The 142,709-nt window shown below is 31.7% G+C and overlaps 8 protein-coding genes and 1 long non-coding RNA gene across 14 annotated transcripts; 7 read left to right on the forward strand and 2 right to left on the reverse strand.

Moving 5' to 3' along the window:
* Positions 1–30,936: 30,936 nt before the first annotated feature.
* Positions 30,937–41,027, forward strand: LOC130802619 (serine/arginine-rich splicing factor SR34A). Of its 5 annotated transcripts, none has more exons than XM_057666631.1 (14): positions 30,937–31,136; positions 36,943–37,212; positions 37,356–37,477; positions 37,981–38,046; positions 38,136–38,210; positions 38,292–38,385; positions 38,455–38,501; positions 38,588–38,645; positions 39,274–39,323; positions 39,419–39,475; positions 40,132–40,199; positions 40,294–40,365; positions 40,444–40,524; positions 40,664–41,027. In XM_057666631.1, exons 3-13 carry the CDS (start codon positions 37,391–37,393, stop codon positions 40,511–40,513), a joined length of 744 nt encoding a protein of 247 aa, XP_057522614.1. In that variant the 5' UTR covers positions 30,937–31,136; positions 36,943–37,212; positions 37,356–37,390; the 3' UTR covers positions 40,514–40,524; positions 40,664–41,027. The 5 variants fall into 5 exon arrangements, with proteins under 5 accessions (XP_057522614.1, XP_057522625.1, XP_057522617.1 ...); XM_057666642.1 differs by having other exon boundaries at positions 40,297–40,365; XM_057666634.1 differs by having other exon boundaries at positions 36,943–37,200.
* A 1,492-nt stretch (positions 41,028–42,519) lies between these two features.
* On the reverse strand, positions 42,520–46,759 carry LOC130802639 (G-type lectin S-receptor-like serine/threonine-protein kinase At1g67520). Its single transcript, XM_057666649.1, has 7 exons — positions 45,353–46,759; positions 44,717–44,928; positions 44,419–44,627; positions 43,940–44,150; positions 43,571–43,808; positions 43,082–43,232; positions 42,520–43,009 (listed from the first exon to the last, which is right to left on the reverse strand). The coding sequence occupies exons 1-7, from the start codon at positions 46,624–46,626 to the stop codon at positions 42,698–42,700; spliced, it is 2,607 nt and encodes an 868-aa protein (XP_057522632.1). The 5' UTR covers positions 46,627–46,759; the 3' UTR covers positions 42,520–42,697.
* A 1,176-nt stretch (positions 46,760–47,935) lies between these two features.
* On the forward strand, positions 47,936–65,346 carry LOC130802654 (uncharacterized). The gene is made up of 5 exons (XR_009039780.1): positions 47,936–48,545; positions 49,324–49,440; positions 51,772–51,900; positions 62,261–62,431; positions 64,333–65,346. It is a non-coding gene; the product is annotated as an uncharacterized LOC130802654 (long non-coding RNA).
* Positions 48,596–53,687, reverse strand: LOC130802646 (granule-bound starch synthase 1, chloroplastic/amyloplastic-like). Its single transcript, XM_057666656.1, has 14 exons — positions 52,846–53,687; positions 51,791–52,132; positions 51,617–51,697; positions 51,426–51,524; positions 51,247–51,336; positions 50,827–50,890; positions 50,615–50,715; positions 50,424–50,533; positions 50,098–50,341; positions 49,833–50,009; positions 49,515–49,706; positions 49,335–49,421; positions 49,088–49,216; positions 48,596–48,994 (listed from the first exon to the last, which is right to left on the reverse strand). Exons 2-14 carry the CDS (start codon positions 52,118–52,120, stop codon positions 48,878–48,880), a joined length of 1,821 nt encoding a protein of 606 aa, XP_057522639.1. The 5' UTR covers positions 52,121–52,132; positions 52,846–53,687; the 3' UTR covers positions 48,596–48,877.
* A 15,725-nt stretch (positions 65,347–81,071) lies between the features above and the next one.
* Positions 81,072–85,711, forward strand: LOC130802669 (uncharacterized). The gene is made up of 2 exons (XM_057666682.1): positions 81,072–85,415; positions 85,490–85,711. The coding sequence occupies exon 1, from the start codon at positions 82,516–82,518 to the stop codon at positions 83,263–83,265; it is 750 nt and encodes a 249-aa protein (XP_057522665.1). The 5' UTR covers positions 81,072–82,515; the 3' UTR covers positions 83,266–85,415; positions 85,490–85,711.
* On the forward strand, positions 83,271–84,782 carry LOC130805446 (uncharacterized). Its single transcript, XM_057670218.1, has 3 exons — positions 83,271–83,275; positions 83,326–84,197; positions 84,283–84,782. The coding sequence occupies exons 1-3, from the start codon at positions 83,271–83,273 to the stop codon at positions 84,780–84,782; spliced, it is 1,377 nt and encodes a 458-aa protein (XP_057526201.1).
* Positions 85,712–96,884: 11,173 nt separating the features above from the next.
* LOC130806287 (ribosome-binding factor PSRP1, chloroplastic) lies at positions 96,885–100,868 on the forward strand. 2 transcript variants are annotated; one of them, XM_057671299.1, is made up of 5 exons: positions 96,885–97,520; positions 99,392–99,535; positions 99,608–99,883; positions 99,982–100,090; positions 100,470–100,868. In XM_057671299.1, exons 1-5 carry the CDS (start codon positions 97,266–97,268, stop codon positions 100,592–100,594), a joined length of 909 nt encoding a protein of 302 aa, XP_057527282.1. In that variant the 5' UTR covers positions 96,885–97,265; the 3' UTR covers positions 100,595–100,868. The 2 variants fall into 2 exon arrangements, with proteins under 2 accessions (XP_057527282.1, XP_057527281.1); XM_057671298.1 differs by having other exon boundaries at positions 97,002–97,520; positions 99,982–100,868.
* A 5,116-nt stretch (positions 100,869–105,984) lies between these two features.
* Positions 105,985–111,139, forward strand: LOC130806551 (uncharacterized). The gene is made up of 3 exons (XM_057671680.1): positions 105,985–107,185; positions 110,556–110,632; positions 110,727–111,139. The coding sequence occupies exons 1-3, from the start codon at positions 106,430–106,432 to the stop codon at positions 110,875–110,877; spliced, it is 984 nt and encodes a 327-aa protein (XP_057527663.1). The 5' UTR covers positions 105,985–106,429; the 3' UTR covers positions 110,878–111,139.
* Positions 111,140–114,724: 3,585 nt separating this feature from the next.
* On the forward strand, positions 114,725–116,301 carry LOC130805447 (transcription termination factor MTERF8, chloroplastic). Its single transcript, XM_057670219.1, has 3 exons — positions 114,725–114,941; positions 115,032–116,213; positions 116,276–116,301. Exons 1-3 carry the CDS (start codon positions 114,725–114,727, stop codon positions 116,299–116,301), a joined length of 1,425 nt encoding a protein of 474 aa, XP_057526202.1.
* Positions 116,302–142,709: the final 26,408 nt, after the last annotated feature.

Below are 142,709 nucleotides of genomic sequence, written 5' to 3' on the forward strand. Positions count from 1 at the left end.
AAGCTTTTTTTTTCAAGGTTTGGGTTAACTAAATTGAAATGCTTAGATCGTGTTCGTTAAACTTGTTTGATTGTTATGAGTTATGAGTTGTAATGATCGAACAAGAGAATAAGTTTGAGAAGAATTGATTCCGAATCATTATATTTTCATATGATTTTGTGTTTTAGGTAAATATATCGTTGTTGAAGCCATATTTATTGAATATTAATCTATTAGTATGAGAACAATTGATTTGGTAAGAACTTAGACCATTCAAAATGGTTGATGCAAACAAGTTTAGAGTTAGGTCATATCAGCTAAGTTAATTTACATTGAGTTAATTTTAAGTCGAGTTAATTTCAATTCAGGTTGACTTTAGATTGGATCATTTTCACATAGATTTGTTTTTTTTTAATGGGATCGAGTCGAAAAAACGGGTCAAGATTAGGGGTGATCATGGTTCTAACTTTAAGAACCTATTAGCCAGACTCGATCCATAACCAACCCTATTTTACTAAGTTTTTGAGACTCAATGGGCCTGAATCTGGGTATGGGTATATTATAATTCTCGGTCAAAAAAAATAATTGGGTCTTGAGTCTTGGTCCAAGCGTCTAGTCGTTCACGGTCTTCAAACACAAACCTGACCCAAACTCGCCTTGAACCCTTCATAGACCTAAAATTGCTTAGATCCAACGAAGACACGTCCTAAAACAAAATCATGATCCACAAAATAATTAATTTTAGACCTATTTATATTTATTTGAACTCATTAAATACCTACATGCAACCTATTGATCCATTTTAGACTTAATTAGACATTACAAATATAAAAATAATAAAATATATGAACAATCAGATCAATATAGAAATCAAACCCAATTAAAAAAATAGTCTAATTCGATGTCTAAGTTTGAATTTGGGTCCACACAAAAAAGAGTTTGGATTTGAATTTTAGTTCACACAACATAAATGAGTTTGGGTTCGATTAGACCCAATCCAGACTCGAGCCATGACGATCTCTTGTCAAAAGTTTTGATTTTCTAATTAGCTTATAAATATATATATATATATCCTTTTAAGGCTTCAACAAGAATATATTAATTTATGACATAAAATTTATTTAAAAATAAGTCCTCAAATTAAATAATGATGTTGAAATAAAATGGAGAAAATTAGTAAAACAGCTCAAATCAATAACACAAATTCTCAGGAGAGACGGTCTCTTTGAGAGACTATTTCTAATTGGACCGGCCCATTATATATTTTTTAAAATATGTAAGTAGACATTAAGAATGATGTAAATAGACATTTAAGATATTGAAAGTAGGCATTAAGGATACAGTAAATAAGCATTAAGAATAATGTAAGTATACATTAAGAATACGATAAGTAGGTATTAATCTTTAATGGATTGAACTTGAAACACATCTCTCAAAAAAAACGGTCTCTCAAGAAATTAGCTAAAACAATAATACAATGGAACTTAATCCACTTTTTATTCATATCTCATGACACATGCATAAAAATTTTCTTTGTTATATTTTCTTTTTTGAATCGACATAGATTAAGCTGTTATTTTTATGAAATTGATCAATGATAATTGATATTACCCCTACAAAAGATGAAGAATTTATAAGTATATTAAAATTAAAGGTGTTGATTTGGATTATTAGGTCGATTTAAGTCAGGTACAGTGTTTTAGATCAATTTAAAATTAAAACTTATATATGTTGATTTTTACATGATTATAAATGCATTTTTGAAATCGAGTCAAAGTCAAATTTAGTTAAAAGATCAAATAAATAAGAAATTGTGACCTTTAATAAAAACTGGGAGTTTGCGTGAAGGCATCTTTGTGATGGCTAAAAGCCAGATCAGATTTTTCAAAATTACAACACTTAAATTGTTTGTATGTTATTTCTACTCAAAAACTTTTGTGAACAATTTTATTCTATTCTTCCGTATGTGAATGTGACCATTGACCATGTAAATTTTGAGCCTTGCGGTGTTTAATGTTTTAGTCCTTATGTCATGGATTGACAAATGCACATTTTATTTGACTTAGCATTAAGAAATTTCCTTTTTTAGGCCTCGTGTAAAGGGATTATATACCAAATCTTCATAATCTTAACATGAACTTTTACATGTCTAACAATTATGAAGCTGATTTAGCTTTAATTTTTGTTCATAAATCACACTCCCTTTTATTCCGTATTATTGTCATTTTTAAACTTTTCACGTTTGTTAATACATAAATTTTATTCTAAATATCTTTATTTCTATACAATTAAAAATTATAAAAAATTAATATTAATAAAATTTATATTCAGATAAATTAAGTAAGATTTCACTTTACTATGTTTCAAAAAATACAAATTAAAATTGATTGATAAATAATTTTAAAAAACCAAATGAGACAATAATCATGAATTAGAGTGAGTATTGTTTAAATTATACTGAAATGATGCAAGTTTATTTTTTTGGCTCTCTTATTGAAATAACACTAAAATATACTCCCTCATATTCATTTGTTTCATCTGAATTTTTGATACTATTCTTCAATTACGCTTATTTTGTATTTTATTCTTAATTTATAAGTTAAAAGCTAGTCAAGTAAAATCTTGGTTGATCCATCTTGATGTAAATTTTATTAACAAGAACATTTTATAATTTTTAATGAAACAAAATTTAAGATATTTATGATTGAAAATTTGTATTGACAAGCATGCAAATATCAAATGTGACAATACTAGTAAATAGGAGGTAGCAATATTGAGGTAATTTAAGTAAATAACGTGATTTGTTTTATTAGTAAATCATCTTTATGTGGAAGAATTTGATAATGTGAGACTTTTAGGATTTTAATTTTTTTTTGTTTTATTTACTTCATTGGTATTTATTTTGTTTTTTTTTTTTATTATAAATTGCCATAATTGATTAGAAATTGCTAAAGTAACATTTATTTTAGTTGTACTTTACATTTCTCTTTCGGTTAGACTTTAGGAGTCATTTTTCTCGTTGTCATTGGATACTCATGATTGGTTAACTTTCGTTTAAATTAAAATTGTTAAAGATTTTTAAAAGAAATCAAATTTAAAATTAAAAGTTTGTTCGATATTATTGTGATTTATTTTTATTTTTCATTTTCAAAGTTATGTATAAATTTTTTATAATGAATAAAAAATTAGTCAAATTTATTGAGAATATGATGATTGTAAAAACTAACAACTAAAAATAATTATTATTTCTAATGGTTTCCTATTTGTAATTTTTAATTCAAAAAATAAACTAAAAAAACAATACTCCTAATATTATGGTATTAATGTATTATAGTAATTCCTAGTTATTAATTTCTCTGTCCCATTTAATTTGAATTATTTTCTATTTAGGATTGACTTTCTTATTGCGAAATAAACCTATTATTTAATGTTTTCATTATTATTGATAGATTTGTACAAAGATGTTGTACCTTTTCCGTAACAATTAATTTGCATTAATTTTCACTTTGGTTATGCCACTCATTATATATCATTTTTATGTTTAGAAATTAAAAATAGACTTAATAATTTTCTTATAAACCTAATCATGCATTTGAACTTTTTTTTAATAATTATCCTTACACTTAATTATCTCTTTGTTTATTATTACATTTTCTAAATTTTTCAAAATATTTTTTATAAAACTTATTCTTTCTCTATTATTCAATTTCACTATGATCAAGGAAACACTTATAGCATATAGCATACTCATATTGACATTGTAACTTGTAAGTACTTAATTAACAAATACTGCACTGAGAAAAAATAAATAAAAAATCCCGAAGTATATTAATGAATTAATTTCAGAAAATAATGTCAAATTCTGATTTTAATAAAATGTCAAATCAACGTTAATATATTATGTTTATTATTGACGATGACAAACATATATAGAGTCGCATGAGATGAGGCGATGGATTACAATAGACAATATATAGGAGTATAATATATATATACCCAATCCTTTTTAAACATGGCCATCCTTTTTATTTTATCGCTATCCCCAATAAAATTACAAATTTGTCCATGGACTTTAAAAAATAACTACTTTGCCACTGAACTTAAAATTTCTTATTTATACTAATAATAATAATAATAATAATAATAATTAAAAAAATAAATTAAATATAATAATTAAAACAAAAATAAAAATTTAATAATAATAATAATAATAATAACAATCACAATAATAATAATAATAATAATAATAATAATAATAATAATAATAATAATAATAATAATTATTATTATTATTATTATTATTATTATTATTATTATTATTATTATTATTATTATAACAACAACAACAATAATAATAATAATAATAAAAATAATAATATAAATAAAATTAATAATAATTTTTATAAAAAAAACGGAAAAAAAAATACCCAGTCCCACGAAATCCGCGAGCCAACCGCGGTTCAGTCGCACGAAATCAGCGACTCGACCGCAGTTCAGTCGCAACCGCAGTCGAGTCGCGGATTTCGTGCGACTGAACCTCGGTTGGCTCGCGGATTTCATGCGACTGGGTTTTTTTTCCGATTTTTTTAAATTATTATTACTTTTATTTATATTATTATTATTGTTATTATTATTATTATTATTATTATTATTATTATTATTATTATTATTATTATTATTGTTATTATTATTATTATTATTATTATTATTATTATTATTATTATTATTATTATTATTATTATTATTATTGTTATTATTATTATTATTGTGATTGTTATTATTATTATTAAATTTTTATTTTTGTTTTAATTATTATATTTAATTTTTTTTAAAAATATTATTATTATTATTATTATTATTATTATTATTAACTTTTTTATATTCTTCTTTAAATTTAATGTTTTTAAAGTGATAATAGTGTTATTAAGTGCGATTTACATTTTTTAAACAAGTTTTAAGTCCAGGGGCAAATTCGTAATTTCATTAGGAAAGGGGGGTGGCGATAAAATGAAAAAGATGGCGATGTATAATAACTCCCTATATATAATTATGTTTATTACCGACAAACATATACTTCATCATAAAAGTGAGTAATTTATAAATTGTCTTATTTATTTTTATTTTATTCTTATTTTTAATTTATTTAGCTTTTATATTTTTGTCATTGTTTAAAGATATCGACTAATTATTTTTTAATATTTCTATCAAGTCAAAATGGTGCAGGTATTATATAGCGGAAGTAGTATGTTCCAACACAAGTAGTCTTACCAATATTTAATGACTTATATACTTTCTTTAATTCTCATCCATATATTTAATTTATTTTTTATTGCATTTAAGTAATTTCCCACTATTCCATAAAATATACTCTCTTATTCCATCAATTAGCATTATTTTTTATTTTGATTTGTCCCACTTATTTTACATTAGTTTTATTTTTGAAATGACCTACCATTTTTTTTATTCTTATTCATAAAGTTTTTACAATATTTTAAGAAACATATTATTTCTTTTGGAATTGATTTGAAGCCACGGAGTATTACCTTCTTTTATTGGTTTAACTCGATTTATACTCGACCTATTTCTATAATGGAGTTTGTTGCAAAAGTGGCTTGTGAAGATTGGACGGTGATGGATGATAGAGTTTGCATTGCTAGACACAAACACATTTCGTGGCACATGTTTCTAAACTATTTTTTATATAGATAGAGTAGCTCTACGTGTTTCTCATTTTACACTAGTTGTAAAATAGTAAAATTAAGTATAATTAAAAATTAAGTTGAAAAATAAAATAAAAAATAAGTAGAAAATAAAAAAAGTGGTTAAGATGAATAGAGAAAATAAATCAGTGAATGAAATAAAAAAAAAATGAGACATTTGCTATAATGTAGAGTAATTCTCTACTCCAACATACTTAGTTCCTCTCACATTTAGATGCTCTATGATGTAATTTCATCTTGATTGTATTGAGTTTTAAAGCTTTCTTGTCCTTTAAACACATAATGAAATATATTAATCTAGGATGATGAATATAGTCTACAATTTTGGTGAACACCTTAAAACGTTATTTTATGTTTAAATCATCTCATTGCATGCATATATATTACTCAAGTTTATTAATCCACCTTTGAACCATATATGATTTCAATATTTCTTGGACAACTTTTGTTGTTGCTTCTGCTTCCCCTCCTATTAGGTTTCCCTAAAAATTAGAGAAAGTTCAAAGTATGTTCGATTGCACACGGCCCTAAAATATTTAAGGCTTCAATATTAAATTATGTATAATATATGTTAAGTGTTTAAATATACAAATTTATTAGAAAAATATTATAATTTTTGAAATTACACAGAATCTTACAAAAATTTATTTATTTTTGCTTCGTCCCTATTAACAATAAATTTTATGTATATGATGAAAACAACAAAAATAATAAAATGTTTGAATGTCACTATAAAATGGTCAAAAAATATCAAATAAAGTTATCCATGCAACTAGATGAATTCCCATAACATAAACAACTAAATTTAATAAAATGGTGATAATATTATTTGTGGTACTATTTGCTTTTACGGCTTGGGTTTTGATTAGAAATGTGAAAACGTTGGTGGGTCTCGGTTCAGGTTATTTCTAAGTCGGATTTCAGTTCTAGATCAGGTTGTGTCGAGTTAGGTCGACTTTACACGTTAATGCAATTATTTATTATTAATAAATTTTTAATATATATATATATATATATATATATATATATATATATATATATATATATATATATATATATATATACAAATTCTTACTTGATACCGTCTTTATAAAAAACACGTCTCAAATGGGCCGGCGAATTATTAATAAAAAAAAACTACCAAAAAAACGCCCGCTGTGTAATTCTATTTGAAGTTGGTGTTATAATCTAGTGAAGTTGGTATTATAACCTAGCCAATTATTAATAAAAAAAACAACTACCAGAAAAACGCCCGATATGTAATTCTATTTAAAGTTGGTGTTATAACCTATTGAAGTTGGTATTATAACCTACCAGAGTTGGTATTATAACGTATTAAAGTTGGTATCTCCAAATAGGTTATAATACCAGCTTTAATAGGTTATAACACCAATTCCAAATACCAATTTTAATAGGTTATAATACCAACTTCAATAGGTTATAATACCAACTCCAAATAGAGTCAAATGCGCATGTCAGTTTTTAGATTTTTCTCTTTTTTTAGTTGTTCGGTCTGGGTCTGGAGAGCCCTCTCTTATAAAAACGATCTCTCAGAAGAGGCGCTGAATATATATTATGGTAACATTTACTTATTCATTTATTTATTTAATTATTATTGTAAAATTATCTAAATATCTCGTTAACTTTCATTTCCCATTGCCTTTGACTTCCCGTTTACCTTGACTCATAGTCAAGGGGCTTATATGGCTTTTCCTTCTTACTTGTCCATCAAGTAACTCGTTTCATAAACCCTAACTGTCAGTCAATTCCACTCTTCACCCTTATGCCCCATGTCACCCATGATCTCTCTATAAAGCTACCCCATGATCCTTTGATCAATCAATATAAATATATCCTACAAAATTCATTTACCCCTAAGCTTACATTTGTCTACCGTTACTTTGCCAAAATTCACATTCAACAGACCTAACTGCACATTCTTAGCTACTGTCTACAAACATCTTGATAATCTTTAATATTGCATTCGTTATAGTATTGTTCCTTAATTTTTTTCTTCGCAATTGACTTGAGCGTCAGAGGGCCTTTTCGGGAGATCATCCCCGGACAAGGCTAACGTGTTATGGTTTAGGGATTGCAGTTACTTCTGTGGGAGGATTATGTCATGCTTCCAGATCATTGACAAATAACTTCTATAACGCTTTATCTTTAGGTATTATAAGAGTCTTTTGCACTTTCAGTTTCATTATCGAATATATATATATATATATATATATATATATATATATATATATATATGATCAAATAAGAAGGATGAGAAAGATTTTTGTTTGATTTTATTACTATATTTACAAAAATTGATACTATGTATAAAGTAAGAACATTCTAAAAATTTTTGTCATAGTTACTTTTCTGTGTAACATAGTTACTTTTACAATTATGCGTTTTTGGCTCAATCGTGACCATAGATTTTTTATTTTAGTGAAATCAAGGGTGTAGAAAGGGTGTAAAGTCCTTCTTATCCTTCTCATCTTCAACACCTTTTTCAATGAATTCCTGCCATATATATATATATATATATATGTATTATTTTTGTTTTTGTAGAAAATATTTTTTATTTAATATATTATTTTCGGGTGATTCGAATCTCGGGTCATTTCTGATTCAGACGGGTGAAGTCTTGATGCATCATTGAGGACCTTTTCCTAGCTTTTGCGTTTTTACCATTTTGATATCTTTCCGCAACGTTTTGAGAGGAAGTCCTTCGAATTCGTCTTTCTCCCTTTAGGTTATACAGCTTATACTTCTATTACTGTTTTTTTTATTGATATTTTCTTTTATAGAAAAATCAAAAAAAATTCAGAAATGAGTTTCTTTATATAAAAAATTCAGCTTCTTATTTCACTTTAAAAATTGTTAAAAATAAACTAATATTTACTTCATTTGCTAAAAATAAACTCAATTACTATTATTTTTTTAATAAATTTACATATTTGGTATAGTTACTGAAAATATACTCAACATAATTTATTCTTAATTGATTGAGTTAAAATTTTTTTTATAAAATTGGTTATAAACAATAGGTAAATTTATTTTTAACAAATGTACCAAATATGTCGGTTCATTTAGAAATAGAATTTAGTTTTAGCAGGTCAAACAAAGATTGATCTATTATTTACTCCCTTTGATTTTTTTGTCTGTTCTACTTTAAGTTTTTCTGCTTTAGGATAAATAAACTTAAATTTGGTTTTTGAGTTACATTGAAGACAAAACATATCCATGTGAGATCTTGTTAGATTCATCTTAATACAAAAAATTTTAATATATCCATGTGAGATCTTGTTAGATTCATCTTAATACATAGTAAGAAATATCAAGCTTTAAAATTTTTTTTAAAATACGTAAAAAAAATGGAATGAATAAAAAAAAACGAATGGAATATTTTTTTTATATCCTCAAAGCCTCTAAGAGTCAAATAATTCTTGAGTGAGAAATAATTTATTTAAAGTGAAGTTGGTAAGAATTGTCGCTATCTTCTGCAAATGACAGGCATGGGTTTTTAATAGGAATAATAAAAAAGAAAAAAAAAAGTATTGTTGGGAAAGGAATCATAGTTCCATTCCAAATTGACAAATTCAATTAATTATGTTGCCAACGTTAGTCCCTTGGCCTTGTCAAAGTTACGTTGTCAATAACTCCTCACCTTCGTTTTGTTCGACTTTATCTTGTTTTTGTTCGACGCATTTTGTTTTTGCGTAAGGTTTCTGATTTCCGATTCTGTCATCTTATCTTTTGCTATTTCCCTATTTATCACGTACACTTATAATATGGATATATCCTTCGTATAAATTCATATAAAAGTAAAAAAAGTCTTATTTATTCTTTTATAACTTTTGATTATAGTGTTTGGATGTTGACTTTTATATTCATTTTTTGTTTGACTTTTAGTTTGTTAGTTAGTCAAATTTCAAATTAATACTCTAGTCTTTAACTATGTATAGTTAATTTCTATGGACCAAAATTCATTACCTTAATGGCCCGTTTGGTTGATGGTAATGAAGTAATGGGAATGAAATGTTGTAATGACAATAGTAATGAAGGAATGGATATGAGAATTGGTAATGAAGATTCTTTTGTTTGGTGTGCATGACTAAAAAATGGTAATGGAAGATAATATTCCATTGATTGCATTTGGTTGTTAGTAATAAAAAATGGTAATGACTCTTAGTTTCATTATTGTATATTTGTATTTAAAAGCATTATTGTATCTAAATTATTCTATCTAATGATTCTTTTTTTAATAATAATATTTTTTTGGATAATTACATACATTACCTTTTTTTTCTTCATTATTTTTTTTCTTCAGCTCGAAACAACATTACCTTATTTTATTACCACAGTAATACTTCATTACCATTACCGCCTAATACCATGTTGTTTGATGGTAATGAAAATGGCCCTTTTTGGTAATTTCATTACCTTATTTTATTACCATCCATTACCATTGAAGGCATCCAAACAACCAAAATTTTCATTACTTAATTTTATTACCATTACCGCCCTCTAATACCATGTACCAAACGGGCCGTAAATTTTCAAGAGGAGAGCGATTAAAATTTAATATATAGGTAGAATCAACCTAATGAATGAGTAGAACGAGTAGAACAAATCTCTTGTAGGGAGAAGAGAAATATTTATTCTAATCATATTCAAAAAGCGTAATTTTGAATTATATTTGGTTAAAGTTGTTATGTATTTATTAATTTGATTTATTTGGTTATAGTTGTTATGTAATTGCAATTACCATTAACTACATCAAATTCAATTCTATCTCAAAACTACAATAGATCGAAAGACCCCTTCATAGAAGGCTGTATCAAACAACGATGTGGAAAAGAATATTTAGAACTGTCAGATCTCATACTCAACGATCGTAGTTTTGTTAATTTTGAATTATATTTGGTTAAAGTTGTTATATACTTGTTAATTTTTATCTGTCATGTAGATGTCGTATAACTTTTTATTAATAAATCAGGTATTATTAAAAAAAAATGTATAGTTAATTTTATTTTAAAATCATTCCAAAAAAAGGTTAGTAAGATTATGCTCACCACTCCCATTAAAATTGTAACATTATACACATTTACTTACTTTATAAAAGTTTTTTAGATGAGATATTACAATCTTGATAGGACATAAAGAGTACTTTTCGGTTCCATGAGATTATAACACTTTTTTATTTATAATTTATTCTTTTAATTGTGCTACATTTTGGTTTAGTAATGGTCCAATCACTTTCGTTTAATTCTTATACGCACGTTTTTACTTATTTCTTATACTTTTAATCATATTCACGTAATTTAATTATTTTTACCAATTTTAAATATAAGTGCAATGTCATGATATTAAATTCTCTCGAAGTACATATGGAGTAGAATTACAAGGAGTTTAGGTAAATTACGGTTATTTGAAAAGTAGTAAATTATAACTATGTGGCCTAATTTTATAGGAGGATTTTTTAGTGTTTTGTTTTACCTTTTTCTTATATTACATAGTTTATTATTATTAGAGTTATTAATTAGGATTTTCTTTTATAAATACTACGAGTATTATTTCTTGACAATGATTGAAATGGCTGGTTTCACGCTTGCATTATAACAAAGTATATATTTATTTGGTTAATTAATTTGAAAAAAGGACCCCTAAATTAATATTCCTACTTCAATCAGTCCTAATATAATTTTATATTACGAAGTTAGGAACTAATTAATTTTTTTGACTTGTAAATAATTGGTCGATTGTTAGACTAAGCTTCACGTAAGGGCTAAATAATAAGTAATCAATATTTTACTACCTTCTATTCATCTAAAATGGGATATTTTCTTTTAGGACACTATTATCTATTACTCTTAAATTGTATTTTATTATTAATCTATAAGTTAAAACATAGTCATATGGGATTTTATTTGATTCGTTTTAATGTAAAGATTGTTAATATCAACTTTTTATAATTTTTAATTAAAAATAACTCGATATATTAAAGATCAAATAAGTGCATTGGATATAGTAAAAAAATAAATTTTCCATTTTAGATCAATAGGAAGTAATTTATATTTTAGTGAGACAAAATCATTTTGGCATTACCACAATTTTTGTGCCGAATATTCGAATCAAAGCCATTGTGATTGGATTTTTATTATTAAATTTGATGAACACCAATCAGAATCTTAGTGGTTGGTGAAAGACCTTTTAAACTAATCAGTGGGAATGAAATTGAGTCAAGTCATTTATTTTCCCGATCCTTAAATTTTGCCACCCTTTTCATTTTTCTCGCCACCCCCTCCAAATGCAAACGAATTTACCCCTGATTTTTAAAAAATTACAATTTTGCCACTCATTTCAAATTTCTTATTTATAATAATAATAATAATAATAATAATAATAATAATAATATTAATAATGGGCGACTGGACCCCGATTCAATCGCCCAATTTTGGGCGACTCAATTTTTTTTTTCTTTTTAGAAAATAATAATAATAATAATACTAATACTAATACTAATAATAATAATTTATAGATTAATGCGGCCTATTAGCTCAGTTGGTTAGAGCGTTGTACTAATAACATAAAGGTCACAGGTTCGAAACCTGCACAAGTCATTATTTAATTATTATTATTATTATTATTATTATTATTATTATTATTTTCCAAAAAGAAAAAAAAAATTGAGTCGCCCAAAATTGGGCGATTGAACCGGGGTCCAGTCGCCCGGTTCTGGGCGACTGAACCATGGTTCAATCGCCCAATTTTGGGCGACTCAATTTTTTTTTTTTAATTATTAATTTTAATTTTATTATTGTTATTATTATTATTATTATTATTATTATTATTATTACTGTTATTATTATTAATTTTATTTATATTCTTTTTTAAGAATATAAAAAGTTAATTATTATTATTATTATTAAGAAATTTGTAAGAAGTGGTAATTTTGTAATTTTTTAAACTTCAGGGGCAAATACGTAATTTTATGGAAAGGGGGTGACGATAAAATAAAAAGGGGTGGCGAAATTTAGTAACTCCCTTTATTTTTTATGAATTCATTTAAATATAAGTTAATTCTTGTCACTTAATCCTTATTTTAACTTTTGTTGTAATTTGCAGGTAGCGTTTTATGTGGGACGTGGTATTATCATTTCCGTCTTTGTAGGTTTCTTTATATTTGGGTTTTTTATTTATCGTATTTCTCATTGTCTTCTTATTCGAGGGAATACGGATATGGAATATTATGTGCTTCCCAATTAAACCAGATATACAAAGAGATGTAGATTGGGAAGTAAGCCAAATGAGAGAAAAAAGTGACCATTAAAGTTCAAAATCTTGGTGTTTGACAGATTTGTAAATATTTATAGATGTTATGTTATGCGTCATTAATTAAATATAGGAACAAAATTTGTATGTTTAATGTGAGAGAACTAATTATTCATAATATGATGGTCATCATTATACCTAGTGTATGACGGTTATAAGATTAGTTATGATCAGGGTTTGGGGAGAAAATGACAGTGGCAGCTCATACCCATAAAGGAGAATAAGGTCAAAAAATCTCTCGACTCGTGAAAGATCCACAGATGAATCCTCATAAAAAAGAAAAAAAAACCTCAACAGACAAAAACATCCCTATAGATAAACAAAGACATAAAAATAAAAGAAACTAGTAAAAACGAATAAAAGATATAAAGACATAGGCAAAAACAAGAACACCAACTAAAAAGCGAAAGAGTATCAGTGGTTTAAAACATGGATAAGATGCCTCCAACTACCCCTATTCCTGGTCAAATCCAAAGAGAGGTGTAAGTCATGCAAATCCTTCTTTATTTGATCCTCCCACGTTCTCCTAAGTCTTCCTTGACTTCTTTTACCCTTTACTATGATGCTTTCAATTCACTGCACAGGAGCGTCAGAACTCTTTCTCTGCATATACCCAAACCATCTCAATTATTCATAATAAATGTGGTAAATTCAGCTAGATAAAGAAAGTAATAGTCTTTTTAGCTGTAATTATAACATTATTTTCAGTGAAATTCATGCCGGAAAGTATTTATCACCCTTAATTTCGCAATAGTAAAAAAATTGTGGATGATTTACAACAATTATAAGCTAAAGGATTTTCGGCTTAATTGGGTTTGGATTGCACTACAAAAAAACAACAATTTTTCGACTATTTAAAACAGTTTGTATAAAGCTATACCAACTGATTTCCGATTACTTTGGGATAGTCGGTTTAGAATGGTCGGAATTTCATTTTAGTAGGAAAACAGTCGGAATTTCCGACTACCAAGTTAGTCAGAAAATAGTAGGAAATTTTCGATTAATTTTCAACTATTTCAATATTTATCCCAAAATGACAAGAAAAAGGTTATTTTTTTAAAAAAATTTCTGACCACCAGGTTGGTCGGAAAACAACACCTCAACAATCAGTTCACACACAAATGTTCTTGGGGAAGGTTCAAACCCAAAGCCTCATGAATATTATATCCTCACTCCAATCAGTAGACCATCTGTTGATTAATGATATTCTAAGCTATGTTATTGAAGTTATAACATAATTAACAGTCCTACCACTTAGTGTATTATTATTATTATTATTATTATTATTATTATTATCATCATCATCATCATCATCATCATCATCATCATAATAATAATAATAATAATAATAATATTATTATTATTATTATTATTATTATTATTATTATTATTATTATTATTATTATTATTATTATTAGTCATATTAGTGTAGTATTAGTATTTTTATTAGTTGTATTAGTATATTATTACTTGTATTAATATGTTATTACTCGTATTAGTTGTATTTGTGTATTATTATTATATTATTAGTTGTATAAGTATATTACTACTCGTACTAGTGCATTATTATTACTTTATTTGTTAGTTAATCGTATTAGTTGTATTAGTGCATTATTAGTCGTATTAGTGTTTACTCAAAAAAAAGTCGTATTAGTGTAGTACTAATATATTATTAGTATGTAATTAGTCGTAGTAGTTGTATTAGTGTAATTAGTCGTAATTATTAGTAGTAGTAGTAGTATTACTATTATTATTATTAGTCGTTTTAGTGCATCATTAGTATAATATTAGTTTTTTTCTTTTTTTTTTGGAAGAAAGAATGATTTCATTAATTCCAAACCAAGACAAATACAAGCTACAAGAAGGCAAAGCAAAGCCTCAAGAAGAAATTAATCTATTCTAACAAGTATTGATATAATCTAGTAGCCTCCGGGTAGAGACCTTTGAAACGATAGCTAATACTAAGCTTGAGCTCCTTCATGATAGCTACAGGCGTAGAATTGTGTAATTGCCAAACACAAGTATTCCTAGCCTTCCAAATCAGATATATCAAACTACAAATAGAGGCAATCACTAACTGCTTCATTAGTTTTGGAACTTTCCAAGTGCCAGGAGAAATGGTGGAAAGCTTCCTCATATGAAATCTGATACCCAGCCAAGCCGAAAGAAGAGATAAACAAGAAGAGCTAAACTTACACTCAAAGAATAAGTGCTCGATAGACTCTTTACTAGCATGGCATATGGAACAAGACTCATCATCAATAACACCCATCAACTTCAACTTGTCTCGAGTCTTCAGCTTATCGAGCATAGCAAGCCAAAAAATGTACCTATGCTTAGGAATAGAAGTACACAACTAAACTAATCTGCACCAACAAACAGATGGAGCTGAACCAACAACTTCCTTATATACATCCTTGATCACATAGTTGTCTTTGTTAAGGAACAAATGCAACTGCTCTTTAACCTTACACAACTTCCTAAGAGCCCAACTAGCTGTTGAAGAAGGATCAAACAGCCGCCAATCCCCACCTTTGGTGTATACATCATGAATCCACCTTACCCAAAGAGATTCACTCAATCTACTAATATGCCAAGCTGTTTTCCCAATAGCTACCATATTCCAAACTTCAAGGTTCCTTATATCCAAGCCACGTTCCTTCTTAGGTTTGCAAATGTGTTCCCATCTCACTAGGCCAGGTTTAGTGTTACTATGATCTGCATTCCACAAGTAAGCACAACATACAGCATTAACCTTCTTGATCACCATTTTAGGTAATATGAAGATCTGACACCAATAAGTTGGGATACTCATGAGTACAACATTGACCAATTGTAACCGAGCAGCATAAGAGAGATTTTTCACCTTCCATCCTCTAATTCTAGAGGTCATTTTGTCTACCAAGTGATCACAATCTGCAATGGAGAGTCTTTTAGAATTAAGAGGAATACCCAGATAACGGAAAGGAAGTTTCCCCGATGAAAGTTGGGTATTCTCCATTATGATCTTCTGTTGAATATTACCAATCCTAGCAAGGTAAATCGCAGACTTAGCAAAGTTTTCTTGAAGGCCTGAAGATTGAAAAAAGACTTGCCAACATTCACATAAGGTTTGGATAGAAGAGTGCTCAACCTTGCAAAACAACATCAGATCATCAGCAAAGCACAAGTGATGAAGCTTGGTTGATTTGCATCTAGGATGGAACTTAAAAGTGTCCTCCTCCACTAGCATAATGGATCAACCTAGTGAGGTATTCCATACTAAGAACAAAAAGAAGAGGGGACATTGGATCCCGCTGTCTCAGACCATGATGGGCCATCAAATATTTCAATTGTTCACCATTAATTACCAAGGAAAAAGATGCCGTAGATATACAAGTATAGATGACCTTCACAAAATGAGGGGGAAATTCAAAAGCCACAAGAATTTCCTTAAGAAAATGCCAATCCATAGTATAGTAAGCTTTCCTTAGATCAACCTTTATAAGGCAGCTAGGGGAACAGTTTTTCCTTGAATAATGTCTAACAATCTTCGGGCAAAGGAGAATGTTTTGAATGATACTACGACCCTCAACAAAGGCCCCTTGATTAGGGCTAATGAGAGAATTAAGAACCAAAGAGAGCCTAGAGCAGATAAGCTTCGAAATACATTTATAGATAGTATGGCAGCAAGCAATGGGCTTATAATCCCCTGGGGTAGTTGGATTAGGCACCTTGGGGATCAGTGTAACAGCTGTACAATTCCATTGTTTTTAACAATTTCCCATTAAGAAAGAAGGATTGCACAGCAGAAATAAAATCATCTCCAACTATGGGCGAAACAGCTTTATAGAACTTACTACTATACCCATCAAGGCCAGGGGCTTTATCCTCCAAAGTACTCCATAAGGCAGCCTGATCTCCTCTAAAGAAAATCTCAAATTCAAGGCATCCTTGTGATCCATAGATAAAAATGAACCAGAGCGAATATCCTGCATATTGATTTTCCTCCTATGCTCCATAGGTTTACTAGTATATTATTAGTTGTATAGTATATTATTACTTGTATTAGTCATCTAATTTATTATTATTATTATTATTATTATTATTATTATTATTAGTTGTATTAGTGCATTATTAATTGTATTAGTATAATATCAGTTGTATCAGTGTATTATTACTCATATTAGTTTATAAATAGTTGTATTAGCATAATATTAGTCGTATTAGTGTTGTATTAGTATTATTATTAGTTGTATTAGTCTATTATTAGTTGTATTAATAAATTATTACTCGTATTAGTTGTATTAGTGTATTATTATTATGTTATTAGTTGTATAAGTATATTACTACTCATATTTGAGGATTATTAGTACTTTATTAGTTATTTAGCCGTATTATTCGTATTAGTTCTTATTAGTCGTATTAATGTTTACTCAAAAAAGGTCGTATTAGTGTAGTATTAGTCGTATTAGTGTATTATTAGTAGTATTATTAGTTGTATTAGTATATTATTAGTTGGTATAATATATTATTACTCGTATTAGTTGTATTTGTGTATTATTATATTATGATAAGTTGTATAAGTATACTACTATCGTATTAGTGCAATTTTAGTACTTTATTATTTATTTAGCCGTATTAGTCGTATTAGTGCATTATTAGTCGTATTATTTTATAATTAGATAAATGTCTATATACTTATAACAACGTCTTTAAAGTAGTATTTACTCTAACTGAGACAATATCACTTGCTTCTCGAGATCTTGATTACTCAATGTAACTATAATTTATTAAAAATTTGATTTTCATACTCTAAATAAAATATTACCAAAGTCTAAATTAATCACATTTAAAAAAAAGTCTAAATTCATCATATTTGGTAGAATCGATCGATTTTACGATACGATTTCACGATTTAATTTTGATATTTAAAGTATTAGTCCTATATATTAATTAGTTATATTACTTAGCTTTATAAGCATTAGTCGTATTATTTTTGTATATAAAGTATTAGTCGTATTATTAATTAAATTAAATACTTATTAATTAAAAATAAAAAAAAACTTAAAAAATTAATTCATAAGCATTCACAGTTAATTGCATCACAAATTTGGTCAACTTCAATGTATGAAATGCAACTTACATTCCACTAACCAATGTGAAATGATTAATATGAAATGAAAACTTTTGTTTTCCACTGTATTTTAGTCGGAAAATACTCAGAAATTTTTTCCGACTAAAATTCAGTCTAAAATTACTCGGAAAATAATTATTTAAAAATTTTTATTTTTCTCAATTTAAAATTCCGATCAAACATTAATTCGGTAGCAATTTAGTCGGAAATTCCGACTAATACCTGTCAGTCGGATATTCAGTCGGAATTTTCCGACTATTTGGTGTTAGTCGGTGGGTTTGAGTCGGTAAGTTAGAATAATTTGTTAAGGGTTTTGCTAAAATTTTCTCTCATTTTGAAAAACTAATTAAATACATAAAACACTACATATGATCGTTTTATTAAAAAAATTATTCATCATAGCTTGAAATTAATGCCATGAAACTTAAATAAATATCCAAACTTGAAAAACGAGCTAAAACAGTTTAGTTTTGAATTTGTTACGGTTCTTTAGTTTTTCAGGGCATGATTAATTTTGAGAACATATCAATATACGTTAATTTGGACTCACTAATTTTCTTTCAAGTCGGTTTGAAGTTAATTCACATTAGACTAAAATTAATAGCTTTATGATACAAATATAGTATTTTGTAATGAGTTTTAGCTTTTATTAAGGTAATATTTTACAAACAACTATTCTTATCACTACTTTTATCAAATAAATCCTTGTTTTTACTGTTTAGTAGGTGGTATTAAACGGTGGTAATGGAAATAAAAACTAGTGTAATTTTGATTGGAAATTCTCTTGCTACCTTGATGGACATACTTGTCCAACTTCAATTATTTCATTTTCTTCACAAATTTCATTTCAATGCATTACTATTGGAAGAGAAGATATTAGGTGGTAATGAAAATTTATACACAAAAAACCTTTTTATGATCAAAGTTTGATTACTAAGGGAATGACAGTAGAAATTTTGATGGAAATTTTACACTATAAATCATTCTCAAAACTACCATTTAGTAATACTAGCCAAACGGACCATTCAAATTTCTTCAATAAATATTGTGTTGACCTTTATTGCATTCAAAACACTAACAAAGGATATAACGTATCCAAATTTAAGTCCCTTGCACCACTATCCTCTTTTTTGTAACTCATGTACTATTCCCCTAACTTTGCTCCCTTCATTGTCAATGTCCTTTATACAACATTGAGGCATTTGGAGAAAAAAAAACTCCTCATTCAATATAAAGAAGTAATTGACACTTAATAAATAACAATTATCGATCAACTATAATAAATATTATCAATTGTTAATCTAACAAATATCAATTTAAATGTTTATTGTTATGTTAATAGTTAGGAGTAATATAATTAAGTGTTAATGAAGAAATGTGATATGCATAGCCCTTTAGACTAGGGTTACTTACATTAAGTTTGGTTTGAACAATAAACTAATGTTTATTTTAGTTTGTTCATTGCTCAAACATCTACTTTTCTCAATGATCCTATCTTGTTTTTTTGTTCACGCTTGGTCATTTACTGATCACAAAAATCATATCTATTTACTACTACTAAAAGGTTGGCTATTAATCAATTACGGTCATTTGATTGAGAGTACTAAATAATGATAGTGAAAATAATCGTAGCGTAAATTTTTATAAATTTATCATGTTTTTCTTTATAGTAAAAAAACTTAAATCATCAAAAAGTTTTTTATTCACAATTTTTTATTACCACCTAATACCACCTCCATATATTAAATTAATGTATCATGATAAAGTTTGTGAAGAAAATTATAAGATGAGTTGTCAAAAAAAAATTCTACCAAAATTATACTCCCTTCGTTTCCTTTTGTTTGTCCATTTATGTTTTTTCACTTTAGGAGATAAAATTTTAAATTAAGTTTTTAAAGCACACTAACATAGAAACTCGTGCAATATACGAATTTATTAGTATGGATATATAAAAATATAATTTCAAAAAATAATGAAAGTATATATTATTATGATTTTTAAAACAAAAATTAAATAATGATTTTTTTGAAAAAAATTATTTATCAAATACATTACTTTTTCATTCAATTAAACGTATCAAATTCTAGGTTAGACATATAAAATTGCTATAATAAATTATATAAATATGTTATCTAATTTAGCTCAAAGCAAGGCTCTTTAAAAATGACATTTGTCATTTTCTAACATTTTTATTGTAGTACATATGATATTGAAGATAAAATAGGAAGTATTCAAATGAAATTTTGTTAGATTTGTCTTGATGCAAAGTTGTTAAATATATAATTTTTACAATTTTATGATGCGTGCTTCAAGATATAATCTCAAAATTTGTTTTGTAATGCGTGTAAAAAATAAACTGGATAAAAAAAACGAAAAGTGTACTCAACTACCATTTCCACTATTTAATATCGATAATCAAACAAATTGCTGAGGTAAGATCCGAAATTCTACTTGTGATTATACTCTCTCCATTCTACTGAAAATGGGACATTTACTTTTTGACACTATTTACTTATTACTCTTAAGTTGTATTTTATTCTTAAATATATAAATTAAAATATAGTCAAATAAGATTTTATTTGATTCATCTCAATATAAAAATTATTAATATTTTTTTTATAATATTTTATTATATATAATAAGGAATATTAAATATTAAATAAGTGAAAAATCAAATATCTTCTTTGTATGTAGTGAAATAAAGGAAGTATTAATTTAATTAACGGGATAGTAGTTAGACTAATCAGGTTGCTCCTTTAAACACGCAGATTAGCTCTTAATAATCAACCCTTTAACGTAAGCCACAATAAAGAAAGGGAGTATAATAAATAGTTGACAGTTGGCAGCACCAAGTAGACAAATGAATAAATGACTTTTTTAAGGTACGTGGAACCAAAAATCTACGTCACAATCATATTATGACTATTTCTATAAATTACAATATTTATTTAATATATTAGGGTGTTAGTGCACCACGTTTTTCACATGAATCCTATTCTTTTTCATTTATTTATATTCTAGAAGTATTCCACAAGTTTTTTCTTTCTTGATTTGTTCACAACTTTTTCCTAATATTCAATTCAAATAATAGAGGTTTGGTAATTTGCCATTAATTTAGATATTTGGCTAATTTAATTATTTTATTTAATTAGTTAATAAGATTGACTAATGATTTGTATATAGATAATTCTATGGGATGTATATAAAAAAAATTTAGTGATATTTAATTGTTATTTAATGTTTTAGTTGCTTTGGTATATAAAATATATTGTTACAATTTATTATTTTACTTTTTTATTATATTTTGGAAAATTAAATGAATCACATAATACATTAATTGTATTTAATTTTCATATTAGATTCTATTGAAAATTTAAATAATTAATAATAAAAGAATTTGTTGATTTTAATGTACAACCCTTAAGGTTGAAAATATCATTATTTATTATCCTTTTATTAATACTTAAGCTAAACATATTAGTCATCTGTCAATGAAAATATTTGCAAAGAATATATATATTTTGACTATTACATGTTAACTGTAACTCAATGGAAAAATTGTCAAAAGTAATTGTTTTATTTGGCTTTGAAAAACGTTTCAAACATAAGTTAGTTTATTGTCTGCTTGATTAAGTATTAAGGCAAAAACCAACAAACCAAAATTAAAAATCAACTAATAAATTGATGATAAAAACCCAATTATCAAACATTTTTATTTACAATAGAATATTAATATATTGGTTTAATACTAGTGAAATAGTCTTGATCATATGGGATGAAATGATTAATATATGCAACTCTATTTTTAATGATAACAAATAAACATTGCAAACATCAAGCTTAAGAATTCCGCCTCAGAATAATAGTATATTTGAAACTAAAAGTGATTTTATTTTCCTATGTTTTTAAAGGGTCTATTCAATTAAGCTCCGCTATGTATCTTAAAATCTTGGGGTAAAGTATGAAGAACAGATGCCTTAAGTTACTTTAAATAGAACATACTAATGCTATAGTAAGCCATAGGAGTATTCATTAACTACTTGGTTTTTAGTTACTTGCTACTCATGTATCTGAGTACATAGTAGCTTATGCTTACCAAAAAACATTAATTTGGTGGGTGCAATGTAAATGAGGTAGGTTGTGCTTAAGCAGGTTTCGTACATGGGACCGTGCCCTGGTGGCCCATGTACAATAATGGTGCGTGTCATGTTGTACCGACAATGTTGGAGTGGGTGTGACTTAAGTGCGCCTTAGTGCATAGTTGTTTGTGTATGGTGATGTGAGAAGCTTGGTGAGGTGTCATGGATTGGATCATATGAGTGTATGAAGTGGTGTGTGTGTATAAGGATGAGAGAAGCACTCTTGAAGGGCTGCTCGACCCAACACAACAGCTGCTCGATTGAGTCAACATGTTCGATTAGATCAGTAGCTTCCGGCCCATATTACTCAGACTAGTTCAACCCCTCGCTCGACCTGAGTTCATTTTGCTCGACCAGGTCGAGCAGCCTATAGCACGTGTTCTGTTTTGTTCATACGGCTTCTATTTGCGGGCTGTTTTGTAATGGGCTCTTACCTTACCTCTTGCATATGACTTCATACATAAATAGTGAATGTAACTCACTACATTATGGCATTCTAACCTTAAGCCAAACATAAGCCCTTCTCTTTCTCTATTCTTCTTCTCCAAGTGTGATTCTCTATTATATGAGTTCTTGAGAATTTCATTGATTATTCATATAATACAAGCAAGTTAACCACCACCGAGGACGTAGCCCACTTTGGGTGAACCTCGTAAATCTTGTGTCTTTTGTTTATTGCATTGTTTCTTATTGCTTTTTATTACTAGAAACTTATTAAAATGTTTGTTTAATTGCATAGATCACCTCTACCATTGTTTTTGGGTGTTGCTAGAGATAAAGTTTGAACCTTTAGACCCTAGTGTGCTTAGATCTCAATTGGTATCAGAGCTTAAGGCTTTTTGTGTTGTTTGGGAGTGTTCAAGAGTGCAAAACTTGTGGAAACATGTCTTCAATGAAGGTAGATATTAAGAAGTTCGATAGGAGTATAAATTTTGGCTTGTGACAAGTCAAAATGAATGCAATATTGATACAAAATGGGGTGCACAAGTCTCTTGAAGATGAAGAGAAGAAACCCATTAGAGTGAGTGAAGGAAAATGGGAAGAGATGGATGCTAAGGCTTTGTCGGCTATTTAACTATGTCTCTCAAATAAAGTTTTGAGAGAAGTTGTGAAGAAGACCATCTCTAAGGGGATATGGGAGAAGTTGGAGTCTTTTTACATGGCAAAAAGTGTGACCAACTGGCTACTCTTGAAGAGTAGACTCTACGATCTTCGATTGGAGGAAGGTAAACTCCTTAAACCTCACCTTGATGAATTTTATTCTATTGTCATGGACTTGCAAAATATTGATGTAAAACTTGATGGTGAGGATTTGACTATCTATTTGTTGTGTTCATTGCCACCATCTTACAAGCATTTTAGGGAAACCTTACTCTATGGTAGAGACAATTTGAGTAGTGATGATGTTAAAAAATGCCTTGACCCAAAGAGACTTGATTGATAAACAATTGTCAGGTAAATCATCTAGTACCTCAAATGATGGCTTGTATGTGAGGGATTAGAGCTAATGATAAGGGTTCTACTTATGGTAGTGGTAATAAGGGCAAAAGTAGGTCAAAGTCTAGAGATTCAAACAAGAACAAGACTTGCAACTATTGCAAGCACAAAGGTCATATCAAGAAGGATAGCTGAAAGTGGAAAAAAAAAAGCATTCTAATGATGATGAGAGGTCTAAGGAGGGTTCTATTAATGCCGAGGCTAGCCATGTGAATGATAGTGATGATGATGGCGTTTTGGTTGCCACACATGAGTATAAGGGTGAGAATAAGTGGATTCTTGATTCCGGGTGTTCCTTCCATATGACATCCAATAAAGACCTCTTCATTACCTATGAAAGGATAGATGGAGGAAATGTTACTATGGGCAACAACGCGACTTGTAAGGTTGTCGGTGTTGGGAGTATTCATATAAAGATGTTTGATGGTATGGTGAGAACTCTGTTTGATGTTAAGCATGTTCCTGGGTTAAAAAAGAACTTGTGATTTCGTTGGGTACTTTAGACAAGAATGGTTGTCGGATTGCTTGTCAAGGTGGAGTGATGAAGGTCATAAGAGGGTCACTAGTTCTGATGAAGAGGAAGATGAACGAGAGTTTGTATGCTCTAGAGGGTTCAACCATCTCCGGCTCTGTGAATGTCTCCATTAGTATCATGTCCGATGAAGAGACCAAACTTTGGCACTTGAGGTTGAGTCATATGGGAGAGAGAGGTATGCATGAGTTGAGCAAGCAAGGGTTGTTTGGAGGAAAGAAGCTTAGGAACCTTGGCTTTTGTGAACATTGTGTTTATGGGAAGTATAAGAGAGTGAGTTTTAAGCCGACAATTTATAACACCAAGGGGATCCTTGATTATATACATTCCGATCTTTGGGGGCCTTCTAGGAAGACTTTACTTGGTGGGTGCAACAACTTGCTTATTGTTATTGATGACCATTCAAGGAAGGTTTGGTGCTATTTCATCAAGCACAATGATGATGTATTTGATGTCTTTATTAATTGGAAGACCATGATTGAGAAGAAAATAGGGAAAAGTATCAAGACATTGAGAACGGACAATGGTCTTGAGTTTGTTAACAAGAAGTTTCTTCAATATTGCACCAAGGAGGTTATAGTGAGGCATAGAACATGTGTTGGAAGGCCTCAACAAAATGGTGTAGCCGAAAGGATGAACAAGACATTGTTGGAAAGGGTTAGGGGTATGAGCACACAAGCTAAGTTGAGCAAGAGGTTTTGGGCCGAAGCAGTTTCAATGACATGCTACTTGGTGAACCGTTCTCCACATACCACATTGAACTTTAAGTCCCCACAGGAGGTATGGTATAATTCGTCGGTTGATTATTCTAATCTTAAAGTATTTGGTTGTCCGGCTTATATTCATGTGAGCAAGGGAAAGCTTGAACCTAGAGCTAGAAAATGTATTTTTATGGGCTATGGTTTGGGTGTAAAGGGATAGAGGGTGTGGTGTGAGAAGTATAGAAAGATCATTACTTCAAGGGATGTAGTTTTTGATGAAAGTGCATTGGTTACTCCTACTGTGGAGAACACCCTTACTAACACTGCAGGTACATCCGATGACACCCAAGATGAGATGAATTCTCCCAATATTGATGAAACTGATGATGATGCACGACATGAAAAAGAAACCGTTTTGCCCACTCAAAGAGAAAAGAGAAGAATTATACCTCAAAGAAGGTATATAGAGGAGTGATTATGTGGCTTATGCCCTCACTATTTCTAGTGAGGTGGAGAGTGTGAATGATCCTAATTCTTACAAGGAGGCTATGGCCTCAAGTGACTTAAGCAAGTGGCTAGTAGCTATGAAGCACGAGATAGAGTCTCTTGCAAAGAACAAGACTTGGCTTATCGTTGAAGCACCTAGAAATAAGAAAGTTGTGGGGTGTAAATGGGTTTTCAAAAAGAATGAGGGATCGACAAGCACAAGTGCTCTAATATACAAAGCAAGAGTTATGGCAAAAGGGTTCACTCAAGTTGAGGGAGTAGATTTTCATGAGGTTTTCTCATCGGTTGGGAAGCATTTTTCCATTAGGTCTTTGCTAGCTATTGTAGCTATGGAGGATCTTGAGTTGCATAAATTGGATGTGAAGACCGCTTTCTTACATGGAGAGTTGGAGGAAGAGATCTATATGAAGCAACCGGAGGGTTTTGAAGTTAAAGGTAAAGAAATTTATGCGTGACGTTTGAAGAAATCATTGTATGGGCTAAAACAATCGCTTAGACAATGGTATAAGAAATTTGACTCCTTTATGCTTTCATAGGATTTTACAAGGAGCTCTTATGATAGTTGTGTCTATCTTAAGAAGCTTGATGGTGGGTCTATGATATGTTTGATCCTTTATGTTGATGACATGCTTGTAGCATGTAGAGATTTGTTTGAGGTGGAGAACTTGAAGGTGTTACTTTTAAGTGAGTTTGACATGAAAGATCTTGGTAATGCCAAGAAGATACTTGGAATGGAGATATTGAGGGATAGGGCAAAAGACATCTTCTACCTTAGTCAAAGGAGGTACATTGAAAAGGTATTAAGAAGATTCTCCATGGGATGCAAAGAGTGTGTCCATGCCTCTAGCTTCTCATTTCAAGCTATCCAAGAAGTTATGTCCTCAAACAAAGGAAAAAGAAGAACTAATGGAGGACATTCCTTACACTTGCGCAGTTGTAGCGTTATGTATGCTATAGTGTGCTCTAGACCCGATATTGTTCAAGCAATTAGCATGGTGAGCCATATATGTCAAATTCGGATAAGGGACATTAGGAAGTGCTAAAGTGGTTGTTAAGATATTTGAAGGGAACTTCAAATGTTTGTCTCAAGTTTGTGAGAAATTCAAGCGAGTTGATTGGGTATTGTGATTCCGACTATGCGGGTGACTTAGATACTAGAAAATCTACTTCGGGGAATGTTTTTACATTGGGTGGAATGACAGTGAGTTGGTAATCGTCCCTCCAAGATGTGGTTGCCATGTCCACTACTGAAGTGAGTATATAGCTATCGCCGAATCATTAAAAGAGGAAAAGTGGCTTAAAGGGTTGGTTGGTGAGATGTGCCTTGAGATGAGCTTGGTGCGTGTTCATTGTGATAGTGAAAGTGCTAGTCACTTGGCAAGAAATCAAAATACTTTTCATCAAAGAACCAAGCACATCGACACAAATCCTTTTCTTTCTCTATTCTTCTTCTCCAAGTGTAATCCTCTATTATATGAGTTCTTGAGAACTCCATTGATTATTCACATAATACAAGCAAGCTAACCACCACCGAGGACATAGCCCACTTTGAGTGAACCTCGTAAATCTTGTGTCTTTTGTTTGTTTCTTATTGCTTTTCATTACTAGAAACTTATTGAAGTGTTTGTTTCATTGCATAGAACACCCCTACCATTGTTCTTGGGTGTTGTTAAAGATACAATTTGAACCTTTAAACCCTAGTGTGCTTAGTATCTCAGACAACATTCAAATAATGACCCCTAACATGACACAGACACACATTGTGTTGTAGCCAGGCCTAAACAAGTATTTTTATATACATTTTTCTCTAAAATTTGTTATAAAATGATAGACTTTAATAGCGAGTTGAACATGAAGGTCATGTATAGAGGTGTTCAACAGCCCGGGGTGGGACAAGTCAAAATTTAAATGGGTCGGGGTTGGGGGGGTCATGTTAAATGTTAAACGGGCCGGGGCGGGTCAAAGTCCGTTTAAATCCGACCCACTTTGAGCCGTTTTTTAAAAGTTCGTAAAATAGTTATTTAAATATATTTTATGACCCGTTGGGTTGACATACTTATGTATATAATAATATCATTTAAAAATATTTAAAAAAAGTGATAAATTTTTTTCACAATTAATTCTTATAATTTTCATACCCGACCCTAACCGCCCTTTATACCAAGGCCCGTTATTGACCCCACCCGCTAATGATCTATTAAAATGTGACCTGATCCTTGGCCCTTTAGGTCGACCTGCCCCGTTAAACACCTCTTGCCATATCAATATGATCACCATGACACACCCTTGGCCCACTATGACGACTGGCAGGGCCATATTGTATAATCTGGTTACGCCCCCGTGTTGAGTCGGGCCATAATGTATGTCATGCCATGACACCCGCTTATGTCTAGTGAGGGGAGAGGGTACGAGGGTCCACTCCTAAGTCCTAAGTGCCCCTAGTGGTAATTTAACACCCAAACTCAAGGATGGAAGATTCTCTCTTTATACCAGACCAAGACACACTTGATTGAGAATGACTTCTGCCTACACTGCCTAGCTTATTACTAATAAAAATACTTTAATTACTAGCCACCGGAATAATGGAAGCCACTTATAATTGAAACTCTTACAATCTACATTACACTATGTTGCATTATACGACATGATTAGAGGTGTTTAACGGAACGGGCGGGTCGGGTCAAATGTTAAACGGAACGGGGCGGGTTAAAGTCCGTTTAAATTCGACCCACTTTGACCCAATTTTTAAAAGTTCATAAAATTGCGTTTTTATTATACTTTATGGCTCGTGGGATCGACCCACTTATGTATATAATAATATTATTTAAAAATATAAAAAATAGGGGTAAAATTTTTTTTCGCAATTAATTCTTATAATTATCCGACCCGGTCCTTTACACCAAACCCCGTTAGTGACCCGCCCCGTTATTGACCCGACCCGCTAATAACCCATTAAAATGTGACCCACCCTTGACTTGTTGGGTCGAGCCGCCCCGTTGAACACCTCTAGACATGATTAATGGTAAGTTTGTGATGTTATAAAGGTGAGATAGATACATTATAGAAGTTGTTCCTTTGTTAAATAGTAGCAAAGAGAAAATTGATACTCCTATTTTTTAAAAAAGAAGATATTTGGTAATAAATAAAAAAAGAAAATAAATTGTGGGAATGAAATCAAGAGAAAGTTAAAAATATATGAATGATATTAAAAGAAAGTAGCAAACCATTAACCAAAAATAAAACTAATTCAAAATGAAAAAAAGAATTTAAAATGAAAAATAATGCTAAATGAGAGGGACGAATGGAGTTAGGGAGTAGTTATCACAACTGACAGGTTTAATGAATGACGAAAAGTCTGACTGAATGTCCTTGTTTTATTCTAAGGAATGGGACTAAATTTGATCATAGTTCCAAGAAAAATATTCTTATGAAAGACAGATAATTAAAAATGAAATGAAAGACAGATAAAAAAAATATTCTTATGAAAGACGGATAATTTGATTATAATTCCAAGAAAAATATTCTTATAAAAGTCTCAACTAATATTAAAATATAGATAACAAACAAGAAATGAGAGTTTTGTTATCTCAAAATCTCATCTTAACTCTCATGTTAACGTGCTCACAATTCTCAATCGTAAGCTCACATAATAATACGACATACTGGAATTATCTAATAACCAAATCTAACTCAAGTATAGTATGCACAAGGTTAAGGACTTAAGAAAAAAAATTTAAAATGTTATTTGTGCATAATCTTTGAGTACTTGGTCGATGTGATTGACAAACCTAGCTGATTTAAAAACCAAGAAACAATAACATAACAATAATGTTAAAGTTTTAATCTAAAAAAAATTAGGACTTAAAAGCCAATAAAGCAGCAATAATATCCCAAACGATGACACTTGAAGTGCACGACTGTTTTTGATCCTAAGCAAGGTAGACATTTGTCTAGGGCCTAGAGCTAGAACAGGGCTCAGTTCAATGCCTCAATTCAGCAATGCTGCCATGTAGAATGTAGAATACTACTTGTAAAATTATAATTTTATTTTTGCCAAACACCCAATAAAAACCAAAATCGACCATATATAAAAATGATATATTTTTTAAAATTTTACCTAGGACCAATAAAATTTTAGAAACCTTAAGTCTCGATAGTTTGGATCCTCGATACCCTAGTTCTTAAAGACACTCTAAGCTCATATATGATTGAAACTCCATTTGCTGCCCTCCATGATCCAATCCAAAAGAACGAATAATTAACAGCCCCAGCCCCAGCCCCAGCCCAGCCCTCTAATAACTAAAGCAGCAATCATTGTGCAAGATGGCACGGTGAACATAAACATAGATGAATCTGATTGATTTTTGACATTCCTAAAAAGAAAAAGTTTATTGGGTGTTTAGCAAAATAATTTAGCTTATTTTAATATAAATAGAGAGTTGGATGGTCAAACTATTTAATGCTAGTGTTTGTAAAATTAGTTAATTGAAATAACTTATTGTAATGAATAAGTTGTTTTTGAATAAGCTGCTCCTCACAGCGGGTTTCAGATGCAGCTTTTCAAATCATTTAATAAAATTAGTTGGTCAAATTAATCAATCTAATCAACTATCAACTACCAAGTATCAACTATTTGTACCAAAAAATGATTAAGTTTCATTTTTTTTCTTCTAAATATTGACAACTTGCTTAAGTATATGCATATAGGCGGAATTTAACCAATCAAAAATTTTCAATTGTCAAAACATTTCTTTGATTGCCACTTGTTATCAAATACCTCACCTTTAATAGATAGTATGATATGATTCGAGAGAAGATTAAAAAAGAGATGTGGGTTTATGACCTTAAAGATTTGTATTATGTTTGATTAACATTTTAAAAAGGAAAGAAAGGGAGGGATAGGAAAGGGGGAAGAAGCATATTAATGTGTTTTTCTTTATTTTTTTTCCATGTCATGAAGATTTGTTTTATTAAAATTCTTAATGAGTTTCTCGTTTTAATTCATTTTCCTTCTTTTTTTCGATTGGTGTGAAGGTACTTAATGTGAAATCTTATTAAATTAGTCATAATGCATATATATTTAATTGACTTTAAGATAAATGTTTGTAGCACTATTAAAGAATTGTTAGGGTTATAGAATTTTTAAAAAGAAAAAGTATCAAAATGAAGATGATGACCCAAATTCGAAAAGTATTTTGATTTCTTTTTTAAAAAATTTTTGACCGATACTTTAGGTCATAAAACTAAGAAGATAAATAAATAACAATTTTTATTGAAATAGTTTTACCATGAGACGGTCTATATAGTCGAGTCGACCAATGTTATAAATGAGGACTAAACAACTAGAAACAAATTCAAGGGCATATTAGTCTTTTAATCACTAAGTAAAAAGGATAATAAAAGAAAATAACCTAAATTCTATCGAATTCTATTGGTATTTGAAGATCAAAAGAAGTTGTTCGTCACACTTAATCCAGTACAGAGTTCTTCAATCGCCAAAAAATGTCAAGTTCTCGCAGCTGCTGAATTTAGTCAATTGCTGGTCCAAGATTAAAGAGTTCATTTTTTCTTCTTTTCATCGCCCTAGAGCTACCTTCCGTCATTCCACATCTTCTGGTATTTCTTTCGATTTTTAATTCCACTTTTTTGGTTTAAATTATTTCCTGAATTTACAAGTTCATCATTTATGTATTTTTAGTAGAATTGTTGCAGATTTAGCCTTTTGTTTTTACAGAATTTGTGATTGTGGTAATACGTTAATAATCAATTAGGGTTTGCAAGTGAAGCCAAGCGAATCTTTTATTGGTGGGATTTGGGGATGTTGACTATTTGTTTTTTGCTGTTATTCTTGTTATACCGAGGTTTGATCTGGAATTCAGAGTTTTGAGAATTCATTTGGGGGGTTCTTCAAGTCCTTTAATTGGGATGCTTCCCAGGCTGGGAACAGGGATTATGTACTGGTGCTGTCCCAACCCAATTGATTGTAATTAGTTATTTGCAATTACAAGTAGAAGTATGTTATTGTTAGCTTTGGAAGCGTTTGTTCTGTGGCATTTGGATTTTTAACTCCTGTTGCAATAAAGCCTTGTGTGGTTGGAGCAGTGCGACCTGGTTTGTTGTAAGAATTCGGAACTGGTGGTGTTGGTGAATTAAGTAACAGTAGGTTGGAGGAAATGAGAATACAGGGGTGGTATTGTAAATTGTAATTGACGGTAAAGTTACACATTATCATTAATGGAATGAACGAAGTAAAAGAACGAGAGGGGTAAGCAAGGTCATAAACTGTTCATCATGGTGACTCAGTCCGGACATTATTTCCCTATGATGTCAAGTTTGACTCTAGTAAATTCACATCAAGATAGTTTCGGGCAGTTATTAGCAAGGAATCAAGGATACTTGCCGATTTGTGTGACTATATAAAATCCCAATTCTCAACATTTTCCTATTTTAAACAAACCAGGGATTTGTTGTTCCTACTCCTCTATTCTTCGTGCTGATATCTTCTTATCATATTCCATTTCATATTCTCACATACCATATTCCCACTTAATGGTTAACCAACTTGTGGTGATTGAATATGCTACTTGACTAAAGTTTTTCTTCCTTGTTCTTTTATTTTGTGATGATTAATTTAGTACTTTACAAAAAGTAATGGATGTGTTTTAGGCGAAGGATTGAACAAAATTAGCAAAAGCTATAAATAAGAGCAGCCACGTTATCTATATGTGTATTTTTTTTTCTTTGACTCTATAGTTATAACTCTTTGTAGATGTTTAGTATCTCTCTACTTATATGGGTTTCATATAAACTACTCCATATTATAAGCATTTGACATTGGCATGAGAGATCTTGTTTACCCCTTTTTTATTATTTAATATAATATAATATAATATATTGATTGAAATTTAAATTTCTATATATGCAAAATGTATAATGTTTATAGAGGGGACCCCTAGTAATACTTTTCTAGCGTGCATATTAACTGTTTGTTCCAAGTTTGATTCGCAAATTTGTATTTGTTATTGACTTGAATTGATCTTTAGAATACATTGTATCATTAACTTTACAGTGAGTTGTGATGGTATCATAGGACATACTATTTTAGTCTTCTATTAGTTTAAATAGAGGACTTCACAGGACATACTGTTTTAAATGGACATTTATGGTTGTTTTTCTTGTTTCTGTCCCTTAAGGGTTTAGGAGGGGGTCCATCTTAAATGGTTCGTCTCTTTCCCCTTAAGGTATTATAAAATAGTTTTCCTTTAGGGCTTAGGAGGGGTCCATCGTAAATAGTTTGTCTCCCTCCCCTTTGGTTGTATAAAGTAATGTTCTTTGGTTATTAAAAATTTTCTTTTACCAAATAAAATAAAAGAAAAATAGACGACATTTTTTGCACAGATTGCTAAATGGCTTGTATATGTGACTTTTTAGGATTAAGGAGTAGTTTGCATTTCATTATAGCTTTAATTGGATGAAAATGTGCTTTGAAATGAGAGCTAGATTAGACAATAAGTTCAATACTCAAACTCTAAAATCACCAAGATCGAAAGGTTTTTAAGTACCTTGACGAACTATTATAATTTCAATGAATTTAACAATGTTTGAAAGAAATAAAATGCAAACAATTGACACGATGATGTAAGGAGGTTAACCCAATGATGGCTACGTCCTCCGTAGTGTGTAGTATCTTTGTTTATACTATAAATAACTCTTACAATGAAGGATTACAATTGAGAGTAAGAGATTCAAAGGCTATGTGTTTATGCTTAGAGGTTTGTGTTTGATGTACTACAATGAGCATATGAGCTCCCTATTTATAGGGGTGATTACATTAATGAGTCAAACAAACTTAATGCTAAGAATCCAAAAGACGAAAACAGAATCCAAAGTTTCCTCTGGCAAGGCTGATCGTTCGAGCCTTAACAGTGCTTGTTCGAGCAGCATACTTAGCAACATTCTGTCTTCAGCAGCATTATGTGCTCGTTCGAGCACAGTCTTCCAGAGCTCACTGTCTGCTTCTGATCTTTATGCTCGTTCAAGGCAAGACTAAACATCAAGTGTCTCGTTCAAGGCATCTTTCTCAGAATCAGTAACTCTTGCAATTCCTCATTAATTCATCTTTCATCATGCCATTCATCTTTTGGTACCAGAGCCAAACATGAGTACAAGCAATTCTATCCCAAATTTCTCTTATTCTCAGCCAACGCTTCCTATGTTTAATGGAGAACATTATGACTATTGGAGTAGTCAAATGCAAACGTTTTTTGTATCTCAAGATTTATGGGAACTCGTAGAAGAAGGCCATGAAGACCTTCCTGAAAATTCTACTGACGCACAACAAAAATTATACAGAGAAAATAAGAAAAGAGATGCACTTGCATCATGCTTTATTCATGCAGCTGTGAGCAAAACAAATTTCCCTCGTGTATATGGATTAAGGAACTCCAAAGAAGCATGGGACACATTAAAAAAGGAGTTTCTAGGTAATGACGAAGTTATTGCTATTCGATTACCATAGATGTAAAAGATGTCGCACTCCGAATCACACCCAAAAGGATTGTTGGTATTAAGAAGGAAAGGAAATGACTGAAGCAAATTTCACCACAAGTAATGGCGATGGTGGTGAAAATGTATTTGTGGGATTAATTTGCAAATTAAAAGGGAGAATTTGTGTTTCCTATTAAATTGTTGGAGACAACGGAAGTGTAATGGTTGATAGTATCAAAACAATGAATTTGATAATATAATAGAGCTGATGCACGTACTCTTTACAATAATATATATATATTGATAAACCTTATATTATATATATTATTCATAATAAAACATGGGATATATATATATATATACATATATATATATATATATATATACATATATATATATATATACATATATATATATATATATATATATATATACATATATACATATATATATATACATATATACATATATATATATATACATATATATATATATATATATATATATATATATATATATATATATATATATATATATATATATATATATATATATTTATACTAACTTTAGAGAAAAGAAAAATAAGCTAATATCATATGAACACTCCTAACATATCGTTTACTATTCCTAAAGATATGATTCCGATTATATTGATTTTCCTAATAATAATGAGGTTGGAAATTAATCTCACAAATTCCCCCCTTTACTTTGCAATGTTTAACCTAAACTTAAATTTCTCAAACTTCTCAATAGTTAGTGGCTTCTTTAGCATATTAGCTGGTTGATCGTTAGTATCAACAAACTCAAGTTTTACTAGTCCTTTATTTACTAAATCTTGTATAAAGTGATGTCTTATTTCAATATTTTTGCGTCTGGCTTGAAATATTGGATTCTTTGTCATTGCAATCGCAGACATATTATCACAATAGATTATAGTTGGGTTGCTATGCCAAAGGCCCAAATCTTCTAATGTTCTTCGCAGCCAGACTGCTTCGCATGCTGCTTTAGTTGACGACATATTTTTGGCTTCTGTTGAAGAAAGTGCTACAATTTGTTGTTTCTTTGAATGCCACGATATGTTAGGACTTTCTTTAGCAGAAGCCGAATATATGTCGGCCACTAAAGCAGCATGCGAAGCAGTTTGGCTGCGAAACATTAGAAGATTTGGGCCTTCGGCAAAGCAACCCAACTATAATCTTTTGTGATAATATGTCTGCGATTGCAATGAAAAAGAATCCAATATTTCATGCTAGAAGCAAACATATTGAAATAAGACATCATTTCATACGAGATTTAGTAAATAAAGGACTAGTAAAACTTGAAGTTTGTTAATACTAACGATCAACCAGTTGATATGCTAAAGAAGCCACTAACTATTGAGAAGTTTAAGTTTAGGTTAAACATTGCAAAGTAAAGGGGGGAATTTGTGAGATTAATTTCCAACCTCATTATTATTAGGAAAAGCAATATAATAGGAATCATATCTTTAGGAATAGTAAACAATGTGTTAGGACTGTTCATATGATATTTGCCTATTTTTCTTTTCTCTAAAGTTATTATGTAGAAGTTATATATATAACCCATGTTTTATTATGAATAATAAATATAATTTAAGCTTTATCAATATATATATTATTGTAAGGAGTAGGTGCAACAACTGTATTCTATTATCAATTTCATTATTTTGATCCTATCACCCATTACACTTCCGGTTTCTACATCTATTTTGGCCAAAACTCTTATGTTTAAGTCACACCTTAAATTACTCCATAATTTCAAGAATCAATTCATGCACTTAAACCCATTAATAAACACCCATCTTAAATCATTTATAGGATTCCATCTCTATGCACACATGAATGCATAGACTTGGATGGTGCACTTAAGACACCAATAACTTCAACATGCTTTTTTATATTTATTATTTAGCTTACGGATGATGGCTATTTCATCTATTTGATGGCAAATTACATCTGATCCTAATGTACGAGTTACTTTGTTGCATGCTCTATTGCTTGGCTGGCAAGTTGCGTGAGTTAAAAAGGACTTTAAATGCAATGTAAATTGGCAAAGGGCATTAGTTTTACCGTTAATTTCCAAATTCTTGTACTTTTCTTTTGCTTTGTAGTTTGCACCATTTTCTCTCTTTCCTGGATATGCAAGCGAGAGGTGCATATTGGGTGCTTCGTTATGATTCTATTATAACTAGTAGGATAAGTTGGGTACAGTTGTTAGTGTGAAAGGGAAAATGGAGACAATCTAAGTGATAAATAGAAAGATTTTTAGATTTATGGGTGAGATTTCTAGCCTCTTCGATGTTTGGTATATCCTTTTCTTTCTGTATTATCAGCAAACTTTATTAATATTGTCTTCAGCTTCATTTTTTCAGCAAATCTCCATTTCAGATCAGAATTATAGAACAGTAGAAGCTATTTATTGATACAAACTCTATAAGAATCCCAAGTGTTGGTACTTGAACCCTTTCAGCGCGCATTCTTTTTCTTATAATCTCTGTTGAAATTATCACTATCCGCCTTCTTCTGCGGTTCACTTGTGTTTTCCTGTGGAGAAGATCTGAAAAATTGGAAATAGGTGCTTTTGTTGAGGATTAGCTCGTACTATTGCAAGGCAGTTTCTTCTTTATTTTAAAGAAAAATCAGTGGCTTGCTTGTACCATACTCTTAAATGGCTGGCAATTTCCTTTGGTGTTTAATGTATGAAACTTTAGGTAAAAAAGGTTTGATATTGCACTACTGCATAATTCTTTCTGCGGTCCAGACCTAATCTGATTTTGCAGCTAACTTTGAAGAACTTAAACTCATTTGTCTATTTCCTGGGTTTTGTCATGATACAGTTGCAAAAATCTCAGTAAGGAAAATTTTTAGATGTGTGCTAATCTTTCCATCTCATGACACATATGCTTTCTTTATGGTAGATGACCAGCGCTTGGACAAATATGGGCTTTGGAATTCATAGGGATGTAGAGGGGGAGTAGGAGATAATTGGGTGGAGTAATGGGTTTATTAAATGTAATGGAGGTCCTTGCTCATTGTTTGGAGCTATGCATCTGCAAAACTTGAGAAAGCATTGGCGATCAAAAAATATGTCAAATAGATATTAGCCTTGGAGCCACTTGGAGCATATGAGCTATGGAGCTTATGGAGCATCGCTCACCTCAAGGATTGCTCTCTTGGTTTGCTTCATGGTTTTGGCTTTGACTTGCTTTAGTTATTGTCATATTTATCGAATGAAAATGAAATCAACGGCTCCTTAGATTACTCATGTTTGTGTACATTTTTACATAATTTTTATTTACTCTAATGTCTGTATTTGTAATTGGGTTTGCAGTGTATCTTTGAGCAGAGTGATCAAGTAGATAAGAAATGAGTAGCCGTTTTTCTCGTACCATCTATGTTGGCAACCTACCTGCCGATATCAAAGAACATGAGGTTGAAGATTTATTCTACAAGGTTTGATTCTTGGACTCCAGTTTGTGAGTGCTTTAGCTACCTGTGAATTCTTGCATTCACTTTTTGTCTGTGTTAGCAATCTCCATATAAACTAGTTTAAGTTTCTCTGTTGCTGCCCCCTTGTTTATTTCCTTTTGTGTTGTGTATTTGTGGTAAAATTAACTATGTGCATAAATTATAGCTATCTGTACTGATTCTTGAAAGGTCTCCCCCCCGCGGGCTTTTTGCCTCAATTGTTTGGGTAATGGCTTGCAAAAAAACTCCTGGAGTAGAAATGCATCTAAAATATCTTTGTATATTATGTTCCTCATCTTTTCCTTGGAATGCTTCAGTTTCCGTGTTACAAATTTGAATTGATTATCTATTAATGGTGGTGGTCACTAGATATATGCATCTTTTTTAAATGGTAATCTCCCAATCAAGAGTCGTGGGCTATTCTAGTCACTAAGTTGCTTGTAATAGATACTAGATTTCATGACTAATTATTTTTTGCTTCGGTGCAGTACGGTCGTATATTGGATATTGAATTAAAACTTCCACCTCGACCTCCTTGTTATTGCTTCGTGGAGGTATTCATTTAGCATTTTTTTCTATGATAAAAATCTTTGTGTCGACGCTTCATATGGATAATTAAGAGCTGTATGCTTTAAATTAATAGTTTGAGAGTTCTCGTGATGCGGAGGATGCTATTAGGGGACGTGACGGCTACAAATTCGATGGTTGTCGCCTAAGGGTAATATGTTATTGCTTACTTCTACAGTTCTATGTGATAACTTACATTTTTGATTCCTTATGTTGATGGTCTCCATTATAGGTTGAACTTGCACATGGTGGTCGAGGATCATCATCTGTTAGTGAACGTCGTAGTGGAGGGCGCTATGGTGCATCTCGTCGTACTGAGTATCGAGGTTTGTTTCGAGATTTTTTATAGTCTTCATTTTTTGAATATAGAAATTAAAGATGGACTTGAAATGCAGTGATTGTTCGAGGACTACCATCTTCTGCATCGTGGCAGGACTTAAAGGTGTATTTCTGTCTAATGCTGTACTAACATTTTATTAAATGTCTCATGAGGTAGTTTTGTCATTTTAACCCCTTTTTTAATTTTAGGATCACATGCGAAAAGCTGGCGATGTTTGCTTCGTGGAAGTTTCACGTGACAGTGAAGGTATTGTTTCTGTCTGAAGCTATTTTTGTCAGTTCCCCCAGTTGTCTATGTTAAAAGGAAAGTAATTTGCTGTCTGGTTAAACTCTGAACCTGATTTGCATGATGTAGAAGACCTTGTAATTCTTTTGGAGGTGAAGGACATATTGGTACTGTATCTATGATATTCTTGCTTAAACTCTTAGACACCAAGGCTTAAGAATTGCAACTTTGCATGTTTTCCCAGTAGATCCCTTTGTACATCATACTAACAGCAAATGTGCTGATATAGTTTACTTAGGTCGTGTGATGACATGCATTCCTTTTTATTTGCAACGATACAGCTAGAAGGTGGTGTTCTAAAACAATGCAAGTTTCAAATTAAGATTTTTGATTATTCTGTGTATGCCCATTGCATACATTGTTGTAGATCTCTGTTAAGTTTGAATATAATTGATTATTGTCTGATTTTGAGTTGCTGCGTTCTAATTGAGCTGAATGGCTTTGACAGTCCATAAATCAGTTTAGCTTGTTGATGTAGTTGGCTGCTCAACTTATTCTACAACATGCACCCACATGTATTGAGTTACTTATCTGAAGCTTTTAGAATTCCATGGTTTTCTTTCTCTTGAATGCCATCGCGTTTTCGCAGGAACCTTTGGTTTGGTTGACTATACCAACTCTGAAGACATGAAATATGCTGTAAGTATTCAACTGTGTCTAAGTGGATTGTGTTGAGTTTTCACTTGCTACCTTCTGATGCTTAGTTTTGGTGTGATTATTATGGTATTATTTAGCTCCGGAAATTGGATGACACTGAATTCAAAAATCCCTGGGCAAAATCTTATATTCGGGTGAGTAATATTTCTTATTGAATGATTTTTCTGCTGAGGATCAGTTTTGTCTTGATCCCATGTTTCTACTTGACCATCATTTTATGCACCTTTATTTATAATATCACCCAACTATTTGCTCCGTCTTGAATATTAATTTTATTTATCCAAAATCATAGGCTTCTATTAATGCTGATCTGCTCTATATCTTTTTTCTTCTATTTAGTCTCGTCACGACTTCTGTCTTCTTGTTGCCTCCTTAGTGGTTGGTGTAGTAATCATAACTTCCTGTTAAGTAGGAGGCAATAAATAAATATATATGAACTTTTGTATGTAATGTTTGATGTGTATGTCCATGGTTATTGAATTCCAACTTGGTTTTTATTTTTAAGTTCTCATTGCCATTCATTGCCACCACCTTGAAAGTAGTATTGAATGGTATGGAAAGATAGACAAATCCGTCATTATCCACCAAATTTATACCCATACCCCCACCCCATTTGAAGTGCATACGGTGTGAAATTTGCATTTGTTTGCTAGCCATCCCTAAGTAGACATTTGGAGAATGCCCAAGCATTTCTGCTGGCATAGATACAGTGTGAAATTTTGGTACTCTAGTGTTTATGTTCCATTAGGTTATGTGCGTGGTTTCAAGGACATGTTGTCTGTCATTGCAGGTGAAGAAATACGATGAAAGCCCTACTAGGAGTCGCAGCAGGAGTAGAAGCCCAAAAAGGATCAGAAGGTATTTTTCTTTATTAAATTATTAATACTGTTTAGTTTTCTGAGGAACTTGGATTGCCTGAGATTGTTGGTGATTTTTTTTAATTGTGCTGCAGCAGATCACCAGAAAGATCAATCTCTAGGTCACCTTCTCGATCAAGGTCTGCATCTCCTGTGAAATCAACCAGGTAAAACTGTTAATGATACTGGAATCTCTTTGTTTTCCCGAATATCGGCTTGCATCTTAGTTTTTCTCCTTTGTGCAGGCCAAAGTCTAGATCCAGGTCTAGGTCGAGGACCCCTTCAAAGTCACGGTCAGGGTCTGGATCTCCTTAATAATATAATAGGTGCGCCTTTCTGTTCAAAACCTTTAGATCAGCTCAACGGATTTGTCTTGTTTATGTTCGTTAGTATCAGTTTGTATATGATGTACTGTTCATTTCCACCCAATTCAACATTTTTATGCGCTCAATTCTTTTCTTATAGTTGATATGCCGATCGGGTCAGATTAATGTCCGTGTTGTATCAATCCAATGAGTTAAGCTTCTGCAAATCCGCAGCATTGCATGAACTTGTGACAACCATCGTAGTCAATTTTCCATTGTAACCGTGTACACTAGTCATAAGGAAGTTTATTAGACATCCGGTGTGCTTAGCTTAGCAGCTCTAGAGTTTGCAGACATTTGTTGAAGTATGTATTTTTATTCACATTGCTGCGTGTTTTGCTTCTAGTTTTATTTGGGGATTAGTTAAAGTTTGAGCATTGCTATATTCTTGTTATGTTTCACTTTTGACCGTATAACCTTTCATGTTCTTGCTTATTCGAAATCAGACAAATCATGCTTTCTCATTCTTAGTATTACTACAACGGCCCGTTTGGTTAGTGGTACTAAATGGTGGTAATGAAAATGGATAGTGGTACTAAATGGTGGTAATGAGAATGATTTATAGTGTAAAGTTTGATCAAGAGTTCCATATTATTCTCATGGTAATGGAACTTTGATCACAAAAAAGTTTTTTGTTTATAAATTTTCATTACCACTTAACACTATCTATCCCAATGAAAATGTATTGGAATGAATCTTATGAAGAAAAAATGAAATGATTGAAGTTGGACAAGCATAGTTATTAAGGTAGCTAAGAGATTTTTCAATTAAAATTATACTTATTTTTCACTTTCATGATCACTATTTATTACCACCTACCAAATGGGCCGTAAATATAATACATTTCTAATATAGATCTCTCTACCTCTGTCCGTCACTAATATTTTGCAACACTAACAATTAGCATAATTTACACAAGACATGCTAAAATGATGGACAAAAATTGGTATGATTTAAAGTGAGAAGATGTGATAAAAATTAAAGAAATTAATGAAAACGAAATGTTTGAAAGTTAAGGAGACATACTAAAATAAAAAATGTGACAATTTTTTAGGAAAAAATGAGAATATTACTTGAATTTGTGACCAAATTATGTGTCAATTGGTGTTATAACAAATCTATAGTTAAATGTATCCCTTGAGGTTATATACTTGTGCAATTTTTTTAATCACATTATTTGTATAAAATTAGATTTTCTATTATGTCCTACACTATTTTTTCGTTACTTTGGATTTTCATTATCTTAATGTTATTAAGGATCCGCTTGGCTTGAATGTAAATATTTAAGGAGTTAATAAAAGTTAAAAGTAGAAAAATAAAGTTAATTAGATAGAAGATTAATAAATGGGATTGTTAAAGAGGTGAAAGAATTGGTTAGAAAGTAATAAAAAATGAATAAAACATAATTAGTTTTCTCATCTTGGGGTATTAATTTATGGTCGGTGAGGGAATACTTTTCACCAAATGAGAGAAATTATTCTCTTTATTTATTCATTTTTTAAAATTTACTCTCATTCTATATCGTTCACAATTATTTCAATTATTCTATTTGCATCTTTATTTATCATTTTTTCATTAGTTTGACTTTTTCTGCTTCTTATATATTTACACTAAATCCAAAAGTTCACAAGTAAAAATTACAATTGACATTTCAACATGTTAATTTTGCTGAAATTTCAACACACTAATTTCGAAAAATCATTAAGAGCATCCTTATCAACAACTTAATAAAAAATTATTCACTATTCATTTTATTTTCTAATGATCTTTTGCCGGAATTCTCATATAATTCACTTTAAACCCAAATTAATTAATATTATGTTTAAGAATGATAATTTTATTTAAAAATATAGATTTGATCCAAATTTAGTATTCGACAAATAAAAAATTTTTAAATTTAAATTTGAGTCAAATTCACCATTGTTATAAAATTAGTTAAAGATCAGAATTTGAAAATGACTTTCAAACCTTGTTATTCTCAAGTTTTTCATTTATGATTTCATAATTAAAATTTACAATTTAAAATAAAATGTATGTTTTCAACCACAACCTAAACATACCGACAAAAAAAAGGAAAATGAGTATTGTTTTTAGAGAACGTGAAAAACAAAATTTCTAAAACATTAAGCACGCTCTAACGAGCTTCCATCTCTGAAATTGATGCATCATTCAACGAACCTTGCTCTACATCATAATGTGGGTGCTGTTCTTTTGGTAAACTCATGCCTAGGAAGAATGCTGGTTTCTTTGGTTTAGGAAGGTGATTAGTGTCACCGGCAATCATATTTATGACAGTCGACATTGTTGGTCTGTCGTCTGGATTCTCTTGCACGCATAACAGACCGACATTGATGCACTTCATCGCTTCTTCATGGTCGCTTTTACCCATAATCGCGGTTTGGTCAATCAACTCCGAAGCTCTGTCTTCTGCCCACAATTCCCATGCCTGTAAAAATAGTTTTACAGTGTGTTTAACTGCTTACTACTGCTCGAGTTTTAGTGTTAGACTGAAACTTACGTATCCTGTAAGGTTGAGTGTGCGGTCTGAGGAGTACGATTCGTTGTTCTTCTTGCTACTGATAATCTCTAACAGTAAAACCCCGAAGCTAAAAACATCAGATTTAACTGAAAAATATCCATCTAGTGCATATTCTGGAGACATATAACCACTGCACCAATGAATGAAAGTAGAAGAAATGTTAGGTAAGGTAGCCTTTAACCAGCTTTGATGTTCTACCTCGGTTTAGATTTAATTGTTACATTACTAGCTCTTTAAATAACACTCGACAAGAGAATAGGGGTGTTCATAAACGGATACCCGGAAAGCCGGGTACCCAGTTAGTCGGGTACCTATTTTATCGGCCCTTGTCCCGAGCCAATTTGTTTGAACTTACACCAAAGCCGATTTCGCAAAATAGGAACAAACAATCCAACAGTTGATGAAAGAAATTGTAAGTGTCGGGTTTTTTTTGGAACAGGCCTACAAGAGAATACTTGTTTTACTTACGGTGTTCCAACAACTCTCTTTGTATTTGCTCTCGATTCATTTTGCTGAAAGAGTCTTGCCATACCGAAATCTGAAATTTTCGGATACATTTCCCGATCGAGTAGTATGTTTCCTGTCTTCAAGTCTCGATGGATTATCTTCACTCTCGAATATTTGTGAAGGTAGAGGATTCCCTGTGCTACCCCCTCGATAATGTTAAAACGTTGTTTCCAATTAAGAAGCAATTTCCTGCTCGGATCTGTCATAGAAGACACAATATAGCATTTAGGGTTAAAAGGACGCATACATCTGACTCCCCAAACCCCGCATAGGTGGGAGCCGCTTGAAGCATTAGGGTAAAATAATGTTGTTCAGTAATATGTCACTAACCAAAAAGAAAATAATCCAAGCTTTTGTTCTGCATATATTCATACACCAAAATCTTTTCTCCTTGCTCAATGCAGCATCCAAGGAGCTTAACAAGATTAGAGTGTTGTAACTTCAGAACAAGCTTAACTTCATTCATGAACTCATTTTTACCCTGCTTTGATGTCCTTGAAAGTCTCTTTATTGCTATTTCTTGATTATCTACTAATATTCCCTGATTTTCAAAGAGAAATTACATATATCATGGTGGAGAAAAAAGCCGAGGGATTCTTTGGCTGCATCCCCTTTATGGGTATAGATTGTCATCTGATCATAGTTCCTATAAGCGAGATACACTGGGTATGATGATGAAAATAATGGTGGAGAAACAACAACCATATATTGAAAAAGCTTTTTGCTACCACAGGCAAAAGTCAAGACCTCGCTACTACCATATGTAATATCCCGATTTAAAAAACATTGAGCATTTAGATTTTAAGTACCTTGTAAACGATGCCATATCCTCCTTGTCCGATTCTATTTGAAGGAGAGAAGTTATTAGTTGCTTGAACCATACTTGCGAAGCTGAAAACGTGCATTCCATGGTTCTTCTTGCCGATGGTTAGTTTTCTTTTTCTTTGATATCTGCTGGAGTGTCCGGCACTGGAACCTAACTCAGTAAGAGACACCTTCTCGTCTATTTGAATCGCTCCTATACAACATGAAGTAAAATGGGTGTGGCGTTAACCAAAAGAATAAAACGCAGCCAAAAGTTAAGTTTATTTGTTAATGATATATCACCTGCTTTTTCGAGGTTGTTCTGAAGGCGATTATGTAACTGTCTAAGATATGCTTTGAGGCTTTGTTGTACACAATAGCCTAGCAGGAAGAAAAACCGTGCTAGTTTAAGTAGTGCCGTCTGCATGTGATATCCTAGCCATGCTATAGATGAGGTCAACAGAAAGATGCCTGTTGCTACCATTAGCCACAACCATACCTTCCTCTTGTTGCTTCTGAAAACAATCAAAGAATTGTCTTAAAAAATTTAACACCCCACTAGAAGATATTGTGAAAAAAGAGTTCTATTCAACTGTACGGTTGGCTGAAGCTGTTGGCTGGTTTGACCAACTCAAAGTATTGACTAATAAGTCAATTGTTTAAGTCAACTGTTACGAAGATGTTGGTAAAAATTAGTTGTTTGTTGATTGATATTTATTTGAGAGAATGTGAGTAATAAAACCAAATGCTCATTAAAAAACTACTCACAATATTTTTTTTTTATTTGTTTTAGCTTAAAAATCGCCTTATCAATTAGCTTAAAAGCCTCAAATCAAATAGAAGTAAATTTTTTGCTGTTTGAACAGCTAAAAGCCGAAAATCAAAAGTCAACCAAAAAACTAATAAAAAAATCCATTTACCAGACACCCTGTTGTGTACCTCTCTAGTTTGTACGTTTGTCTTTGAATGTAGAACTCTCTGTAACCGTATGTGTATCCATCTTCAACCAACTGTGTTCCATTCATCCAGAGCTCACAACCAGTTCCATTGGGGTGAATAGAAGCGTAAGCAACACACGAGCAAAGGCTCAAGCACTTCATTTCGCAATCCGCCTCGCCTAAAACCCAATTCGTACTAGTATACTTCAAACCTTCAGATAGCGTGTTACCTCTGGTACGGTCAAACCAGATCTTGCTCTTGCATCTAGGCAGCTTCCGCTTCACACACCCTGGAACGCGATCATTGTCGCACTCAAGAATACCTTCTAGATAAGACCTCCTTGATCTTTCGTATCTCGAGCTTTCTGATCTGTCTGATGTATCTCTATGACGATATATATCGCCTTTCCAATCTATCTTATACATTGGGAAATTTGTCAACCACCAGTTCTGTGCAGAAAAAGTGAAGTATTTTTCGTTCTTATTTGAAACATATTTGAACCGATAAAGGTAGTCTTTAAGGTTCGGGAATTTCCCATCGTGCCAAATCCCACTCTTCCATTGAATCATCCCTCGTCTCCACATAATCAACTGTTTTGTACCATTCGGATCTAACCCAAGTACGAAAGCTCCTTCTGCAGGAAACTTATCACTTACCCACGAGCACAACGACAAATTTTGCTTCTTATAGTTAAACCCTAATTTCATTCCTGGAAGAAGTATATCTGTTGGGTGATCAAAGCTCTGCCACAAGATTTTCTCCCCTGTCGAGCCATCTGAATTCAGCTCACGTAACACAAGATTTCCTTTATCAGTTAAAATTGCTTCTGTTCGAAAACCTCGATTAGATTTCAACAATATTTGTGTCAAACCATTCTCTGTGATCTTGAAATTTCCATTGCTACTAATTTCAAGTGCTCCTGAAATCGGGGAAATGGGTTTGTTTCGGTTTGCGATCCAGACTGGTCTCTTGACTTCATCGTAAGTGTACCAGATACCGATATAGTAGTTTTGTGCAGTTTCTGGGTTAAAGTACCCGATTGTAGCATCTTCTTGTGGGTTGAAGAAGCCTAATGTAAAAACTTTGCCCGCTGATACTAAAAACTCGCCATTTTTGAGCTGATTGCCTTGGCTCAGAGTATCGGTTTTTGCATAACAAGAGATTACGCAGCAGCACAGACGGAAATACCAGAAGGTGTTCCGTCTGTTCAGTGCCATTACAGGTTTAATCTGCACAAAGAATTTGAGAAAATAATTATATTCACTGTAATACATTTTCCTGACTTTGTCTAGCAGCCATTTTGGGCTTCTTTAATGTAAATATAGATAAGATTTCTAATCTTAAGACTTGATTTCATTGTTAACTACTACGATTGACTAATCAAAAGTATATCTGCATGTTTTAGTCAAGTTTCTAGACAATTATGTTGAATTTTATTGCTTGTATGTGTTAGTATTTTAAGCTGACTTTCTATTGGCCGCAAATGTTAGAAATTGTGTAAGAAGATTTTGAAAGGCATGGAGGATCGGTAAAAATCAATTTTAATCTGTACAATTTAATTATAATTTATAACAAAAATTTAGTTATAACTAGGGGTGAAAGTTCGGTTTGCAGTTTGATTTTTTTATAAAACCAAATCAAACCAAATTTTTTTTGATTTTTGATTTTTCAATTCAATCCAAACTAAATTGGGCCGTAATCAAAATTGAAGCAAACCAGATTAATTCGGTGTAGACTTTTACAGATCAATCCAAAGTAAATTTTCAACTAAAAACAAATCTAAACTGCAAATTGAATTAAATTACTAAAATTGTAAACTAAAAATATTAATCATAGTTGCAAAAATGGGAATGACAAAATAAAATTTTAATTATTGAATTAAGTTTTATTATTGTTATAAGATTGCTTCGTCGTTTTTATTAGTATCGCCAACCAATATTTTCTATTTGCATGTCAAGTTGCACAAGATCACTCAACAACTAGTTTAGCTCTGTGTAAAAAGTGAGCTTCTATTTTAATTCGGTTTGTAATTTTGATTTCGGTTTTTAGTTTGCTCAAATCTAATCCAATCCAACATATTTCGGTTTGAAAATTCCAATCCAAAACCAAACAAATTTATAAAAAGTTCAAATCATATTTCTTATTCACTTTGGATTAGTTTGTTTGCAGTTTTTATCAGAATAACTTTCACCTATAGTAAATCAGCTGGTCTTGGACGAGACGACCTTATAATGAGACCATCAATTTGGCCCGACCCAATTCGCGCATGTAACAATCTAAGCATTTTTTTTCATTTTCTGGGCATTTTTCAATTTTGATTTTAAAGGTATTAATTTTGACCTTAAATGTATCAATTTTCAAAACTAATACCTTTAAGGTCAGAACTGATAAATGCCCAGAAAATTAAAATGATGTTATACGTGCAAATTGGGCCAGCCCAAATCATAAAACTGTCTCATCCAAATTTTTGAGATAGTAAATATTAATTTCAATTAGTAAAAATTAGAAAATAGGTTAACTAAACATAAGTAATGTAAAAGAAAAAAAATTTGGCGCCAAAATCTTGTAGTTCTGTGTCTTCGTTAATCTTTTCTCAACATTTTCTCTTTCGGTAATTCTTTTTATCCTGCGATGACGCTTTTCATTCTCGCTTCCTCAATCTTCATCAAATCTAAACGCAAGCCCTAACCCCTTTCCAGAAATTGATCAATTGCTCAGAAGAATCTCAAATCAATGGCATGTTATGACCTTTTGAAACCCTAATCGTCGATTCAACCCCATACAACTCGTAATTCCACCATAGGAAAACAAATGGGATCCTACCAAAAATAGTCTCGATCTTCCGCCAATTGAATTCGAGATTAAACAATCTTCCAATGTTGCCGCCACTGAATTTGGACTCAATCTCTGACAACCATCCGTCTCGAGATTTACAGAAGCAAATTTGCGTATGAGAAATTGAATACAAACTTGGAAAATCTGCATGATGATGAGGGTTTTGATGCGTTTAATGATGTTCCAGTTGAGGAATTCGGTGCTGCGTTATTGGCTGGATATGGATGGAAAAAAGGAATGAAAATTAATAGGAATGCCAAGGAAGATACAAAATTGCACGAATTTAAAGGATGGAATTCGAGAGATGGATTAGCATTTCCTTACGCAAATTGATAAACGCGAAATCGATCATGTGAAGGTGACGTAATTACAAAGAAAGAACTAATAATATCTCATTTCTGACTTTTCTTTGTGAATTTGTTGTTGAATAAGACTGAATTGTTGGATGACCTTTTGACATTGTTTTTGTATTTGTTGATGTTTTTGATACACAGGCAAACATGAATACATACATTTGTTTATTAAATGATTTAATAATCAAGCAAACATGAATGTAATACACAGGCTTTATAGAAGCCTTCTTTTTAAGGCAATATTGCCAGTTATTAAGTTCTTACATAAACTATAGTACACATTATTAACCATATACCATTCCACAGACGTTTGCATGTATTGCTCGATGTTTCGAGTTTAGGGAGTTGCGATGTTCTCGGTAGCTAGAGGAATGCTTTCGGTCCCTTCGAATCCTGGTCTGCTTCCAGCTACCCCTAGGCTTAGCAGCAGTTCCTCCCATTTCCTTGCAGGTTCCTGTTTGAAAAATAAATTAATTGATGAAATTAGTAGTTTGATGAATGATGTTCAGTGCGTATTATACTTTGGACATCTCGTAGTTTACCGTACCTTCCATGAGAAATCTTGTGTCATACAGTTAATGACCATTTCTCTCATAGCTGGAGAGTTGTAGGTTGTTAGTGCCCTATGCACTGTTGTTTCGACAGCTGATATATCAGCAGGATCTACCATGTCACACTGATTCACAATTGAAAATAAATGTCAGTTTTAGAGGGTACAAGAATCACAACTTTGAATAACCTTTATGCAAATTGAAATGGTTTGTATTTTTTTTTTGGTTTCAGATGATGATTACATTTGCACTAAAACGGCCCATGTGGAATCCAGTATACCCTTCCTTTACTGTGTCGACAAGTCCACCAGTGGAGGCTACCACAGGCACCTAAGTAAAAATGTGTGGGGTAAGTGATCCAATTAATGCATTATGAAGAATAATCAGTATTATGATAATTTACTGCATTAAACCGTTACATACAGTTCCATAACGCATCGAATAGAGCTGAATTAACCCACAGGGTTCAAATCTGCTAGGAATTAGCATGAAATCAGCACCAGCTACAATCATATGAGCTAAGGGAGAATTGAATTTTGTCACTCCTCTCGCCTTTTCAGGGTAGAGTACTTCCAGCTGTTCAATCTGTTTCTCCATTACCTCTTTTCCTGTTCCCTATTTCCAGGGAAAAAAATCATGAGAAAAGGTTGTACCAATACACCATGAATTTAGTCACAATAATTTGTAATTGCTTCTCTTTGGAAGTATGGTTTTTTATATAACGGTAAGAATTGGTCTTACAAGAACAACAATCTGGACATTTTCCTTGATGAAACGAGGAATTGCTTCTGCAAGAATGTCAGAACCTTTTTGCTCTTCAAGCCTTCCTATAAATCCAATCAAAGGGATATTCTTATCCACTGGTAGACCAACTTCTGCTTGTAGGGCTTCTTTTATAAGAGGTTTTGCAGTCATAACCTGTAAAAGGGAGTAATAACAACTTATATTAGTAACTTTTTAGATGTCGTTCTACTTATAAGGAACTGTTGTTTAAAATCTTACTTACAGTTGTTATATCGAAATTAGTACCAATGTACTTGTCAGTTATTGGATTCCATTCTTGCACATCCATACCATTCACTATACCAGTAACACCAGTCTTTCGAACTACATCGTCGAGCTCCACACCTCTCTCAACTCCTGATAGAAGTTCTTGAGCGTAATAGGGGCTCACAGTTACGACACGGTCTGATTGTAAAATACCTGCTTTCATCCAGTTGATCTTCCTTCCCTTTACTGGTTTGTCATACCTTTAAAAACATAACTGATCAATTTTAAACTTCTCCCTCCTTTTGAATATAATGTTTAGGGGTAAGAAATAAGATACTTTACCCATCCATAAATTCAAAAACTGGCCTCAACTCCTCGGGAAGATGAAGACGTGGGTAGTCCGCCAAGGCAAATCTTCCTTGATATACAATATTGTGAATGCAGAAAGCAACCTGAAATTTCAATCATACGACATCAACTTTAAAGTACCAGAACCAAGAAAATTTTCGTAGGTGAAAGATTAGACGGCTCACCTTGGCATTATTATAGATACCCTTGGGTTGGTAGATAGCCTTCAGATACACTGGAAGAAGAGCAGTATGCCAGTCATTGGCAATGAAAACAACATTTTCACCTGTACAGAATATACGCATGAGTACATCTGCTTGGGCGTCATTGCAAAGGAAAGTGCTTGAACGATCAATCAAAAACCAAATCATGGATGCCATTATAGGAATTTGTTTACCATATGGTCCAGAGAAGTTTGGATTGTTGTTGAGATTCAAAACTCTTGGTGCCTCCAAAGCTGCCTGAAGCACATATTATGTAAATTTAGTTACATTTAAGCCAATACCTTTGTTGCTTAGACTCTTCACTTTACCTAAACTAACCGTGTCGGTTGGACTTGGATAGGATGCTTGCACACTTCAGTTTGGTTTAAATGCTTGGTATCTTTTCATAGAATAGCCAAGTCTGATGGTTGGGCACATATTGAACTGAGAAGTCTAACATGGTATACATAGTTCGAGCAACATAGATAAGTAATACATTTTCATTCATCTTCAGAGGTTTTAGGGATGATAATGGACCATATTACTGATACTTGGATATTCACATAGTCATATGTACGAATGTGGTACATGTCTGAAATCAATGTTTGAATTACCTGGCACAACAAGCTAAACCGAAGTTGGTTATCTTCATAGTCCGCTCCAGCCTTAGGACCATAGAGTTTGGATCCGGTTATCCCCCACACCTTATCACACAAGAAGAAATCAGAGCTTCAAATTATCAAAATGAATGACATAAAATAAACCATGTTTGATTATGCAGAAGTATTGTTACCCTTGCAAGGAAAAGTGGATGATCGACGAAAATACGATCAACGCCTCGCTTGTAGGTGTGGAAGTAACGCACTGTCTCAGTTCTATCTCCTACTTGGAACTGCAATGAAATCATTATAACATGCTCAAAAATGTTAAATATCATCTTAAATATGAGTTATTTAGTTATTAGAGCATGCATGTATGATATACCTCAACTGTCACACTAGTATCCCATCCATCTCTGTACTGATCATACCGAGGGGAGACTGTCATCACACGGTGTCCCCTGGCCTGAAAAACTCCATATATTAGGTTTTGTTCTCACCACATTTATTTACTTATTTTCAGTTATAATATATTTTTAGCAGAAAGAGCAAAACGTACTGCCAAGGCTGGGGGAAGTCCTCCAAGGACATCACCAAGACCTCCTGTTTTACTCCATGGTGCAACTTCTGCTGCGATAAACACCACATTCATCCCACTTCTGATAAAAGGTGCATGAAATCTTTCTTTTCTCAGCTCTACAGTAGTACTTTTTGGTTTGTTGCTTAATCTTAGCGTATCTATGTTGCTCATCAATGGCCTCAGTCCAGTGTGAGTTGACATTTGATTGCTCTTTAGTGCGTTGTTTGCCAATGTCAACTTAGGATCTGAACTTCCCATGGCAGTATTGGCAAAGTTTGAAACCAAGTGAGACGATGTTACGGTTTCCATTGTTATTAGTACCTTAAATGACAAAAACATACAAATTTTAAGTTCTACGAATTTGTCGAAAAATAAATGTAGGATACGATACGGGAAGCAAAGAATTTTTAGGCCCTGTTTAATTTTTTATTAATTTGTAAAATTGGGACCTTTCATAATTAAAGAGTAATTTTCTTAAAGTAAAATAAAAATTGAATATAAGTTTAATTTTGAGTACTATAATTAAATAAAAACTTAACACAAATTCTAACTACATTAAAATTGATTTTATAAAAATAACTTTAATTAAATTGTTAAAAATTAATTTTTCATCTCTAATTTTAAGGAAGAGAAAAAAGTAATAGTAATAGAAAGTGTAAAAGTTTAAAAAAATGGAAAAGCTAAGAAATAAGCTGTTAACTAATTTTATAAATCAAGTTTGTGATGATTGATGTTTATTAAATGATTGAAAATTAACTATTGTGAGAGAAAATATTGGGGGTTAGAGAGTTGCTTTGGATCAAAAGAAATGAGAGGAACATCTAATCAATAGAATTTCATCCTATGACCATTGATTTGTTAAGTAAAACTTTAACCGCCTACTATCTAACTTATTTCAATATTATTCTAATATGAATTTTTTACATATGAAACCCTTTAGTCTTAGAAGTCATGTGCGATTGGACACCCTGTAGACCCTTAATCGGTGCTGGGTATATGGCATTGATCAAATGCTTGAAACAAAGTTTTCTTACCACAGTTGGTAATGTGTTGATACCAAGAGATGTATTTACAAGATTTAAATTACTGTTTTGAGATTATGAAATAAATTTTTTGTTTTGAATTGAGCTTGTTTTTTTTGCGAGTAGATGAGTGATATGGTTTTGAGGTCACACATTTATAAGGGTATGTTTTTCTGGGGTCCACCCTTGACGTGGCAGCATAGAGCTTATGTTAGAACTAGAGTATTTTATTTGGTGTTTCTAACCAATTAGAAAATTCGTAAAGGAATAAAAAGAGCATCAAAATCTACTAAATTCTGATGCTGGAATTCAACTGAGGCCTATGACATTTTTCAGTTGAAAATACGAAGTATTTGACGAAGATTTGGAATGCTTTAGCTTCATCTCAGCCGTTGGTGTGTACACATCAGCTTAGTTTGAGTGTTTGCTGATGTTGGAATTTCTTTCAAGGCTTTTATATTTATATTTTTCTTTTTGGTTGGGCTGTAAAAGGTGTGTGAGAGGAGGGTGATGAATTGGGAATTCGTGTATATGTGTGGATTGAAAGACAAATGAATTACTATGGGTGCAATTTTGCAATATTGGTAGTTTTGTATAACCATGGGTTTCTTTCAACCTCGTTTATCTTCACGCATACTTATATTTGAGTTTGCTGTGAACGAAAAGGAGTACATTATTAGGGATCATGGGGATTGAAATATGTAGATAAGATAAAGAAAAAGATTAAATTTGATGATAATAATAGGAGAGTGCGACTTTATGGTCTAAAATGAAATCTGAGCAAGTTTAGCGCAACAAACGAGAATTGTTTAAAAAAGATTAGAGTCGACAACGGTCAGCAATTTTTGTATACTTTTCACTATATTTAAGCCTAAAAGTGCAGTGCACAGCTCAGTAGTGGACACTTTCATGAAATTTAATTTTTAGTTCATGATCATGAGATATGATTTAGTTCTTTTGAGTTGGTTGGTACTAATTTATTGCTCATCCAGCCTTTATTGAGGCTTAAGACCGACAGTATGCAATAACCACTCAGAGGCAAAGTTATTTAATACTCCCTTTATTGGGGCTTAAGACGGACAATAAGCGACAATCACTCAGAGGCAGAGTTATTTAATACTCCCTCCTTTTCACCTCAAGTGTCTCATTTCCTTATTGGGTCAAGTCACTCTAAATGTCTTAGTTTATTTTGGTAAATTAACTTTACCAATTTACCCTTACAAAACTTAACCTTTTCACATCTTTACACTTACTAATCCCACTATACCCCTATTAATTCTAAAAACACATACTCTTTCTCTTTCACATTTGGTCCCATTTGACTATCTAAAAATCCGTGAAAAGTCAAATGGGACACTTTGGTGTGAATAGAAAGGAGTACAAGCCAATAAGTATTTAATTCAATCCTAATATAATACCCCCTTCTAGAGTCTAGAAGTGTTCAGAACAAACCCGACGACCTAGCATTTACCCAATCTTATAACTGAATTAGACTTTTATTCGGCTTTCAAAAGAATTAAAAATTATGTAAAAGTAGATGTGAGCACAAGACTCAATTATAAAATGATCGAAATATTTAACCTAAAACTATATAGCTGTTCAAATTTGACTCGTCCCGAATACTCGAACTCGATTCAAAAGTTATTCGACTCGAAATTATATAATTTTTTAGGCTTACCGAACTGACACTACTACACTTGAACCAATTGATAACCAAAAATTAAAATTCTGAATCTGAACTGCAATCGATTTTTATAATCGACATTTTACTATTAACCGAGATTACCCGAACCTAATAGTGATTGATCCAACTTGAATTATGCACGAAACCGAACTCGATCCAGTTAAAACCGACTTAACCTAAATCGAATTTTAGTCGAACTTATGTAAACTCGAACCAATTTTTAACCGAGCTGTTGTAAACCTGAATCGATTTTTAATTGAAAACAAGTCGAAACTCTAGAAATTTTGATTAATATTAGTTTATCAAATTATTAATTTATCATATAATTTCAATAAATTTATAACTAATTTAATTTATCAAATGATAAATTTTTGAAAACTAACTTTTAGTATTACAACATTGTAGAAAATTTTTCAATAAATTAAAAAGATTCCCATGAAATTGACATTATTATTTAAATCAATAAATACATTATAAAAACTAATGCATAATACAAACTTATTTTGCTAGCTCTTCTTTCATTTATAAGAGATGAAGTTTGCTTTGCTCTTTATAAAGGAGCATTTAACTTTCACATTGTTTCTTAAATAATGTGGGCTACGATTTTATTTTGCTAGCTCTTCTCACTTGTATTCATAGGAAGACATTTGTTTATTTTGTTTTCCAAACAATGTGGGATAAAATTATTTCGATATTTTGCTCGAGTCTTTTATAAGAAAGCATTAGAGTTGCAATTTGTTTCTTAACAACGTGGGACAATATTTGTTTTGTTGTTTTACTCTTCTTCCTTTTTCTTTTGTAAGGGCATATTATACTTGCATTTTGATCTTGTTAGAAAAATAAATATGAATATTTTTTTGAATATTTATCAATCAATTTTAGTTTGTATTTTGTTTTAATCTATAAAATACAATATAATCAAGTGAAATATTTCTAGATATGTTTCGATATGAATTTTGTTAATATCAATTATTTATAATTTTTTAATTATATATAATTTATATTTTAAGGAATAAATCAATAATAAAATAAAAAAAACAAATGATAACTTAATGCTGGAAGAAGAGAGGGGAGAGAGTATACATTTACAAATCTGTAGCTGAAAAATGTATCAAATATTCAGCTAGTGTTCCAATTGCAATCAGCATTCACTAAGAAAAATATCGAATACCGATGATCATTTTTTTGTTCTATATACTCAACTAAAATTAAAAGGAAAATGATCCTAAATAATACAACTGTATAACTTTTTCCCAATAATAATATCAATTATTAATTAATAATAAATAATACCAATTTTAAGGTGAGTTTTCCTCAAGCATCCGTTTTTACCTCTAACCTCTAAAACAAGTTATTTCTAGCAAAAAAAAAATAATTTTAAATTTAAAAATTCAGCCCTTCCTTTCACCCACATGTGCACTACTCCACCCTAAGCCCCTTACATCCACCGTGCACTACCCTAGTTCATTTCCCTCACCTCAGCCCCACCACACCCACCACACACATCAACCAGTGAATATGCAGTAGCCACCCTTGGCTTCCATTCACGAAACCTCGTCTTCATTGCCGCCAATATCAAAATCTCCTTCTCCCTTGTTAATTGAGGGTGTGGGTAAGGGTGGGTTTTTAGTTGGGGGCTTTTGGGTTCATGGGTTTGTAGGTGGGAGAGGGTAGGTTTATGGGTGGTGGGTATATGGGTTTCTAGGTTCATGGTTTGGTGGGTGGTTGGGGTGGGTTTTTGAGTGGTAGGTTTGTGGGTTTGTAGGTGGTAGGCGTTGGGGTACTGGGTGTGTTCATGGGTTTTGAGATTTGGGGGAGGGGTGGGGGTGGGGGTGGGGCTGACAGTAGGAGGGTAGGTGGGGATGTAGGGGTGGACTTGGTGGAGGGTGGTGAAAGGGTGGTGAGGGATTATATATTTTTCTATTTTTTTGTTAATTAACTTATAATTGTAGGTCACCAACAAGTGTAATTGTGTTAGAAGAAAATATGTCTTAAAGGTTGTATTATTCAAGGTAAATTTATCAAAATTAAATAGCGATGACATAGATTGGCACCCTTGAGAAATTAAGTCTCTACAACCTTAAGATCAAAGGTTATAGCCTCAAGAATTGGATTGAGCACTTAAGACCCAAAACAAAACCAATGCAATAACAATCCAGAACTACTAATCTAAGAGATAAAAACAACAAAGCTAACCAGAAACAATGATGTACGTGGTTCACCTGTGATTGCGTGACGTCCACGATTTAGCCTAGATGTTTTTATTGCCTTCAAGAACCTCCAATAGAGTTTCATGGATGATGATCAGAACTGAGAGAATTGAGAAAGTTTAAAAGAGAGAGAGCTATGTAATCTAAAGATAGAATGAGGGTTAAAAAACTTAGTCTAAACTATGTAATTAGACCTATTTATAATACATAGTTCCTAATTACTTACATGCAAGAACCTAGGATTAGAAAAATCGAGTGAAAAATTTAATAGAAGCTAAACCGCAGGTAAAGCCGACTTGCCTTTTCCTTAGCTAAATCGGGGTCCTTGATTTATCGTGTGTTGTAAGTAGATAATATGCTTGTAGCTTGTAAAAGCATGCTTGGGGTGGAGGATTTAAAGGAGCCATTGTCAAAGGAGTGTGATATGAAGGATCCTGGAGATGCGAAGAAGATTTTAGAGATGGAGAATGGAGATTGTTAGCTATAAGAGCAACGGACTTTTGTATCTTAATCAAGAGGTATACCAAAAGGTGTTTAAGAGGTTCTCTATGAACGGTGCCAAGGTTGTTTCTACTCCCTTTACTTCTCACTTCTTACTCTCTAAATAACATTGCCCTCTGACCAAACAAGAAGAAGATGACATGCCAGGTATTCCATATACAAATGTTGTAGTATCATGTATGCTATGGTGTGTAGTCGACCCGACATAGCTCAAGCATGAGCATGTTGAGTAGGTACATGGGTAATCCGCGGAACGACATTGGGATGCGGTAAGAATACATGGATTCCTCCCTGTTGGATATTAGCAATCCATAGTTTCGTCTAGATTGTATCAATAAAATTGTGATCAAAATACTAAAAAAAAATAATCCTAGCGATGAGACAATGGAGAGAGAAGTTAAAGATTTGGCTATTAGTATCGAGTCTTCCGTATATACTAAAGCAATGAACAAGCAATACTTTATACATCTACTGAACAACAGACTGAAAGAGGAGATCAATCGTTTAATTTCTGGTGATTTAACAGCAGCATCAACAGGAAACCAAAAGCTAAGTAAAACTATTTGGAGACCTGTTGTCACAAAAATATAGAATTCACTTACAAGTACTGCAAATTCTGCTATGCAGCAAAGAAATGTTGTTGCACCACCAGTTTATATAAACCAACAACAAGATGTTCTGCAGAGTTCAGTGCAAAAAAATAGGTCATAAAATGAACCGGTTCAATGCACGTCAAATAGAATGTCAGATACAGTTAGTTTCACACAACACATGCATAGCAGAATGTAGATCGCAGAGCAAGAACAAACAAGAACTCGATTTCTGCATGCATAGACTGAGTCTCACAAGAATAACGCTTATATGTGTTCTAAAACTAAAGTTGGTGATCACGATAAGCATGCTCTTCCGTGGTTAGTAGCATCAAATTTATACTCAGGGATACCGCCTCTTAAGAGCTTAGTGCAAGCGGTTCAATCGACATCTAAAGAAAATCTCAGGAGTGCCTTACCCATGAGATCTATGGGATCCAAACTTTCGCCATTTCTTGTGAGACTCCGTCTGTGCATCCAGAAATCGAGTTCTTGTTTGTTCTTACTCTATGATCCACATTCTATTAAGCGTGTGTTATGTGAAACTAACTGTATCCGACATCCTATTTGATGTACATTGAATCGGTTCATTTTTTGACCTGTTTGTTTGCTCTGAACTCTGTAGAATATCCTGTTGTTGGTTTATATCAACTGGTGGTGCGACAGTATTCCTTTGCTGCATTGCAGAATTTGCAGTATTTGTAAGTGAATTTTGTGTTTCTTTGAAAGCAGGTCTCTGAATAGTTCTACTTATCTTTTGTTTTCCTGTTGATGCTGCTGTTAAATCACCAGAAACTAAATGATTGAGCACCTCTTTCAGTCTGGTTCCTTAGTATATACGAAAGACTCGATACTAATAGCCAAATCTTTAACTTCTGGTTGCCTCGTGTAGGTCTCTGAATAGTTCTACATATCTTTTGTTTCAAATGGTACAACGATCTCTCCAAGCGACACACGTAGTCCTCCTTACCGATCACCTCAAAACCTTCTGGTTGCCTTGTGTAGATCTCCTTGTCTAATTCACCGTGGAGAAATATTGCTTTTACCTCTAATTGAAGTAACTCCATGTCTAAGGATAGGTATGGGTCGGATTTGGGTGGGGTCCAGCAAGACCCAAATCCAGACCCTAATGTTTAATTAGACCCGAACCCGAAACCGTAGGGTCTGAAAATTTTAGACCCTTAGGGTCTGGCGAGTCTAGAATTTGGATTTGGGTCCTGAACAATTTTATTTTTTTCGTGAATTTTTTTTTTACTACATATAATGAAGTACAATTTTCGACCATTTGCATAAAATTATTTAAACATTTTCGACTAATGGGAATCTTCTAATACTTTATACTAATTGAGTGAAATAAATGAGGTTTTCCAACATTCGAGTTCTTATAACGAAATTTTTATAAAGTCTTTAATTTTGAAGTATAGATACAACGACCACATTTTGCATTATATGAATCGACAAAGTTCAAAATCACGGAATGTTCAAAAAAAAAAATTTCAAATCAAACAGTTAAATACACATGATAGCTAATATATAATTTTTTCAAAAAAAGATGTAAATGGAGGGAATGGAGGAAAAAAAAAAGAAAAGGATTTTGAGGGATGGAGATTTCCTTGTTTGGATAACAAAAAGAGAGGGAGAGAATTTGGAGGGATTACGTCCTCTCATTTTGTTAACATTCAAATCTCTCCATAAGAGGAAAGATTTAGAAGGAAATGATATTCCTTTCTTTCCCCTCCCTTTCCTTCCTATACAAACAACGGAGTTTTTTCCCTCTCTTCCTTTCCCTTCCTTTCTTTCTCCTTCCCTCCCTTTCTTTTCTCTCTTAATTTGCTATTCAAACATAGTGTTAGGGTTAAGACCCATGCCCATCCCTATCCATGTCCTTCATCACCTCCAACACAAGTAGGCTCCAATCGATGAATGCTTCTCCACTAGAGAGAACACCTCATGGAAGTAAATACCTTCAACTTGAGAATAACCTTTTGCAACTATTCTAGCTTTATAGATGAGCCAACCTCACTAGACAATCCTTCCTTCTTCTTTGTAAACCCATTTGCATCCCTTTATCCTCCTAAATAGACTAAGTTTCATTCTTTTCAAAAGATTACATCTCTTGTATCATGACTCCAAGCCATTTACTTGCATCTACTATACCCATGGCTTCCTTGTAAAAACCCAGATCATCTTCGACATGTACCTCACTTACAATCGTGTGAGCATAGGCCACATAATCACACTCCTCAATGTATATCTTAGTTGGCTTTACATACCTCTTTGACCGCTGCACTTTGTGAGATGTTGATTCTATTGGTTGATACATGTCAAATTTAACATCTCTAGGGGTTATTACCCTTCTAGATTTCTCACACCATACCCAATAATCCTTGACACCAACCCATAGCCAACAAATATGCATTTTCCAAGCTCTAGATTCAAATTTTCCCTCATTAGCATGTATGTATGTCGAACATCCAAATTTTTCAAATTTGAATAATCAACCGTAGAAAAATATCATACCTCTTGGGGACACTTGAAGTCAAGTGCGGTGTGTGGAGAACGGTTAATCAAGTAGCACGCAGTAGACACCGCTTCGAGCCAAAACTCTTTTTCTAGCTTTGCTTGACTCAACATACATTTTTCTCTTTCTAACAACATCTTGTTCATCTTTTCGACCACCTCATTTTGTTGAGGTCTATCTACACATGTCTGATGCCTAAATAGAACTATTATCATTTGTTCTACCTCTAATAAACAAACCATCGGTTGACCTATTCTGTCTTTGAATCAATTGCTTTTCTATAAGTTCTCTTTGACTCAAAGCATTCTTAACATCATCACAACTAAGATTCTCCCTAGCATATAGCGAAGTCTCACGAAAGTTTTTGTAAGAAGGTAAAGAAAGAGTATAACAAGAACGTATCCAAATCCTTATCATCAACAATCACATTCAATATTGTGTAAATCCATGATAATAGTACAAAAATCATCCAAATGTAACTTAAGAGAGTTATAAACCTCAAGGCGGAGAGAGTAAAGCCTACTATTTAAGAGAAACTTATTAGTCACACTCTTGGCCATATAAAAAGAGTCAAGTTTCTCCCAGATGCCTTTAGTTGTGTTCTCTTTCACCATTTCACTTAACATTTCATTGGAGAGACACAATTGAATTGTACTCAATTCCCTTAGAGTTAATTTCCTCCCACTTTGTTGTGGTCATCCAATTGGGCATCTTGTCCACACTATCCAAAGCCTTTTGCACTCAATGTTGCACAAGAATAGCCTTCATCTTGACTTTCCACAACACAAAATTTTGATATCTATTAAACTTCTCAACTATGTCCAACTTTATTGATGCCATTTTTGCCTGAAAACCAATTAAGAGAGAGAATTATGTAATCTAGAGAGAGAAAGCTGGTTAGAAAACTTAGAGAGTCTAAATTCTGTAATTAGGCCGATTTATAATACATAGGTCCTACTTACTTACATGCAAGAACCTAGGATTAAAAAAGTCGAGTGAAGATTTGAACAGAAGCAAAATAACAAGTAAAGCCAACATGTCTTTTTCTTGGGCAGAGTAAAAGTCGATGCGGCTTTTACTTCTGTCTTCAAATCACTTTTGTTCCTTTAAAGCCTTTTCTCCTTATTCCAATAACAATCCTTTTTCACCTTTTCTTTATACCTTTGAACATGGATTAAAGATTATAATAACACCCTTAATCACAAATCAAAAATGCTTTCATTCCCCGCCTAGACAATAAGACAGTTGTTGACATTAACGACAAATTGGCAGATGGATTAAAGATAATGACCAAATCAAGGTTGTTGACATGGTCACTATCTTTAATCACGACCTTGCTTTGGGTGTTATTTGATCGCAATTTGCAAACGACAAGTGTTTGATTATCGCTAAGTTTTTAGATATAATGGGCAATCCCTAATTTAAATGCTTCAACTTTGGTTTGTAGTGTCAGAGTAGCTACTAAGTTATAACTTATTAATAAGCGATAATTCCAACTTATGTTTAAAAGTTACTTTGGTTGATTGAATTTATTTTTACACATTCATGTTGTTTTTTTTTTCTTTACACTAATGTTTTTTTTTGGAATATTCTACCTGGTAGACACAAACTTGTACAAAAAATTAGTTGTAGCAAATTAAAAAAAAATTCTACAAAATAGCATTGTACTTTTGGAATTCAACATACCGTAACATTATGAACCAAAAAAGTTTGATTTTCGTTATCTTGAGTTCTTTTTGTCATTGTGTTATTTCCTTAAAATTACAATAATCCCTTCTCCTCATCCATCTTCTTGCATTCATCTTTTTTAATCAATTTTTCAAATTCCTTCAATTATGTCTTCAAATTCTGCGTACTCAAAAAATTCTTCAAGGCCACCAATAAGGCTCTACTACAAATGTAAAATTTGCTCTTTCTTTAGGTGGGTGAAGGAAGAAGATTTGATCAAATATAGAGAACAAAGGTTTATGCGTGATTATGGAAGAAGGAAATGTATGGGAAGAAGAAGATTAATGGAAGAAGATGGTAAGAAGAAGAAGATGGATGAAGAAGAAGACAAGGGTAAAAATGAAAATTTTCAACTTAATTTGAGGTATTAATGTTATGGCAATTTAAATTCCAAAAGTTCAATGCTATATTGTGGAATTTTTTTTTAAAACTTGTTACTATTGGCTTTTTATAAAAATTTATACCTACCATGTAGAATATTTTTTTATTTTATTAATATCAACTTATTTCAATGAACTAAACTTATTTTGTTGAACTCAACTTATTTTTATTGTGAATTTAATATTGTATTTGTCATGTCACTTTTGCTTCATATTACCGATTGATAAAAATCATACATATTTTTAATGAACTACAATCATTTTTACACGTATTATGTATATACATATTTGTTTTACTTGACACAAATTATTATTTTGAAAAAATAGTCATAGTAATCAATGTAAATTATTTCAAATAGATGTTGGTTAAAAATATTGGAATTATTTAACAAAAATTGACCGTTGTAGATTATTCTTTTTTTTTCAATAGCTGATTTTGGTGTTAATGGGATGGCTCTACGAACAACGACTGTAGAAGTATTTTAAGAGCTTATTTTAGCTTATATCAGCATAATCCACTAATCCAAGAATTAATTAACTTTTGAATGATTCTATGGTTAACAACTTTTGAATAACTTTATAATTATATGAATAGTTGAATATAAAGAGGAGCTTTAAGAATTTGGTAGGATGATTTATTAGACTTAAGACTTGAATATTCAACATCTAAAGCTTATCCATTATTATATATAGTCAATGTTGAGTCGTTTTCAATATTTTCAAGGTCTTATTCTATTTTTAGAATTTAGAAGTCTGATAATTGAATTACAATTATATTAAGTTTATTTCAAAATATTTGTAATAAATCAAAAACTTATATATTCCTTTTGCTTTTATATTTTTTTTTTCAAATAAAATTTACAAATTTAGAGTCAACTTTTGAGTATGATTTATCATCGATTTATATAAAAAAAACATATTCATGTAGGATTTTGATAGATTGGTCTCAATATATATTTTCATATCAACTTTATAGAATTTTTAAAAACTTACAATTAAAATTATTTGATTTTTAATTTTATATTGGAATCTGCGTAAAAAGTAAATAGAAAGAATAAATGAAAACAAAGGAAGTAATAATTATAAATTATATTTCAATACAATTTAAGTTAATATTTGTATTGACTTTGAATTTAAAAGAAAACGTTAGATCCTTAAAATTTTAGGGCCTTATACTATAATTCGTCTTACAAATGTGAATGGAGGGCCTTGATATTGATATAAATGAAGTGGATTAAATTTGACGTAAGCCAATAATTAATCGAAAAGAATGGATAAGCATAAGAATTAAGATAGGAGACATTCTACCATAAAAAATTCGACAGCACAGAAAACCATTTTAAAAGGACGACCATTTCCATTTTCTAACCGTCAAACATCACATGCATGCAGCGTTGGTATGAGCAAGTGGTCTAACAAGAAATCTTTAAACACAGATTCTTATGGAAGATAGACTGTCTTTAATGGGTCGGCTCAAACAATAAAAAAAATAAATTTACTGATTTTGAATTGTCTCCTTATTTCCTGTGCCATTTAAGTCAGTTTATCATTAAATTAAAATGATTCTTTGAATTTTTCATTAAACTTTCTTATTCTTTCATGAGATTTTCTCTCTCATCTTTCCTCTCTCTCATCTTGTTTTATTTTCGTCGGTTTCTTCTACCTTCTCCAATCTTTATGATTTTTTAGCTTCTTCCTCGTTCTAAATCCTCTCTTTCATCAATCTTCATCAACAATCTCGTTCAATTTATTTTTCTAGGTTATCAAATTCATTTGGGGTAATTTTTTTGTGTTTTTGATATAACTTTTTGAATTGTTCTTATTAATTTAAACGAAAATTAAGGTAGTTCTCTTGCATTTAATGTGTAAACTTTTTTGATTTCAGGTATGGATGATGAGCAAACTTTAGCTTCTGGCATTTAGAACTTAAGAAATCACATTACTATATTTGGGAAGGTATTGATGATGTACATGGAGGATTTAAATTTAATCCAACTTTTTCAATTTTTGATTTTTAGTTGAATTTAATGGTGTAATTCTCTGGGTCATGCAAAATTTAAATTTAACCCAGCTTACAATCTTTCGGGGTGTATTAGTGTTTTTGATATGATGTAAGCTGGTATTAGTTAGCGTTAAATCTAATTTAAATCTGTATTAAGTCTGATATAAGTAGGTATTAAGTTTAATATAAGTTGGCATTATGTATAATGTAAGTTGGCATTAAGTATGATGTAAGTTGGCATTAGGTCTAATGTAAATTGACATTTTAATCTGATATAATTTGGGATTATGTTTGTTGTATATTGACATTATATATGTTATAGGTTGGCATTATAATTGATATAAGTTGGCATTAATTTGATATAATTGGGTATTAAGTATGATATAAGTGGATTTTAAGTCTAATATAAATTGGCATTGAGTCTGATGTAAGTTAGTATTAAGTTGATGTAAGCTGACATTTAATCTGATGTAAGTTGAGATTTTGATTGTTGTAAGTTGACATTATATATGTTATAGGTTGGCATTATAATTGTTATAAGTTGTCATTAGTCTGATGTAAGTTGACATTACTTCTGATATAAGTGAGTATTAAGTCTGATATAAGTGAATTTTAAGTCTAATATAAATTGACATTGAGTCTGATGTATTTGGCATTAAGTTGATGTAAGCTGGCATTAGGTTTAATGTAAGTTGGATTTAAATCTATTGTAAGTTTGGTTTTTCTTAATCTATATTTATATGATATTTAAGTTTGGTTTTAAATCTATTGTAATATTACATTTATGATTATTCTTGTTAATATTTGTTTATGTCATTTAATGCTATTTTTTATGATTGTGTTATATACAAAGGATTGACAAAGAGATCTATACTAATTGTAAATCACATCTCTTCTTGTGTAATGGTAAAGAAGAGATCAAGCTTACATCTGCACAGATGTTGCTGTGAATCAAATAGGTTTCAACGGTTGTTAATGGTTCGAAGAAAATCAGAGCGAAAAAATACATCTCAAAGAAGTAGTGTGTAGAGGATTGAATAAAAAAACAATTCAATTGTGTGTATTAAGAAAATTTATGATTATTAAATTATATGAAATCGTTTATTGTTATTATTTGTAAATGTTATGACAAAGATTTTGTGTGTTTTAAATCCTTTTACATTTTAACGATTTTGTATTTTAATGCCTACTTATATCATCCTTAATGCTTACGTATAGTATACTTAATGCCTAATTAATCAGACTTAGTGCTAACATACATTAGACTTAATGCCAACTTACAATAAACTTATTTCCTACTTAGAGTATACTAAATGCCTACTTACATTAGACTTTATACCAACTTACAGTACACTTAATACCTACTTATATCATCTTAATTTATATTTATATTATATTTACATTTCATACTTAATACCTACTAATATTTTATCTAAGGACTTTGTTATACATAGCCCTAAGGGCTATGTATAAAAATTAGCAAATTCCTATAATAAATGTACATTGACTAATTTCAATAGAATCTTTGACAAGTTTATTAATAATTCGGATGAGTTGTTCACCACAAAATAAAAGTAATAAATTGCTCTTATATTGAAAAAAAAAAAAATCAATACCATTTGCCTTAATGGTTATATGGGGAATATAAAATAATCTTATTAGCATTAATGGTTATATGTAGCCCTTAGGGCTACATATAACATTTGCCTTTATCTAATACCAACTTACAACATACTTATTGCATACTTAATGCCAATTTACATCAGACTTAATGTCAATTTACATCGTACTTGATGTCAATTTACATCATACTTAATGTCAGCTTACATCACATTTAATACCTACTTACATCAGAGTAAATGTCAAGTTACAGTACACTTAATATACACTTAACACATGCCCACTTATACCAAACTTATTGCCTACTTATATAAAACTTAACGCCAACTTACATTATATTTAATGCCAACTTACAGCACACTTATCACTTACTTACATAATATTTAATGTCAATTTACTTCATAATTAATCTTAATTTACATCAGAATTAATGTCATTTAGCATCAGACTTATTGTCTACTTACATCAAATGTAATGCCAACTTACATCATACTTAATGTCAACTTTCAATGCACTTAATATCCACTTACATCAGACTTAATAGCAACTTACAGTACACTTAATACATATTGTATTTTCATCATCATGTTCAACATCATTGTGTTCTTTTTCCTTCTCAAAACATCAACTGGGTGTTTTATTTCAATGAATTTTTATAGAAAACAATTTTAAAAGACAAAACAATAATTAGAGGTTTAATTTCAAAAAAATAATCAAGAACCAAATATTAGCATTTCTTCTTTCTCTCAAAACATTAACTGGGTGTTTTATTTCAATTAATTTTTATAGAAAACAATTTTAAAAGACAAAACAATAATTAGAGGTTTAATTTCAAAAAAATAATCAAGAACCAAATATTAGCATTTCTTCTTTCTCTCAAAACATTAACTGGGTGTTTTATTTCAATTAATTTTTATAGAAAACAATTTTAAAAGACAAAACAATAATTAGGGGTTTAATTTCAAAAAAAAATCAAAAACTAAATATTAGCCTTTCTTCTTCCTTCTCAAAGCATCCATGATGTTTCTTTATGGAAGTGATTATGAATAAATTCAAAATGGAAGCATGAATGTATATTTGAATCTGAATTTTTAATTTTTATTGATAATAGAATAGAGTGGTTGTTCAATAATTACCTTGGATCAGTTTCCAAGAGGAGTGTTAATGATTGTCATTAGAATATGGAAGCTTTTTTTTGAGAAAGGAGTTATCACTGTAGTTGTTGGCTATTGTTATTATTATAATTATTTTCTTTTTATAATTAATGAAAAGGGCCTGGACTTGAGGACCGTCTTTCATAAAGACAGTCTTTCAGGAGACCAACTGATCTTTAAAACTTTGGGTCCGCTCCCTCTCTATTTGCTTTTTTTTTTTTCAAATGCACTAATGTCATTCTTACTACTTGGTTCAGCCAAAGTTGACTTGATTTGCTAATCTGACATGAAACTAATTTGAAATAAGTATAAGTTGAATTTTTTTAATCCTATTAATTAAATGAGTTGACATGACATGATGTATTTATTAAATAAGCTAGGTTAAGATTATAATTTTGAAATAAACCTGAATAATCCTTTTCATTATACGAGTTAATTTTGAGTCAAATTGATCACTATTAAATTATTTTAATTTATTTAATATTTTTCATAGCAAATACAAAATAAACAACTTATAAACTAAAATTTGAAATTGAGACATAAATATAAAATGTACTACTCTGTCTCATATAATTTGAAGCAAAGAGAATATTATTGTTTTTTAAGAGTAAGGTAGATAATGGTAATTAATGAAGAGAGAGAATGAATTATGTGGTAGAAATTAAAAGAGAATTAAAATGTATGGGTGAGATTAAAAGGAAGTGGTAAGTCATAGTCCAAAAATAAAAATGATGCAAATTAAGTAGCACGGACCAAAATAGAAAATACTGCAAATTAAATGGGACGAAGGAAATAGATATTTAAAACTCTGACATAGAAATAAAAAAACTCTAAAAGGATTAAGTGAGTAAAAATTAGGATAATCAGAACTGGTACATATTAGATAAGGATTGTGATTTTCAACTTAATTAACTAAACAATTTAGGTTCAAATGAAGAGATTTGTAACGCATTTATATATGGCCCCTACATGAATGCGTCCACAGCCAATTAACTAAGATCCAGAATTACTTTCTCTATCTTTTTAATTTTTCTGTTAAAAGGGATATTTTTTTTGTAAAAATTTATATTGTTTTTATTAATTTAATACTCTGGCTAGTGGATCTTTGAATGGATTAGATAAGAGTAAGTGTGAAATATATGAAATAAAATGAGTTTTATACACGAGATTAAAATAATAAGTTGATTTGTTGTTATAGATGAATGTAGTATAATCAATAGACAAATTCTAAAAAAGAATAATTCAAGTAGGCATTAAATTTTAATAGATTTGTCTTAAAAGACATCTCTAAAAAAGACGGTCTCTCAAAAGACTAACTGTATGCTAAAAAGCTGAAATCAAGCGACCCATGAGGAAAAATATTGTGATCATGTTGCAATTATGTAGGTTTTGTTTTGGATTACAAGCTGAGAAAATAGAAAAGTTAGATGAGAATTGAATTTAAGATAAAGAAGAAAAATTAAGATTTTAGTTGGAATAAGTACGTAGTTTTTGTAATGATTGGAAGTGTCTGTTTTATTGAAGTGAATAATGAAGTACATTATATGGCTAATTTATATAGAGACCGAAAAATTACGTAAAATCAAAGTAAATACCAGAGAATAATCTTTTCTTTAATATGTCTTTTCAAGATGGACTATCGAAATGAAAAGTGCAATTTGGAGAATCATAAATGATGACAATTGACAAACATGAGCATAGTCGTTGGAGTAAAATGTTTTTCATGGTCTGTTAATTATGGAAGCGATTGCTAGCGGAGTTGCAACAGTTGGAGGACTTTGTACATTGGAGTGTTTGAAGATTTAATTCATGATGACAATAAAAATAATATTCAGTTTTATAATGAGAAACACAAAATAAGTTTTTTTTTTTTTTATTTTTTTTTTAACTTGGGGATTGAGGATTTAAGGGTTTGAGAGAATAAAGAGAGTGTAAGGTTCCTCCATTTTTGAAGATAATTAGAGGAACTTTATCAATTACTATTGATGGAAAGAGTGAGAGTGTGATTTGAGACGATCACTACTAACACCAAGGGAGGGAGAGAGATTGAGCACATAATTATGCCACCATCAAATGAAATGAAAGAGATCACACTCTCAGTAATGACTAGGCATGGCCACGGGGCGGGTTACCCGGAACCGAACCGGTCCCGAACCGCTTGGAACCGGAACCGTTTGCGACAGGTTTCGAACTGCCCCGAACCGCGAAACCGTGAAACCGCCGGAAAAAAAAGTTGCCGGAACCGTGAAACCGCCGAAAAAAACGTCGTGAACCGGGTAAAAAACCCACGATTTGGAACCGGAACCGGTCCGGGAGAACCGGTCCAACGGTTCCATGGAACCGGTTCTAGAACCGGAACCGGGACCGGTCCGGTTGAACCGGCCCACCGGTTCCATGGAACCGGTTCGCCAAAATGTTATCGTTTATGACCGTTAACTAGCCGTTGGAGTTTCCTCTATATATACTCATCACTTTCAATCATTTTCATTCACAACTCATCTCTTCTCCTACTCTCTCTACTTAATTCTTTAATTACGCAATTATTCTCTTAATTACATAATTAGTCTTTTAATCATTTCTTCATTTAGTTAGTTACATAATTAATTATTTATTTATTTCTTAATTCTATATTTCTATTATTACTTCAATATTATCAATCATGTCTTCATTTTTGAAAAAAGCCTCAAAAAAAGTTACTAAAGTGGCAAAATCATTGGGAGGTTCCAGTTCGTCCAAAAGAAAGGTCACTTCTACTCCGTCGGTATCAACAACATCTTCCATTAGTAATTATAATTATGAACATAATTATCCGGAAGGGTACGACCCAGAATTACATAATTATGCAGAAGAAGTGGAAAGAGAAATACAAATTGATGAAGAAGAACAACAAGAAGAGGAACCAACGACCCCTATTGGGATACATGTATCTCGACAGTCATCAACAAGATCACATGAACAACAACAACAACAAAGACAAGCTCGTGGTAAACGAGTCAATTTCCAAACTATCGGTTAGTTTTATAATTTTATTCTTCAAATTAATTAAATTTTAAATTATTTATTTATTTAATTATAGTTTTATAAATTTAAATTATTTATTTAGATGAAGATGAACCAGTAAGACAACCTTTTCCGGCAATGCCACCTCCTAGTGGTAGAGCTGTTTCACATGTGTGGTCGTATTTCACAAAAGAACCAACCGAGAATCCAGATATTTTCTTATGCACTTGTCAAATTTGTGAAAGTCAAGGAGTAAAGCCCTTAGTTGCATACAATTTCGCCAGAGGTAAATACTTTTTAAGTTTTTTATACATACATTATATATTCATATTTTATAAAAATTTATTTATTGTGTTTTGTGAATACGTGTTAGGTGGTGGTACGGGATCTTTTAACAAACATTTGGCAAAGAAGCATGAAATCACAAAAGAAACTCATGCAGCAAGCGGCAGCGGGACCACAAGTGGAAGTGGAAGCCGACAGACACAGTGGGACATTCCCAGCACAGGTATGCCTTTTAGATATAAACGTAATGATATGATTGATGAATTTTCTAGGTATGTAATTTGTGATGAATTGCCTTTTAACCACGGTGAAAGTAGGGCATACGAGCGTTACGCTAGAAAAACTATGCAACCACAATATAGAGCAATCCCTAGGATCACTCTTAAAAGACGCACAATTAAATTATATGAATCAATGCGCTATGAATTAGTTGAAATGTTTAAATCTTTTAATGGTAGGGTTAGCATAACAATTGACATTTGGTCTGCTCCCCCACATTTAGAATCTTATATGTGTGTAACAGCACATTAGATAGATCAAAATTGGATTATCCAAAAAAGAATAATTGCTTTTGAGACAATGCCAGAAAGACATACCGGTGAAAACATAAAATATAGATTAGTAGAGATATGTAGAGAATGGAACTTATTAGATAAGATATTTTGTTGTTCAACTGATAATGCAACCGCGAACATTAAATGTCTAGAACTTTTGTATAACGAACCTGCATTTAGTTTTATCCTTGGGGGTAGCTTATTACACATACGTTGTTGTGCGCATATAGTTAACTTATCTTGCCAAGCTGGCATAAAACAATTAAGCGATTTATTAGAACCAATTAGGGATATAGTGAAGTGGCTTAGGATTGGAAAGATAAAGAGACGATACAAACAATTATGTGACCAATATCAACTTAAAAAAGTGTATTGGTCATTGGATACTCCTACACGTTGGGGCTCAACCAACGATTTATTAAGAAAGGCGATTGCTTATCGTCCAGTTATAACACAACTATATAGTGAGTGTACAGATAGTTACATAGCTGATGACACTTGGGAATTAGCTATAGGTGTACATAACATATTAGAAGCGTATGACCACGCGACTAAGATTTTTTCATATGTTTATGAACCAAATGTTCACTTAGTAATAAGCGAGTGTGTTACTATTTTTTATCATCTCCTTAAATATACGCATGATGATACTAACCCATATTTGAAGCCGATTCTTGCAGATATGATGGAAAAATGGAAGGCATATTTTACCGAATTTCCTTATATTTATGGAATCGCAACCATTTTGGACCCATGTTTTAAAACTGAGGTCCTTACTAAAGTAATAAGATTTTACTACCAATCGTTAGATCGCCCGCCTACTGATGTACATAATTATGTAGGAACATGTAAAAAATATTTAGCAGAACTCTATGATTATTACGCTAGTGTGTATAACCCAAAACGCGATACGTCTAGGCGTGCTAGCGTTTCGGCACGTCCTCTTACTATAACTCGGTAATAGCTAATATAATGAGTCAAGATGATAGTTTTGTAAGATCATCTTCTTCCTCGACCTCATATTTAGAACTAGATAGTTATCTTAAACACCACTTTGAAATAGACCAAGGTAGTTATAATATTTTAGAGTGGTGGAAAGAAAAATCTGTAAAATTTCCCATTTTATCGAGAATTGCAAAGGATATCCTTGCAATTCCCGCGTCAGCAATTGCGTCGGAGTCTACTTTTAGTGCAGGTAGAAGAGTTTTGGACGAAAAGAGATCTCGTCTTGCTCCACAGAGTATTCAAATATGTATTTGCAAGAAAGATTGAGATCAAGCAGAGATTCGAACACAAGGACTAAGGAATGATGATGATCAAGACGACGATGATGATCCATGGATGATGATGGATACATCTGCATCATCGTCAGGAGGAGAGTCAGCGGAAGCATCTAACCAACCACATGATGATGACGAAGACGAATAGGATCAATCCGACAACGATAAATCAACATTCAACAACTATAAATAAAAGGTATGACAAAGAACTACGTGGGCTTTGATTCCTTCGGGATACGTAGGCAGCTTAGTATTCCTTTGGGTACTACTAGGTTCAAGTCCATTTTCTCCCTTTTTTTTATTAATCATCTTTATCGGACATTATCATTGATTCGTTTGTTATTAATTTATTTTTTTCATTCTTTTTAGTAAATATTTCAATAACGATGACAACTTGACATGCAATGAATTTCGCTAATAATCAAGTAATCATCAAAGGTACGTCCGCAATATTATAGTATTTTTTTATTATATAAATATTTAAAGAAAAAATAAAAATGGAACCGATGGTCCGACCCGCCCGTCCCGTGAGTTGGAACCGCCGGAACCGCCTCATGAGCCGCCAAGGAACCGTTTGGAACCGCCCGGAACAGGAACCGAAACCGGAACCGTTCGCGACAGGTTCCAAATGGAACCGGAACGGAACCGGACCAACCCGGACCGTGTCCATGCCTAGTAATGACATAATCACTATTACCATTTGATATTTAGGAGTGAGATGAAAATCATGGAAATAATAAAAAAAAAATTAAAATGAATACACCTCTTGATATCATGTAAAGATTGAAACATGAAATTTTTGTTTTATTGAATTGAATAATAAAATACATCATATCATTAATTATATAGAAACTAAAAGATTACATATGATTAAAGCAAATACAAGAGAATAATCTTAGAAACTAATAAAGGTAAACATAATAATTAAAAAAAATAACAAAGAAAAGCACTAATTTTTTTTATTGAAATTGTCTTACCGTGACATCAATTATAAAGGCTCAAACTCTAAAAAAAAAAACTATTACCCTATACAATTCAAATTTTATTCTTTGTTTATGTTTTATTATTAATAAGTTGTTTCTATAGACTCGTCTCATGATAATACGATCTATATAAGACTTGCTAAGAAGGAAAACATGATAATTAGCCGACCAATCACTAACATCACCTCACACCGCCCTCCCTAACCACCCAACCTCCCAAACCCAAAAAAAAAAAAGAAAAAATAAACCGTTATATATGGAGTATTTCTCAAGTTAATGAATGGAAAGTTTCCAACAAGTAGTGGCAACTTCTACAGAAGTCTAGAAAATTAAAAGAAATAACCCAAAACTTGACCCAATTACCCAAATACAACGAAACGACACCCTAACCTTCTTTCCGTCTTTCTTCCTTTGTCCTCACACGTTATCCAAATACCAATTCCAATTCACTTTCCAAATCTCTCTCGTCTTCTTATAAATACCCTTCTTTTACCTACAAATTCTTCATTCAAAAAACCCAACAAATTAAAAGCTGTTTCCTTAACCAACAAACAATCTTTAAATTCTTAAAAATAATCTTGAAAAATGATGTCTATGATCTTTAGTTCTTTCGATCCAATATGGGCTGAATCAAATGGCTTCAAACTCGTCAATTTCTCTCCATTGAATCCCTCTTCTTCATCGACTAATTCTTCAACTGTCGATGGGGTGAAGAATGAGAGTAAGAGCAATAATAATTGTTCATCCGTAAAGAAACAGAGTGAAGATTCGAAGAGTAAAACCAAATTAAAGAAGAATCCTCGCTTTGCTCCGGAATTGGATGGTGTTCATTGTTTCGAAACTATTGTGCCTTACTAAACTTTTTGTCCGTTATAGTTTATTATGATCATCATATATTGATATTTTGATTGGTATTGACTGATTAAATTTGACTGTTAGTTGTTTTTTGGAGATGCGGATCCGATTTAGTACAAACTATTGTTGTGTATATGATATCACTAATGGAAACTTTATTCTTTGATGAACGAGTAAACCCAATTGATGTACAAGTATTGATTATTTGTCTATGCTAGCATTTATTCTCTGATATTTATTGAAACCGATTAATATTTATCAAGAACAAATTGTATTATCTAAACCCAATTGTTTTGGATAAAGAATTCATTCACTCTTACGAGACAAGGGAATCTAATCAACACTGGCTTAGTGGCTTAATTAATTGTATCAAGTTATAGACAACAACACTAATATACTAATATTCATATTGATAGAATTTGTTAAAATAATCTAGAAAAATCTAGGATTTTATTTAAATATAAAAATATCTAAACTAAAGAATTAAAAAATAAAAATATCTAAGATAATATAATGAAAGTAACTAGAAAAGTAATTAAAAAATAAAAAATATCTAAGATATTTTAGTAAACTTGCACTATAAATACCCATTGATGTAATCAATTTTGTGTGCAATGAATAACAACATCCATTCTACATATTCACTCATCTTCCTCTCCAAATAAATTTATTCACTATTTTACCATCTAAATTTTCCTACATTTGGTATCAAGAGCTAATTAAAACCAAGACCTCCAAACAACCTAAACACATTAACCAACATACTCCACAATAAAATAAACCTCTAACCACAAAATAAAAAATGACCTCAACCACTAATTACCCCCAAGTTAATTGGTTCCCACATTTAAGGGAGAAAAATATGAACAATGGGCTATGCAAATGAGGTCAATATTTATCTCCCAAGATTTATGGGAATTAGTGCAAGAAAGTTACAAGCAACCACCCAAAGATGACACTAAAGAGTCATCTTGGGATGAAACAAAAATAAAACAATATAAACAAAATAGGATAAGGGATAACTATGCCCTATCCCTATTATATCGTGGAGTCGACGAGGCAATACTTACAACGATCATGCCTGCAAAAACAGCTACGGAGGCTTGGAGGATCCTGGAGACAAAATACAGAGGTTCCGAAGAGGTAATTCTTTTTAAACTCCAATCACTATGGAGAGAATTTGATAATCTATTAATGGCAGAAAATGAAACAATACATTCATTTTTTGACCGAGTCACTAATATAGTTTATCAAATAAGATCAAATGGTGGTAAAATAGAAGATGAAAATGTGATTCGAAAAATATTAAGGAGTCTTTCACAAAAATATAACATTATTGCCACAACAATAGAAGAAGTTAACAAGAAAAATTTATCTCAATTAAGTATGCCCGAATTAATGGGATCACTACTTGCACATGAAGATAAATTAAAAAGATTTAACGAAGAACCACTAGAACAAGCATTTCAAGCTAAATTAAAATTTTCTAATGGTGAAAATAAAAATAGTCATTGTAAAAATTATGAAAAAGGACAAACATCAACTAATTGTAGCAAGGGGAGAGAAAATTTTAAAAATCAAAGGAGTCGATTAAATAATCAAACTGACCTTTATTGTAAATTATGTAAGAAAACTAACCACAATACTAATGATTGTCGGTACAAATGTAAGAGGTGTAAAAAACACTCTCACCTCGAAAAAGATTGTTGGTATCGACAAAAAGAAGCAAACTATTCCGAAAATAATAATTCCGGAGAGCAAATATTTTACTCTGGATTAAATGCACAAGAAAAAGTAAGTGACATATGGTATATTGATAGTGGTTGTTCAAACCACATGACCGGCAATAAAAATTATTTTGTCACTCTTGACGAAAATGTTAAAACACACATCACACTTGGCGACGGTAAAAAAGAAGATGTCGCCGGAAAAGGAACAATTGCCGTTAAAACAAAAAATGGATCATCAAAATTAATTCATGAAGTTTTTTATGTTCCCGGACTTGCACAAAATTTATTAAGCGTAGGCCAATTAATTAAAAAAGGATATATGGTTAAATTTGAGAATAACAAATGTCAAATCTATGATAAAAATAAGGGTCAGATAATAACAACTGTTGAAATGGCTCATAACAAAATATTCCCATTAAAATTGCCATTTGAAGAAAAATTGGCTTTAAGCTCAATAAATGATGAATCCACCTTATGGCATTTGAGATTCGGGCATCTAAATTTTAACATTCTAAAACTATTAAAACAAAAAGAAATGGTAATTGGACTACCATCAATAAAAAATGAAAGAAAAATTTGTGAAGGCTGTATATATGGCAAGATGCACAGATTGCCATTTCCTACCGCACCTTGGAGGACCAAGGCTTCTCTAGAGCTTGTTCATGCAGATATCTGGGGTCCTACCAAGAATCCGTCTCTTGGCGGAAAAAGATATTTTCTTCTGTTCGTAGATGACTACTCCCGCATGATGTGGGTATATTTCCTGGAGAAAAAATCAGAAGTTTTTTCCCACTTCATGGAATTCAAAGCCCTCACAGAAAATCAAAGTGGGCATTCTCTTAAAATTCTTAGAACAGATCGTGGCGGAGAATTTACAAGCAACGAATTCAACAACTTCTGTAAGAAGCATGGGATTAAAAGAGAACTTACAGCAAGGCGTACACCACAACAAAATGGTGTCGCGGAAAGGAAAAACCGCACTATAGCAGAGATGGCCCGCAGCATGATGCAGGGTAAACATCTACCCAAAGGATACTGGGCCGAAGCTGTTCACACGGCAATATATATCCTCAATAGATCTCCCACAAAAGCAGTTAGGGATTTAACGCCATATGAAGCCTGGCACAAGAGAAAGCCAAGAGTAGAACACCTCAAAGTGTTCGGATGCGTAGCTTATGCCCACATCCCAAAGGAGAATCGGGAAAAGCTCGACGAGAAGGGAGAAAAATGCATATTCATTGGATACAGTCACGAAACAAAAGGATATCGCCTTTACAAGCCTGAATCTAAACAGTTAATCATCTCTAGAGACGTAATTTTCGACGAAGCAGCCGAATGGACGTGGAAAGAAAAAGAAACTGAAGCTCGCGAAGGAGATACTCTCCTAAGAGATCCAAGTGAAGAAGACGGAGCAGACCAACCAACAAACCCATCATCTCCGAGTCCAAGTACACCTGAAAGTACAAGATCATTCCCAAGCTCAAGAAGCCAAACATCACGTTCAACTCCTCAACCTCAAGAAGCCCGAAGATCAACACGAGATCGGCAACCGCCATCATGGTTACAAGATTACCATTGTGACCAAGCAATGATGGCTCTCTTCTCTAGTGAGCCACAAACATTTCAAGAAGCAGCACAAGAAGAAACCTGGATTGAGGCTATGAACGAAGAAATGAAAATGATCGAGAAGAATCACACATGGAAACTTGTAGACAAACCACAAGACAAGGAAGTCATCGGACTCAAGTGGGTCTACAAGGTGAAACATAATGATGATGGCTCCATCAACAAGTACAAAGCAAGGCTCGTAGCAAAGGGATATGCGCAACAACCAGGAATCGACTTCAACGAAACATATGCACCAGTTGTCCGCATGGAGACAATCAGAACAGTCCTGGCATTAGCAGCACAGCATGAGCTACCAGTCTTTCAACTCGATGTCAAATCAGCATTTCTAAATGGAGAACTTGAAGAAGAAGTGTACGTCGAGCAACCGCAGGGATATGTCATCAAAGGCCAAGAAGACAAAGTATACCGCCTTGGAAAAGCTCTGTACGGACTCAAACAAGCACCCCGAGCGTGGAACAGCAACATCGACAATTATCTTCTCCAGCATGGTTTCATCAAGAGTCCGAGTGAACCTTCACTATACATCAAGACACAAGGTAACAACTTTCTCATTTTATGCTTGTACGTGGATGATCTAATCTATACAGGCACACACCCAACGATGATCGAAGAATTTAAAAAGGCTATGATGAAGGAGTACGAGATGACAGACCTTGGTACAGTGAAATACTTCCTTGGCATACAAATCAAACAAAGCCCAGGAAGAATATTTCTATCACAAGAGAAATATGCAGAAGACCTTCTCAAGAAATTCAACATGGGTGAATGTAAACCGCTAGCTACACCAATGGCAATCAATGAGAAGTTATCAAAGTACGATGGCAAACCAAAAGTCGACGGAGCAATGTATCGAAGCTTGGTCGGCTCTCTTATCTATCTCACACATACAAGACCAGATATAGTCAACGCTGTCAGCATCGTATCCAGGTTCATGAGTGAACCGAGCAAGGATCATCTAACAGCAGCAAAGAGGATTCTCAGATACATTAAGGGAACAAAAAGCTATGGGATCATGTACGAAACTGAAAAAGATTTCAAGCTCACAGGATACACCGATAGCGACTGGACTGGAAGCGTGGATGATAGAAAAAGTACAAGCGGGTACGTATTTCAGCTTGGAAACAAGGTGGTCTCATGGTCATCAAAAAAACAGGCGACAGTAGCTTTATCATCAGCAGAAGCAGAGTACATTGCAGCAACAAGTGCAGCACGTGAAGCAGTCTGGCTGAGAAGGATATTAATCGATCTACAACATACGCAAGAGACACCAACTACAATGTTCTGCGACAACATGTCAACAATAGCAATGACGAAGAATCCAGTGTTTCATAGCAGATCAAAGCACATCGAGATACAACATCACTACATTCGTGAGTTAGTAGATAAGAAAGAGATCGAACTACAATTCTGCAAGACGGGGGAGCAGCTCGCAGACATTTTCACAAAACCCATATCAACTGATAGATTTATCGATTTCAGAAGACGACTTAAAGTTCAAGATTTTTCAGATTAAGGGTAGTGTTAAAATAATCTAGAAAAATCTAGGATTTTATTTAAATATAAAAATATCTAAACTAAAAAATTAAAAAATAAAAATATCTAAGATAATATAATGGAAGTAACTTGAAAAGTAATTAAAAAATTAAAAATATCTTAGATATTTTAGTAAACTTGCACTATAAATACCCATTGATGTAATCAATTTTGTGTGCAATGAAGAACAACATCCATTCTACATATTCACTCATCTTCCTCTCCAAATAAATTTTTTTACTATTTTACCATCTAAATTGTCCTACAGAATTAGTATTATGCTAATGTGACTAATATTGAAATCAATACGATAATAATATACTAATATGACTAATATTGTACTCCTTTTGTTTTTTTCGTTTACTTTTTGTGTGGTTTTTAATGTAAATTTTAAGTTTTTTTTTTTTTTGAAAGCCAAGAGAGGCAAATATATTAATGAGGATAATCAAACATTACAGCATCAGAAATTCATACAGGACCTCCATCCCTCCAGATTTCTTCATTTAATCTCGAATTTGCCCATATTTGCTACCTCATTACGTCCTCTAAAACAGAAGACAAAGGAATAGTATTGAAATTTTGAATAAATGATCTAACACTGTCAATGATGACTTGGTTATACAAGCCACGTTGGGCATCTTGGTTAATGGCCTTGATAATGAGTTGTGCATCCCCTTCAACAATAATGTTCTGCCATTGTTCCTTCATAGCAACCTCATAAGCCTAATAGGCCGCCATGCATTTTGCTTGTTCTGCATCTTGGAGCCCGCGAAAATAACTTGTCCCCCAGCGTTTCGAGCCACTATGCCCTGTCCAGCTCTGTCTGATCCTTCGTCGTGAGCTCCATCAAAATTAGTTTTAATGGTGTCCCCATTTGGTGATAGCCATTTGGAGTTTGTTCGGACAAGATTCATCCCAGACTTGTTAGCTTTCTGTACTCCTCCAACCATATCAAGGCTCTACGAATACACGCTTGTTGCGGAGTATGAATCTTTTCAAAGTTATATTCGTTTTGTGCTGCCCATAGCTGCCACGCCAAGGTAGCAAATTCCTCTCTTTTTTGCTTGGAGCAGGTTGAAGAAACTCATTCCCACCAGTCTCTGAAGATGGACATCTGTGTCTGCATTACATCGGATCCGACTTCTGTCCAGTAAGTTTGGGACCACTAACAATCCCTTAAAACATGCATATTAGTTTCAGCTTCCCCACATCGTGGGCAATTTGGAGAGATAGGCATCCTCTTTTTGATAAGGGCAAACTTTGAGTCATAGTATTTATGAATATGCATAATAAAAATTATAAAAAATATATAATATAAAAATATATATTGAGACGAATCTTATGAGATCTCACATTAATATATTTTATCTTTTAAATTTATCTCAAAAAAATTAATCAAATTTCTCTCTCATTAAGGTGCAATATTCCAAGCGGAAAGAACATTAGAGAACGGAGGGAGTATTAATATGATTGATAGTAACAATATACCAATACTAATACAACAAACTATATTAATACCAATATATTAAACTGATAATAATTAACACTAGTGTGAATTCTATATACTAATACTAATACTAATAATAATAAGTTTACAATACTAATATTATTGCTGTGAGTGATAACCAGTATAAATAACAATTAACACATCAATAACATTATTTAGAAGTTCCTTTGAAAAGAAAACTCATTCGTTAAGAACAGTTAAACATGTTTAATTGGAAGTAATTTTAGAATGAGTGAATTCTTAAAAATTCTCAGCTTGTACACAATTGAAAATAAATAAGTGTGCTGACAAGATAGTGAGATTAGTCTAAATTAAGTACTATTAAATAAGTAGATTTTTTTGATTTTATATAAATATTACTATTTTAAAGTAGTTTGGGCCAAAAAAAAAAATGTAAATTAAAAATATATATTAGATGAATTTGATGAGACTCAAATTTAGTGGAAAAACGGTAGTAGTCACTAGTGGCAACTTCTACATAAGTCTAGAAAACATACATTCATTCAATTATCCAAAAGTAAAAAGAAGAATAAAGGAATTAAAAATGGGAAAGGCCAAAGTTGACCTGAATTTGCTAAACGACCAATTTACTACTTGACCTGTTACTTGGTCTTCAGTCTTCACACCTTATCCAAAACCTAAATTACATTCCTAATTATAATAATAATAATTTCTAGTCTCTCATCTTTGAAGTTCTTCCTATAAATACTTAAATACCTTTCTACTCAAAAAAAAAAAAACCTTTCTTTCACCAAACACATTATTCAAATCAATTCAACTCAATTCTAAAAAAAAAAAAAAAAAAAACAACAAAAGTTATTTCTGTTGGAATTTTGTGACTCGAATCAAGTCCAAGATCATGAAGAAGATGAATCAAGTGTGGGTCAAAAATGTTGGAATAGCCTGGAGCGCATGCAGAGCTGCGGAGTTCTATGCAGGGCGCAGAACAGTACGTTTTGTGCAAGATTTAGTTTTTCCATGTTCTTTTGACGGTTACTTAGTTTTTTGGGCCGGTTTCTTTGTAATTGTTAACCTAATTTCTTTGTTTTATGAGGTATACTATATAAAGGCCCCATTGTCTTAGAATTAGGGATGCAATGCAAAACATAAAGTGAGGAAAACTAAGAAAGAAAAAGCTTGGAGAGCTATTATTGTGGCTTCTCGTTCATCTTGAATCTCTCGGTTTATAGTGAAAAGTTTATTCTCGGTGCTAGTGGATGTAGCTATCACATTGATAGTGAACAGCATTAATTTCTCGATGTGATTTTCTTTAAGAAAAATTGTTTCTAAAAAGCCAACCTTTTGGCCATCTGCAAATAAAGGGTCAATGTTTCATTTATTCAATAAAAAGACAACTTTTTTCTCATTTTTGCAATTAAAGAGATAGTTTACTGGTAACCGGTGAGCATTTATTTCACATACCTACCCATACATATCTGTCTCTGTCATCACTACTTTATTTTAAAATTCACAAACATCTTCCAATTACCTTGCAAACCCACGAAAATAGTGTTGCATCTTCCACCTTAATTTCACATCTTCAACCCACGAAAAAGCCAGTTGCTGCATCTTCAACCCCCGGCCAAACCAGTTGCTGTATCTTCAACCCAAAAAATCGGTCCCTTTAATCCTTCTCTAATGGCGACACAAATGCAATTTTAGGGAAAAGTTGATTTCCACTAAAATATCACAACCTAAGTAGGTTTCTAAATCTAAATTTCTGCAATTAATGTCTCATCATTGATAATTGCTGATTTGCTTAGTAATTGTTGGAATTTACTCTCTTATGGTGAAATTTGATTAAACACATTAGAAATTAGGATTTTTGTGTAATTGTGAACATAATGAATGAAAAGGTGTCTATTAGAATTTGGTATGGGGGTAAATCAAGGAAGCTAAAGGTAGTATTAGTTATGTTGGAGGTTTTGGTAGAATAATGAAAGTAGATCCAGATGATTTGTCCATGGATTACTTGATGAGTTTAGCTAATAAGTGCAACGGAAATAGAGATATACAAGGGCTTTTTTACTTGCTTCCAGGTTACACTTTAAAGGATGGCTTAAGGAAGATAAATAAGGAAAATGTTGTTATTGAGTTACATAATGCAGTAATTCAGATGAGGACAATGAATGTGTATATGCTTTATAAATATCTAACTTCAGCATTCCCTGTAACTGATCTTGATAAAGGACCACTTGATCAACCAAAGGTCCAGCCCAAAAAGTTAGCCCCTAGAAGGAGTACTAATATACCATTGAAGAGAAGTCCTAGGAGCAATTTACCAGCAGCCACTACTACTAAAAAGGCATTATTACCTGATACTAATGTTAACCACCCTCTTGAGCCTGAAATTCATTCTGATTTTATAGATAAATCCGTAAAGGGGAGTGCATTTGGTAATAGTAGTTCAGAAGATGAGGATTATGAAGTAGGCCTTGATGATAGTGTGAGTAGTGAGGATGAGTTAGAGGATGCTGATTTAGTGGATGAGTTAGTAGATTTTGAAGGATCCAGTGATGAAGAGTTTGTAGCTGCTAGACACAAGTTTAGAGGGGAAATTTCTAAACCTGTCAATTCTTTAGAAAGAGTGCAAAGAGAGGCTGCTCAGGGTACGCACGGAGCTCAACAAACAGATCTGAAAAATGATGTTAGGGAAGGAAATGTAAACTTTGATTCTAGGGGATAGTTCAGATGATGTTGAGACACCTTCAAGTTCAGATGAAGAGTTTTTTGGTGATGAGAGCAGGTTAAGAAAAAGAGGGCCTTTAATTGGAGATAATACAGATTTTAAATGCTTTAAATGGGTTGTTCGGCAAAAGTTCACCTCTAGGCAAAGCTTTAAGAATGCTATAGCAAAGTATGAGATATTACAAGGAAGGAATATCACAATAACCTCTAGTAATAATCATAGAAAACAAAATGTCACTGTGAAATGTGTTTCAGGATGCAAATTTTATTTGTATGGTGGATGGGATTCAAGGAGAGTTGTGTATGTTGTTAAATTAGTTAATGGTGAGCATAGTTGTTCAAGAAACATGAAAAAGAACAGGAAAATGAAATCCAGATGGGTAGCAGACCAATTCTTAGAGGTGTTCAAGGTTCGACCACATTGGCCAGCTAAAGAAATAATGGCTACGATTAAGAAAGCCTTTGGTGTTCTTGTTAATAAGGATTTTGCTTATAGAGTCAAGTATCATGCACATCGAATGTTTCATGGTAGTATGCTAGAGCACTACACTAAGCATGGTAGGTACATTGAGGCTCTGAAACACATTAACCCACAAAGCTTGGTGGAACTTGTCACTGATCCCACGAGAGTTGATAATGCTAATGTTTTTCAAAGACTGCATGTGTGTTTTGAGGGGTTGAAACATGGATGGTTAGAAGGATGCAGGAAGGTTATTTGTATCGATGCGTGCTTTCTAAAGACCTTTTTAGGTGGTCAACTACTAAGTGCCATTAGGAAAGACCACAATGATCAAACGTACCCAATATCATGGGCCGTTGTAGAGAGTGAAAACAATGAAAGTTGGGAATGGTTTCTGCAGAATCTTCAGATTTTTCTCAACTTAGGTGATGGGAACGACTTGGTTATTATATCAAATGAACACCAGGTTAGTCAGTTGTAGTTAGTTGTATTCAGTTAGTTATTTTTATATAATTGTTATATTGTCATTTATTCTTACACAAATGTTATTTTAAGCAATATTAAATGGTGTTGCTAAAGTGTTCCCCAAAGCTGAACATAGACATTGTGCTAGACACATTTACGCTCATTGGCACAAGTCATTCAAGGGTAAGGATTTGAAGCTTCTGTTTTGGAAGGCTAAAGCGTACAGTAAGGCTTATTTCAAAGATTCTTTAGTGGAGATAGAGAAAATATTGCCAGCAGCTGTGGATGGTTTCAAGAGGTACAACCCTGTTTGTTTTTCTAGGGCATATATGTCATTCACAACCAAAGTTGATGTCATTGTGAATAACATGGCAGAAACATTTAACGGATATATTATCACTGCTCGAACAAAACACATTATACACATGTTGGAAGACATTAGAACACAAGTCATGCAATTATATGTTAAAAAAGGAGATGTTAGTAAGTGGAAAGGTGATTATGGTCCTAGGGTTATAGCTAGACTAGAAAAGGAGAAAGAGAAAGCTAAGAATTGTGAAGCTATCCCTTCAACTAATACGATCTTCTAGCGTAGTCATTATTTGGGTGATGTTATGACAGTCAATTTAGAGAGTAGGACCTGCACATGTCGGAAGTGGGATTTGACAGAGTTTCCATGTCGACATGCTATTGCTTGTATCTCTTTTGTTCTTAAAACTCTCGAAGATTACATTGATCCTTTGTACAAAAAGGATAACTATTTGCAGGCATACGCTTATTCCATTCCACCAATAGAAGGGCCTCGATTTTGTCCTAGAACTGATCTTACACTCACACCTCCACCTATTAAAATAGGGTCTGGTAGACCTCGCTTGAATAGGAGGAAAGAACACTATGAAAGCCCAAAAAAGGTAGGAAGACTGAGTAAGCACGGTATGAAAATGACTTGTGGCATTTGCAAGGTTAAGAGTCACAACAAACTGAAATGTTCAAATAAGGGTAGGATGCCAACTAATGATGAACCACCACAACCTCTACGCAAACGGGGCAGACCAAGAAAGGCATCAACCTCTACAACAACAATCCCGGAGAATGTACAAGAAAGAGGACCTCAAACAATAAGAATAGGTAGAAATGGAAGGTCAATCCATAGTGGTGTAGGGTCCAGAGGGAAAAGATCCGGACAAGCAGGGTGCAGAGGTGGTAGGACATCCACTTCCGAAGTAAGCATCTTATTATACATAATGAACCATCTCATTTGTATATAATGATGACTTAATTGTATTGAATTGTTTAGGTTGCAGGAACAAGCTCAATAACTCAAGCATCATTTGAACAAACTTAAGCATCAACTCAACCAGCTCAAGAATCAGTAGCTAATGTCGTAATGTAATGGGTTTGTTTTGAATTACAATGTACTGCCATTAGTAGTTTTGCTGTAATGTAATGGATCTATTTTAATTGTTTTGTATTGAAATAATGTACTGGCAAAATAATATTCTGTTTTGATTTGTTGTCACTGGTTTTAAATTGTTTTGTGGAATGGTGCTTTGAAACAATGAGATGGCAGAACAATATTCTGGTAGAAGGTTCATGTTAATTTGTGAATTGATTGTTTGATAGCAGAATCAAGAAACATAATCAACTAGTTTGATGGCAAAATAATTTGATTCATTCATTAATCAACTAGTTTACTACATAGTTGTTGCATTAAACAATGCCCATCTAAACAAAAGTGCAACACACAAAGCTGTTGCATTTAACAAACAATGTTCATCTAAACAAAAGTGCAACAACTACAAACTTCCTACTTTCACAATTCCCTAACGATATGTACATTACTGAAAATGATATGGAAAACATAGCCCATGAAACCGACAATAAAAAAAAGTTGTTTTTCTCTAACACCAGCTTTTAGTAAACTCTTCTGCATTTGGTCCCTTAAGAACGGTTTTCAATTTAGCTTCCCATTTGTGATAACATTTAACATTACCTGAGTTTGCACTGTGTCCACGAGAATAAGAACCACATCTACTCATTTGAGCTTTAAGGAATAGGGAGATTGAAGAGAGAGAGAGAGAGAGAGAAGTAGGGTAAGAGATTGAAAGAAGATTACAATGAAGATGAAGAATTTAATAGGTTAAGAACTTTATTTCTGTTTTTTTAAGGAACTCGAGTTAACCGGTCACAGCGGGGTTGCTTTACCTGATATCTCTTTAATTGCAAAAATGAGACAAAGGTTGTCTATTTATTGAATAAATAAAATGTTGACCCTTTATTTGCAGATGGCCAAAAGGTTGGCTTTTTAGAAACAATTTTTCCTTTTCTTTATTGTTTGTTTGAATCTTTATTGTTTTCCGTTATTATTTTCGATTTTTGCTTCCGCTGTCGCACAACAATTTCCTTGACAAACAAAGAAACAATAGATCAATCTTAAAAAGTAATCTTGAAAAATGATGTCAGCAATGATATTTAGTTCTTTTGCTAGGAGGTAAAGAGCGATAATTAAATGTAATAAACAATAACAAACGATGGAAAAAAGGGACGGATTTAGTAATCTAAGACGTGGATAAGGCATCGCCAACTGCCCCGACCAAAAAATTTTTTGAAAATATGATATCTAATTTTGCAAATACCCCAGTTCGGATTCTGAATTATCCGATTTTTAGAACTAGATACGTAATAGTTTAAATCGGATATTTTAAAACACCCCTATCTGAAACAATTACTCTTATGTCTCATTTTCTTTTGGGTATAAAGACTAAGAAGTTAAGTTAAATTTGGTCCGATAGTACCCATATCATGTCATTTATGTTTAGAGAGAAAATCTAATGTTTTCTTTAGGAGGCCTAATATCAGTTAACAAGTCTTCTGTAAAACGGTCTCATTATAAGCTTTTTTACGTGAAATGAATAGTATAAGTAATACAATTATTAGCATATGAGCTTCTTGTTTTTATCAGATCGTCTCATCAAGAGACAATCTCTCACAAGAGTATCTCATCCTATTTATTTTTTACTTACCCAAAGAGAGTTTATAATTTATACTCCCTGTATTTTGTTTAAATTTGATGTAAAGAGAAAGTTGGTATTTTTTAAAAAAAAAAGGTGGATGATGGTAATAAATGAAGAGAGAGAATGAATTATGTTGATAAAATTAAAAGAAAGTTAAAATGTGTGGATGAGATTAAAAGAAAGTAATGAGTCAGTGCAAAAATAAAAATAATACAAATTGGTGGGACGAATCAAAATGGCAAATGATACAAATTTAATACGACCGATGGAGTATATATATATATATATATATATATATATATATATATATATATATATATATATATATATATATATATATATATATATATATATATATATATATATATATATATATATATATATATATATATTGAAACTCTAGGGTTTAATTTAGTGTGCTTTTTAAGTGGATCGCCCATATAAAATGTAGAGCTTATATTTTATGTATAAACAATTGCTCCCAATACTTCAGTTGTATTGAAGATGAGTTTGGAGATCTGCAAGTTAGTCTAATTACGGATGATTCCTATTGAGGCTGTCTTATTATAAGACGATTTTAATTGGATCAGTTCAAATTTATTTTTCAAAAAATTATTGTTATATTTATTTGATTTTTTTAAAAAATCACTCTGTATATGGGAATTTTGTTTTCATTTTGTTAGTATTTTAGACTAATAGATCATTTTTATGGACCTATCTCTCGTGGAACGGTCTCATCTAAATAGTTAAATTTTTAAAAAATATTTCACAATTAAAAATTTTTGAACAAAATGTCTACAGATTTAAGGATTTCTAATCAAACATGTCAAAATTGAGATTTATAAAAGTGAAATACTCAAAGTTTGAGATTTTTATTTCAATATTTCCTATTGTTTATTTTATAGAAATAAAATATGTAAACATTAAATATTTACTTTTTTTTTGAGATGGAAATATTTAATATTTAATCTTTTTGAATCACCTATTTTTTGTCCGTCCTTTTTTCTAGACCTAACTCCTTCGTCCTTCCTTCCATTCTATATAAAGTAAGAACTCTTCCTAGTTCCTACCAATACCAAACCAATCCTGAGTTAATTAATAAAAAGTTGTCTTATAAATCAACAAACAATGTCTGTCATATCAATGTTGACTTCATTCGAGTCAAAATTTGCAGAATCAATGGGATAGAAACCTTCTGATGATTGGCTTCCGAATACTTCGCCTTCCATTGTCGATGGCTTGAAGAAAGAAAGTAACGGAAACAGTTATAATTCCGACGATTCGCCTCCGAAAACCTCATCTTCCATTGTAGATCACTTGAAGAACGAAAGTAACGGAAACAGTAATAACTGTGATGATTCGCCACCGAAAACCTCGTCTTCCATTGTCGATCGCTTGAAGAAAGAAAGTGACGGAAACAGTAATAATTCTGATGATTCGCCTCCGAAAACCTTTGTCGATGGCTTGAAGAAAGAAAGTAACGGAAACAGTAATAATTCTGATGATTCGCCTCCGAAAACCTCGTCTTCCATTGTCGATCGCTTGAAGAAAGAAAGCAACGGGAACAGTAATAATTCTGATAATTGGCTTTCGAAAATCTCGTCTTCCATTATCGATTGTTTGAAGAAAATAAGTAACGGAAACAGTAATGGTTCTGATGATTGGCCTCCGGAAACCTCGTCTTCCATTGTCGATGGCTTGAAGAAAGAAAGTAGCAGAAACAGTAATGATTCTGCAAATAAATCGGCGAATGGTCGCTTTTTTATGGAGTTTGATGGTCTTCATAGCTATGATATTTTTGTTTCTTAGTCAGTTTACTCTCATTTTTATCTTTATTTCGTTTTTATGTCTCTTTTGGATACACTCATTCCATTATACCACAATCTATTATTATTGTTTCAGTATTTTTTGCTTGTCTGCTATATTTTATTTTTTGTTTCACTTCAGAATTTTTATGCTTGTTTATGCAAACAAATTTTAAAATTTTTAATTTGTTTCATAAAAATCAATTTAATATCTTTAAATGAGGAAGAAAAACAATTAAGAATTCAATCATGTATCAAAATATCTAATCCTCTGTTCATTCATTATACTCCATCATTTTGCACATTTTTTAATGTTTGGATTTAAATACTGACCATAAAAAATATTAATTTTCATATTAAAATTTTATACGACCAATTTAACAAAATTGTATATTATAATAATTTATTGTTATATAACTTTCAAAAGCCTTATTTATATTTTTTCTATGGGAATGGAATATATTGAATTTGCTAGAGTAAATCACAAATTCTAGTAAGAGACGGTTTCTTAGAGAGACTATTTCCAATTGAGCTAGCGGACCAATAAAGGAAAATGTAGAGTAACATATTCGATGGGCATAAAAAATATTGTAATTAGATATTTAAGATATTATAAGCATTGCACGCTTACTCGGTGGGCATTAAGGATATTGTAAATAAACATTAAGAATATTGTAAGTAGACATTAAGAATGATGTAAGTATGTATTAATAATAATATAAGTAGACATTAAGAATATTATAAATAGACATTTAAAGATATTCTAAGTAGACACTAAAGATATTATAAGTAAGCATTAAGGATGACGTAAGTAGGCATTGATGATACAATAAGTAGACATTAATCTTTAATAGATTGGGTCTAAAAGACATCTTGTAGAGAAACGGTTTTTTAGGAGACGGACTATGAAGAGCTGGAGTATATTTTTTTTACTTTTAATTTTTTTTTATAATTTACTCTTTCAAATAATGCTATTGTTATCCAATGCTTTACGTGCCTTCGTTAGCTTTTGCCCTGTTTATATGAGAATTAACTATGTTCGTTAATTACATGGAGTATTATTCAAATTATACATTTGTAATATTATTTTTATGGACACGCTAAAGCTAAATAATTTGTTACACTATTTTTTGAAATGTAAATTAAGTTAACGGTAAAAACAGTATACAACATCTATACCAAAATTAATAATAAGAAAATACATGATAATTGAGATCAAATACTTGACAGTTTTTGCATACCCTCTTTCAAATTGTTGTTCGATTTCAATTTTCAACAAGGGGTCCAATAAGTTTTATATAAAATTGAATTTGATATTATTTTTTATACATACGAAATAGAAAGTTTTTTTAACACCACAAAATCTTTATAATTAATAAGTTTTACCGTAAAATTGAAATTATTACCACAAACTCTCATATGGAGTGATATAAAATCAATAAAGTGGTTTTTCTGTCGGTTGATTTTTGAATTTTAAAGTCATATGATATTGTCCTATAATGAATAAAAAATTTAGTCAAATTTATTAAAAACATATTGATTTTATAAATTGACAATTAGAAAGTGAAAATTATTTTTTTGGTTGTCTATTTTCAGCTTTTAGTTTTTTTAAAAAACTAACTATAAACTAACAACTTAACGATGTCAAGCGGACCAATTAGGCCATTGTTCTCACAGTAAGGCGGTCTCTCGCAAGACCTGTTGAAGCTAGAAACCCGGACATTAGTAATGCGGCATCATGATCTCTAATGGTATAAAACGTTGAGTCATTTGGTTGTGCATTGTCAAAATGTTTATAGCATTTAGACAGTTACAAATATTCCTATGAACGAGATACACTAGGTATGATAATGATGACGACAATTAAAATATGACATCCATTAACATAACCAAGAGACAATCAAATAAAACTATATAATCAAATGATCTTAATCCTTGGAAAAAATGTAAGCCAAAACTCACAAATAGTATATTCAATAGTAATATAGCTTGTTCACTTAGTAGAAAGTGAAGGAATCTGAGTCGGGCAGCATGGATGCCTGAGCGGAAACACAGAAGATGTACCTACTGATAGATTCGAGTCTGGCAAGAACTCGCTTATTACTCGCACAATTCGTCTCTCAATATCGCACATCACTATCCGATTATCAAATCTTAAGTACAATATCCTCAAGTTTGACGGATGGAAAGCCAACACTTCCATACTCGAAAATCTTAACTCGTTGAAAAACATCTGTTTAAGACTAATCCCGCATTCCATCTCCCACTTTCCGACCACATAATCTACGAGTTTCCAAACGCCCAACACACAATCGGCATGCCCTCTTGTAAGTTGGCACACTGTAAGATAATCTCGACAGGTTCCTAAGCAAATTCCTATGTTCGGATTCAACCCTTTTGGAAGATCAATGAGATAACATGATCCTGCACTTAAATCGGATGGATCAAGGACTACAACATGTGTGCTGTTCACAAGCCAATGAAACTTGTTCTCGAATGTAACTGACTCGGGCCTGAACTGCCAAGTCCTTGTGAAATCCTGAGTAGAAATTATCTCGAATTTCCTCCACTCACCCAAATCGGAACAGAACACATTTACCTCAAAGCCGTTATGGGTACTAGTACACGAATTTAGTTCAGGAACTTGCACTAATTTAAAGCTGTTTCGAGTAACATAATTCTCAAATGTGATCAATCCAATAGCAGTATCTGCCACCCGATGCTGGCCTAACGCAGGAGGTAGAGCGAGCCATTGTTGAGTCAATGGATTGCAGATGTAGTACACACCTTGTAACGACGACATTTTGAGGTGACAGCAAACCAAGAGATCTTTGTAGGAACCCACAACCCAAATGGGGTATAAATCTTGTGGACGAAAACAAGGTAGGAAACTCAAATCAAATCCTCGAGACTGAAAAGTCGTATGCTCTGAGACGATATGGAGTTTATGATTGAGATAATTAGTGAAATACCGATGCCAAAAATGAAACTCGTACACAAGAGTGAAAGGTAAAACATGCTGTTTGTGGAAACGAACAAAGGCTAGAAGAAAGTAAGGATCCGAGATGATAGAAGACCAGTGTTTGCACACGGATTTTGCTCGAAGGATCGAGATATAAGGCAGCCTTTGTAAAATCTCGACTAATAGGCTATCATACAGGATGTTGTTAATTGAAAGGCTTGGTGTAATAGGAAGCTGGATTAGTGTTAATTCTTCCATTTAATCATTGATCAAATTGATTATTTTTGTTGATTGCTGTGTTTGATCTGCTATTAACAGAGATTTATTTGAAATTACATTTGATTATTGCTCATTGGCTTCATTTTAATAGTACAGACGTGCATACCTTCCTGTGGGGCTAGCTTCTGCATGTACATGCTTTGCACGACCATGAACAGAAATATTAGAACTAGACTTACTATCAACCATTTTATACCGACTACCCAAAATAGTCGGAAATCAGTCGGTATAGCTCTATACTGACTGATTTCCGACTATTTTGGGTGATCGGTTTTTGTACATTTTTTTGTAGTGTACAACATTCAATTACCTCGAGGCTATTACGTAGCTTGGTGTTTGAAGGGTCGGATGAACGCAACCTTAGTGTTGTTAGTGATAGGCTGATAGCAAAGAAGTTGTTTACGATTGACACTTAGTACCAAACATTATCAGCTACTTCACATACATAAAAGGGGAAATGTCAATAATAAACAAATATTTATTTGATCTGCTAAAATAAATCTACTTATTAGATATATTTACTTAAAATAAATTCATCTATTGTTTATAATCATCTTCAAAGCTTCTTTGTGATGAAACAATTAGGAATAAATAATAGTGGGTATATGTTCAGCAATTATACCTAATATGTGGATTTATTTAAAAATATTTAATAGTTAGATTTATTTTCAGAGGATTGAGCAAAGATTGGTTTATTTTTGACAATTTACGCTAAAAAAATATACTCCCTCTGTCCTGTTTAATTTGATGCAAAGAGAAAGTTGATATTTTTTAAGAAAAAGGTGGATAATGGTAATAAATGAAGAAAAAGAATGAATTGTATGGATAAAATTAAAATAGAGTTAAAATGTGTAGATAAGATTAAGATGAAGTGGTGGGCCATTGTCCAAAAATAAAAATGATGCAAATTAAGTAGGACGAACCAAAATGATAAATAATGTAAATTAAATAGGATGGAGGGAGTAGATAATTTAACGATTCATTTCAATATAGTTGATTATGATCCAAAACTAAAAAATATTAATATTTGGCCACACAAAAAAAAGGGATGAATTCCTTAATCCTTAAGCTATGTAATTAAGTACTAATTACATGAACCAAACAGGGGAACCACTTTCAAAGCTAAGAAAAAGTCTTTCGATCTCTCCTGGAGCAAACATGTGTACAAGTACAACTCATTATATAATGATCATCAAGCTTGGCTGAGATTGTTCCACCAAACATTTAGCACATAATCTATCATGAAAATCTATATAGTCTAAATTATGTTATTTGTGTACTGAATTTATAAGATATCCATTAATTTCAGATTCTTATGAATATTCTTCATATAGCGTCAACAGAAGAACAAATGGCAAAGTTTCTTTAAACTATCAAAACAGTTGGAATTTTTTGCATTTTAATTTATTTTTAGGATTTTTTTTTATTGGCAAATAACGATGATTTATAGTATTGACAAAATCACACTATGTGTAAGAATTTAATAAGGTAGGGCTTTTAGGATTTTAATTTATTTAATTTATTTTGTTTACTTTATTGGTATTTATTTTGTCTTTTTATGGTGATTTATTTAAAAATCACAATGATTGATTAGGAACTTTTAGTTATATATATGTTCCTAGTATATTCCTTCACAATATTGGAATAGTAATCTATTTGAGTATATAACATAGTTTGAGACTTCAACTATAAGTTTAAACTTTTAGTTGAGTTGGTTCTTTGACATGATATCAGAGTCAGCATGATAAAAAGGTCAGGGGCCCGAATCTCAACACTCCTTAAATTCAAGTGGAATATTTCGCGCAAGGAATGAGGAGGTATGTATTGCATGCATCCATACTTCTAGCCCAACGAGAACTCGTGTGAGGGGGTTATTAGAGTTTATAACATATCTTGAGGCCTTAACCATAAACTTAAGCTTTTAATTGAGTTAATTTCTTGACGTAATCTAATTTTTTATTTCTGATTATGGTGATTGGGTGGGTATCGTTAATATATAGAAGTACATCTATAACATATCTTATGCCTTTAACTATCAGCTTATTTTTGGGTTGAATTGACTCCTTAACATGATATCAGGAGTCAATGTAACATAGAGTTATGGGTTCAATCTTACCCATTCCTCAGTTCAAATAAAATAATTTGCATCAAATAAACCAATGTAAAAGCCTCAAAATATATTACATATATTAACGAAAATGGGATGGAAAATTATTTAGCGGACTTGCATCTCTTAATTTACAAGATTGGAAAAGCATAAATGGAATTGATTAGGATTATCTTGTGATTCAACCTCATAATAATGAAAAGACAACACTAAACCCAGCATTAAATTTTAAATGGTATTAAGTTCGAAACTTATGAGCACATTAGCCACTCCATTTTATAAGTTTTCATCGATTCGTTTTTATGTCCTGATAGAGCAAAAATAAGGTCGTAATTATATTATCTCCTTCGAGTTGTGAATATTTTCAAATATATTGAATTAGTACGATTGGCATCATTAAATTGTAAAAAATTTGTATTTTAAGTCGAAATAAAAGATATTTTATAGTTTTAAATGATATTTGATGATGTGACAACTATACCACTAATATCTTTGTTACCACATTATCGTGACCATCATACAGACTAAAAACAATAATTGTGTGTACTAATTTTGTTCTTTTGATTATTACATTTTACATCACATTGTAACTGGCTAATCTTCACTTTGTATGCACAAACATTGTCATCTAAATTGGCACAAGGTAATTTCTATTGGTTAGAATTTCTTTTAGATATTTTTATGTGTTGTGTGTATTAATTTAGATTTATTTAGGTTTTTAGGGCAAAATGAATATTATTTTTTATTTCAATTTGAATGTGATTTAATTGACATGAACTTGACATGTTACACTAATTAGTAACTATTATAATTTTAAAGTGGTAGGCCTAAAAAAATAGGCATATATATAAAATAACATGTTACGGGTTTTTAAAGTCATTAACTTGCACAAATCATGTCAAACTTAATTTGTTAGACATGAAACTTGAAATGTTTGACACTAATTAGTAACTATTATAGTTTTAAAATAGTTTGGCATGAAAAAATAGGTTTATGCGTGAAATTACGTGTCAAGTAGCCTTTTTAAAGATTTTTTAAGCCACTAACATGTTTAAACTGATTCAAACTTTTTTTGTTGGCGTGAAATACTAATTAGTAACTATTATAGTTTTAAAATATTTAGGCTTGAAAAATTGGATATTTGTGTAAAATTACGTGTCAAGTAGCCTTTTTAAGGGCTTTTAAGCCACTAACTTATATAAACTAAGTCAAACTTGACTTTTTTACATGAAATTTGGCATGAAATGTTAATTAATAACAATTATAGTTTAGATAGTTAGGGTTGAAAATGGACATATATGCGAAATTACAAGTCAAATAGCCTTTTTAATGGCTTTTAAAGTCACTAATTTGCATAAATTAGGTCAAACTTGATTTATTTGACATATAAAACTTGAGCTGCGATACTAATTAATAACTATTATTATTTTCAAATACTTAGGCTAGAAAAAATGACCATATATATTGCACATTATATAGTTTGTCTTATATGTTGTAATAAAACATAGTTTTGTTAATTATATTGCAATAGAATTTCATTATTATATATAAACTATTATTATTATTATTAATCAAAAGTTGTCGATAGCTATACGTTTTATCAGGTGATGATTAAGCTTTTTAATTTGATGGGTTGACCGTTGACGTCATTGACTATGATGGACTGTTGTAGTTTTTATGAATAATAATTGCTATTATCATTTAGTAATATTATAATAATTTAAAAAACAAAAAAGGCGGATTATACATTGCGGTTAACAAGGAACTGCAACATATAATCCCTTTGTTTTTAAATTAATAAATAAAGAGACTATATTCTACATTTCTTTTGAAACTGCAACATATAATCTCCCACTATATATGACAATTCTCATAAAACTACAGCATATAGTCTAATTTTTTGCTCTGAATTAAAATTGAAGCAAATAATAAATGATATATGTTGCTATTTCAAGTGTTTTAGGTAAAAAGCATAGCATAATGGGCTAAAAAATCATAACATTTAAGATTTTATTCTCCTAATTATATTGGGTTCTCTCGTCCAATTACAATTTATATTCATATATCAATTATTGTGAAAAGTGTTCGTATCATCATTACCTCTTACCATTACCTCGAAGAGAAGAGGTAATATCATCCAGGTCATTAAATACAATACAATATAAAATCATCAATTTTTAACATTTCTAATACTCTCAAACATTTAGATTTGTGAACGCCAAAATCTAGTTTGTTTAAAATTAACCATGGAAGCAAACAACAAAACAAAGTTCAATTCTAACAAAAATGATGCCTAAAACATCAATGAAACAACATGCACAAAATACCCAAGCTCAATTATAACATTTTAAACCCAAATTGACGACCTATCATTAACAACAAACGTAATCCACACACAAAGCTAAAATAATGTAAACAACGTTAACAATATGAGCATTTCAACAATCTAAAGAGTCAAATATCCTTATAACTCCACTTAGACCGTATTCTGTAAATTAATATTTAGGCGATTATGAAAACATTTATTTGACCAAAATTCTAATTGCCATTACATTTTCAATCTAGTCCAATCATTTTCTTTTTCTCATATTGAAATCTTTCAAACCAAAAAATATCCCAACAACCTTTCACACAAGCATTGAAATGGACACCGTTCCTTATCCATAGATGCATGAACGATTTTTCACCCAAGTGGACTAACCATCCATAAATCTTCATACTCACGGGTCCCCCCTTGCACAACCCACTATTTTACGGATTCAAGAATCTGGGCATACTAATCTTAATCGGATAATCTGCCATTTTCATCCTCTTCATCTTCCTTCCTTCACTCTTTGCAACAAAATTCTCCATTTTCTTCTCTTCAATCTATTTATAGTAAGTGGGAAGTTTGAAGAAGCATAAAAATGGCAACTTTATGTGCTTCAGCCATTAATATGCACCCAAGTCTTACTAATACTCTCTCTAATCCTGTTGGTTTATCATCAACTTCATCTAATTTATCTTCTCTTCGTTCAACCTTTATTAATCCTTCTTCTTTGGGACTTACTGTTGCTGTTAAAAGTATTCAATTGCAACCAAATAAGCATAATGTTGTTTGTATGTCTTGGGATGGTCCTCTCTCTTCTGTTAAACTTATCCTTCAAGGTCGTAATCTTGAGGTAATATATTCTTATTTCATGTTTCAATTTTTTAACATATGGGTCTTGAATCTTTGGGTGTTTAGACAATTGGGTGAATTTCGTTTCTGGAATCTGGAATTGGTAAAATTTTTTTGAGTAATTGTTGAGAATTTTATCTTTAGATGATTATTTGCTTGCTTAAGTGTGTAATTTTTTGAAGATGTTAGGCATTTGATGTCATTTGTTTGTTTTCAGTATCACTTGATAGTTGGAATTATCAATTTCTCACATAAATGAGTGTATTAGTTGTTGGATAGTAACCCATATGTGACCCCTATAAGACATCAAAGTATAAGACAGAGGTAGACTAAGTTTGATGGGACTACTCCCCTCAGGCCCTCACCAATTGGTTTTAAAATGAAATCTCATTGGGTTGTGTGTAGCCAACTGTCCGTGGGTTTTGTTGTGTACAAGCTCAATAATAAATTTATCAGATATTAAAACCCAATTTGATTAAGCTGGTGAAATTGCTGCATTCTAATAGATATGGTTCATTGGAGTATGATTTGATGAGCTCATGAGCTTGCTGGGGTCTGATAGTGTTCATTTTTCACTATTATTTGTGATGCATTTCATGTGTATGTTTGTCCCAATATGTTAATCATAAATTCCTGTGATACCGCCACGAAAATTTTAGTTCTTAATATATGCTGTCAATATAGGCTAGGTTAAGCATGGCAAAAACGAAGCACACTAAACTTGTTAGAGTATATAACATATCTTAAGTTTTGGTTGACTTGTTCAAACTCAACCAAAATGTTAAAGCTGATGGTTGAGGCCCGATGATATGTTATATAGCTGAGATTTACAACGGTATATGAGAAAGCTTCCCATAATTTCAGGGGTATTTTATACATGAACAACACCTGACAATGTCAATGGTTCTCCGATATAAATATTGTTAATAGTTTAGTTGTTTCATGGGTGAATTGCAAGCGATTTTTACCTTTGTTTTTTGAGTTTAGCAAAGGACAGACAAATGATGGTAATGAAAAGGTATGATCCTTTGCATGATGGCATTATAGAAATGGGGGAATAGAATGTGAAGTTGGTTTCATGTTTATCTGGTTTGGATGAATTGAAAAGAAGCTTTCCTTCTTTTAACTTCAGCTTGTCGTCAATTCGTTCACCATTGAAATGTGAACTTAACTCCACTTGCTCTTTATCCGATCATGCAATCCATCATGCCTCTACTTGCTCCTTGTTCTTTGCTATAATCAAAGAGGACGATAGAGGAAAGCTCAAACAAGAAACAATAAGTTACTAACCATGATTATAAAGTTTTGCAATAAGTTACAAACCATGCTTATACCGACTTCGAAGATTCAAGTTTCATAGTGGCTGCTGAATTTAGGATTCAATGACTGAAATTTGGTTATTTGGAGTAGATGATTTCGTTTATGCAGCTCGTCAATGATGAGCTTTTTTGTGTTAATGCATTCCGCTGATCTTTGTAATTGAACCAGTACTTATGTGCACAAAATATTTACCAAATTTGCTTGATAAGAGCCCATATTATGTATGCAAGTAAATGGTTTTCGAATCTTGTTCTTAGGAACATTTACTGATAAGAATATGGGCGACTAATATACTATAACTTTGGTCTTTTTAATATCGATATAACAAGTTTGTATTAGGCCATGACAATTCATCACACAATCTCACCGTGGCCACTCGTGGGCTCGGGCCCACAAACCCACAGGTCAAGGGCGTTGCCTTGTACATGCATTTGGTGAGGTTCATTGGTTTCGCAGTAACTTTTGATTAATTAAGTGTTGACATTAATGTACGGATGAAGGCTTTAGATTGTTGTCGCCAACGAAATTTAACACTGTATGTGTGTTTGGCAGATGACTGAAAATGTCAGAAGCTATGTGGAAGAAAAGGTTGGAAAATCTGTGAAGAACCATAGCCATTTTGTGCGAGAAGTGGATGTGCGTTTGTCTGCCCGGGGTGGAGAGCTTGGCAAAGGGCCTAAACTTAGAAGATGTGAGGTATAAAATTTTGCCCCTTTATGATATACATGAATGATGAGTATATGCTTTTATATAGCTTTGTGCCGTTAGGTCACCATATTTACCAAAAAGCACGGAGTAATTAGAGCTGAGGAAGATTCCGAAAGTCTCTATGGAAGTATCGATTTGGTATCCTCGGTTATACAGAGGAAATTGAGGAAGATCAAAGACAAAGTTTCGGATCATGGGCGACATATGAAAGGTTTTAACCGCTTGAAGGTGAGAGAGCCCGAGCCTATAATAGTTACTAAAGAGGAATCTGTGGAGGAGGATGTGGAAACAATAGCTCCTGTTCCTGTCGGAGATGAGGAGGACCTCATTGAAGAGGTTGGTTCGAAGCATATTCTAAGTTCGACTGCAATTCTACGACACTAACTATTTGTTTATTTAATCGAACTGACTTTATATCTAAACTTTGTCGACAGATTGTTCGTACGAAGTACTTTGATATGCCACCTCTTACAGTAACTGAAGCAATCGAGCAGCTCGAGAATGTTGATCATGCTTTCTATGCCTTCCGAAATGAAGAAACAGGTATACCATCTTTCACTGTTAAAACCGTCAAGGACCCTACTCAACCAAAAGCGCCCATTGGGCCTCAAGATATGTTATATACTCTAACAGGCCCCCTCACGCAAGCGCCCATTGGGCTAGAAGTATGGATGCAGCACATGCCCTCCTCATACATGGCACTAAATATTCCACTTTAAATGAGTGGTGATTGAGATTTGAATCCGTGACCTCTTATTACGTTGACTTCTGATACCATGTTAAGAAACCAACTCAACAAAAAGCTTAAGCTGCTAGTTGAGGCATCAAGATATCTTACATACTATAACAAAAACTTTGCTTCACTTAACTGCCTCTTAGCCGACTTAGTATTCCTAAGCTATCTATTCACATTGATGTATAGGTGAAATTAACATTCTGTACAAAAGGAAAGAGGGAGGATACGGGCTTATTATTCCCAAAGACGGAAAAACAGAAAAGTTGGAACCTTTGCAAGTGCAAGATAGAGAACCCTCCTTTGCAGAATAGACTAATGTCGGTCATGTTTGGCTCTAATCGTGCTTTAGATTCTCCGTTTCTTGTTAATCGTTCAACAATCATGGCTGGAGATCGTAAAGTGGACTCAATGGAGAAGTTTTTGGGTATTTGAGATTCTCGGTTGTGGTTATTACTCTTGTTTCGGGATATCTTGTTTGTTGCAGCACTGAGTTTGTATAGAAAACAGATGTGAAAGAGCATTATACTTGTTAGACAATCTTGTAAATGCATGAATTAGCTGATTTAAGGTTTATTTCATTGTGTATTCTGTTTGCTGCATCCTGCAAGTACCAATGGTACGAATATAGGATTTTTTTATGCTATGTCTGAATGGGAGGAAATAAAAAAGATGAAAATTTGTTGGATAACAAAAAGGGAGAGGAGGAATTTACGAAGGAAGGGAATTCGAGGGGAGAAAGAACTTCACTTTTTGTGCAAAACAATTTCTTTGGCATCGGAATGATTTAGAAGAAAACACGTAAATTTATCATCCTTTCTCTCATCTTCCCTCTAATTTTTTTCTTTTCCTTTCCAAATACGGAATACCGCCAGGGTTTTGCTTGGCAAATTGCTATTAAACACAATTGTTATAAAGATGGTTCGGTAAAAAATATTTATTGGTTGTTTGTGGTTTAAAAGAGTAAAAGTTAATTTAAAACCCAAAAGCCAATGAAAAAACTATCATAAGTAATTTTTTGATTTTGGTTTTTATATCTAGCTTATCAAATAAAAAGTTTAGAAAAATGTGGTTTGCGAAGCACCCTTTAACACTACAATATAATTTGCTTTTAGTGGCATATATTTAGTGATATTTTACTATTTTAAATTTCTAGTAGTATATATAGTGGATTTAGTGCGATTTATTAGACTCTTTAGCAGCATAATAAAAAATCACACTAAAGATTTTCGCGATATAGAATCTAGTGATATTTCTCATAAATGTCACAATAGACTACAGTAACAATTATATATGTCTCTAAAGGTCGAATAAAATGTCACTAAATCACTTTACAGTGAAATTTAAAATAAAAAATAACAATTATACACTAAAATATAAATAAATGACATTCTTTTAATGTCACTAAATCTACTGTAGCAAAAAGTTAAATTTATTATAGTGTAAGCCTACCTCATACTAATGATGTTGGTCTTATGCCTATATATTAAAAAGTTTCTTTATTTAGTCACCAAATAAGTAATAATAAATAAAAAAACACATATTTATTACTTGTAATAAATAAGAGTATTTACCAGTGAGGTTATAATTACGATTAGCTCCAACATATAGAAAAGGAATGTCTGTGTCTCTATGAAAAACTCTTAGCAATATTTATACGAGACCCTTTCAATATTAGACAAACTCAAATGATTGCTTATTTCTAATTGATCATTTTAAAATTGTAAATGATCACTTTAAATATAAGGTTATAAATGATTATTTTAGGACTATAAAAAATAATTACTTAAAAATTATAAGTGATTACATTCATTACAAGAAAACAGACAAATAGCAATGACAAAATGGCAAATTGAAAGTTGTATGTTTTTAAAATTGCAACCAAGGATGTTAGGATCGGGATTCTACGTAGGATCGTTAAGGGGGTAGGATAGAAATCGATAGAATCGAATCGTAGAATCGTGTAATCCTACAAATATGCATTAATATGCTTTAGATAACTGATTTTCAATTGTATTGGTTCTTTTTTTAAGTTTTAAGGTTTAAATTAACACTTATTTGACTTCAATCATTAACTTTTGTAAAAGAATACCTTTAATAATCATTTTTAAAATGCAAATCAAGAAAAACTTGAATTTTAGTCATATTGATATAATTGTTTATATATATATATATATATATATATATATATATATATATATATATATATATATATATATATATATATAAAAGTAAAATTTAGATTATATGAAATTTTTGTACGATTGAAACTACCCTTGTAGGATCGGATCGTAGAATCGTTTATGATCCTACCACTTAAATCCTGGAGCTATGTAGGATCGTACGATTCTACCAACATTAAGATCCTACCTACGATCCGGATCGGTCACCTAATTTTGGATCGTAGAATCGTTAATCAGGATCGAGATTCTGATAACCATGATTGCAACGAAAATTGCGATGATCTAACAGTTGTCGCGGGAATTAAAACTTTGCACAACAATGGTGATGGAAATCAAAACCGCTTCTATTGCGACAATTTTAGCGTCAGAATCCTTGTGTGTGCGAATATGAAAGCATGCAACGTAGTATGTCGTCGCAGGGTCTGTCACAAAATTCAAAATACAGACTGCGACGGATTAGGTCAACCTGATAAAAATCGTCTCATATGAGAATTTGTGAAACTCTTAAGATCTTTGAGGTAGAAGACAATAGAGGTGTTGATTTAGGTAATCAAGTTGATTTCAGATCATATGTTTCTGGTCGGTTCAAAATTGAATCTTGTGTTCATTTTGGTTTTTACATAATTATAAATACAATTTAAAATTCGTGTCAAATTGAGTTTTGTTGCAAGTTCTGATAAATGTAAGGTCACCAAATTTGTTTTGAACATCTATGGAAAAAACATTAAGGCTTCAGGTCTGAGTAAGAAGTTTGTACTCTGGATTTGTATTTTAAATACTCACGGCAAATAACTGTGCAAATAACGACTAAAAAAGGTGTCTCCAAGTTCTTTCTAAATGGCTTTAGCGACGACCTGACAATAAATAGTTCCTTGCTATGTGCTTCGATAAACGACAAATATATGCTCGCCAAGACCTCGTAAAGGCTTGCGACCCTAGTCGTCATCCCTATGGCGACGAACACTGACCAAGGCAAATTCATGCGTGTACGTGGTGACGGGTGCTTCATTGCCAGGTCGTTGTCCAATAGGGCGATGGATAAGCCCGTTGCCATCTCGTCACCCTGACAAACCCACATGCCCTACACTATTTCGTTATTTTATTATCATCCATAATATAATAAGGTATACATTTTAATTTATAATCAATTAATTATTGATTTATTATTCATTTAAAATATTTTTATTTAATCAAATAAAAAATTAAAAAGAAATAAATATTATTATTATTATTATTAGAGTTATATTTAAATTAATAAATAAAGGAAAATTACAAAGACATAGTTAATAATAAGATACAATGTATTTATACAAAACACAAATGTTTAATTATGCGCATAATGAGATTGTTTTTTTTTTTTTTGGAAATACATAATGAGATTGGTTGAACGGGGCAATTTGATCGCTTTCAACTTTTACGGCTTCCATTGTCCTTTTAATTTGGTGGTTTAGCAGGTTGTATGATTATTAGTACTTTATGTTTAATTAATTAATTGTTTAATTATTATTATTTGATGAATTATTATTAATTATTGTTAATCATTTTATAATTAATTTTTGAAAAAAAATATCGTGAGTAATTCATTCTTTTAATGTTTTTCTTATAAAATATTAATTATTGATTAACTATGAATAATACCAACTTATTATTTTCAATGGATTTAGATCGGACCCCACTCATATATTATACTCCCACTGTTCTTTAATTTTCTTCCCGTTTGAAATATTTCACTTTGGAGACTTTTTTATTGTACATCTTTTATAATTTTTTATGATGCGCATTTGAAGATATTGATTTTCAACATTTGCTTTAAAAACAATGCAAAAACTAAATGAAAAGAAAAAAAAAAAGGAGTATTATATATAAAAATATTTGGATCTAGATCCACACTAATCAGATTTCATGGGTATAGGACTTTAGGGTTGTAAATAGATCAATATTTATTATTTTAGAGCAAATCTTATATAAAACTGTCTCATAGTAACTCATGAAACAAGTCAATACATACAAGGAGCTTAAGTGTTTAAATATTCAAATTGTTAATTTTAACTTCTAAAATTATGTGATGAAAACCAAACAACTAAAAATCAGAGCTCATGTTTATTGATTTTTATATTATTAATATTTAATGTTAAACCTTATTTATACGTATATGTCTTGAATAGTCGAATGAAGAGCTCAAGATAAGCGACAGCGTGATGGGGCCTTGGTTATGACTTATGAGCATCTTCCACGACCAATACCAGAGGACGATGTTCCAGGTTCCTCTGCATAAGTAGATGCTCTGTAGACGTCGATTGAGCACCTATCGTCATATACAATTAGTCTACATCTGACGGCTCCTAGACTCACTCAGAGTGAGTCTTCATATGTATCTCATGCCACCCCAATAACTTTAGGCTTCAAGATAATTCAGATAGTAAGTGTACTCCTGTAGTTTATCAAAGTCTATATACTATTTATGAGGTGGATACACCCACTATTGATTGATCTTTAATTATAGCTTGTATATATTTGATTATTTATATGACGTTGTAGTTAATCGACAATTGTATATATTTTTATATATAATATTTTTTAAATTGTTATATGTTGAGTGTTTGCATAGAAATGTGATAATGATTCACATATAAATTTGATTTTATTGAAGCGATTTATTTATAAAGCAACGTATAGAAAAAAAAAATCAAATGAACAAAAAAAATTGCCCAAGATTAGGGGTCAATGCAAGGTTGGTGTATAAAAACAAATTGTTTTGAAATACGGTCTTTTTGAGAGAATGCGTCCATTTAGATTGGTTTAATATATTATTTGAAAAAAATAACAAACGTGCGCTTTATTACATGTGTTAATTTATTTGGCGTTAGCGTTTTAACATATTAAAGTTGATATGTTAATCTATTTGGAGTGGTATTATAACATGTTAAATTGTTAATCTATATTAAAGTTGATATTTTAACATGTTGAAGTTGGTATTTTAAAGTTACAATTTTAACCTATTTGGAGTGGTGTTTTAACATGCTAAGTTGATGATATATTAAAGTTGGTATTTTAACATATTGAAGTTGACATTTTAACCTGTTTAGGTTGGTGTTTTATGGTGCTTGACAACTTGAGTTATTATTTTGACTTATTTAGGTTGATGTTTTAATCCATTGAAATTGGTGTTTTAACTTATTATGTTTTAAGCTGTTGAAATTGATACGTTAACCTGTTCAAATTAGTATTTTTATACTTGTAACTTTAATCAGCTACAACAGATTAAAACACCAACTTTTATAAGTTATAATATCCATTTTAATTATTTAAAATACGAACTTTAATAGGTAAACAACTTAACAGGTTAAAATAACAACTTAACAGATTAAAGCACTAACTCCAAATATCAACTTTATTAAGTTAAAATGTCAATTCAAATAGGTTAAAATATCAACTTTAATAGGTTAAAACACCAATTTCAAATAAGTTAAAGACTAACTTGTATATAAAATAACTTTCTTTGACAGTGTTTTTAGCCTTTTCCTTCCAAACTTAGCCTTCAGTCCATTATGATCCTAAATCATTATCCATATTCCATATCATCAATTTTTTCTTGTGGCTTATTTAAGAATTAACTTTTTTTTTTCATGCTTAGTTTAAAATTTTTATTAAAAAAACTTTTTATTTCAAATATTCCAAAACTTGCTGTTTCACTCTATTAGACTATTAATCTTCATATCAAAACTCAAATCCATTAATTAGTAATTAAAATTTTCTTTTTGAAAAGAAAAATGAAGTGGCTCTTACTACTAACTATTGCTGCAGGCTGCAGCAGCTGCAGTTCACTTACATGTTTCATCTCAAATCAAGAGGAGAGAGAAAATCCCCAATAACATTACTCTCTACTTCCTCTGCCCAGAAAAACCCACAAAAATTATCCATTTTTAATTTTTGTTTTGCAATTGATTTCAAAAATAAAAATTATCAATGATTTCAACATCAAGTTCACATTGGCTAGACCGGCTCCGGTCATCAAGGGGATTTCCTACCGGAGAAGAACCGGATCTAGATCGGTTCCTTTCATCTTCAAGCTCTGGTTCAAATCCCATCACCGAATCGACAACTCACTCCGAGTCAACTCATTCTCAACCAACGATTCGAAGGAAAGATAAACAAACCCAGGAGCGAGACCCATTTGGAGGGGTACTCAGCGACCTCTTTAATATGGGAGGAGAATCTTCCAGAACTTTCTCAGTTAAAGCTTCTCGTAAACAATCAAACCCTAGGTTTTGCAGCGTGAGTTCAGACGCCGACTTTCCGAGTTCTTCGGACGATTTAAAAAGAGAGAAGAGTGAAAATGGTGGATTTGTATCAAGTGGTGATACTAGCTTGAATAAAAAGAGGGAAAATGAAAATAATAAAAATGGGGAATTTAGGGTTTCGGATGATTTTGAAGAAGGAGAAAACGTGGATTTGAAATCGTATACTAGAAATGAAGTGACGATAATTGATACAAGTTTTCAAGAATGGAAGAGTGATAAATGGGCTTTTAGAAAAAATGATGAGTGGAAAATTAAGGAAAAAAGAAGTAAATGTAAATCTGGGAAGAAAAAGAAATTATTGGCGGTTAATAATTTGGGTGATAATCATAGTAAGAAATTAGATGTTGATGATGATGATAATCAGATGAGGATAAAGATGAAGAAGAAAGAAGATGAGATTTTGTTGCAACAACCAAGTAAAGTAAGATCATTTAATAGTAAAAACAGTATCAAATTTTATTTTGAATTGGGTTGTGTTATTTTGAAAAAAGGGTTCATTATTTACATAGAATGTCAATGATTAGGTTGTTTTTTGGTGTTTTATTCTGTTTTTTAGGGGTTTTTCTTGCTTGAATTTCAATATTTCATGTTTAATTTGTCAAAATAATTTGTGGGTTTATATTTGTTCTGGGTTTAATCATCAAATTGGGGAAAAATTACATGTAAATTTGAGTTTTCACTTTGATTTCATGGTGATTGTGTGAAGTTGTGGATGAACTTTGAAGTTAGTTTATGAGTAATTTTGGGTTCCCTTTTTGTTGTAATTGTGGTGGATATGAACCAAGAAGTATATCCAAGTTCTAATTGGTTGTTTTGTATGTTCTAGGAATTATCATTATAGAAGTTTATGATTTGTCTAAATCAAAAAATCTGTGTGGGCAGCTTTGTTTTCAACTCTGTGATTACCACTTTTGCTTTGAAAATCTTGTCAGTGCTTTTATTAATTTGGTGTTTTAAGGTATTTGACTAGATTTATAATAAGATTATGATACTTGCTCATGTTTTAATATTAAGGATCTGATTGTAGAATTATTTGCTGACATTGTAAGGGCGATATACCACTATTCATTTTTTGCACATCTTGAGGTTTTAGAAACTTCAAAATTGACTTTTTTTTTCCAATTAATTTAAGGTTTTACCCTCTAAATCATATGATAGTGTTCTTGTAATACCGATAACTGTCTTTCTTTCGTTTTATTTGTGGTGACTGTTCAGAACTCAGCATGATCCTATGGTGGTGTGCTAGGGCTTGCCTATTTTTCTGTTGTGATTTGTGGGCAAGCAAGGGTTTTACTTGATTGTAGTTCAAGTGCTCTTGTTTTGTTGTAAGATCTTTTGTGGGTTGTTTAGTTGGTCTAATTATAGGATGAACACTTCACAGTTCATACTTATTTCTTGATAGTTTTTTTTTATTTGTATGTGGACCATATTAGCTGCAGTACAGTACCCTTGATTTGCTAGCTATTTTATGAGAATTATTTTGTGAACTTGACATAAAATTTTGAAGAAAATATTTACGTCTTGATTGTAGTTCAGTTTCGAGGTCACAATTGACAATATTAAGTTATAGTAATCTTAGGCTTGATCCATTTTCTTATTTCGATGTTTCCATTGCTTTAGGGAGTGTAAACCGAACGAAAAAGAAGAACTGATGAGAAGGACAATAGTGTAGGAACTTTAACCTAGTTTCATTTATTCGGGCATCAGTTGTAGAGTAATTGTCATGCATTCTTCATTTACTTTTGTGCTTATTATTATGAAATGCTTTGCTGCATGCAAGAAGTTTTGTAGAGTACTAAAATTTACTGAATTTCTAAAGATTTTTGGGCATTTAGATTCCTTTTCTTTCGGAATTCAAACCGGAAATTTGAGAGATATATCCAAATTTAGTGTTCTACTACATAAAATAAGCAATCTACAATTTAAATTTTTTTCTGGTTTTTTATATTACTTGTAGACAAGAAGCTTGTTGGCAATATAAGTTGCATAAGACAAGCTTTAATTAAGAAGGATTAGTGCCATTGCAATCTGGATAGGCTAAAATAGAACATAAAATAAGATAATGCATATATTTACATCAGGTTATCTTTGCATAAGACCGGCTTTTTTAGTCGATTCCTCCTGAAACCCGGTTAATTTCATAAAAAAGCATTTTTCTTGATAAGCAAACTTTTTCTGTAAAAAAAAGGGATTATGACATTGAATCAGTAATGAATTTTAACATTTGCTATATAGGAAGGTTTCCTTTGTGCCCTTTGGTTGCCAGTTCAATCTTAGTTGTCTTAGACAAGATTTTAGTCAAAATTCTGTCTCTGCCATGAACTAACAAGTAACAATTGCTGTTAACTTCTTGTTTTTTCACTTTAAATGGCCCTTGAATTTTGATGATCATCACTTATAAAGTGTTCATTCTATTGCAGTTGTCCCTCATTTAGCACAGATTGCTTTTTGGGTGAAAATTAGTGGACAGTAAATTTAGTTGGAGAGTAAATAAAAAACAAGTAGAAGATATAAATGAGTGGTTAAGATGATCAGACTTGCAAAAGAAGTTGCAATATTAGTGAGACAGTTTAAAATGAAAATCAATGGGACAGTGGGAGGACCTTTTATTTTAATCACATAAGATACCTAATGATTGTGTAATAGATCGTATGACAGTGTTACACTGTTACTAATACTCCTGCCCCAAAGATATGAAGTTATTATTTTAATCAAAAAAGAACATATATTTCAAACGGAGAGAGCTGAATGTTCTCTCTGAATGCAAAGATTCCCCGGTATATACAATTATATTCGAAGTTCTAGGGCTATTTTCTACGAGTCCGTTGAAGTGATCAATTGCCACTATTCTTAGTTTTTCGATAAGAACCCTTTCTCTTCATTTGCAGCGAGCATCTTGCATTTGAATTAATGGTTGTATTTCTTTGAATGATCCTCCAATAGGTTAGTGGTTCGCTCAATCATATACCCACATAGGAAAAGGTGTTTATTCCTCTTGTTTCCTGTTGTTTTTCCCTGACTAATAACCCATGAACAAGATCTATGTCACTATGTTGATCATCTGCACTTTTGTTGTTATTTTGTCTTGTTTTTTAATGTGCTAGATGCTGCTACTTACTAGTTCTACATAAAATCTTTGGTTTTAGATCTTTGTTTCTTATTCTAATACCTTCCTTTTCTGTCAGCATGCGTACTTGTATTATATACACTGTTATTTTATTTCAACTGTGCATGTGAATGAAGTAATAGTAATAAATTCACTTCTTCATGCTGACTCGTCATCCTTGGTCAAAAATGGTTGCTCCTCCTCTCCCATTGAGTTTTTCTTGGTGTTATTCAATCAATCTTTAGCTAATGAATGGCTTGTTTGGTAATCGATACTAAATGATGGGAATGATAATGGAAAATTATTGTAATTTTGGTAGAAATATCTGTTGTCAAGTTTAATAGTCATGCTTATTTTCCTTTCACAATCTTATTTTCTTAATAAAATTCATTTCAATGCGTTACTATTTAAAATTGTAATATGAGGTGGTAATGGAAAATTGTGAATAAAAAAAAAGATGATCAAACTTTCATTACCATGGGACTAACATTATTTTATGAAAATTTACACAATAAATTATTTTTATTCCATCATTTAGTATTGATTACCAAACGGGCTGTAAATGATTCTCGAGAAAGAAATATTTTGTGGAAAAACCGTAGTATTACTTCATCATTGGCTCTTTAAGACTTGTTGGTCTCAGTCTGATTATATCTATCTTTCTGGGTTTTATTATTTCATGTAGGAACAAATCCAGAATGATAAAGAGAAAGCAACTTTCAAGGAGAGAGAAGGTGTTCTTGGGAGAGTTCGAAAAAAGAGGCAAGTTATAACATCCCATATCTATTGCCAATATTTGTGATCCAAATTATTGATTATAGTTTTGAGTGTAAATTGTATTGCTTTGATTTTTCAGGTATCCTTGTCCGAGACCGCCCCAAAAGAATAGAAATGATGGGTCGGAAGTGATCCTGATAAAGTCGATCCCACCGAGTGACGGTCATACAGCCATAAAACTAACCAAAACCTTTCACAAAAAACGTCCAAAACTGATGAAGATTGTATGAGCAAGTTTTGTCAATGGAGGAACGGCGATTTTGGACAAGTTTTTTACAAGGCAATTGGGATAACAACGTGTTTACGTTGTAATCCAGAGGATCCTATAAAGTACACTACATCCAAACATGGAGCTGGAAGTTGGAAGATTTGGTCATTTTTGACTTTGTGCTCCATATTCTTGTCTTAAATTTTGTAAATTGTGCCCCCCCCCCCCCCTTTTGTTGCTTTAAAATACTCCATTTATCAATAAATATCATTTCATTTTTTTTAGTGAGTTTTGCCCAATGTCATACTACAATATACCCAAATTCCCATTTTACGGCTGTTTAAATTTTAATTTCAGAAATGTACGTAGTTGCAATTTTGTTTCAAGGTGTATGAAATAGGACAGTAGATATATTATTTTATTATTTTATTGAATCATTTAATTGAGAAGAAGTAGTTTATAGCATTAAAAAATATTAAAATAAGGTTAATGGAAAATATATGAGAATTACAATCATTAAAAAAATATTTAAATGAAATTAGTGGACAATATGTGGAGATTAAAAGTATTAATAAAATGTTAAAATGAGAATAAATAAGATTAATTAATTATGTCCTAAATTTATGATATAAATAGGTAAATTCTTTAAAAAACAACAAATAAAATAGCAAAATGAGAACAAAATGAAACAGAGGAAGTAAGTGAAATTGTTAGGGGTGCTTTGTGTTTATGAGTTGATTGGCTGATTATTTATTAGTTCATTAACGTTTTTATCCAATTCTAGGTGTATGTTTATGAGTCGATTAACATTTTTTGTTCCCATAAAAGTGACTAAGTAATGTGTTAAATTTAGGCCTGTCAAAAAAATCAAGTTCAGGTCGGATTCGAGTTCAAGTCATAAATAAACAAGTTAGAAATCCTTTGATCCAAATCTAACCCGTTTAGATAACTAAATCGAAAATCACTATCATAATATATAAATGTTTATTTATGTAATATAATTATTTGAGCAGTAGTAATTTTCTAGTTAAATGAAAGGTAAGAGAAATTTCATACATTTGTAGTTTGTGTAGAGTACATGGTAATATGGTATCTCACTATCTTGGGCGGATAATATTTAAACTTTATACTAGCGTTTCTTCAAGAGTATAAGAGTGTCAAATAAATTAGAAAAGGTCTAGAATCATTTTTAGTATCTTACTCAATTTTTTTTTATTCCAAGTTAGTATACATATGTCCAAAAAAAATTTTCTTCATTCTATTTAGAATTCATTGCCCATTATAACTTTAATGTTTGATGATTTTACAAATTACAGCTTTAATTTTTTTTGAAAATTACAGCCTTAAAAGTTGATTTTTGACCACTATTCAGGCCAGATGACCGAAACTGTACAAAATGATTAGTTGACCAGCATTTTTACCTTTGACTTTCCTTTTTTTTTTTTCGTTTTAATTTTTTTTGTGTTACTTTTTTCTTTTTTCATTTAATTTCTTCTTTCCCAATTATCTTTCTCTCTCCTTCTTCTTCTTTTTCATCCCTGATAATCTTCAAAGTCTTCATTAATCTTCAAAGTTCCAATTTCTCTCAAAAGTCCAAATCCTAGATTTTAATAGAAGTTTTAAACACACACGGAATTATAATTAAACCCAGATAAATATTATATTATATTTATTAAATACAAATATTTAATTACATCATAAATTATACAAGAATATTAATGAGACTCTTATTCCGCACTGATACAGTTTTCACTTATATCCCATTACTCACAAATTTTAATTATCACTCATGTAGCCTTATGTGGCTTAATCCAGTATTTGTATTTTGTTATTTTTTCATCTTGCCATCTAACTCGTATTTATATGAGTTCAATGTAGGTTACATTGGCAAAGTTCTAGAACATCCATCTACTTTAGCTAATCTATATTTTTCTTATGATGTTAGACTATTCTAGAATGTGGATTTAGATTTTTTAGATTATTATTTTTAAGAGATTTCTCTCCAAAGTCCACATTAATCTTCTTCTTCCCATTAAACACTGATATTAGTAATAACGATTTATTATCTGAAGATGATGACGATTATTTAATGGCGGAGCGTAGGAAATTCCCAAAAACGAGGCTTTTGAGTGAGTTATTGAGAGTACCCGAAACTCAAAATCTTGGTAAGGGAAGGAAGAAGAATCCTTCATTGAGTAATTGTTTGGACAAGAAAGTTAAACGAAAAAAGGTGGGATATGAAGAGGAGTTGAAATCGATGGAGATCAGGATTGCAGATAGTGGAAATTCGGAGTATGATTCAGAGTCTAGTACTGAATCGGATGATTATTCAACAGAGATAATCTCGAAAGCTTTGGTGAAAAGGCGATGCAAGTCTAAAATCCCTTTACTTGAGACGAGGCTGAATAAAAAGAGTAAACTTGATCATGGTGTTACTGCTACTTCAATTTCTCGGCAGAAGACCATTTCAAGATCAGAAAATATGGTGCGAAAAACTGATCGGCTGATTGAGAGAAGTTCAGTTATGACCAAGAAGAGAGGAACTCAAACAGGGAAGGAGACAATGTGTTCAATACCCCGGGTGCCTAAATACTTTATAACGACCCAAAGAGTCAAGAAAAGTCTTGCACATAACATTCTAAACGTTGATGAAAATGATCTCCAAGTTCCCACAAGTTATTACTAACATTCCAAAAGACAATGTGTTCAATACATCTAAGTAATCGTCATCGTCATCTTCAGATTACACATCGTTATTACTAATATCAGTGACTAATGTGAAGAAGAAGATTAATGGGGACTTTGAATAGAAATTTAGGTTTGGCCTTTGGAGAGAAATTGGGACTTTGAAGATTAATAGGGATGTTGAAGATTAATAAAGACTTTGAAGATTTTTAGGGATGAAGAAGAAGGAGGAGTGAGAGAGAAGAAGGAATTAAATGAAAAAAAAAACACAAAAAAATTAAAACAAATAAAAAAGAAGGTTAAAAGGTAAAAACGCTCGTGAATCGGTCATTTTGTGAATCGGTCATTTTGTACGGTTTCGATTATTTGGCTTGAATAGTGGTCAAAAATCAGCTTTAAAGACGTTAATTCACAAAAAAAAAAGCATCAAAACTGTAATTTGCAAAATCATCAAACATTAAAGTTGCAATTTACAATTAATTCTTCTATTATACTAAATGACTAAAATAAGATAAAAGAATGAAGTATATAAAATCCTTTACTCATAATGATGTTATAAGATATAATATGTTTAACTTCAACTCAATTAAAAAATTTCAAAAATTCAATTAATTTTATATAAACCTAAATTTGATCTACAAAATTAATTCAAACCTAGTTAGATCTTTAAAATGCAAATTTAATACTTTAAAATAAGATCGACAAGATCAATAACCAATTAAAATTTTGACCCATTTACGATCATATGCGAGTTCAAAATTTTCAAACTCTATAATTGTAAATACAGCCGGTTTTCTGAGAGTCTCTCAGACCCAAACCAACAATACTTAATGCATATACTCTACATTTTCCTTTATGTGCCTACCTAACTGGAGATGATCTACCTAACTGGAGATGATCTTTCAAAGAAACCGTTAACCATAAGAATTTGCTATAACATTTGTACAATAAATAAATGATTTTAATGATTTTAGTTTTAGTGTAATTGGACCCCACTCATAAGTTTGCACTTTGCACCCACAAAAGGTTAGCTTTATAAAATACTTTTAACTCTTTGAGTCTTGAGTGAGATAGATACTCCATAGGAGAGAGAAGAATTGGCGCCAAGTACAACCCAAATCATACTTCTAATTCAGATTTCAGAATATAAGTACATATAATCACATACAAAGATTGTAACTTTGATGGCATTTACTTTTTCTCCGCTTCAAGCACTCAGTTTTTCACCTCAACTTACAGGTTTTACTTCTCCTCATGGCTGTTTCTCTCTTCTCAAGCTCACTCCTTCTGGGTTTTATGATGAAGAAACAGCTTTACTTTGGTCTACCACAACCCAACAATCAAAAAATGTATTTATTCTAAGCAAATCCAGCAAAAAAAGTAATAATTTTACTGTAACAGGTACGTTTTTCTTTCAGCCCTTTTCGCAAACACTTTATCTGCATTGTTATAAGAAAAATTTTCATATTATAATGGGGTTTTAAATTATAGGACAAATATTCTCAATTTTTCAACTACTGGGTATTGATGAAAGAGTAACTGATGATATCCTAGAAAGAAATGCTGCCCTAGGGCTGTTGCCTGTTGAGTCTATTCGCAATCGAATTCATGGGTTACAATCAGTTGGGTTGAAGGAGTTTACTTTATCTAAGTTAATATGCAAATACCCAGATGTATTAACTGCTGAAGAAATTGATTATTTGATAGAATTCATTCACAATGATCTTGGAAATAAGATTAATAGTATTCAAATTGAGCGTCTTTTGTTGGGGATAGAGCCTAGGTTTATTGCTGGTTTTGATAAAAAGATTGATTTGCTGCTTCAAAATGGTATTCCTCAAGAAAAGATTGTTCATATTCTTAACAATGTTAATCTTAGTAAGGCTTTTTGTCTTAAATCATGTGAAGAAATTCAAAGAATGTTGACATTTTTGAGCCGTTTTAATGCTGTGGGTATAATTGCTAAACGCCCTTCAATTCTAAATTATGATCTGGATAGTCAACTAGTTCCCCGAATCGGGTTTCTTCAGAAGCTAAGTGGGGGAGATACTGATGCAGTTGGTGAACTTTTGAATAGACTTCCTGCTATCTTATTATATAGTTTGAATCATCTGCAAGGTCAAGTAGAGTTTTTCAGATCATTTGTTGGCCTAACTGATCATGAAATCTTCAAGATTATGCTTGTTTTTCCAAATGTGGTGAGTGCTAGCAAAAACAGGAAACTGAAACCTAGAATTGAATTCTTGAAGGAATGTGGATTTGATTCGGGAGAGATTTATCGGTTTTTGATTAAAGCGCCATTGTTTCTCGGTCTTTCTTTCGAGAAGAACCTTTCCCATAAGTTAGTGTTGCTGGTTAAGATAGGTTATGGTCATAGAACCAAGGATCTTGCTATGGCTATGGGAGCTGTGACAAGAACAAGCTCTGAGAATTTGCAGGAAGTTATTGGTTTATTTTTGAATTACGGGTTTTCTTGTGATGATATAGTTGCAATGAGCAAGAAGCATTTTCAGATTCTGCAATACAATTCAAGGTCTTTAGATGAAAAGATGGAATTCTTGATTGAAGAGATGGACCGAGAAATTGGGGAACTCTTGTCGTTTCCTGCTTTTCTTGGATACAATCTTGATAGTAGGATTAAACATCGGTATGAACTAAAGAAGAAGATTGTTGGTGAAGATTTCTCCCTGAACAAGCTCTTGTGTGTCTCGACTGCAAAATTCTCCGAAACAAAGAAACAGTTGGTCCAAGTGGGCTGTGATTTGGTTGAAGATGATACAGATGAAATCGGGTAAATGTTACAGATTGTTATTTGATTTCTTGCTTGCTTAAAACTCAAACAAAGTGTTAGAATGATGACTAATAAGTCTGTTCGTTTGGAAGCTGTATGGATGAACACTTAACATATTTTGTTTGATTGTATACATTGTGTTGCTACACTCTAATCAGTAAACAATATTTTTGAGTTTTCCGTTGAATTTAGTACCAGCAGGAGAAGTGCTTCATGGGGGTTAGTTGATGTTTATCATCAGATTTTTCTTTTAGCAAGTCGAAACTTCACTGATCAGCATTTTTATGGTTGAAGGTTTGAACCGCTCATAAATGACCTATGCAATATCATTTATGCTAATAGAATAAAGATACTACAAGTGTTTTAGTATCAGTTTGAGGGTTCAAGCTTGAATGCTTCACGCATCACTGATGAGCTTCAATAGATTTTGATAGAGTGAAGAACGTATTTTAGGGCTCAAACCATCAGATTAAGCTTTTGGTTGAGTTGTTTCTTTGACATGGTATCAGAATGTGACGGAAAGGTCACTAATTCGATTATCATCCTTCTCTCATTTCAACAGTAATATTTAGCACCATATTTGAGGATACGATAGAATAGCTATTTTATATATTTTATCAGATTTGCATTGTAAAACTATGCAGAATATGCTGACCAAGTTGTCTGAGCTTGGAAATCTTAAATTTGACATTCTATTTGATCAGCTTGTAGCAGCTTCCATTGTTTACTAATGTACGTGATGTCATCTATAGCTCTAAAAATCTGGTATGTTTCACTTGATGCTACTCTTGGGCTTTGTCTATTAGAAAGATCATGTCTTGCATTAACTGATTTTGTACTGTGGCCTGTGAGCCTGTCAATTATGATAGAACCGAGTTACAGATTAGAAGCTTTGTTACGCGGGAATTGGAAGTGTTTCGTGTCAAGTAACTTATACAACCAAAAGCCTAAGCTGATGGTTGAGACCTCATGATATGTTATATACTCTAACATACCCTCTCACACGAGAGCCCTTTGGGTTAAAAATGTGGATGCAACAAGGTTTTCCACATACCTAGAGCTAAATATCCCACTTTAAACGAGGGATGGCTGAGATTCAAACCCTTGACTTTTTTATCACGCTGACTTCTGATACCATGTCAAGGAACCAACTCAACCAAAAGCTTAAGCTTATGATTGAGGCGCCAGAATATGTTATATACCTAAACATTTCATTCTTTCCTTTTCGACATGAACTTCATGTCTTTGATGCACTTGCTGATCGTTTTCTGAAATCATTTCTGCATATCACATACTACCCTTTTGATTATTTTATTCCGGATTCAGGATTCAGGATTGTTACTACCTTGTCATCAGCAGAAGTTGTACCAAAAGATGTAGCTCATGAACAGGTAAGTGCTTACAATTTACAATTCATTTTCTCAATGAAAGTGTTCAACTGTTTTACCTCTAGTTCTCCACCATCCCTTATTACTCCTGAAATTGTTAGTCCAATATTATCTACTAGAACTAATATGAAAACCTGGCAATGCTCTTGGTCTTACATTATTATGCTTCAAATTTGTTTAATACATTTAATTAGTAGAAATAATTATAATACTCCTTAGAAATAAAACATTTTTTTAAGTATAAGCTTACAAAATAGGCTGAGAAAAAGAAAGGGCAAGAAAAAGGGGCAGCCAGAATAGAATACATGATCTTATTTAGAAAAGGTGTTACATGTTCCAACGGAGATAAAATCTAATTTTCTTAGAATTAAAATTATTAAGTTAGTAGGTTTGTAGTTATTTTTGTTAAAAATTTAGGTGCATCACATGAATCATGATTGCTTGGCTATTTTAAAGGTTTATTCTATATTTAAGAAATACAGATATAGATGAGGTCAATGTAGTTCCTCATTTTAGTTTCTCTTTTGCTTAAAACTCTAAATATCTATATACTTTGCATAACAGAAAGTTTTTATATGGATTAATCTTAAAAGTTATTAAATTAGGAAGCATTTCTACTTGACAAGTACCATCATTGATAAATATTTTTATTATTATCTTGAAACATTGTTATCTAAAATGCGATTTTAATATAGGATCCTATAATCAGGTAATCTCGATCGTAGATTGTTTTATATAAAGGTGGGTGATTCAGATCGTAGATTGTATCGAAATGTTGCTTGAATCACAATGCTAGTAGGATCATAAAATTTACTAAGGTTGAATCAGAACGTGTTTCTACGATTCATGATTTAATGAATTGGTCCAACAAATTTAGTATCAATTATTGTCAACTTTCCTTTTTATCAACTTTCACTAATCTCTTTCATATACACACATTTTTTGAAATTTTCCATAGCCATAATTAAACTTACTTATAGACTTTATTACTAAAAAAAATAAATTTCTTGATGTAGAGTTTTAAACTAATTATTAAAAATATTTTCATTTCATTCTTGAAAACTATAAGTCAAAATTTAACTCACAAATTTAAATTTTAGATATGAATAATTGTGATTGGATGTTAAATATATTATGAACTCTTGTACAAGATGGTCTTATCAAGAGATATTAGACGGGCCCATATAATTAGCTTATCTCTTTAATTGATTACTTTAAGATCGTAAGTGATCGTTTAAAGGTTATAAGTGATCACTTTAACATTACAATTAATCACTTTAAAACAAAAAATATATATTGGATCAGTCTAATAAAAATGGTGTCACTATGACATCTGCTTATTTAAAAATTAGTGTTTGTGAATTTAGTGGAATATATATAAGAAAAATGAATCTTAATAGCCGGAACAAATTCAATGTTGTTGAAGGTGATATTAGATTATAACTAGTGCCCCAACCACCTTTTCCATTTACCCTTTTTATATTAGTGTCACTAACCTATAATAATCTATTTCCTTATGTATGCTGTATTATATTTCACTTACTTTTTCTTTCCTACCTCATTATTTATTTTCTCTCTCCAGCTTTTATTTAAAAATATTTGTTTATAAAAATATTATTTATATTTAAGAAATTAAACTTAGAAAATAAATAAACAACTAAGTGAAAATCGTCCAAATTGAGAATATTTAATTAATAGTTGAATTAACTCCACAGTTATATTTATCAAATATGTTACTAATAAGTAAAGTTACTCAATAATCATAAACACCAATTTTTGATCATCATCTAAACTAAGGCCTTCAAGTTGTCCTCTTAGTACTCTCAACCCTTGCCCTTATCGTTTTCTTTCTTTTTAGTTCTTTGTTTTCTTTTGTAGTGGTCTTTCTGTCTATAGGCCTTCAAGTTATCTTACTCGTATTTTTCGCGTCTCTTTATCTTTTTCGAATCGGAGGACTCCTTTGGCCGTGCTCTTCTTTATGGGTATGAGTTGCCGCCGTCCTTCCCTCCCCATACCCTTGGCCTTAGCTTTCTAAGAGCGGGATATACTGGGTTGGATGATAATGATGATAACTAATTAACACCATTTCATAAAATCTAAACAAATAAACACACATTACATCAAACCATGATAGAATCATACATTACAAATTCTATTGCAAAATTAAGAAAAAAGTTCTAGTAATTAATTATCATCATACCAACCATGGCAATTAATTTTGTCAAATACGTTGAACCAAGTTTTTCTGCAAAGCATTGTGAACTTGTTTATCTCAAACTTTTTCTCTTCGTTTATTAGGGGTGCTGCTTGTTGATCTGGACAGCTCATTAATATTTTGTTCTATCTCTTATGTTTATATATATGTTTTTTCTCCTCTTGTAATAATTGAATTTTGAATTTTCATATATCAGAAATAAAAGCTTCTTTCTTTTCTTCTTTCTGGATTCTTCATTTTCTAGATCAAGATAATATTGATCTTGGATCTGCATATCTGCAATCTTTCATGGTATCAGAGCGAAAGTTTCGCTCCTACTGCTTCCGTTCTATCTTCTTCTTTATTCTCTGATTCTTTTGTTTTTGCTTAATGGCGGATTCTGAAACCCCTTTTTCAAAACATGCTGAAATACCTTTAACTATCAACGATGAAATTTCGTTGAATCCTGAAATTCCAGTTCAAAACAATATGAATTTCATTTTTGATGATCCTTATTTCCTTTCTTCATCCGACATTTCACAACACTCTATCGTTGCTCTTCTTTTTTCGGGTTCTAACTATGTTAACTGGAGTAGATCTGTAAAGATGGCTTTATATGCAAGAAATAAGGTAAGTTTCATTGATGGAACTCTTCTCAAACCATCCGCCTCTTCCTCTGATTTCAAGAAATGGATCCGGAATGACTACATTGTAAGATCTTGGATTATAAATTCCATAGAGAGAGGTATTGCAGAAACTTTTATATTTGTTGATTCAGCTTATCAATTATGGAAAGAAATTAAAGATAGATATGGTCAAAGCAATGTGCCTCAATTGTTTGATTTACATAGGTCTCTTTTTCTTATTGAACAAAAGGATTCTTCCATTACTAAATATTATGCTAAAAAAAAGAGGATCTGGGATGAAATTCATGACCTAGAAGGTTTTCCTGATTGCTCTTGTGGTATTCTTGCTAGTTGCTCTTGTGGTATTATTCAGAAACTCTTAGATGCTCACAATAGAATGAAATTAATTCAATTCCTTTCCGATATCAACCCAGCATATGATCAAGTTAAGACAAATATTCTTAGCACTGACCCTTTACCTACCATCAATAAGGTATATCACATTTTACAATCTGTTGAGAGACAACATCAAAATAATCTCCATTCAAGTCATTCCAATGATATTAGTGCCTTTGTTGCTCATCAATTCAAATCTGATAATTCTACTGCTATGAGGAAGGATTTCAAGAAATCTAAAATTGAAAGAATTTGTGAGCATTGTAAAGGTAAAGGTCACACCATTGATCAATGCTTCAAGCTTATAGGCTATCCTGAGTGGTATGCTAACAAGAAATCTAAGTCAGTTTCTCGAACAGCTGCTAATGTTCAAATTGACAATGCTCCTATTCTTGGATCCGTTCCTGGTTCTGGTTCCTCTGCAAAGATGATTGCTCCTATTATTGATCCTCAAATGCTATCTGTTGTATGCAAGGAAGTTCTAAAATGCATGAATCAATCATCAATATCTACTGATCCTCTTACTTCTTCTTATACTAATGTCAACTCTGCAGGTATTTTTTTTGCTTCTCATGTTGCTTCCTCTGATATTCCTAATATTTCTCCTAATTCTTGGATAATAGACTCTGGTGCTTCTAAACATATGTGTTCTAATTCTAATTTTTTTTCTTTCCTTCACTCTTTACATTCTCCTATTCTTGTTGGTTTCCTGATGGCTCTACTAATACTGTCACTCATTCTGGATCTATAAAACTCACTTCTGATATCATTCTTAACAATGTTTTATTTGTTCCCTCTTTTAAACACAATCTTTTATCTGTTGGTCAATTACTTGATAATAACAATCTTATTGCTACTTGTATTTTTCAGGACCTTACAACCAATGAGGTCAAAGCTACTGCTACCAGAACATCTGGATTATACCTCTTGTGTTCTTCTGCTTCTTCAAATCATGTTTTTCCAAATAATCTTGTTGTTAACACTGCACGTTCTTTCTCTAGTCTTGATTTACTTCATGCTAGATTAGGTCATGTTTCTTTTTCATCTATGAAACATATCCCTCATGTAAAAATAAATACTAATAAAGAAAATTTTCATTGTGAATCTTGTATTTTAGGTAAACATCATAAATTTCCTTTTCCTGTTTCTTGTTCTCATGCTTCTACTCCTTTTGCTCTTATTCATATTGATCTTTGGGGTCCATACAGATCACCCTCCTTATCAGGAGCTACATATTTTCTTACTATTCTTGATGATTACTCAAGAACTACTTGGACACATTTACTTCACAGTAAACATCAAGTTTTTCATATCATATCTAATTTTCTTTCCTATGTCTGCAATCAATTTAACACCACTGTTAAAATCATACGAAGTGATAATGGCACTGAGTTTTTCAATCAGTCTTGTTCTTCTCTTTTTGCTTCTAAAGGCATTATACACCAAAGAAGTCTTCCTGGTTTACCTCAACAGAATGGAAGAGTAGAGAGAAAACACAGGCATCTTTTAGATATAGCTAGAACTCTAAGATTTCATGCTGGATTACCAATTAAATTTTGGGGTGATTGTTTACTTACTGCTACATATCTCATCAATCTCATGCCCACCCCTGTCTTAAATTGGAAATCTCCATATGAATTACTCATGAACAAACCTATCAATTTTGATCATCTCAGAGTCTTTGGTTCCTTATGTTATCCTGCTCACAAAACTAATGACAAATTTGCTCCTAGAGCTAAAAGATGTATGTTTCTTGGTTATCCTTATGATCAGAAGGGATACAAATTATATGATTTGGATACTCACAAAATTCTTCTTAGCAGAGACGTTATCTTCAAAGAAAACATTTTTCCTTATAAACAACATAATTCCCTTAAAATTTATTCTCAGCAAAATGAACCAATTTTTAGTTCATCTGATATCTCTGAAGATAATTCTATTTTCCAGCAAATTCCTTCCATTAACCCTTCTTCATCTCCTTCTTTTACTCCTCAAAGCATCAATCCTTCTTTTACCTCTGAATCTGATCAGCAAAATACTTTCATTCCTTCCCCTGCTTCTTCTCCTCTTCTTCCTAATCCAAGAAGATCTTCCAGAATTCCCTCTTTACCTTCTAAATATAAAGATTTTGTAACCAATATTCCTAACATCAAACCTTTAACTACTCCACAAGATGTTTCTTCTCCCTCTTCTTTATCTTTTAATGTTCACTCTGAACCTTCTCTTCAACATATGTCATCTACTGACTTAAATAGTCTTTCATCCATGCTCTATGTTTATGAACCCACTTCCTATAATAAAGCTAAAAATGATCCTAAATGGATTAATGCCATGAACAAAGAACTTCAAGCCTTGGAAAATAATCATACTTGGGATTTAACTTCTCTACCTCCTAACAAAACTCCTATTGATTGTAAATGGATTTACAAAATTAAATTTCAACCTAATGGCACCATTGAAAGATACAAGGCCAGGTTAGTGGCTAGGGGTGATAAACAGATAAAAGGAAAAGATTATAAATACACTTTTAGCCCTGTTGCTAGGTTTACCACTATAAGAACTCTTATTGCCATAGCTGCTGCTAAACACTGGAGTATTCAACAAGTTGATATTAACAATGCTTTCTTACATGGCTACATATCAGAAGATATATATATGCTCCCTCCCCAAGGGTATTCCAAGGCCCTTCCTGGTCAGGTATGTAAACTTAATAGATCTTTATATGGCCTCAAACAGGCTTCCAGACAATGGAATATTGAACTTAAAAATTTTTTGCTTCATTCTTTGGGATTTATTCAATCCAAGCAAGATTTTTCTATGTTTACTAAGAAAGATGGAATTGATTTTACTGTTATTGTTGCTTATGTTGATGATCTTTTAATTACTGGTTCAAATATTTTAATTATTTCTAATATAAAATCTCGGCTTCACCAAGCCTTCACTATTAAGGACTTGGGTGATTTGAAATTTTTTCTTGGTATTGAAGTACATAAAACTTCAGCAGGGATTCTTTTGAATCAAAGGAAATATATCCTTGATTTGCTTCAGGACACCAAAATGGAAACTTGCAAAATCTCTCCCTTTCCATTACCTAAAGGTCTCAAACTCAGTACTTTGAATGGTGCTTTATTAGCTAATCCAGAAACATACAGAAGACTTGTTGGGAAACTCCTATATTTAAACATGACAAGGCCTGACATTTCTTACTCTGTTCAACAACTTAGCCAGTTCTTGAGTGCTCCCAGGGCTCCTCATTTTGCAGCTGCTTTACATGTGTTGAAATATCTTAAAGGTTCTCTCAATACTGGATTGTTCTACAGTTCCACCATTGATTTTCAACTTCAGGCATATAGTGATGCTGATTGGGGAACTTGTGCTTATTCAGGCAAATCCCTCACTGGATACTGTGTTTTCATTGGACAATCTCTTATTTCTTGGAAAACCAAGAAGCAAAAGGTGACTTCCAAAAGCTCCACAGAAGCTGAATATAGATCCATGAGTCAAACAACAAGTGAGTTAGTATGGATAGAAGGATTATTACAAGATCTGGAGGTTTTTGTCCCAAGACCTATATCTCTTTTTTGTGATAACAAATCAGCTCAATACATTGCTGAAAATGAAGTATTCTTGGAAAGAACTAAGCATCTCAAGCTTGATTGTCACTACATTAGGGATCATATTGTATCCAATTTTATTTCTCTTTCACACATCAATTCCAGTCTTCAATTGACTGATTTAATGACAAAACCATTAGGGGCTGCTCAGCACAACTTTCTTTGCTCCAAGATTGGCCTTCTTCACTATCCTTCATGTCCATCTTGAAGGGGGGGTATTAGGGGTGCTGCTTGTTGATCTGGACAGCTCATCAATATTTTGTTCTATCTCTTATGTTTATATATATGTTTTTTCTCCTCTTGTAATAATTGAACTTTGAATTTTCATATATCAGAAATAAAAGCTTCTTTCTTTTCTTCTTTCTGGATTCTTCATTTTCTAGATCAAGATAATATTGATCTTGGATCTGCATATCTGCAATCTTTCATCGTTGCATAATATTGCTGACTACTTAAATTTTTAAAGCCACCAACACGCATAGGTGAAAGATTGAGTGTTGTTAGACGATTGATCACTTAGCATATCATAAATTTATATGTGTAACTTAGATTCTTAAAATTTTTATGTGTAACTCGTATTTCTTCGACAATTATATTATAAAGTATAATGCAAGACAACATCATCTCCTTCATTAAATGCTCATCACAAACAACTAACGGTCGATTGCAAAACTCCAAAGGCATGTTCGACGTCTTTCTAACTAATTCTTGATGTCTAATGAACAAAGCATAATGTTGAGTTAATGTTAGTACATCACCTCCGTAGTTTATGACACTATATTCAAGGCAATAATACTATGAAATACTCTGTCAAGAAACCAACACAAATAAAAGCTTAACCTGATGGTTGAGGCCTTGAAAGAGGGGTTACTTGGACCCAACAATGGCAAAGAACAAATGTAGAAATTGATTAATTAAAGAGATAACAACATAACAAGTTTAATGATGTATATTAGATACCTACCCCTCATCAAATGTTTAATTTCATTAATGGATTCAACAATACAATAATAAATAAACTCTCATACTTGAGGACAACCTCTCAAGCCATACATCTCACAATTCTAATACATAGAAGAACATTCAAGTTTTTTACAATGTGTAGCCCTCTCACAGTATTTTTATGCGTGTTGTGGTAATTTAATTTTAAGAATAATGTACCCATATATAGAGGCTTATACATCATTCTAGAATCTTCATTTAACTCACCATCAATAGCATATTAACACTCAACATCTAACATAGCAATAAACTTCATAATAATGCATGACAATAAAACCATATTAAAGCTCACAATTATTCTTAGTTTAATTGCTCCTTAAATACACCATTAAGTGACACATTAACTCACACGTAAATTAGCAATTAATTATATATTTAATTGCCTTTTTATTTTTTAAATAGGTTATTTTACTTTATACATATATCAAAAATATATACAAATATATCAATTGTCATGAAATTTTATGCTTTATAATTAGACACTCATTTCGCTATATTTTAACATACTTAAAAAAATTTATTTATTTAAAATTCTATATAAATTAGTATTTAGGAAGTGGTGAGAAAACTTTTTTTGCTCATTGATATTAATATGATGTAAAATATTCCTATTTGTCCCATTTACTCTTTTTTTACTTCCGAGTTATTACATTACTTTTTTTCCACGCTATCCAATGTACGATTTTAATTTTTAATATTTTTAATTTCATATGATAAAAAATTCTAAAAAGTTAATATCATGAAAATATATTAAGACGAATCAAACAAGATCCAACTTGACTATGTTTTATATTATACATGGAGACTTATATACCAAATTGAATTAGTTGATAAATAGTATTTGTTACAGGAACTGCAATAACTATTAAAATTCAGAGGAAGTACTATTCACTAATTAAATTTTATTTGTATATTATTATTAATATATAAATTAAAATATAGGCAAGTCGGATTTTATTTTATTTGTCTCAATGCAAAGATGATTAATATCAAATTTTCATAATTTTTAATCATACACAATTTAAGATATTAAAAGTTAAAATATTATATCGATAAATGTGAAAAAAAATAAATAAGATAAATAGACCGAATAAGAGAGAATATTAAGTATTAATAACACATGCATCACGCGAGTTTATTTAAAAAGTTTGAATATGACTTTAGTCACTACTAGCGACTAATTAATGTACGTTGATTTTGTTGTATCTTATTGTGGCTATTATTTGATTTGAGTAAAGAAATTAGTAAAGATATAATTACGTTATCCTAATATTATCAAGTGACTCTCATTTAAAATAAAGTTTGATAGATCGAACAAATAGAACTTTTTCTAGTTAGTGTGTTATAATACAAACAAAGAAATTGTTTTCAATTAACTCTTAATAGCAAATACCGTATCAACTTCACGTACATAAAAAAAAGACATCATCAATCTTTAACCTTATTTGTCCATTAAGTAAACATAAAAAACGTGACAATATACATTAGTGAAGTCAATCTTTTAGTTCGTGTTTCTTTTTTTAATGGAGCACGCTACATGCGCAATTTAAGGATCAAAAGCCAAGTTGAAATCGTCACAATCACATTCCACTCAAGTAATATTTCTATAGTTACTACTTTCGTATCAAAGAAATAGCTCTAATTATAAATTGAGTGAAAATTAAAAAATTTGTAAAAATAATAAAAAGATATTTTTTCCGTTTTATTATATTCAGTATATTTGACTTTTTATGCAATATAATGTGTTAACTTAATAATTTATATATTGAATTATACATATTTAAAAATTATTAAAAGTTAATATTATGAAAGTATGCGATTAGATCATTCAAACAAGATCTCACGTGACTATATTTTTCTTGCACAATAACTGCAATATAAATTAAGTTTGAATAATAACAAGTGTAATTAACTGTAATGTAGCAAGTATTTTAGAACGGATGAAATATAATTTCTAGAAAAATTAAAAAAAATGTGTAAATGATAGAAAAGTAAGTTAAATGTGTAGCTAAGAATTAAGGAAAGAAAGCAAGGCCGGTTCTTGGCATATACGGGGTAGCCAACAGCCTAAATCCCCCAAAAATAAGGATGCTCAAATATAAAATGGTGTTATTCAAACTCGGTTCTAAAAAACATTTTTAAAGTGATTTGTTTGTAAATTTTATTTATATTTGGAGTAATTTTAGAATATAATGTTATATTAAATTTTGTATAATGTTATATTAAATTTTGTCTTACATTGAAATTATTTTATTTTTTAATATATTTTAAAAAACATTATAAAAATAAATAGGGCGTTCAACATCTTCACTCTTAAAAAAAAAAAAGTACTGTATACATGTACACTTATTACCAATTCTATGATGTAGATGCTATCTAGGTACTTCTAAGTTTTATTTATATACTCCTACTAAGTATTAATTAAGGGTGATTTAGCAGTAAAATTAGTCAAGAATCTTGATAGACAACAAAAATAAGCTCTGAATATTACCCAAATTTAATTGTACAAGCCTAGACATTGTGTATGTACATTCAACAGCACATAAAAGGTAGTCCGACCATAGCTTTATGCAGCATTTGTCTCTTTTTGAGATTAACTTAATTAGAATCAATACACTAAAATTGTTTATGTACATTAGACAACACAGTATACATTATACATATAAATATCTTTCAGACACCAAATTATCTACATCTATATTCTGGTTTTACAATCAGAAAAAAGAAAAGAAAATATATAGTGGTGTAATTTTTAATGGATGGTAGTGATCCATATTATGTTAGTGCTGGCATAACTTCAAAGTTCAAACCATTGTCTGTCGAATAGTATTTGAAACATGCATCCATGCAATTTTTTTATACACAATTATAGCTATATATAAAACATACACTAATAAAGAAGCAATCATTTTAGATATTTTTGAAATGTAGGGTAAGTTGGGCGAATTGTCACAAGGTCTGATGAGAATTAAATTTAAAATTTTTCTAAAATTGATATATGCTTTTCAATTGAGATAAGATTTAATATTTTAGTTTTAGAAATTTGAGTTAATTATATATTGTGTTTTATTCCAACTTGAACGGTTGTGGTTCTTTTAATGGTCTTCAAGGTAAAGATAATTTACGAGAGTGGTATGTTATTTGGCATATTATCAGGGTCGTTCTTGACCATAGGCAAGATATGCATTTGCCTAGGGTCCAGAGTTAAAAAGACACTAAAATTAGAAAATGCTAGTTAATAGAAGTACACACATAAAAATTTGCAATTTATGAGTAGTTCTTTTATCATTCAAGAATTAAATGATACGTTTACATTTTTAATGCTAATTATATTATATAAGGTCCATCTTTGTTATTTTTCCAAACACATGTTTAAGTTCAGAATCGACCTTCCATAGAAATGACCCACTTCTTTCAATTTGCCTAAAGCCTATACAATATCAAGAACGACACGTATACTATCCCTGGAATCAGTGTAAATTACTATAATATTTACTTTGAATGTTACGTTAATTGTAATATATAAAGATATGCAACTAGGTAACTTAGACCGGAAAAAAAAAATTCATAAAATAAGAAATTACAATACAATAAGATATCTTAAACGAAAAGGTTACAATATATCATAAACTAAGAAATTACAATACAATAAGTATTTCGATCCATTATAAACATTACTAAGTAGGCATTTTTATAAACATTACTAATCAAGTACGATTATAATAAGTCGGATAAATTAGGATAAAAAAATTCTCGTCAATAAAAAGAGTGTCAAAATGTGATGATTGTTTGCCTAATTGACAGGATAATCAAATACTTCTATTTATTACCATCTTTTAAGAGTTGTTGATTTTAATATTCAATTGCTTGTATCTAGAATATATATATATGGTGTCTTTCACAAGTTTACAATCGCCTTAAAGAAAACTTCAACAAATATGTTGTAAACTATCTTTAATTTTTTATTAATTAAGCTAATTTTCATCCTCAAGTATATATATATATATGGATGACAACTGACACTATAATATAATTTTCTTTTAGTGGGATATATTTAGCGACATTTAATTTAAATGTCACTATTTTAAATTTCTCATATTATATATAGAAGATTTAGTGACATTTATTAAACCCTTTAGCAGTATAATAAAAAATCACACTAAAACTTTTTGCGACATAGAATATAGTGACATTTCTCATAAATGTCAATATAGACTATAGTAACAATTACATATGCCACTTAAGACCAAGTTAAGTGTCGCTAAATCACTTTGTAGTGGAACTTAAAATATAAACCAATAATTATTATACTAAAAATATAAATCAGTGACATTTTTTTAATGCCACCAAATTCAATGTCGCGAAAAGTTAAATTTGTTGTAGTGTGAGTAGAATCATTTGATTTTTCACCGTATTCACTTTAATTGGGATAGATATAGACTATATAGGGATATAAATTTGATAGGAAGTCATGAGGTTTTACCTCCGCTCCACCTCATATCCACCTACCCCACCTTATACTTACCGGCCCCTCCTCATAATACCCGGCCGTACAATATCTATAATGTAATACTTTATTTTATTAGCTTGTAATTTATATGGTTTAGATAAAATTATATCTACATTGAAAATTGTGAAGAGTTGCAATTTTATGGAGTATATGCAAGAGTTTCTTTTTGTTTGGTGTCTGGTGATGAGGCACTTGCCCCTTTTTGGTGAGTAACTGGATTCCAAATATTCCATTATGAGCCTAAAAATAAAGGTTTTTGTGGAAGCTCACCTTTAAAAGAATATAAAAGTAACATTAAAGCAAGCATTTATTCCTATGTGTTTTAAAATTGTTATAATAGAAATTAGAGCTTATTTAATTGTTGATATAAAGTTACTATTAGGAAAAGACAAAATTAAGTAAATGTTATAATTATGTGGATAAGATAAAAGCTATTAAAAAAAATGAGGATATAGAAAGGAATAATAAATTTTTAATGATTTTTTATTTGGCTTTTTTTAGTTGAATTTTGACTTTTGATTTTTTGGTTGTTCAAAAGGTTAAAAAAAAACATTTGGTAAATGAATTTTATACTTTTCTTTCGTTTTAAAATACTTGCAATGTTTGCTTTTTCACGCAGTATAATGTACTAATTTAATCCTTAATATCTCTAGTTATGTATAATAAGAAATTATAAAAATATTATATTAATAATTTTTACAATAAAAAAAATCAAACAAAATCTCACTTGATTATGTTTTAACTTATAAAAATTAATCACAAATTAAAGGTGACGAATAAATAGTACCCTTTTTTCAATGTTGCAAGTAATTTGAAATGAAGAAAGTCGTTTATTGTAAGCTAATTTTGAAATCAAAATTAAAACGCTAACTTCGTTAGCTTTTCTCATTGAATTTTTTGCTTGCTAGCTCATTTTTTCTCAAATAAATAAAGAACATACAATATTTAATTTTACCAAAAATCTCTCTAAATTGTTTACTTATTCATTTAACTTAAAAGCTTAAGTACTTGACACTCTCACCTTGTATTATAGAGATTTGGAATGAAAATTCAATAATTTTTCTTTTCTAAACCCTTCACTTACCTTTTCTTTTCTTTTTTTTTTTTGTCTTTTCTTTTCTTTTCTTTTTGATATGTAATTTAACTAGTATATTATAAAAGAATACTTCCTCCATCATTTGAAATAGCACCATTTAATTTTAAAAAATTTTATATTTTTAAGTCAAATAATATTATTCTAAAGAACTTAAGAGAATATAACTTAATTATATAAGTACAAGATACTTCAAAAAATATTATATAAGTACAAGAGATGTACGTCTAGAGATCACTAGAGCCTATTAAATTTATTTCCAAGCAACAATCTACTCCTATTGAAACTTTTCAAAATCCCTCTCTAATTTAATGTTTTTATTTTATTTTTTATAAAGAATTTATTTAATGTTTAATATTTATAAATAGATTATATAAAAAACTATAAGAAATTATATTATAAAATTATATGTGTAGGACATAATTTCTTGTTAGAACATCAAATGAACACCAAGGAAGTATCAATTATACTAGTTGGATGCAGCCCTTATTGAGATCAGAGGTTGTTGATTTAATGGACTTGACGAACGAGGAGTTGAGGACGGTGGTCAAGCAGGGAGGAATACTTCTTGGTGAGTTTGGGTCGGGTCGGTTCTTTTGGAGATCCGCATCGTTGCCGCCGTTTTCGTTCATTATTTCACTTTTATGATTTGAACTTTTAAAGGATAAAGGATAATTTCTTGACGTTTGAATAAGAGAGAGGGATAAAAATAACTTTTGGAAGGAATTATTTGTTAAGGAGATGATTTTAAAATAAGAATTTCATATTTTTAACTTTAAAATAAGAATTTTATATTTTTATTTTCTCTTTAATTTGTATTAGTTGGATTATTTAACTTATATATCCAATGAAGCTGTCGAAGAGATCATCTCTTACAACAATTATAATAAGTAATGAGGTTTTTCGCAATCTTTTCGGTTAACTATAAAAATATGATAGGAAAATTAATAATATATATACAATTCGGTTGTATATAAAAAGTTTGGAAACATGAAGTATGATGAAAAATAATTATTAAATATTATTATTGTGTAATTTACATTCATTAGATAATTTATTTCAAAAACTTAATATGATTCTCATTTACAACCTATATAAGGATGTATATACTATTTTTTTAAATAATACTCCCTCCGAACCATTATAATAGTCTCATTTTCTTATTTGGCAAAGTCTTTCTAATTGTCCTATTTCTATTTTTGTCAATCTTTTTTACCTAAATATCCTTAGTTCACACAAGTAATTACGAATATACCCCCATATACCTTACTTACCCAACTACCCTTCACTACTTATCCTTCACTACTTACCCTTTACTATTTACCCTTTTTAATGGACCCCACACCATCCTTAATAACCGTGCCCAAGCAAATGGGACTATTATAATGGTTCGGAGGGAGTATTATCTTTTATTCAAGCTATGACATACATGACAATGTATTTATTTAAGTTATAATATTTCTAATTTAACATAATTAAAAACTATAAAAAATTAATATTTATACTCTTTGTATTGAGGCGAATCAAGCAATATCAAATATTGCAACTAGGCATGGCCACGGTCCGGGTTGGTCCGGTTCCGTTCCGGTTCCATCCGGTTCCGGTTCCACCCGGTTCCGGTTCCATTTGGAACCTGTCGCGAACGGTTCCGGTTCCGGTTCCGGTTCCGGGCGGTTCCAAACGGTTCCTTAGCGGTTCATGAGGCGGTTCCGGCGGTTCCAACTCACGGGACGGGCGGGTCGGACCATCGGTTCCATTTTAATTTTTTCTTTAAATTTTTGTATAATAAAAAAATACTATAATATCGCGGACGTACCTTTGATGATTACTTGATTATTAGCGAAATTCATTGCATGTCAAGTTGTCATCGTTATTGAAATATTTACTAAAATGAATGGAAAAAAATTAATTAATAAGAAACGAATCAATGATAATGTCGATAAAGATGATTAATAAAAAAAGAGGGAGAAAATGGACTTGAACCTAGTACCCAAATGAATACTAAGCTGCCTACGTATCCCGAAGGAATCAAAGCCCACGTAGTTCTTTGTCATACCTTTTATTTATAGTTGTTGAGTGTTGATTCATCGTTGTCGCTTGTCGGATTGATCCTATTCGTCTTCGTCATCATCATGTGGTTGATATTGATTAGATGCTTCCGCTGACTCTCCTCCTGACGATGATGAAGTTGTATCCATCATCATCCATGGATCATCATCGTCGTCTTGATCATCATCGTTCCTTAGTCCTTGTGTTCGAATCTCAGCTTGATCCCAATCTTTCTTGCAAACACATATTTGAATACTATGTGGAGCAAGACGAGATCGCTTTTCATCCAAAACTCTTCTACCTGCACTAAAAGCAGACTCCGACGCAATAGTTGACGCGGGAATTGCAAGGACATCCTTTGCGATTCTCGATAAAATGGGAAATTTAACAGATTTTTCTTTCCACCACTCCAAAATATTATAGACACTTGGGTCTATTTCAAAGTGGTGTTTTAGATAACTATCTAGTTCTAAAAATGTGGTCGAGGAAGAAGAAGATCCTACAAAACTATCATCTTGCGTCATTATGTTAGCAATTACTGAATTATAGAAAGAGGGACGAGCCGAAACGCTAGCACGCCTAGACATATCGCGTTTCGGGTTATATACACTAGCGTAAAATTCATACAGTTCAGCTAAATATTTTTTACATGTTCCGACATAATAAGCTACATCGGAAGACGGGCGATCTAACGCTTGATAATAAAATCCTATTACTTTGGTTAGGACCTCGGTTTTAAAACGTGGGTCCAAAATGGTTGCGATTCCATAAATGTAAGGAAAATCGGTAAAATATGATTTCCATTTTTCCATCATTTCAGCAAGAATCGGCCTTAATTGTGGGTTAGTATCTTCTTGTGTATGTTTAAGCAGGTGATAAAAAATAGTAATACATTCACTTATTACTAAGTGAACGTTCGGTTCATAAACATAAGAAAAAATCTTAGTCGCGTGGTCATACGCTTCTAATATGTTATGTACACCTATTGCTAATTCCCAAGTTTCATCAGCTATGAAACTATCTGTACACTCACTATATAGTTGTGTTATTACTGGGCGATAAGCAATCGCCTTTCTTAATAAATCGTTCGTTGACCCCCAACGTGTAGGAGTATCTAATGACCAATACACTTTTTTAAGTTGGTATTGGTCACATAATTGTTTATATCTTCTTTTAATCTTTCCGATCCTAAGCCATTTTACTATATCCCTAATTGGTTCTAATAATTCACTTAATTGTTTTACACCTACTTGACAAGATAAGTTAACTATGTGCGCACAACAACGTATGTGTAATAAGCTACCCCCAAGGATTAAACTAAAGGCGGGTTCGTTAAATAAAAGTTCTATACATTTTATGTTTGCGGTTGCATTATCTGTTGAACAACAAAATATTTTATCTAATAAGTTCCATTCCCTACATATCTCTATTAATCTATATTTTATGTTTTCGCCGGTGTGTCTTTCTGGCATAGTCTCAAAAGCAATTATTCTTTTTTGAATAATCCAATTTCGATCTATCCAGTGTGCTGTTACACACATATAAGATTCTAAATGTGGGGGAGCAGACCATATGTCAGTTGTTATGCTAACCCTACCATTAAACGATTTAAACATTTCAACTAGGTCATAGCGCATTGATTCGTATAATTTAATTGTTCGTCTTTTAAGAGTGTTCCTAGGGATTGCTCTAAATTGTGGTTGCAATTGTTGTCTAGTGAGACGCTCATATGCCCTACTTTCACCGTGGTTAAAAGGCAATTCATCGCAAATTACATACCTAGAAAATTCATCAATCATGTCATTACGATTATATCTAAAAGGCATACCTGTGTTGGGAATGTCCCATTGTGTCTGTCGGCTTCCACTTGTGGTCCCGCTGCCGCTTGATGCATGAGTTTCTTTTGTGATTCCATGCTTCTTTGCCAAATGTTTGTTAAAAGATCCCGTTCCACCACCTAACACGTATTCACAAAACACAATAAATAAATGTTTATAAAATATGAATATATAATGTATGAATGTATTATGTATGTATAAAAAACTTAAAAAGTATTTACCTCTGGCGAAATTGTATGAAACTAAGGGCTTTACTCCTTGACTTTCACAAATTTGACAAGTGCATAGGAACATATCTGGATTCTCGGTTGGTTCTTTTGTGAAATACGACCACACATGTGAAACAGCTCTACCACTAGAAGGTGGCGTTGCCGGAAAAGGTTGTCTTACTGGTTCATCTTCATCTAAATAAATAATTTAAAATTATAAAACTATAATTAAATAAATAAATAATTTAAAGTTTAATTAATTTGAAGAATAAAATTATAAAACTAACCGATAGTTTGGAAATTGACTCGTTTACCACGAGCTTGTCTTTGTTGTTGTTGTTCTCCTTGTTCTTCATCTGATCTTGTTGATGACTGTCGAGATATATGTACCCCAATTGGGGTCGTTGGTTCTTCTTCTTGTTCTTCTTCTTCTTCAATTTGTATATCTTTTTCCACTTCTTCTGCATATTGATGTAACTCCGGGTCGTACCCTTCCGGATAATTAGGTTCATAATTATAATTACTAATGGAGTGTGTTGTTGATACCGACGGAGTAGAAGTGGCCTTTCTTTTGGAGGAACTGGAACCTCCTAATGATTTTGCCACTTTAGTAACTTTTTTTGTGGCTTTTTTCAAAAATGAAGACATGATTGATAGTATAGAAGTAAAAATAGAAATATAGAATTAAGAAATAAATAAATGGTTAATTATGTAACTAACTAAATTAAGAAATAATTAGAAGACTAATTATGTAATTAAGAGAATAATTGCGTAATTAAAGAATTAAGTAGAGAGAGTAGGAGAAGAGATGAGTTGTGAATGAAAATGATTGAAAGTGATGAGTATTTATAGGATGGATTCCAACGGCTCTCTAACGGCTAGTTTGGCTCAACGGTTCCATGGAACCGGTGGGCCGGTTCAACCGGACCGGTCCCGGTTTCGGTTCCATGGAACCGTTGAGCCGGTTCAACCGGACCGGTCCCGGTTCCGGTTCCAGAACCGGTTCCATGGAACCGTTGGACCGGTTCTCCCGGACCGGTTCCGGTTCCAACCCGCGGGTTTTTTGGCCCGGTTCACGACGGTTTTTTCCGGCGGTTTCACGGTTCCGGCGACTTTTTTCCGGCGGTTTCACGGTTTCGCGGTTCGGGGCGGTTCGGAACCTGTCGCAAACGGTTCCGGTTCCGGTTCCGGTTCCAAGCGGTTCGGGACCGGTTCGGTTCCGGGTAACCCGCCCCGTGGCCATGCCTAATTGTGGGTTAGTATCTTCTTGTGTATGTTTAAGCAGGTGATAAAAAATAGTAATACATTCACTTATTACTAAGTGAACGTTCGGTTCATAAACATAAGAAAAAATCTTAGTCGCGTGGTCATACGCTTCTAATATGTTATGTACACCTATTGCTAATTCCCAAGTTTCATCAGCTATGAAACTATCTGTACACTCACTATATAGTTGTGTTATTACTGGGCGATAAGCAATCGCCTTTCTTAATAAATCGTTCGTTGACCCCCAACGTGTAGGAGTATCTAATGACCAATACACTTTTTTAAGTTGGTATTGGTCACATAATTGTTTATATCTTCTTTTAATCTTTCCGATCCTAAGCCATTTTACTATATCCCTAATTGGTTCTAATAATTCACTTAATTGTTTTATACCTACTTGACAAGATAAGTTAACTATGTGCGCACAACAACGTATGTGTAATAAGCTACCCCCAAGGATTAAACTAAAGGCGGGTTCGTTAAATAAAAGTTCTATACATTTTATGTTTGCGGTTGCATTATCTGTTGAACAACAAAATATTTTATCTAATAAGTTCCATTCCCTACATATCTCTATTAATCTATATTTTATGTTTTCGCCGGTGTGTCTTTCTGGCATAGTCTCAAAAGCAATTATTCTTTTTTGAATAATCCAATTTCGATCTATCCAGTGTGCTGTTACACACATATAAGATTCTAAATGTGGGGGAGCAGACCATATGTCAGTTGTTATGCTAACCTTACCATTAAACGATTTAAACATTTCAACTAGGTCATAGCGCATTGATTCGTATAATTTAATTGTTCGTCTTTTAAGAGTGTTCCTAGGGATTGCTCTAAATTGTGGTTGCAATTGTTGTCTAGTGAGACGCTCATATGCCCTACTTTCACCGTGGTTAAAAGGCAATTCATCGCAAATTACATACCTAGAAAATTCATCAATCATGTCATTACGATTATATCTAAAAGGCATACCTGTGTTGGGAATGTCCCATTGTGTCTGTCGGCTTCCACTTGTGGTCCCGCTGCCGCTTGATGCATGAGTTTCTTTTGTGATTCCATGCTTCTTTGCCAAATGTTTGTTAAAAGATCCCGTTCCACCACCTAACACGTATTCACAAAACACAATAAATAAATGTTTATAAAATATGAATATATAATGTATGAATGTATTATGTATGTATAAAAAACTTAAAAAGTATTTACCTCTGGCGAAATTGTATGAAACTAAGGGCTTTACTCCTTGACTTTCACAAATTTGACAAGTGCATAGGAACATATCTGGATTCTCGGTTGGTTCTTTTGTGAAATACGACCACACATGTGAAACAGCTCTACCACTAGAAGGTGGCGTTGCCGGAAAAGGTTGTCTTACTGGTTCATCTTCATCTAAATAAATAATTTAAAATTATAAAACTATAATTAAATAAATAAATAATTTAAAGTTTAATTAATTTGAAGAATAAAATTATAAAACTAACCGATAGTTTGGAAATTGACTCGTTTACCACGAGCTTGTCTTTGTTGTTGTTGTTCTCCTTGTTCTTCATCTGATCTTGTTGATGACTGTCGAGATATATGTACCCCAATTGGGGTCGTTGGTTCTTCTTCTTGTTCTTCTTCTTCTTCAATTTGTATATCTTTTTCCACTTCTTCTGCATATTGATGTAACTCCGGGTCGTACCCTTCCGGATAATTAGGTTCATAATTATAATTACTAATGGAGTGTGTTGTTGATACCGACGGAGTAGAAGTGGCCTTTCTTTTGGAGGAACTGGAACCTCCTAATGATTTTGCCACTTTAGTAACTTTTTTTGTGGCTTTTTTCAAAAATGAAGACATGATTGATAGTATAGAAGTAAAAATAGAAATATAGAATTAAGAAATAAATAAATGGTTAATTATGTAACTAACTAAATTAAGAAATAATTAGAAGACTAATTATGTAATTAAGAGAATAATTGCGTAATTAAAGAATTAAGTAGAGAGAGTAGGAGAAGAGATGAGTTGTGAATGAAAATGATTGAAAGTGATGAGTATTTATAGGATGGATTCCAACGGCTCTCTAACGGCTAGTTTGGCTCAACGGTTCCATGGAACCGGTGGGCCGGTTCAACCGGACCGGTCCCGGTTTCGGTTCCATGGAACCGTTGAGCCGGTTCAACCGGACCGGTCCCGGTTCCGGTTCCAGAACCGGTTCCATGGAACCGTTGGACCGGTTCTCCCGGACCGGTTCCGGTTCCAACCCGCGGGTTTTTTGGCCCGGTTCACGACGGTTTTTTCCGGCGGTTTCACGGTTCCGGCGACTTTTTTCCGGCGGTTTCACGGTTTCGCGGTTCGGGGCGGTTCGGAACCTGTCGCAAACGGTTCCGGTTCCGGTTCCGGTTCCGGTTCCAAGCGGTTCGGGACCGGTTCGGTTCCGGGTAACCCGCCCCGTGGCCATGCCTAATTGCAACTAATTTGGGTCAAAAAAAGTACCGTCTCATAATCACTATTATTATCTCATTTGGTTTTTATACGTTTGTCAATACAAATATTCGAACATAAATATCTCAATTGGGTTTAGTAAAAATTATAAAATATTAATATTAATATTAATAAAATTTGTATTGAGACGAATCAAATAAAATATTACATGACAATGTTATAAATTAAGAATAAAATACATATTCAGAGAGATTGATGAAGAATATTAAAAAAATCGAAAAAATATAAATTAAGAGTAAAATATAAAATAAGAGTAACTACGTAAACAGTGCAAAAAAAATGCATACAAATAGCGTTACTATTTTTATTGTTTTGAAATCATACAACAGCGGTACTTAGGTGAGGCAGCAGGGGGCAACCCAAATTTTCTGCTATTGTTATCATTATCATTTATTTTAGATTTTCTTTATTTTTAATTTATGTTAAAGGCAAGATGACTTATTTTAGAGGTTGATAGTTATCTGGTGTACTCTGAGCTATCTAAAAATTGAGTATAATTGATCAAACATAGGTTTTATTGTAAAGAAATCGTGAAAATATTTGATTATTTTAGACAATTTTTTCTAATAATTATATAGATAGATTATAAATAGATAATAGCATATATTTAGTGTGTGGGTACAAATCATTAAAAAAAAGCCTGAAATTATATTTTTTGAAAATATGTATATTGAAAGTGAATAATGAAAGTAAAAATTGTATTCCATCTTATTCACTATTATTGTCTTATTTAGTTTTTTGCATGTTTGTTAATGCACATATTCAATTGTAAATAACTGAAATCGTGTTTATTGAAAATAATAAAATTTTAGATTTTAATAAAGTTTATATCGAAACAAATCAAACTTTACTACACTTTAACTTAATGCAGAAATAACACACCACAAGAACCTTGGTATCCTTATCCTCATACTTGGTTGTCTTCAGGTAATTTTCATCTAGTAAACATTCTATTACTCCAATGCCATTAGTGGGTCCCACTTAGACAGAATTTGAAGGGTCGAATGTATGCAGTCTTATCCTTGTTTCCAACTAACACACCAACTCTTTAATGAAGGGTTTGTGATACATTCACACTTTTAGTCTAAATGGTCTGATGTAAGGAATTTGATAAAGTATATAACATACTATAGGCCTCAACCATCAGCTTAAGCTTTTGGTTAAACTGATGTCCAAAAAAAGTGCACCAAAATAAAAAAATGTATGACTTTCTGCAGGTAATGGCTGTCTTGATTAGACCAAAAAAAAGGAACAAAGCCAAGGAAATACTGGAATTGGTACCACCATAATGCAGGACGGATCTTGATTATTTTGGCAATCTCAAACATATTTTATGGTATACATTTGGGTATGGAGGGCTCCAGATGGTATAGTACCTATGCAGTCATTCTTGCACTTATGCTAATCCTGGCTATTGTCCTGAAAAATAAAATACAAATTAAAAATAATTAATAAATAATACTAAAAAATTAAATAAAATAATAATAGAGAATAGAAAAGAGTAACAAATTAAATTCAATAATAAATAATGAGGAAATATCAAAATCTAGATTCGTGAACAAATGTCACAAATCAACTTAACAACTCTTACTTACTCCAATATGTAAACTTTGACTTCATTCTACGTACTCGATACAAAAAAAAAAGCTTTATTTAAAGGACGTACAAATATTTTAGTAGTATTAGTAATATATTCAACGTTGACCACTGACCATAAACCAATGAGTAATTGACCACTTGAAATAATTTATAAGTGTATACTTGTATTTAAAAATAAAGATAAATGACACTTCTAATATTTCGTATAAGGTAGGGTTCAGGTAAGGGGTTTTCTTTATCCTGAAAGATGTAGACAAATCATACCCGTTTCTATACTCGTATTTAATTTATCAATTAAAGAATGGAGTACAAAAACATAAAAACTTTTAAAACTTAACTCATTAAAATGATAAATAAATGAAAATTAAATGTTGTAAGCAAATACTGTTTTCCAAAGCGTAGAATTCAATTTTCATCTATTTCTTACTCAGTGTATACTATAATTAAAAAAAAACTAAAAATACATGAAATTAGGTTAGTTTTCTTTTAAGTGAAATATATAAAATGTTGCAGGATAAGGACTTATTATTTTCCATATTTTCAAAGAGTCTACTTATTCAACTATAATCTTATTATACTTTTCTTTTTGAAATGTTCTACTTACTTTGGAAAATTTTAATTAAAAAATAAATACAACCACATTTTATATTACCTTTAACCTACAAGTTTACACTCTTTTGTTATATTTCATTCACTTTTATATTATACTCCTATTATATATGATTGATTAATAATTGAGAAATATAATTATAATAAAATGATGAAGAAAAAAAAAAATTCTCAAAGTTTACAACAAATGACGTGGTCTACCTCAGTCCTCACCTAGATAAGGATGAGTTGGTGAGAGATTTATAAATGTCTTATTTACAAATATTTTTCATTCACTCTATTAATTTATAGTAGAAAAATATAAATAAAATAAAATAAAATGATAAAGGAAAAAAAACCTCTCAAACTTTGCAACAAAATGACGTAGTCTACCTCACCAAGGTAAGGTGAATCGATGGAAGATATATAGTAATGTATTGATGAGAAGAAAAAGATTATGTTTCTAAATGAAATTTGAAGAATGATAAAATAATAATTAATAAATCGAAAAAGACGAATAAACTATATATTATATATATGTTAGTATTTCATCTATGTTTAAACTTACATTATGTTTATTTTTAACAGATTTTTGTTACTTGCATTTTTTTAATATATAATTATTTTTTATTAACTGTATATTTGTATTATCGTATTTCACTATAAAACAAAAGTTAAATATAATATTCACAAAGAAACTTTAATATACATTTCTTAATGTCATGCTTATTAATGATAATACTATTGAAATTGTTATAAGGGCTAACGGACTAATCTTTTAAGGTTTAGTTGCCAACAAAAAATTATTGTGCAAATACCAAAGCAAGATCAATTAAGAAGCAAGTAAGAACATTGAACATGAAATTGAAGTACAAAATGAGAGATAAAATAAGAAAGAAAACACGAATTTGGAAGGTGGGAATAAATCCTTATGAATAATTTGTTCATAGACTATAATTCCACACAAGCAAAAGGAAAGCCAATTATATTAAGATGCCTGCGTACTGAAGAATAGAAGCTAAGAACTCATTATTCTCAATCACAATATCGCACGGATTATTAGTGTTTAATTCATTCAAACCCTCTTGCTGTGGCTCTCAAATCCTCTCTTTACAATGTTCTTCAATCCTAAGAGAAAACCCCAAATAATGCTCGCTCAAGTTAAGCAAAATTGTTGGAAATACTTTACAAGTGAGATAAGATCCCACATCGATACAATAGTGTGTAGTTGACTTGTATATGTATTGAGTGAGCTAATCCTCCTACTATCATATGGTTTTGGGAATCAATGAACCTCACTTGGTATATAAGCAAGTCAATGCTCTTGACCTATGGGTTTATAGGCCCGAGCCCACGGGTGTCCCGTGATCATATGAGTGGACCACGATGAGATAATATAACGAATTATCACGGCCTAATAAGAACAATAAACTTAGGTACTTTTATTAGGGAAGAACTAAGGGGATTTAAGTCCCGTGAATTAAAATATCATAAGTGTGTTCGAATGAGAACATTAAGT

The sequence above is a fragment of the Amaranthus tricolor genome, chromosome 2 (genome assembly GCF_026212465.1).
Source record: "Amaranthus tricolor cultivar Red isolate AtriRed21 chromosome 2, ASM2621246v1, whole genome shotgun sequence".
NCBI lineage: Eukaryota > Viridiplantae > Streptophyta > Magnoliopsida > Caryophyllales > Amaranthaceae > Amaranthus > Amaranthus tricolor.

Bases quoted from the DNA above. Each gene is read 5' to 3' on its own strand.
- LOC130802619 (XM_057666631.1), top strand. From the start codon at position 37,391: ATGAGTAGCCGTTTTTCTCGTACCATCTATGTTGGCAACCTACCTGCC. The intron at 38,386-38,454 runs GTTTGTTTCGAG...CTTGAAATGCAG, and splicing joins TCGTCGTACTGAGTATCGAG to TGATTGTTCGAGGACTACCA. The intron at 38,646-39,273 runs GTATTGTTTCTG...GCGTTTTCGCAG, and splicing joins AGTTTCACGTGACAGTGAAG to GAACCTTTGGTTTGGTTGAC.
- LOC130802639 (XM_057666649.1), bottom strand. From the start codon at position 46,626: ATGTATTACAGTGAATATAATTATTTTCTCAAATTCTTTGTGCAGATT. The intron at 44,628-44,716 runs GTGATATATCAT...CATGTTGTATAG, and splicing joins GAACAACCTCGAAAAAGCAG to GAGCGATTCAAATAGACGAG. The intron at 43,010-43,081 runs GTAAGTTTCAGT...CTATTTTTACAG, and splicing joins CACTCAACCTTACAGGATAC to GCATGGGAATTGTGGGCAGA.
- LOC130802646 (XM_057666656.1), bottom strand. From the start codon at position 52,120: ATGGAAACCGTAACATCGTCTCACTTGGTTTCAAACTTTGCCAATACT. The intron at 50,010-50,097 runs GTAAGTAAGATT...TCCCTTTTACAG, and splicing joins CTAATTTCGATATAACAACT to GTTATGACTGCAAAACCTCT. The intron at 49,422-49,514 runs GTATGTAACGGT...ATTTTTACTTAG, and splicing joins ATTCGATGCGTTATGGAACT to GTGCCTGTGGTAGCCTCCAC.
- LOC130802669 (XM_057666682.1), top strand. From the start codon at position 82,516: ATGAAAGTAGATCCAGATGATTTGTCCATGGATTACTTGATGAGTTTA.
- LOC130805446 (XM_057670218.1), top strand. The intron at 84,198-84,282 runs GTCAGTTGTAGT...TGTTATTTTAAG, and splicing joins ATCAAATGAACACCAGGTTA to CAATATTAAATGGTGTTGCT.
- LOC130806287 (XM_057671298.1), top strand. From the start codon at position 97,266: ATGGCAACTTTATGTGCTTCAGCCATTAATATGCACCCAAGTCTTACT. The intron at 99,536-99,607 runs GTATAAAATTTT...TTGTGCCGTTAG, and splicing joins CTAAACTTAGAAGATGTGAG to GTCACCATATTTACCAAAAA. The intron at 99,884-99,981 runs GTTGGTTCGAAG...CTTTGTCGACAG, and splicing joins AGGAGGACCTCATTGAAGAG to ATTGTTCGTACGAAGTACTT.
- LOC130806551 (XM_057671680.1), top strand. From the start codon at position 106,430: ATGATTTCAACATCAAGTTCACATTGGCTAGACCGGCTCCGGTCATCA. The intron at 107,186-110,555 runs GTAAGATCATTT...TATTTCATGTAG, and splicing joins TGTTGCAACAACCAAGTAAA to GAACAAATCCAGAATGATAA. The intron at 110,633-110,726 runs GCAAGTTATAAC...TTGATTTTTCAG, and splicing joins GGGAGAGTTCGAAAAAAGAG to GTATCCTTGTCCGAGACCGC.
- LOC130805447 (XM_057670219.1), top strand. From the start codon at position 114,725: ATGGCATTTACTTTTTCTCCGCTTCAAGCACTCAGTTTTTCACCTCAA. The intron at 114,942-115,031 runs GTACGTTTTTCT...TTTAAATTATAG, and splicing joins TAATAATTTTACTGTAACAG to GACAAATATTCTCAATTTTT. The intron at 116,214-116,275 runs GTGAAGATTTCT...TCCGAAACAAAG, and splicing joins ACTAAAGAAGAAGATTGTTG to AAACAGTTGGTCCAAGTGGG.